General features: G+C 37.7%; 3 protein-coding genes across 3 annotated transcripts; 1 reads left to right on the top strand and 2 right to left on the bottom strand.

Annotated features, from left to right (window-relative positions):
• Nucleotides 1–24,103: 24,103 nt before the first annotated feature.
• On the bottom strand, nucleotides 24,104–84,929 carry srbd1 (S1 RNA binding domain 1; the record flags this gene model as incomplete). Its single annotated transcript, XM_079248830.1, has 20 exons — nucleotides 24,104–24,396; nucleotides 26,250–26,434; nucleotides 32,962–33,111; nucleotides 33,506–33,673; nucleotides 35,353–35,459; nucleotides 49,394–49,476; nucleotides 51,956–52,047; nucleotides 68,514–68,621; nucleotides 68,802–68,892; nucleotides 70,930–71,087; nucleotides 71,276–71,383; nucleotides 72,136–72,239; nucleotides 79,218–79,404; nucleotides 79,588–79,684; nucleotides 80,260–80,398; nucleotides 80,946–81,063; nucleotides 81,381–81,547; nucleotides 83,823–84,062; nucleotides 84,216–84,591; nucleotides 84,856–84,929. 20 exons carry the CDS (start codon nucleotides 84,927–84,929, stop codon nucleotides 24,104–24,106), a joined length of 3,045 nt encoding a protein of 1,014 aa, XP_079104956.1.
• Nucleotides 84,930–87,426: 2,497 nt separating this feature from the next.
• LOC306762735 (H-2 class II histocompatibility antigen gamma chain-like) lies at nucleotides 87,427–91,712 on the top strand. The gene is made up of 8 exons (XM_079249334.1): nucleotides 87,427–87,541; nucleotides 87,639–87,735; nucleotides 88,754–88,926; nucleotides 89,886–89,962; nucleotides 90,656–90,674; nucleotides 90,869–91,069; nucleotides 91,237–91,278; nucleotides 91,462–91,712. Exons 2-7 carry the CDS (start codon nucleotides 87,656–87,658, stop codon nucleotides 91,269–91,271), a joined length of 585 nt encoding a protein of 194 aa, XP_079105460.1. The 5' UTR covers nucleotides 87,427–87,541; nucleotides 87,639–87,655; the 3' UTR covers nucleotides 91,272–91,278; nucleotides 91,462–91,712.
• A 316-nt stretch (nucleotides 91,713–92,028) lies between these two features.
• On the bottom strand, nucleotides 92,029–96,242 carry LOC306762043 (SLC35A4 upstream microprotein-like). Its single transcript, XM_079248411.1, has 3 exons — nucleotides 96,189–96,242; nucleotides 94,223–94,321; nucleotides 92,029–94,071 (listed from the first exon to the last, which is right to left on the bottom strand). Exons 1-3 carry the CDS (start codon nucleotides 96,201–96,203, stop codon nucleotides 93,874–93,876), a joined length of 312 nt encoding a protein of 103 aa, XP_079104537.1. The 5' UTR covers nucleotides 96,204–96,242; the 3' UTR covers nucleotides 92,029–93,873.
• Nucleotides 96,243–104,365: the final 8,123 nt, after the last annotated feature.

Here is a 104,365-nt window from a genome sequence, read left to right on the forward strand (position 1 = left end):
TTTAGTTTCTTGTATATGTGACAAGTAGTGATTATTAAGTAAAATGAAACCGTGAGTGACAGTGAGCGGAGTGCAGGTGAGCGTTCTTTGGGTCAGAAATGTGCTGATGCTTAACCTCCCCCATCCCTGCTTCTTCCCTCCAGAAACAGGTGCGGTTCACTTCCTTTAGGCCAGGTTCAGAGGTCTTGAACTTAAATGCAGTGTCATGGAACATGTGAATTTCACTCTGAAACATTATATTTCCTTACTTCATGCAGCACACATTTTATACTCATCTGCATCCTTTTGACTATCACTTCCAGCTTGGCCAGACCCAAGCTGCTTTCCTGTCTTTCTTGCCTATTAGCATGCAAGTCGATCCACAAATAGGACAAATTAACATACAATACAATACAATACAATACAATACAACTTTATGTATAAGGCACTTTAAAAACAACAATGTTGACCAAAGTGCCACATTGTGGAGGGTTTAAAAAAACAGAATAAATAAAAATCAAAATTAAAACAATAAAATCAGATGTAAAAAGTCAACTTATTGTGCAGAAAGCCAGCTTAAACAATTGGGTCTTCGGTGCAGATTTAAAAGCAGATATAGTGGAGGCCTGTCTAATGTTTAAAAGGAAGCTCATTCCACAGTTTAGGTGCTGCCACGGCACCACATGCGGTCCCGTTGGATTGCAAAGATATTTCCTGCTTCAATTAATTCATCTGTTAGTTTAGATTAAAATAAATCTGAACATACATCAACAGACACCAGTACTTCTGTTGCAGCTTTCCCACAAATAAGGTTTCATACATGAGTGACACATTACAAGTAACAACACTTTTTATGATCAGTATGCGGGTCTTGTATAGACAGTTATATATATCTTATATATAAATATATATTATATTTTATATATATATATTGTATATCACATCTCCACTGTGCATTGTATATAGTATTTTGCTCGTTTTGCTTGTTCTTTCGATTTTTTTTTAACTCGTAGTGGATTTTAGTTATATTTTTATTTTTATTATTATTATTTACTACCTATTTGCACTATCTACTTTGTTTGCACCTTTCATTACTATTTGCACCCTCCTTGTTGTTTTTGAGAGCCTATGTAACAGTGAATTTCTCCACTGTGAGATAAATAAAGTCTTATCTTATCTTATCTTATCTTATCTTGCTGGACAACAAGTTGAACCAAGAGGCGATTCTGAAATGGGCTAAAATTAGTAGCTCTGTCTTACTTTCTGTTAAGCTTCCAAGCAGGAAGCTTTGCTTGATGGTTTATGTTTAAATAGTTCAAAACCAGTCAGGCCAGTGTTTTTTCTGGCCACAGCAGATTAGTTCATACATGCCTATGTTGTGTCATCCTCATGTGCAAAACTTGTGGAATGAAGATTATAAGAATTTTTTTCTTTTCTTTCAGAAGTAGCGAGGCAAAAATGACAAGAGTTTAGAGACGTATTAAAGAAACACTATTACACATCGGGTTGAAAACACTAAAAGTAAAGTTAATCACTGCTTAACATTCATACTAGATTAACTAACTTGTGGTTATAACAATTCTAAATCAATGTTATAGAAAATTCAGGTAAGCACATATTAATCTTTATATATCTCAAGAGAAAAATGCCAGTTTTCTTTTAAAGTTCTCATTTTGTGATTTACCTAACAGCTACCATGTGGCTCACTGATAATGTCAACAGCAAGCAATGCAGCAGAACATAAATATATATAACATGACAACCTGTCACTGTGTGTCTTAACCTCCAAGCTCAGAAATACACACACTAACACACACCTGAGGAAGGTCTTGACATGTTCACTCAAAGCCTCAAGAGTTGGATTAGTGAGCTTATCGACAGTTAACACCCACACACAGTGAGTGGCTGGCTGGACAGCTCCCACAGCACTGAATGGTAAACAGTAGGCTGTAGGTGACATACCTGGAATTTAGAAAATGCTCATTCATATGAAGTTGCTCTTCTGCACTGCAGGGCATTTCAGTCTTTGTTTCTGCTATGAGTGTGTGTGTGTGTGTGTGTGTGTGTGTGTGTGTGTGTGTGTGTGTGTGTGTGTGTGTGTGTGTGTGTGTGTTAATGTAGATAAACCTTTCAGGTTGAGCAAAACTGTCAGAACCAACAACATACACGCACGTGTGCTCAAGTGTTGAACATAAGTTGGAGAAATTAGACTTTTCAAATGTTGGGCACAACAAGCAACAAGCAAAAAAGGGAGAAATAATCTGCCCAACATTAAAATGCATATCAATATTGAGAAAGTGCATTAATTTTTTAGGTAAACTTGCACCATATGACACCAACATTAGAACTACATGTCCCTCTTTGTTTTTCTTTTATTGTTTTACAGACAGACTGAGGTTGGTTTACAACACAAGATCCAAAACGGAGGTGGGTCAATGCAAAGGGTGCGAGGTCCGACTTTTATACCTCCAAATATGTTAAAGATAAATCACTGTGTGATCGATTCAATGGTTAATGTTGTTTTAAAGACCAATATCTCCACATTTTTACCTTCACCTTAAGCTTCATATCAATCCATTTACTAGAATATTAAATTAAATTATCAAAACATTATAAGAAAGCAGAAACCAATTTAAACCAGCAAACAGACAAACAAACAGACAGAAAATCTAGATTATAAACTCTTTTACCAGCAGGGAAAAGATCTGGGAATTGAGTATCAGAAATATTTTCGATCACAAGTCTGTTCTTCACAACATCATGATGTAAAGAAAATATCTATAAACAAACCCAAAGTAATAATTTACTGAAAACAGTCTTTGGTTAAAATCTGTTGGAAGTGGATGTCTTGTATTTTTTTATTTAAAACTTTTTTTTTTCGGTCGAGAACCTTAGCTTTGATTACATTTCTTCACAAAGAAGACACAGATGCATAATAAATATAAACATTAACACATGATATTAAGAAATAATCCTTTTCAACCTCGCAAAAAGGATTCTTTTGCAAACTTCATGTGAACGTTTTATTATAACGACTGGTGACTGACAGACAAGGAAGTGTACTCTGTCAGTACTTGCAACAAGTTCTGTGCACTTTACAGACTCACTTTAACCCATTCACACCTGATGCAACTTATGATCAACCGCTTTCAAACATATTTTATAGAGACAGGAATAAAGATCTAAAAACATGGTGATGCTGACAGGACTATGATGAAAGTTGAACATTTAATCTTTTTGAGTTTGGTTTATCTTTCTACTTTCTTCATGTGCTGAAAAGTGAAAAGAGACCTTTTTTTAAAAAAAAAAAAAAATCTGAATGGGTTAACAAAGTCAAGCTTTCCTTTTCGGTTTAAATGAACTTCAGTTCTTGGTAATTAACTTGTGTATGGTCTGGTATGACTACAAACTGGTAAAACTACATCTGTCAGTTCTGTGGCTTACAGTTTTTGCCCCATTATCACATGGAGACTTAGACAAATACTTTAATGTGATAGAAAACGTCTATATATTCACATGCACACAATGATGCTCTGTGCTGAAGATACTTCCCACACAGAGACCCTGTCTCGTCTCCTTATTTCTGTGGTTTTCTGTCATTCCAGTGATCTACTTCCTGGCTGTTTTTAGCCAGGTGTCTCTTATGTGAGTGTCTGCTACTTGAGTAGTGACATGATCAGGAGAGTCAAACAGAGTTCACTTGGTGAGAACAGGAAAATCTGCCAGGACTGTCATGTCCCCGCACCTTTACTGGAAAGCTACCACACACACACACATACAAAAGGAAACAATACCCTTTGTATTCAATGCTATGTTTAAAATATGATAAGATTTTCCATCTCAAAGAATGGAGTTATTAGAAAATTATATTTGCCAACAGGAAATAAAAAGCACCTTTAACTTTTTTTTTTTTATACATTTCCACCCATCTCTGCCAGCATTTCCTTGATCTTTTAGGGGAGAAAAAAAAGCACAAAATACTGCTGGAGTATTAATAAAATAAAGAAAACAGAAGGGCACAATATCATGTATTTGGACAACACATGAACCCATTTCCCACATGATCCTTGTGTCCTTGGAGTTTTCTGGAAGTCCCCCTGTGAAAGCTGAGAAGTGCTGCGTCTCTTATTTGGTCAGCGCTTCATTCCCTTGGCCCGTCTCCATCAAAGACCTTCTGTTTGGTGGTAAAAGAGTCCAATTTCTCGGCCTCCCACAACCAAACCCTATAGAGGCCTAGAGAGGAGGACTGAGATCAGAAAGGCACTAAGTGAGTGGGGGCCAAGTGGAAAAGCCTGGGGAGTGAGTAGAAAGAACTACCCGAATAAGGGTTCCCTGCCTGGGGAGAAGAGAAATGTCTTGTGAGGGAGAGGAGAGGAAAAGAGAGGCTACATTAGAAGGATATTTGTGCATGAGTGTGTATTATATGCTGGGCCAGATGATTGTGTGTGTGGACTTTATTTCCCCACTGTGCCTCCATTAGCGAGACCCTGGAGAGAAATGCATTCAGCACATCATTCATTATACTCAGTCAGCTGTCGTCTGTGCATTCACACACACACGTATGTGCGCCAAGCACACACATAAAGTCACCCATGTATGATCAAAACCTTGTACATGTAACAGACACATTATTGTGGTACTTCACACATTAAAATGCAAAGCTTGTCAGTAATACAGACAGTCTGAGTAACTGGAGTCATTTTCAACTGGACCACCGAGGCATCAGCTTCCTCCGATGAGCCCTTTTAAAACTTTAACTTTAAAAACTTTAAAAAGTTAAAACCAGTCTGTAGAATAAAGATACACTTCAATCCCTAAACATGCAGTGAAATTTTAAGCAAAAAGTCATTTGATATCAGACATTTTTTAAAGGAACTGCTCCAATATGATCAACCAATATCCACTGGTTGCACATAAGATTAACCAGAATATTTAATGATTTAGGACTAAACCTGTAAGGTATTTGTTAATGAGGGCCTCAGACATATTTACATATAGCAATAACTACAGTATAAATGCCAAAAGACAGGTGGAAAGAAGTGCACTGGACAACCTCCATGACTTTAAATTTAGTCTCACTTCACCACAAAGCAGATCTTTTTTTAAAAGGCATAGCTAAAGTAGCAACATTAACGGAACTAAGAGCAGCTCACAGATCTGATTGGTGCTTATATTCATGAAACAACCCCCAAATCTCAAAACAAGCAGATGTAGCTATGTTTGCGAGGCACAAACAGAACGTCAGCTCCAAAAATACAAAGCAAACATGAATTATAATACCCTGCGACTCTTTAAATTGATTTTGTGACCTTTTGGCAGTTCTTAATCCCAAATTGTAAAACACTCCCCTGAAGCACAGAACTTCTAACAATGAAGCTCTCCATTCGGAAGAAGACAGTGAAATGCATTGTTTGGCCAACGCGGTAGGCTGCAGCTAATTGTGTGTCACGGCTAACAACAACAACCCAGAAAACTATGTAGAAAAAAAAAAAACCTTTCCCTTCTACAACACCCCTCCGATTAATCCTGTTCATTTTTACACTGAGTTGTACAATGTTTTGGGGTTTTTTTTCTTATAAGAATGTCGCGGAAATTTTTTGTTCTCACTTAGATTTTTATATATTTCATAGTCCAAGCCTTTAGTCATTTCTGATTATAGCTTTGTAGGCTTTCTGAAAAGGTCATGATGAATTTACGAACTTATGCTTAGTTACACAGACTCTGCTTATTCCCCTTTACAGACAATGTGTAGAGATCTGACATGTCTGCATTCAGACATCTGAGATCTGACTAGTTAGAACACTCTCTTCCTTGAAGAGGGTTACAGCTAACAACAGACATTTCTTGTTTAGAATAACATAGATTAAGGGCAGACAATTGACATCCTTATGCAAGGGTAAAAGGATGGTTAAGCCGGGACTCAGGTAGAGCATTCCAGACTTCTGCCCCGTCGGACCTCTGGACCGTCTCTCCAAATTGCAATTTGTATTATTCTGTACTTTATTTTCTGTTCAATAAACTTTGTAATCTTTTTCACTTCAGAACCAGACTTCTCGTCATTGACAGACTTTTTTTCCACAACAAGAGTGAAAGAATGCATATTAGAGATGGTGCAGACGTCATTCTGAATAACATTTCTTAATGTTCTGAAAATGTGCAGTCACCTGCTGATCTGATCTTCAGTTCAACTGTCTCATTTCTAACTCTGCAGCAGATAATAAAAGACGGAAAACAGTGGGAAGATGGACGGGTAGACGGGTGTCTCTTGTGAAAATGAACATGTGAAGCAAACACCTTCTACGTCCGGGTCGAGTTTCGTTGCTCTGACAACCGTAAGCAGAGAGACTGAGAAGAGAAGTACATACTTTTCCAAATGGGCGTTTTTAAAAATCATCACATGAATACACAGCAAGTTTGTACATAACTATAATAAGTCATGGATTTCAACGAAAGCAACAGATGAGAAAGTACTTAGAACTCCCTACAAAACTGATCACAGTTTAGTGTTAATAATCCATAACAGGCAGATTCTACTATGAAACTATTAATATAGGTTTTTCATTAAATCTCATAGGGGGAAATGCAATATTTCCTTATAAAATACAGTTGAAAGATGAAATAAAATAGCAATGAAAATGGAATGCGTTTGATAGAAAAACATGAAATGGAAATGAACACAGGGCTGGGTAATTTGAGCAGAACCAATCTTGGGATAATCTCCAACATGAGCCAAAATGACACAATCACCACAGTTGTGGGAATCCCCAAACGCAAACTACACACCGATACACTGACGTGTCAGTCGCGAGTACACCAGATCTTCCACATTCATGCATTCAATTCTGTAAACTTTTAAGGTCTGATCACATTATCCACTTGCATCCGTCTTGCTGTATACTCCCACCATTGGGTTAAAAAGCTATGAATTTCCTTCTGCCCAACAAATACCAGTAAAAGACTCAAGTGTACAGTATGTGAATATATAGAAAGCAACGGTGGAATGTGAAATTGTACATTTTAAAAAAAGACAGTAAATGTAATATAATATATCCCCAAATATGTGTAGAAAAACATTACTTGTTTCGCTTCTTATTTCTGTTTTGCACTTGTCAGTCTCACCTGAGCAAAAGGGCCTGGGAACATTGTGCTTCCTCCTGCTGTGAGTGACAGCTCACGGCCTCAAGGCAGCCAGCTCCACCCCCAGGTGAGGTCTGACCATCTCAGGTTTCTCATTCATTCATCTCCTGCCTTTGCTTCCTTTCCCTCATTTATTGTAATGCACTTTAGCACTTTGTCACCTGACAGCACTGCAGTGATGCATAACAAAAAACATAGTAGCAAAATAAAAAAAGTTGCACAAATGTGTAATAACATATATATACACGCACAACATTGAGCAAATCAGACATTTTTATATAATGGGATTTTTTTTGTTTTAAAAAGTGTACTGTACTGTAATATAAAATACAATATAGACCTACAACAGAAACATAAATATAAAATGACACAACTTCAACACAGCAGTATGATTCAGAGAGCCAGAATGTGACTTAATGAGTTTCTGAATGCATGTGTATGTATAGAGCCTAAGGTAGTGAGATTTCAGTTACAGAGAAGTTTTTTTTTTCCCAGGTGAAAAAACAAAGTGGCACGTAGCGCAAGCCAGAATAAAATCTCACAGCCTCGGGTGGCTGCAGCGCTGCTGTACAGCCATACCTCTTCTGACTCACTCATACCTGTCAGTTTCTTAATTTTTAATCACTTTGGAAGTTCTTTAAAAAAAAAAAAAAGGATAAAAAAAAAGTCCATTGTGATCAGGCTGGCAAGCTGGAATGACCTGATCAGACTCTGCACACTATTTTTATAACAAGTCTGCAAAATTAAACATGACCCTTCAACTCTTCACTGCTTTACAGTGTTGGAGAAGTTGTCAGTTATACTTACAATGTAGTAAGCACTTATTTTCCAACATTAAAGTTACACATGTGAACAAAAACCTCATCAAACAGTGCACAATCAAATGAACAAAAACGATAACTACATAAGAACAGGTTACATAATGTAGAAATGTTGTAAGTCAATCATTTTAAACTTAGAACTGCATTTCCGACTTGTTTGATGGCACAGTGACATCTACTATGCACGTTTCTGGATCTGTTGCTGAGAGCTGGGGGCTTTTTCTTTCAGGATGCTGCATGATGGTGCAGCTGACTTTTACTTTACGCACCACATCGCATATAAGGAGATAGAGGTGGTAGTGGCTTCGGTGGTAGAGATGCTTGTCTTGTGACCTGGTGGTCTGTAGTACTGTTCCCCCATGCTGCTGCAGCCCTAAAAGGGACACAATTGGTCTCTGATGGCCGATCGCAAGCCCGTATAAATGCAGATGGTTGTGTCAGGAAGGGCATCTAGCGTAAAATGTGCTAATTCAACTGTGTGATGAATCGCTGGCGACCCCTTCAGAGGGACAAGTCGAAAGGACAACATTGCATGGAAGCAAGTGGATATCAACATACCAGCCTTTCTGAACGCACAGCGTGGCTGATTAAGCAGAAACACAAGAGGACAAAATTGAAGAAAGTGAAGAAAAGGAAAAAGATAGAGAAGCAAGAAAGGAGGCAGGAGTCAAGATAAGACTGTAAGATAAATGTCGAAGGGGCCATGTCACTGAGAAAATCAGCAAAACTTCTGTGGTACATCATTAAAACAGATTTTTTGTTTTCTATATTTATCCAGGTTTAATACTTTATAAAGTCTCCAAAACAACTTTTCATATAAGCTTCAAATATCAAAGAGCTTATAAAAATGTTTACAGTTTAAAGAACAGTGCTCCAAAGACACTTCATAATATTTAAACAGTACCTAAACGTTCACAGAGTTAAAGTTCAAAGCAGAAACGTAAGTTTGGCAGGGTTTTCCTTGTGATGCTAAATCAACAGATGGGATCTGAGTATTTACATATATTAAGCTATTTACTTACTTATAATTACACTGTACTTGTATTTGCTCTCCTTGCAGAGTATGCATCTATGTGTGAAGAAGATGGGTTGGACTTAATATAGTACTCTTGATTTAAACAAAGAAGAAGGTAAGTAGAGTATAGGATGGATTTAGAGGGTAACTGTGTATCACTTTGCTTTAGTTAGTCAGTTAGTCTCCATTACCCTGGTAAATGCACACAGAATGAACTATGAGCAAATGAAACAAATGGAGACAAGGATAATGTTCTCAGCCATTAAAATAAAAGTGCCAAAATTAGCTCTGAAAAATATGTAAAGTGAAACGCCGACTTCAAGCCATTCATTTCCTGCGGTCTCCAGGTAAATATTATGAACCGTACTCATGAATACTGAGCACACAATCCATCACAACATAGACTGGCCAAGTTTGAGCTCACTGTTACCCCAGTACCAACGTAATTAGCTTGAAAATTATATTCTTTGCTGAACAAGTGTGTGTGTGTGTGTGTGTGTGTGTGTGTGTGTGTGTGTGTCTGTGTAACTGTGCAATCATGCTGCACCACTGCAAACTTCAATGGCAGAGCAACATATTATCTAACTCCAGGATAGTGAGTTCCTGTAACTGCAAAAAGTTGGTAGAGAGCCAAGGCTGAATGTTCACAAATATACAGACATCCCAGATATGCATGTATACACAAGACGCCTCAATTATACACAGAACGTGTAAAGTTACATTTTCAAATAAATGAGGCAATTATTTACTTATGCACTTCATGATGGTGATTAAGTCATTAAACATGCTCATAACATGTTCACACTCTTCTTATGAATACACAGCAAGTTTGTACATAGCTATAATAAGTTATCTCTTTCAACAAAAGCAACAGATGAGAAAGTACTTAGAACTCCCTACAAAACTGATCACAGTTTAGTGTTAATAATCTATAACAGGCAGATTCTACTATGAAAGTGCTCAGCCCTGAGAGAGAGAGAGAGAGAGAGAGAGGTGCTATGCTGATATAATATGCCTAATGTAAGATATTTAAGTAAAATCATGACTAATTTTGTTCATTCTTTTAATTTATAAATTAAGGGCCTGATATACTAAAGGTTTGCATTTACAAAAATGTAAACAATCTATTCAGTTATCTCGTGATCTATCAAACCTGAAAACTATTTTGCTAACAGAAACTGCGCCTATATTTAAGACACTTTTAAAGAAAGTGCAAACATTGTGTTCATAATTGCGTACACATGGCTGCAGAAACAAAGTAAGTAGATGCAAAGAACACATTTCACCCTCATGCAAATATCAATGGGATGAATGAGAAGACAGCCATCAAAACATACCGTTTAACCAGCATAGCCATTTTAGAGTTGTTGGAGAAAGTGAGGATGGATTTCAAGCCAGCCATGTGGAGGAGTCGTGGAACGACAGGTATTGCGTGTCGCAGCTTGGATCCCCTGGTCCTGTTTTTCAGATGTGCTGTCCAAGTCCTAAATGCTATGTGTCACCAAACGGCCATGGTTATTAGGTTTCCATGCTCTCTGCAGTCATTAACTGAGACCAAACAAAACTTTTTTGCAGTGGCTGGATTTCATAGCGTAACAGGAGCAAATGATTGCATCCATGCAGTTTGTGATCCCCACACCATGTAACATGTGTACAGAAATAGCAAATACACGCATTTACTGATTGTGAGGCCAAAGGCATAATTACCAACATTATGGCAAAATATCTTAAGTTAGCGCATGCTTCTTTTATTTGGAAAAATACCCTTTACTGTTCTCGAAGTTGCCAAACTGTCAAGTTTTTAGATGGCTGACTTGTAGGTGGGTCAATTTATGAAATTCTTAGCAAAAATATATTAGGGCATTAGAAACAAGGGTCAAATTCATTCATGTTATCTTTTGTTTTTTAAGGTGACAGTAAATACACCCTACGCCTGGGGTGTCAAACTCCAGTCCTCAAAGGTCAGTGTACGGCACGTTTTTATTTGTTTCCCTGCGCCAAAACACCTGATTCAAGTCAAGTGGATCCAACAGCTTCTTCTCAATCTATTCACTCATTTTGGTCAAGTGTGTTGGAGTATGGACACAACAAAAACCTGCAGGATACTGGGCCTTGAAGACTGGAGTTTGTTACCTGGGCCCTACACCCTTCCTGTTTTATTTGGAGACGTTTCTTTATGTCAGTATTTCTTTTGTTAGCCTTTATACCGTCTTTTTACTTCATCCACTGTTTGTGTAATTTTACCAACAACATTAATTTTATCCTAAATTTGCTCCCATATAGCGTTTCTTTGAGCGGTAGTCAGATTTTTTGTAGTAAATCATGCTTTTTCTCCAAACTCACCATGCTGCACATCACAAAACATGTAACACCCTAATTTAAATAAGGTGTCTGCAACACGTTTGCACGTTTCGCCAGCAGTAAATTACAACACACTAATTGGGATCTTATTAAATCTGGACCCTGGATCTCACAGTAGAGACACTTAAGTCTTAAGTATGTACAAAAATAAAAAAGAAACCTTAACTTCAGTGAAACTAGTAAAGTTTCCACTTTCTGGCCAACATTTTATTGGTTAATTAAAGCTAAGCCTCAGGTGATTAGAGAGCTTAACTTCCACTTGATTGTCAGACTCTAATCACTTATTAATCTGAAAATGAGACCACAGCTGAAGGAGGAGACACTCTTCAGGTCATCACAATGAGGTGGAGAGGACAGGTAAATAGATGGATTTCTCTTCTTGTTCCAATGCCTTCAACCCTACCTGCCAGCTGGCCAGACAAAAGCAGAGACTTCTGGTGCATATTTATATGCATTGCTGGGTCAAAACTGGCCCCACATCAGAATGGCCTCTTACTAAACTATTAATAACAATACTGTTGGAGAGTGTGTGGAGGATTCTGGCAGTGTCTGTGTGTCTGGCTTGCCCTCTCTAATCTGTTCTCCGTCAGCAGTGACACATATGCAGACACACCAGAAAACCAGAAGCATTTATAAAGAGTAACACACTTGCGTGCATGCACATGGACACTGACACACACACACACACACACACGCACACGCACACACACACACAGATGCACACCTCTTCTTCCCCACTTGGCTTATGATGAACTGACCACGACACGCAAAGAGGCTCAGGAGATTGAGCATGATGACTAAAACTGCTTCTCATTCATCACTTTTTTCGGTCCTCTTTCTTCCCTCTTCACCGGCCATCATAAATACCACGAGTGAGAAAATCTATTGCCCCACATCTTAACACATGCACATTGAAAATGTTATTTCAATACATGTATAAAGAGCCATTTCACTTTTAAATAGAGTTTGGTTGATAGCAAACTCGATACTTCTTTGATACTTTGATACTTCTGAAATGAATTCAGTGTGCCCTGTTCATGCGAGTGTTATCAAGACAGAAAATATCCACAAAAAAAGTTTTTTTTATTTTTTTATATATATTTTGGCAGGGGCGAGTGGGAGGTGTTGGAAGCGAGAGGGGCAGATGCTCAATGGCTTGAGGCACAGGAGTAAACTCTTACAAGAAATTTTTCACTGAGACTGTTAGAAAATCATTTAAAAAAAATCACAATCTCAATTATCAAAGCCTCCGATCTTTGAAACTGTGGAGGAACAACAGTCAATACTGATATATACAGTATTAAGGGACCATTTTTGCTGTTATTTCTGCTATTTGCGTGTAAAATGATAGAGCTGTTTATTTGGTGATGCAAATACCCTCTCACATCACTGTGATAGAATTACAAGCTGCAGTCATTTATCATTGGTGAGAATACATGGTGCACCATCAGTATTCAGGAATTCACTGTTACACTGTAAAATGTATCATTGGCTTTAATAGAATAAATCTAGAAAAAGTAACTGTTTATTTTAATTAAGTGAGTTATATTAATCTGATAGATATATGAACTGTGAAGGGAAAACATGTTAATAAAAATACCCTAATTAGTTGAATTAACAATAAGTACATGAGAAATGATGATAATGGTGATGGTTGGGGCACAGGATTTTCCACAATGCATTTCACTTCTACTAAAAAATTTGATATATTTCTCTTTATAAAACCCTTAGACTTTTACTTTGGCAGATTTGTAACAGTTGAAATTACACAAAACCTTTTGCATTTCTGTTATTTGGTTGATCAAAAATTCAAATGATACAAAAAGGTTCGGATTGATTTCGGAAAACATCTAAGACAAACTGCCATTTTCCATTTTCCAATCATTCAAACTAAAATATCTCCAACTAAAAGGTATTTTTTTTAAAAATCCTTGTCATCCTTGATGATCTTTAGCGTTAAAGCTTTTAGTGTGAGGAACCATGGTCTCAGTTAAACAGACAGAAAAACATGTTCTGGTCTCCAGTTACCAGGCATGCCAGTGTTTAAATCCAGTTTTCCAGGCAGCTGCTGCACCGTCACAAAGATGTCTGTTGTCTCACATTAGTTTGAGTAGAAACTCTGCTCACACCAAGTTCCTGCTGCACAGTAATAAAGATTTGGACACCATCAGTTGTTTCAGGTAATGTAGCATTCAAATCATCATGTGTTGAAACTAAAAACAACATGTAGTAAGGAATCTCTTTTCGTTTATATGAAATTGATCAAATCAAGTTTTTTTCCACAGTGTTATGATCAAACTGATCAAGTTCATAAAGATCTGGCAAACATTTTAGTCTATTGTACTTAAAATGACTAAATACTCGAATACATATTCGATTTATATGCTCAAATGAACAAGATATGTTTCTCAGTTTGCCTATTTTAAGTAAAGCCAACTAGTCAGATTTTACAGTGTACATTCATTGTTCAAACACATACACATTCATAACACACATACTGCAAATTGTCAAAAAATATCAAAGCACCCTGAAGAATTCAAGAGTGGACTGATCATTACAGACAAGCACACACTCACACACAGAAACTCTAGTGGTTTCCAGTGGAGCAGAAATACCATTATACAGTTAACTGTACATTACAAATGGGCTGCCAACTGTCTCTGGAGTATCACATGACCACCTATGCCTCCTACAATTGGCTGGCAGGAGGAACGGTATGAGTATCAGGTTAGCGATTGATTGGGTGATGTGTAGTGGAACAGATGGAACAGAGAGGAAGTGTATTCCCAGGAAACCACACCAAACCATTGGGTTTTTTCACAGGCAGCAGAAGTGGACACATACACACACACACACTAACTAGACAATTCCTAAATCTACACCTCTCTCCTTTACCGACTGGTTCAGGCTCTTCCTGTCTCTCTCTCCAGCCCTCACAGGCTATTCGCTTCTGCATAGATCTTCATTATGTTTAATTACATTCTCAGGTTTCACTGGAATGAATCCACATGTGAGTGAGTTGGAGGCATTCTTTTCCTTTCCAAATTCTCAAACCATTTACTATCTAGAAAATACAATAAATTAACAACAGACAAAAAGTGGGATTGACATAGTTTTCCACTGCAAGATTTATGCTAACAGGAAAAGCAATGCTTCACCTTGATGAGATTCATATTATTACTATCCAACTCCAAACACTGTTGACCTTTTTAGAAACTGGGTTACACTAAATAAGAACTTTGTTTACAAGAGAAAGATAACAAATAAACGGATAGCTAATTAGCATGATAAATACACAAAAGTAAACAAATAGAGGACTTTTTTTAAAAAAACTTTTTAAGTCAAGCGATTTGATTTACTGAGATCTGTAATTACAGGTTCAGGAAATACTCTCATTTAATCTTCTCTGGTGAACTATCAAGAATAGACGTAATGATTTACTTGAGAAAAATGGCTTGATGTATATTATATCTGCTGTCTTTAGTTTCATCCAACAGCACCAGTTTTCCTCTGTGAGATTTAAGCTTTATGTTTAAGCTTAACTTCATGCTTATAAATAAAGAAAACATAATATAGTCATAAGTAAGACAATAGTTAACCTGTTTGGCTTAAATTGAACCTACTAAAGTACAACAACAGACTATTGCAAACATTTTAGCCCCTAGACTGTACAAGCCTCAAAAAGTCTTTTTCTACAAAATATTGAACTCAAGATTTTAAAAAATGTGTTTTTCCCGTCTTACTAGTAGGGCCAGAAGGGAAACATCTCATAGATTGCACTGCGTCAATCTCCTCTCTGTCTCAGGTGTAGTGGGGAGCTGGGTACAATTGGAATTGTGCAAAAAGTCTGAGTATCTAGGATGAAGGACTCATTGATTGGGTGCAACTTGAAGTTTTACTTCCTGTTAATTGTATATCATAAGCTAATTCAATTTACAAAATAAGTACATGAATAAATAAGAACGATGCTAAAATAATTAGAATACTGCTGTATGTTGCATCCACACTGAAGGACTTGTATTGAGAAACATAGAGAACTGTCCTATAGAAAATATCAGTATCTCTTTATTTGATAGTATTAAAGAGTTTAAATTTCAGATTCAGTTTTTGACTTACTGAATTAAACCGGTATTTGGTGATATGTGTACCAGCTGATGATCTGATCGCTTATGGAAGTGTCATCACTGTTGTGTCCTGCCTCCCTGGTGTCCCTTGGGATGTTCCTGCTCAGGTTCTCCTCCATCTTTGCCTGCAACTGCACCCAGTGATTACACAACTGTCCCTCATCTTTTTATCAAACTCTGTTGCTGCACCTGTGGTATTAAGCACACTCCTCCCTCTCCCTTCATTTGTTCGGACTTTGTTTTTCAATCTAAATAAACCTTTTTTTTTTTTTTTTTTTTAAATCTTGGATTAGTCTTTGAGTCTTCCTGTACCAAGTCATGACAATCTCCAAAATGCATTTACAAGTTAGATGTAATGATTTATGTGTTGCTGTGTATCTGTGACCTGTTTTTGCTTTCTCGATTATGTCTGGGAGGAAAAAGCTGTGAGGAGCATTTTAATTTACTGATGATGTTGTACTACCATAATCATGCAAGTACAAAGATACAGCCCATTATTTGCTGTGATGAAATATCTGTGAAAAATGCACTTTTTGCCACAATATGTTACTCTTCGGACACTGCAAGTGTAAAGACTATAGCCCAGTTTTAAAATAGGATTTATCAACAAAAAAACTGTGGGTCTTTACGAAAAGATTCATGACTTTTGGCTGATATGTTCTGTTGTAAAATTGAGGAAAATAATTTTACAGATGTCAAACTAATAAAGTGGATCAAAACAGCCCACATATTATATATGTATGTATATATATATATATATATATATATATATATATATATATATATATATATATATATATAATATATATATATATATGTATGTGTATGCATATATTACCCTTTATTACGGTCATATAAACATAACATATTTACAATCCTGTGTTTAACCTACAAAGTTAATTATTTAATGTCAGAACAGGCATATGATCTTAAGCTTGATTTATTAGTTTATACAGATGCAATAAAGCAAATTTTACTTCCCTTGAATTGTAAAAGGTGCAACACTACCTTCAGATTTTAACACCAGGTTAATTCATGTCCAGGACGAACTACTTTGGGAGCCTGAATCAATGTGTAATCGGTGTTAAGGAAATTGCTCCCATGTGTGTTACTACTACTGAAAGCACTGTTAGGTCCTGTTATTAATAGCATGCTCAAACACACAGCTAAACAAACAGCTGCCAAATCTAGCTAACCCTGTGTTTGCCCTGGGGGATCTACACACTTGTAGGCTAAAAATGTTTGTAGATCCTTCACACAGTAGCAGCTGTAGAAGTTTGGATCGTCTGTACTGCTACCGTTTATGGATTACTGCTATTCAAATTTCTTGCATGTTTAACTGAATGAGCACAGCGTTTTAGCCTGATAGACATGTTGTAGGTGAAATTGTCTTTAAATGATTTCATATTGTTAAAAATTTAAGTGTTTGTTTTTTAAACTTGCACTTGAGCCCTTGAGCTCAGCTGAACTGAAACATATTATGTACTAATCAGCATGTCAGCCTCTAATCTTAAAAAGTGTTTCTATAAGAACCACTATCTGGCCGATTCAACAAGCACCACAACTGTCACCATCGTTGCTTGTGTCAGCAAAATCTGCATCTGGTTTGGTGGGCTGCTTTGTTTCTACCAGTCAGTTGATGTTATTCCTGATCCAGTGTGAGCTTCTGCAACACATGTTGTAGCCAAGATCCTTCCCCAAACAATCCACACCAAGAAAATTCCATGGAAAATTGCTTGTCTGGCCATGCTTCTTCTGCCTCAGTAAATATGCACATTAGGACATTTTCTGAGTTTGTTGGTTGATATTAAACTTCAGAGGTAGATTCATTGATAAATGAGCCTTTTCATGGAGTAAGTTGATATTTTTTTCTCAATAAATTCATTCTCCTGCCCTTGAATCTTCCTAACATTTCCATTAACATCCACACAGTTCCACAGTTTGTCATAGATGACTTCCTGTTGAACCCCAAGCCACAATGGATTCACAGAATGAGAAGCATTTGCCAGTCACCATTTGTCTGGTGGCGGCTGGAAGAGGAGTTTTTTTTTTTGTTTGTTTAGTTCATGATTTGGACATTTGGAAATCAGGTCAGCCTTCTGACAGATTCTGTGTTTGCTTCTGGCGTTCTACTTGGCTCTTTAGAGGCTCTTCCCCCCAATTGTTGCCCTCCTTTTCAACCTTCTGAATGCCCTAATCATCTGCCAGCCTCCTGTCTGGCCACCTGAGACGCTATGTATAAAAGCACAGCATTATTCATAACCCACAAGGTCTCACACTATTCACTAGTTCCAGCTACCTGCCATGCCAGTGGTTACTCCATCTGAACCGATTCATTTAACTTTCTAGTGTTATTCCATAACTGTCAGTTAATCCATATAAATACTTGGTCTCTCACACTCTGCTTGGTTTTGGTGAAAGTTGTAATACTGAACACCTAAAAGCAGATGTATCCCTTTTAAAGTATACTCATTTCCTTCTCTTAATGCAACAGTGCTTTGGACTGTTTCCTATTGGAAAAATGTCAAATATTTTATTGAGATAAACCCACACGTCGTTGTATATACATATATGTGTATATATATATATATATATATATATATATATACACACATATATGTATATATATATATATATATATATATATATATATACACACATATATGTATATATATATACACATATATGTGTATATATATATATATATATATATATATATATATATATGTATATATATGTATGTATATATATGTGTATATATGTATATACATATATGTATATATATGTATGTATATATGTGTGTATATATATATATGTATATATATGTGTATATATATATATACATATATGTGTATATATATATATATATATATATATATATATATATATATATATATATATATATATATATATGAAAAATAAATAAATAAAATAAAATATATGCTACATGCAGGTCAGTGGAGAGAATGGAAGGGGTATTTCTGCACATGAAGATTATGTTTGTTTATATGAATATTTTAACAGTGGAGGTCTCTGTATGTAAGCGAGCTTGCCTGTGTCCAGTATCAGACATAGATAAAGGCTTCGCCAGAGTAAATTCCCAGAGGTGACAGCTTAACCCAAACATTCAGCTGTCAATCATTATAAGCATTAAATGTGGTCGTGACCTGGGATCATGAGATCAGGAAGAGGCCTTTGTGTCCCTGAACAGATCTTAATGTGTTATGCTGGCGGAAGCCGTGCACACAGAGATGTTTCTCCGTTCCACTTACTATTATATTAAGAGTATATTTGGATTTTAAAGCTTAGTTTCTGTCAAAATCACATTAACTAGACATTGAACTCCCTGAATAATATCACATAATTTATTTATATGCCAACGTCACATCAATTATTGTGTTTTTTTGTTTGTTTTTTTTATAAGGAACATAATGCTGACTCATGTCGCTGTAATCGGGAAAAAAAATTGTCATAGCATGATCATTTAAAGTCATGTAATTCTACTTGGGTATGTTAAGATCAATTTTCCACCCATCTCAACTCTGCTTGGTTTTATTCCTCTTTCCATTGTTTCATTTTATGTTTTATTCTTGAATTCATAAAACCTAAAGCAATATTCCATGTTTAGTTTCACACCTTCTTTTCACTTCATAATGCTGGCAATGGTGATAATGTTTGTGTCAGCTCCATGTAAATGAGCTTATAATTACTGAAATGATGGAAAGATAAAAAGAAAATAAAAAAAACAATCATATTATAATTTGGTATATTCTAGTGTTTCCTTCCCTTGCTATTTCCACTCCAGGCAGACTTAATACTGAGTACACACACACACACACACACACACACACACACCGTATTTACGCGTTACTCTGTGCAGATAAGTGTTCAAGTTAGAAACTCTTAGTTACATGGCAGAAAGAAACTAGAGAATAAATTCTTAACTGGGATGATTTGGGAGAGAGAAGCCAAATTTCCCCCCAAAGGAAATTGCACTAACTGCTAGCTGCTAAGCAGATGCTTGCTCATTTGCTGTCATTTATCTTCCAGCCCACTTGGGAAGCCCTCATTACCTCTGCCACATCATCTTCCTTCAGGAATCCCTGTTCACTGGAAGCTTAGAGAACTCACACTGTAAGATATTATGAAGGGATATTATACTTACTGGTACCTTGTAAAGGCTCATTTAATCATTTCATCAACACATTTTCTGTTCTAAGACTAGTTGTGTATTCGTGGTTCTAAGCAAATGCCTGCTTCTTTGGAACTTCCTGGGGTGTGATAACACACATGAAACTGTGTGAGAAAAGGCACAGGAACAAAAACACATGTATCAAGCATTTCTCTGGATGAAATACATGGTTTGAAGTGTGTGCGTCTGTGTGTGTGTGTCCTGGCACGTGTGAGGTGGTGTGTGGGCGTCAAGAGGGAAAGCTCATAAAACCCATGATCACACTGATGAGGTCACAGGGAGTGAAACTGGAGAAAGCCTTTCATTTCCTGTCTCATTCCATCCCTTTCTCCAAACTCTATTCATCCATCTCTCCTCTACAGTCCTGGATCTTACTGCTGATGTCAAAAGCCAGAGTCTTCGTCGCCCCTCTAGCAGCATGGAATTTTAAAGGATGTATGACCTGACCATGGAAAATAAGACTTTGACAAAGATTTGTTTTTTAAATTTGACAGAGGTTTGCAGTCAGCCTTAACAAATGAGATCACAACGTGTAATCCCTGGTTGTTTAATTTAAGCTTCACTCACCACTAATGTGCTCATGTGTCATTTTGGTATTTGGATTTTAACAGGTATGGATCATATGAAGCAATTAAAGAAGCAAACAATGTGTCCAACAGAATATGTCCATAAAAACTAATTTGGTGATACATAAACATTTATAAAAATATTATTCTTTATTAACACACATATATAAAAGAGAACTCTGCTGGTAAGAGCATTTGAGAAACATTTTAAATATAAAATATGTATTTTTTTTACTATTTTGATTTTTTTTTCCTCAACAGAAGTGGCATCAATCAAACTTTACAGCACATATTTAAGTGTTAGAGTTTCTAGATGCAGTTTGTTTCATTTTATGCAGAGTAATGTTGCATTCAATGCGCCTCAGAGTTGGACTGTCTGACCTGAAAATCCCGTCATATATGACCTAGTTTTAAATAAACACTTCATCCAACTTCAGAAAGTTATCTAGAAGCAGAAGACATGTTACAGTATGTATTTTTAAAAAAAGCAATACATCAGAGAAACAAAATCTAATTTATTGTTTCCTAGTGGTTCCCTTCAGAAACTCACATTAGATAAATACTCTGCATCCCAGAAACCTTTTCCACAACAGAACAAAAGAATTATCACATTAAGTAAAAATCTTCTGCATATTTACTTTTTTTACTTTTATGCTGCATTGATGGCTCAATTATACCTGAATTTGTAATTAAAACAAAAGACTTTTTAGAAAAGAAAAGAAGCATTCTTCTGATGCATATATAAACCAAAATATGTGTAATAAAACAGACAAATTAGTTCATTGTTGCAGCTTCTTGTCACACAAGGCCAGGTCTGACAAGTGCAGCAGGGAATGTGTACAACAATAGGTTTTCACACAGGGCAAGTCAGAAAATGACCGCAGAATGCACACGGACACAGAAAAATGACATCTGCAGTCAGAATTTGTGACACTTCTAACCTCAAGTTTTTTGGGTTTTTTTTTTTTATTAGAAACAGAAACCAGCACTTACAAAAGCAAACACATGGCGGGTTGGAAAAACAGAGGAAAGTAGATGAGATATTTTACAACTCAGCAACTTAAGCTGCAGAGACTGACTGGAAATGTAATATTATCCCATTTAAAACAACAACAACAACAGGTTCTCCAGATGCAGTAAGCCTTTAATACTGACTGTACTGATTATAGTTGCTATGGTTTGGAATTTCTCCATTATAAATAATGGTTATAAACCTAGTAGCTTGGTTTTTATGGTATCTAGTACCTTTTAAAATAAGCCACATAATATCACCAGAGAAGGCCAACACCCATTGCACCTAAATGTTTTTCTTTTGTGACGTCTGATTCGGTGCTGAAATAAGTCGCATGGTAATGAGCTATTTCTGCAACTGAATATCGAACCTATATTCAGTAGCTGCACATATGCAGCTCAGCTTAAAGGCACAAAGATGCGAGTCATGTATCCTTATCTACCCAGCAATCCTTCCTTGCTTCATTTTCCAACGCTTTCATAATTTCTTCAGACTAATTTGTAATCCTAAACTTTTTACATCACTGAAATCAAATGGTTTAAATTTCAATTCCACTTTGGCTATACCAAATGCACCAAACTTTTTTCTTCTAACTTTTACACCACACAGGATTGCAGCTTTTATTGGTTAAACACATCACTCCAGACTCCAGCTCTTTTGACAGGTGGTCTGAGAAATCCACAATCAACAGAGCAATCAATACTCTCCACTCGATATTTGCTTCGCAGGACGGTTTCTCTGGCTGTGAGAACTATTCTCTCTGCACCTGTCTGAACAAAGGTAAGAGGATTTTGGTATCCATCTTTGCTTTTTGTTATTGTTCTTTGCTGGCTCTTAAACAAGAGGTAACAACAGGGAACCCTGCATGACTACTTAAAGATGTGTGTCAATTGATGAGTTTTCACAGGTTAAGTCTTACGAAAGACCAAACAGGCGAAATATATCATGTCTAAAAGTCATAGCAGCTTGCTTACAATCCATTTTTTTAATAATATATTTCACTGAAACCACAAGACACACCTGAGCTCACTCCATAATAGAACAGCTGTGAGCCAATGAAGCAGCAGATAGCCGAGAACACCACACCTTCTCCTGCGGTCACTCTGCGTCTCATCACCGGCTCATTACTGGACAGTGTTTGACAAAAACTCTGAGGGGCAGCGGTAGCCGGCAGCCAGATTGCCTGTCCTGTCTGTGGGCTCACGTTTAGTAGAGGGAGGAAAATTGAAGGCAGGACAAGCAGGAACGGTGCTGAGGGAAGCTGTGTCTGCTTGGACAAGTACACTCTTTTTCCCCAAAACAAAAAACGCTGGAAACATTAAAACAAGAGAGTCAGCCGGGCTTGTCAAAGCAAACAGAAGATAACAAACCGACAAGGTAGGTTAACGTCAAATGAAAAAAGACTTAACTTGAAAAGGAAATCTTTTTTTTTTTTCTTTTTAAAATAAGCCCATAAAAAAAGAAAAAAAAAAAAAAAAAAACGATACTGAACATCAAATCAATGAGAATTGAAACTGTATGTGAATGTTTTTTCAGATCACTATACAGACCGCTCTCCCTGATTAACCGTGATTGAACGTCTCCCCGTCTGTCTACAATATATTCCATTTGTTGGCCCAAAGAGAGAGAAAGTGAAGCAGCAGCGCTAACAGTGAGGTAATCTGCATTCAACGTTTAGCTCAGGGGACCTCAGGCTTTCTCACAACCCTATTTTACGTATCTTTTATTTATTCCAGTTTCATAAAAACAAACAAATTAGATAATGTGGATGGGGATTCTGGGATTAATTTTGAAGCAGCTGATTAGTGTGTGTTATGTGTGTGTGTGTGTGCGTGTTTGTGTCATGGGATAATTGTATCTGGGACTGTGCCTAAAAAGCCTCCAGGCTTTGCATTCTGGCAGACAAAACCCCTCTCTTATTCTTCCCCCACCCCCTTTCTCCACCCATCACCCACCACCAGCCTCCCACCCATGTTTTTTCACATTTTCCTGTTTCTGGAAGCAAAACTTGGTATTTAACTCCTGTCGTTTTTCTTCTTTCCATCACACCACACATTTGCCCCTCCGTTTCTTCAGCCTCTCTCTGTTTGCTGCCTCATGCCAGCTCCTCTCCTCACCATATTCACTCATGCACACGACACACTCTCCTGAATCTTCATCTGAGGAAATGTATAATGTACACGATGGCAAGAAATCTGGAAAATGATTCAATGGTCATTTTAAGAGCTCATCTGAACGAGTTTAACATTCACGGTGGGTCAGGGAACAACAAAGAATGTAAAAATGTGTCCTGGCAAACGTCTTAAAGCAGCACAAGATAAATGTTGAAGAGTTAGTATGTATAAATACTAAACTGTAGAAGTAATAAGGTTCCACTTTCTAAAGGTAAATTAAAGCAGATCCAAGTACGAAGACATCAACATTACAGCTAATAACATCTGTCTCTAACCAGCAAGTCAAAAGATTTCTGCTTGAATTAGGCGGTCAGGTGATCAAACCCAAATATCATACCATATGTAACAACAGAGCACTTTAGAAACAACATGGATGACCAGAGTTCTGTACATTTAAATGAAAAACAGACACAAATAATCCACCATTTCATTATATTGTTTTAATTCACTTCAAGTATTGACGTTTGATTAGCCTACCTTTAATGCAGTTTAGAAACTGCAAGACTTTTTTTTCTTTGTACAGTTTGATGATTGTGAACTACGAGCATCCCTATAAATATACCTAACGGCTTTCCTGTTAATGCAAATGTGTTCGCCGTGTTTCAGCTCGTATCCAAAAATAATTGCAAACATCAGGAACTTATTTTTCTCCTTTGTCTGTGGTTTCCTTTGACAAAACACAACCCATTTATAAAAATATTATTAAGGAGAATCATGTGAATCTACTGTAAGACCCTGATCAAGTCCAACCCAATCCGTCCCCTCTGAACGTCAACATTGAGGACTCTAACCTCCACCCTCTCCCCAGGTCCCAAAACCAGGCTGCGACGGCGCTGGCTCGCAGGCAGTTTGTCCAGTGTGATGTTGCTCTTATGGATGAGGCCCGAGCGGCCGACCCCGATATCTACAAACGCTCCAAACAGAGCGGTGTTGTCCACCCGGCCTGTCAGCACCGCACCCACCCGCAGATCGCTCATCGACACAATGCCCCGCTTAAAGTCCGCTTGCCCAAAATCTGTGGATGTCAAAGGAAAAAAAGAAAAGTTAAGAAATTGAAGTTTTAAGGATGGCTTTTGTAGGAGAGAAAATGTATCATACAGATAAGGCACAGATGGCAGCGAGTAAAACTGTTTTTGAGAGGAGAAGGTAAGAGGGAATGCAGAAAAATAAGGGGATGGAGCAGAGACGACAAAAAGATATTACATTACAAGAAGTAACTCAACACTTGTGTGTACATTCAGCATTTCCACATTTCCCAGTATTCTATTCTCCCTGGTTTCCATTCTGCCTGCTCACAACATCTTTTTCCCCCTTTCTGTACCACTAACACAAACAAGGAAGGCTTGCGCTCCAGGAAATAGTCCGGTCCAATTATCCTCCCCACAGCACTGATTTCACGCGGTAGCTTCGGCCCATCTGTTTACTCAGCTGAGCGCTGGCTAGGGGGCCAAGAGAAGTTTAGTGCAATCGAATAGGGCCAACCTGAGAATGAACTCTGAAGCTGCGTTCCTCAATTTTAGGAAGAGTTGGCCAGCACTAAGTGGCTGTACAGCTTGACCTTTTTCTGGATTTACATGAAAGACAAGAGTTTGATGATAAGGCAATGGAATGATTGTATTAACCAACTAGTGCGAAAACACAAGATGAACAGTAAAAATACTTACTCTTTGTGTTTATTTATGCACAACAAAGGAAAAATGGTATAACTAATAAACGCAAACTAAAGAAATTCTATGTAGGCTGGGAAATATGTCTTACTTTTGTTCAGTTTTTGTTTCTGTCCTTAAATCGAAGCTGCCAAACAATTTTTCCACTGGTGTAAAAATGTTCCATGTTATACACCAGTTTACCTCCAGTAATAAAAACTTCTACTTGTATTTCCTTTATCATTAAGTCAAACAAATCGTGTCTGTTTAAAGTGATTCTAACTTCTTTAGATGTAAATGTTCCCAACTTACAGATGTGACGCAATGTTTTAAAGCAGAGGTTTATTTTTATTTTTAGGAAAATGAATCTGGGTTAGAGCAAAAATGTTAAAGTTTGTTTATATGTGCCTTCAGCTCAAGTGCAGCAGAATAAGAAGGAAAAACAGTTCTTTGTGCATTTGCATTTGCTGGACACTCGGTCCAACAACACAGTCTGCTGGACCCATCACACCCTGTCAGAAACATACTGGCTGTATTGTTGGGCTACAGGGAGGAAGCCACAGCACTGTCAGATCCTATCAAGTTACACAAGCAAAACACGCTGATTACAGTCCAGGCAAGAAAAGTCAGTGTGTGTTGTAACTAGCAAACTGTTAAAAGAGTGGGACAAATACGAGTTTCATTTTCTGTACGTCAGCTGGGAGCTGTAAAGAACGTTACGAGGGAAAGATGAGAGACGAGGAGAGATTGCTGTGGCTGCTACATTGCAGATTACAGTCCTTTTTTTTCTAGCATTTCCAAATGCTTACTGGTAAATTTTGTTCTTAGTGAAGTCTTTTTTTCTGCACAAAACCATCTGAAAGCAGAAGCCGTCCAGTTTGCTCTGATTTGTTTTGGATTAAATGTTTGAAGCAAAAGGTTCAGCATTATATTTAATGTTATACTTGTATGCAAACATTAAACCTTCACATGACTGTGACTTCATCTAAATAAGTTAAATATCATAATTTTATACAAATCTGTATAAATGTTAAGCTCATGTGTTTGAATCTAGCTGACCCAGTTTCCCCTGGGACGTTTTGCCAGAACTAAGTGGATTTTTTCCCCTTGTCTTTGCACTCTATAATGACTTTAATGCTTTATTAATCAACTATTTTGGTCTTTCAGTGTCTCACTAAACAGGTTAAATGACTTGTTACACTGCGAGTGGAAAAAGTCTTACTTTGTCGGATGTCAAACCCTGGAGGCTGCGTGAGGCCATCTACAATGAGCTTCAGGGTCTCCGGCGTGGTGTCCACTGACCGAGCGAGTTCTTCGATACCACTTGCTTTCACCTTGCTCTCCACGCACTGTTGCAGGCTCACACTCCCTATTTGGTCCACACTCCCACCTACAAGGGACAGAAATCTGGACAGGAAGGAGATAATGTTAAAAACTAGCAAACTATGACAGCTATGAGGAATGAAGGAACAGAGGAGGAAAGATGTCAGAAGGGAGGTAAAGTGATGACTAAACCAGTGGGAAAGAAAAACAGACCGTTGAAAAACATGAAAAGATTAGAAAAAATAAAATTGGGAATGCAACGATGCAGGAAATTACTGTCAGCCCAACCATAGGCTCCCACTTCACATGCTTTATTTATCTATATTTTTGTAGAGTCATATGAATGTATGACATTTCAATCTAAATATCAGAACAACTGTTGAATCATTTATGAAGTGGAGACATTTTTACAGGGCTTAAATTTAAACTTTTCATTTTATTATTTTTCTACTCAAATCAGCTAATTGTATTTTTTTTAATTGCGTAACATTTAAAATTTCACACATTTGACTTGAAACATGAAAAAAAAAGTGGGTAAATCATTTTTGTGGGAGTTTTTCCGTAAAATCTGATTTAATTTTTTTTTCCCTTATTCACTTGTGCTGGTTCTTGAAACAGGTGTTTTCCCTTCCATATTTTCTAAGACAGCTTATGTAAGTACATAAAACAATAAAAAAAATTTTTTTAAAAAAACTCCAATTATAAAGTAATTTTTTAAAAGTCCCAACTTTAATGTAAAGATTATATTATGTTTAGCCATGCAAAAAGTAGTAGATTCTAGTAATTAATTTATATTATACAACTAAAGTCAGACATTTTACAAAATACTAGAAATGCACTTAATTGTTTAAGCCAAGGCAACAATCAATGTTAATAATCATAATTTTCTCTTCTGGTGATAGAGAATTCTAGTTATTTTGTCATTCTCTTTATTTTAATGTCAAGGAAGCAAATAAATATGCTCTATAGAGTATTTCTGTCCTTTGATCATATTATATTTGAAGGAGTACAAATCCATTTATTCCAGTCTATCAAAAAAATTACTTTCAACCTTCATGCAAAAATTTTTTTGTTTTTTAATTTTAAAAAAAAAAAAAAAAAAAAAAAAATCAAACATTTTTAAAGATTTTAATCTGTTAATCCACAACAAATCTGATGTCTTGGCTTAATAAAATTAATAAACTCCAATGAAGTTTAATGTAATATTTTGCCCTTTTCCGGGAAAACTTAATGCAACATAATTAGGACTTTCCAACTGGCTTCTTCTGCAGTTTAATGTTTTCCTCCTGGCCTCTCTGCAACCTGAATATTGGCCTACACCAGCATCAAGCTGTGATGTCCATACTACCTTAAAGTCTGCAGAAAGTTGTGATCATCCAGAGTAGTGCATTTGAATTTTTTGTCCAATGTTTGATTTTTTTTTTTTAAAAATGAGCTTAATTTGACACGCTCCTACTAAAGCCAGAAGCCATAAATTAAAATAAATATCAAACATATCATACATGTATTTATGGTCATTTTAGACTATCAAGGATTTAAAAAAAAAAAAAAAAATCTTGTTGATTTTCCACTAAAGGTTTACTCCTGGTATCAGCATAGGGTCTCTCTGTATTCTGCTCAATGTCTAAAGAAATATATGTTACATTAACCAGATATTCGAATCATACAATCATATGATAAACACGAGCATGTTTTGTTGTTTATGGGGTGTCCGTATCCGATCTAAAGTATTAGTTTAGGTGTAGATTTATGTATCACTACACTACAGTCATAGAATAATGAACCACCCTGGACCACCCTTGTTTTCGAAACAAATGTACCTTTTAGTTGAACCAGGCATTAAAACGTAACATGAAATATTGGAAAACAAGGTTGATCTAATATTTTTTTTCCATAACTGTTTGTCAGAAGCAGCAGACCGGAGCAGCACGGCAGTATTTTATGCACCAGGACAAGAATATGAAATGTACATTAAGTGCAGCACAGCTTGTGTACCAACATTTTACCAGTACAATGAGGACTCGCTTAATAGACGATCAGAAAAATGTAGAAACTCAGGAGCAAAAACACCAGATGGAAAGAAAGAAAACAAGACTGGTATTGTTGTCGCTCTACACTTATATAGGGATGATGTTTAGCTTTAAGTTACAGCTTCTCCAGGTCAAATCCTAACCTGTGGCCACAAAATCTTACAAAACATAATAAATATAAAAAAAGAAAAAGAAAAATGCATGCATTAATGATGACATCACAATGAAATCATGGCTAATTGACAAATCTATTTTAATTGCTCTGATTATTTTACTCAAAAATGATTTAAAATGCTCATAACTAACATGTAATGTTCAGTGTCTTCTTACACATGTCCACACAAATTAATTTCAAAGCAGCCTCTTGAACCTCTGAACCTGCACAAGAATTTAGGCCAAAAATTCAAACCTGACCCACCCTCCTGTAAAGTGGCTGTAACTTGATAAATAATTTCCTGTTGGCCAGATATTCCCCCACCTCAACAACAGCAGATGGAGAAATCATACAGAAGACTGAATTGACACTAAATAGCAACACACTGCAGGTAAAATTATGGGACGGTAGAATGGCATCGGCTACAAAGGTAGACTTTTCCATTTCTACAAACACACATCTAATTTACGCTGTAGCAAATCCGGTTCATCCACAACAGGCTGTAAACACCCTTACACCTTGTCCTATGAATGTCCCACTGTGCTAAAACTGGGCAGCGTGTCTGCCAACTACATGTGTACATCTTTTTTCTTTAGCATAATGTATCACCCCATAATATCTGGACAATCAGTCAGATTGCAACTCTGCAGCTTCACAGGGTTTGAAATATAAACACAGACTTATTAACAGGCCTGCAATCTAAACAGACACTGTAACAAAACTGATTAAGAGCCAAAGTAGCAAAAAGAGGAAATGGAAAAATATGTGTCAGTGTGTGTGTTGTGCATACTGTAAATATTATTTACAGCAGACACTGGGCACAGCTGGTGAAAGATGTTAATGCAGTTTCCTCTATGCTTATGTTCATGTGTGGACCAGTTGGGTAGCGTCCATGATGGATGTCGCTCAATGGTAGCCTGACGCCAAACAGACTCTGCAGCTGTCTACCCCATGATGGACAGAACAGGTGGAAACACACACACAAATTTGATTCATGTACAATGTTGCTCAGAAATTCTCATTTGGCAGGAGCAGGATTATGCTGATGTAACACGAAACAGCTTGTGTACAAACTTTTGTAAGAGACAGTTGTGTCTTTTAGAGGTCTCGCCATCAAAATCACTGTCCATAAGAGGAAGAGACAAGCAGAATCAATCCCTCAACACCAGTAAGCTGCAAAATAGCAGCAGAGTATGTGCCAGAAATGGTTTCATGGTGTGGAAACAACACTTTTGGAACAAAATCCTAAAATGGATGTCTGGCTAATGGTGAAGCTTTCTCTCCTGTGCCTCCCTTAGCTTCTTCTCTTTCCAACCATATGTCTCCTTACAGGAAAAGAAATAATTGTGTCTGAAGGCTTAGCTGTCTAAAATACAAACCTTCCAGCTAGAACCCAGCCAGGAATAGAGCTGACAAGATAGCAGTGCACATCTTGAACATCTCAGTTAGGTCATCTTAAGGTTTAAGATCTGTGCTACGACTACCGAAATGTTATCACAGTGGAAGTTTAAACCTCAAACTAGAGCAGCTGCAAATAGTCAAGATTTGAGAGGGAGGAAAAAAAAAAAGGTGATCTGTAGTTTCAAGTGCGTGTGTTGCCCATCTCGCTTTCCAGAGGTGTGTTAGTATTTAAAGGGTGCCAGGAGTCCAGAGGCGTCCACCACTGCTGCACTCATAATTACTGCCCCCATTGTTCAAGTATATGTAGTGTATGTGTGTGAATGTGGGGTTGGGTGGGCTGTGATATAGATTTTACCCAGGCCTGCAGCACGGAACCACTCTGTCTTGTGTTATAGAAATACTTGGCCCAGACTGTAACTTATTAGAGAAATATCTATCAGAGGGGAGCTCCTCTACCTAAAAGCAGATTACTACTAATATTACTGAAATATTGGAATGTAAGTTTTTTTTTTTTTTTACTTATATTTTGATGCAAAACAGTCACACAGTTGATCACTAACAACTGGAGATAATTGAATATAAAACTGTTTTCCCTTTTGCACAGAAACGTCTGAAACAAAGGTGGACAAACTGTCTGTACGTTTGTGTTTCTGCTTTTTACATGTGTGGGGTATATAGTTTCAAAAAGAGGGCTGATGTGTGGGCTGTGAGCAGTAATAGAGGATCCAGTTCCACTAATGTGATGAACATGATATTCTTTATACACCATAAAGACACAATACACATGCATGCACACACACACACACACACACAGCATTCCTTCACAATACTCGCATCTAAACCTTCTGCTCTCATCACTTGAAGGTGAGAATGTGAAAAAATCTGTAAGAAATCTCAAAATGCTTCTGCATCAAATAATCCACCCAAATTAAGTTTATTAACAGAAGAGGATTGCCAGGATGCAGGATTAATGAATTTAAAGGAGCGTTAAAAAAAAATCTCAAAAGATTGAAAATGAACATCAAAAAAGGTTTCCAATAGGTTTCCACATTGTGAATTCTTTCTAAATTCTGTATCCTTTTTTTTTTTTTTTTTAAATAAATAACAACATGCATGAGGGTTTTTTAGCAGATGAATCAAAGACTTCCATTCCAGTCACAACTTTATGAGAGGAGACAGCCAAATTGGCCAGATGAAATACACACTCACAAAATTCAATAATCTATTTTGCAGAGACGTGGCGCACATTTTCATTTAAAATATGGCTCAACATGATCCATCTCCCTTTGCATCAAGACTGCACTGAAGGAAAAGTTGGACGCCTTTTCTTACATTGTGCCATCAAACTTCAATGACTTTGATAATATTTTCTTTTTTTTTTCATTTTCATTTATTTTGATTTCATTCAAAACAACATTAAAATAAATACAAAATAAGACTGCCAATTAAATTTGGCTTGAATGAAAAGGAGCAGAAAGAAGAGCAATCTTACAATATCTTATTTAAACTGTAAAGCGCTTTGAGTCACATATTTTATGTTGGAAAAGCGCTTTATAAATAAAGTTTGATTGATTGATTGATATCTGCCCTTTAATTAATTTCATAATCATCTCATGTCCATTTTTATTATACATCTTATTATACAATATTTGGGATAATTTACATGATATAATACTCATGACACAAGAAATTAATCCATACTCAACTTAATAAAAAAAAAATTGTCATTACCAAAAGGTACAACTTCTGTGAACACACAATTAAGGACTTTAAAAGCAGAATTAATAGAAAGGAAAAAATGACAGGAAAATGAGAATAAAAAGAAAAACTATAGGATGAGTGGGCAAGAATCAGAAATAAAAAATTTTAAGCTACATATTGTAGTAACAATCCATCTTCGACCTACAAGTTAGCAAACTTATTTTTTTCTTCTCCTGGTTAATTTTTTTTTCTGAGCCTGTCATTTTACTGTATTTAGATTTTCTAGTAACCACGATGAGTCTTGGTAGTTTCTAGTGGTTCAAAAACATCTGGACCAAGTGAAAGGACCACAACAAACAAACAAACAAACTCCTGTATATGACTCTTTTCACTTTACCTCACCAACAATTTTTTAAGATGAAATACATTTTTATTTAACAGTAGCAGGATACAGGCACCTCACTGAGTTGTAATAATAAATACCACTAAGAATAAAAGAGTATAAACTGCTAAAGTTGAAAAAAGAGAGAGAGTTATCAGTCATGTAATAAGATTAAAACAGGAAAAATCAACTTTAAAGATATTTTTTTTTCTGAGTCTTTAGGCGAATATAAAGGATGTGTGCATGGAGGGTGTTCAAAATCTCAATAAGCAAAAAGGAAAAATAAAGACTGTGTTAGAAAAGATTGGAGGTGGTACTTTGAGTTCTATTCTTTGTAGTGTTAGAAATTCACACCATCAAACGCACAAAAGCATAAACCAACAGATACATGCAGATGCAGGACAAAATAAGAACAACAAAACTGTTAAAAGCAGCATCAGTTTATCTGCATGTTTGCTCAGAGATACATTATCCCACACATGCATTGAGGCTATTAAAAGGAGCATCAACACGAGGGGAGCAATGCTTAAAGCCACTTGTGTCAGAACTTATGTAGACTAAACACAACTGAGTGACTACAGCTGCAGGGTATAGGCTCCACACATACACATGCATGTGCACACACACTCACAATTCTGGGGCAGATGTTCAATGTGCTTTTGATATCAGCATCAACAGCGCTAACAATCATTTCTCACACAAGGACACACACACATACACAAACGCTATCATATACAAACACAGAGCCAACGCCTCCTCTCTTGTATCCCATGTCTGCGTAAATCAAATCAGAGTCCTCCACCGCTATAACCAAGCCCATATGAGATGGTGTCAAAATCAACTCCATCTTAGCCTGAACATGATTTAGCCAGTGGGGTAAGCTGCTGTGGAAGTGTGTGTGTGTGTGTGTGTGTGTGTGGTGATGTGTTTGTGTGTACCATACCTTTGGGCCACATGGTAGGACTCTGGGTGTATGCAGGTCTGGTCCAGGGGGTTTAATGAAGTTGGTATGTTGACACCAGTCTTCCCTTTGCCCCTCTTAGCGGCTGGTTTTTCTGGCACTGTTTGACCAGGCTCAGGTATGAATTTTACACTGTTTGACAAAAAGATGCATTTATAATTTACACCAAGATTAAGCCTTTTTTGTTTTCTACAGTATTTGTAAGGATATTGAGCCATATAAGCAAATTGAACTTTACTCAACCCAAACACACTGGTGATTCATCCATTTTCTTGATACCACTCATTAAATTGGCCTCTTTATCAACATGACAACCACTTTGGAACAAACATGTATTATCTTCAATTAAATGCAAAAAAATATATATCATTGTTATTGTTTTGAATACCATAAAGATAATTCCTGAGGAAATCTAGTTGGAAACAAATAATCAGATTAATAATAACACTGTGAACTGAATCCAGCTCCAATATGTGTGACTGTATGGGTCCTCGTATTTATATATACAACACACACCAGTGTGTACCTGTTTAGGGTTTGAGGGTTGATTCTGATGAAGCCAGCACACTGTTGGTAGGTCTTTGGCCCCATGCCTTTGACCAGTTTGAGTTGCTCCCTGTTGTTGAACGGACCATTCTGCTCTCTCCACTCTGCAATACTCCGAGCCCTGCCGGCATTTAAACCTGCTACATGCCTAAAACATACAACAACATGACATGAATCAATGACGGTATCCATTTCATTTTTTTCTTCATTCATTTTCTGAACCACTAAATCCAATTCAGGGTCGCGGGTAAGCTGGAGCCTATCCCAGCTGGCTTTGGGTGACAGGCAGGGTACACCCTGGACAGCTCCCCAGTCCATCGCAGGGCCACACAGAGACGAACAACCACTCACGCTCTCACTCACTCCTATGAGCAATTTAGAGTAACCAATTAACCTAACATGCATGTCTTTGGATGGTGAGAGGAAGCCGGAGAACCCGGAGAGAACCCACGCATGCACGGGGAGAACATGCAAACTCCACACAGAAAGGCCACTGACCAAACCCCTCCCCAGCCAAGGGGTTCCTTGAACCAGTGACCTTCTTGCTGTGAGGCCACAGTGCTAACCACTGTGCCACCGTGCAGGTATCCATTTATTCAAAAGATTTATATGAAAACCTATGGACAAATCCAAGATCTGTCTTCCACACTGGACATTAACAATAGAAAAAGAATAATGGCAAATCTAATGGTAACACACAAACAAGCAGCAGATTCTGTGACTGTGACCAGGAATTTCAAATAAGCACTTGAATAATGAGACACAGTCATGGGCCAATATTTAATAAGGATATTTGGCCAGTTTTGGCCGAGCAAAAGAAACGAGGTGATTTGAAACTCAATTAGGTCGACCGTGTTAATGCCCACGGTGAGTGACTCAGTCTAAAACACACTGCTATGTCAACACTTCACATAATACCTCAGTCATCAACAGGTCTGAGTGTGCTTAATGTGTGTATGTGAGGGTAGCAAAACTGGTGGCAGGGAATGGAAAACCTTCACTTGCAGACTAGACAGGTAAACAGATGACCTGATGCCTGCCTCAGAGTCCAAGCCAGCTCATTTCATAGGATTTATTTCAACAGTAAAAACACTGAAGGCATGTTAAATTTGTGTACTTAGTATGTCCTATGTACATACTTTAAAATTTAGAACAAACATGCAGTGTATTGTTGTCAAGTAAAATATGTCTAACTGCCTGCATGATGTGTGTGCAAACTTGCCTAATCCCCTCTCTTGATTCCAGTCAGCCCAGTAAGTCTGGCCAAGGTGTGAAGTATTACTCTAAACTGAAAACTGGAAACCCCAGTGTGTATGTGCACATTAATCACACGTCTGTGCATGAGTGTGGATGAAGCTTTGCCATGTTGTGATTGCAAGTATGCCAGAGGTCTGAGTCCTGCATTATTTCTTTTTCTCAATTTACATGTGCCTGAATGTCCATCCATCCATTTTCTTAAACCCATCTATAATCTTAATTGCTTAGCCCAATTAAGGGTCGCGGGGAAGCTGGAGCCTATCCCAGCAATCATTTGGCGGGAGGCAGGGTACACGTTGGAAAAGTCGCCAGTCCATCACAGGGCTGTGCCTGTATATATGTGCACATTTGCAACCATCTTGTGAGTACATATGAACTCTGATGTGCCCAGGTTTCATGCACTTCTGATGTTAAGCCTGAAAAACATGAACAGAAGCAATGGAGATGGCCCATCCCAGATGATTGCTACAGCATCCTTTTTTTTTTTTTTTTTTTTTTTTGAGGGGGGGGGTTAGCAGTTGCATGTTTTCACACAGTACAATATTGCTTTTGTATTTCTGTGTCACCTACCTCATCAGAATCTCTGAGCAAATATTGATGTCCACCCCCACAAAGCTTACACACTCCTCCACCACTCCATCCAGGGCTGCCTTCAGCGCTCCAGCTGACACGTCATGCTGTAAAAACACATTTACAAACATACATGTTGGTATTAAACATAAGGACTTTTGTAAAAGGAAAACAACGTTTGAGTGTTTTTTTTTGTCTGATAAGATCTCCCACAATTTCAAAATAGATTAATGGTCTCTGCACTGGTTCTTGTGTAAGTCTTATATGATATAAATTGTCATCTTTTGCATCAGTTTTCAATGATCCACAAGGTTCCTAAACAGCTTATGCCATGCAGCCCAAATATTTGTAACAAATATCTGTACAGAGTATTGCAACCAAGCATGCACTTAAATCAGTCTCCATTGTGATAAAATCATATCAGACAGGGAAGATGAGAAGCACAAGGCTGACATGAATAACCTTTATTGTGAGATTTTGCTGGAGAATAATCCACAATCCACAACGAGCTGCAGACAAATGAAAAGATGATGCACTGGAAGCTTTAGCAACAGCAAAACACAAAAAGGTAAGAGATATGATATTGTTTGTGTCTGCAGACTCACATACTGCACAAATCCCATACCTATCCTTAAAACACAGTCACCCACAATGCGAGCAAGTCCTCGTACATTATTTGATCAGTTTCTTATTTTTAGTTTATTTAGACAAGGTATAAATAAACTATCTCAAGAGGGTTATAAAAATGTAGGTATGAAAGAAATGAACACATAGAGAGATAATTGGGGAAAAGACGGGGATAGAAATTTGGTTTGTAATAAGTTTTTCCCACAATTAAAATATTCTATGTGGGAAAGGAAATTAAATTAAAGGAAACAAAACGAAAGGAAAGGTTTATAAAAAAAAAAACAAAAAAAAACAACCAAATAACCTTAAAAAAATTCTCTGAGGTTGAGCAGTTATGCAGAGACAAAAACAAGCCCTTGGCTGTGGGATGTTGCCAAAATTCAAGAAGTCCAGCTGGAGACTGATGCCTCAGCAACTGCTTGAGGATTAGCTGACACTCTAAACTGGACTACTGTTGATCTGTTGTATCTGTCTGTCAGTGTGTGAGTGTGTGTGTGCAAGAGTTTGTGTGTCATGTGCATGAACGTGACTGAGACTAGCATGAGTTGTCCTGTAACATGATCAAGCTCTGAGCAAACACCGATCTGTAAACAGATAACAACAACACCAGCCAGCACACACACCCCTCTCTGTCAGCAACAACAGGACAGCAACACAGACAAGGACAGAGAGGGAGGGTGAGTCAGACAGAGGTATCAATGAGTAACAAAACACGTGTGGCTCATTATTTTTTTTTTTTCCTTTTTTTTCCTCTGACAAATGAGATTTCTACTGGTTAAGTCTTGACCTATTTAAACACATACAACAACAAATATTCATTTAAATTAACAGTATGTCTATATTACAATCTCAAGTATTTATTAACAGAAATACATTCAAATTAGGGGGTAATAATATGAATACATTGCTATTTTTTATTTTTTTGTCCTTGATGTAGAGCAGAAAAGACAAAATTTCACTTGCAATTAACTTTTAATTAAAAGGAAACACCACTGTTCTTTAAGACACTAGCCACATTTACATTAAGACTTTTACCCCACCAGATTAAAATCATCCCGATTTATGATTTCAGGGCAGCCATTGGTATTAATCTATTCACATCTGGCATATCATGCGCTAACATTTAAGCAGAATGGTCCCGTCTGACATGTGCAGAAAGATGTTTACATCACAGGATTCATCAGAGATGGAGAAGCCTATAAACTGATTGTCACAATTGTCTTGGTTTTTTGCAGCACTTTCAAGCAGCAGCTTGATACTCAAGCCTTCCTACTGCAGACAACGAAGAGGAAAAGGTGTAGAGACAGTTTGAATTAAAAACAAACTCTCTGCCGCTGTCCAATGAATGTGCTTGTTCGTCGCCATTTTCCAAAGTGAGGAAACATCACTCGTTGCATGTTTTCGTCTTGTGAGAGCCTGTGCTGAAAGAACGCAACCTGACACCATTCTGATTCAGAGTTTACATGATACCACAACCACACTGCAGGATACTACAGGAATATTCTACAACTGTGTAACCGAATGAAAATCCTTTTGGTTTGACATTTCTAATTTGGAATGAGGTGTATGCATGGATCATTTTCATTACCTCTGACCTTTCTGACTGACTCTGATTGAATCAGTATATTTGGCTCCATGTTAACATAGTTTTTAGGTGCGTTTTTATTATACCCAGAATTGCGCAAAAACTAAATATTGAAATTAAAAATGCTGATGAAAACACAGACATTTAAAAAAAGTTTAAAATATCGAGAGAAAAAAAGCTTTTACGCTCTCATGTAGTTGTTTTTTTTTAGATGTTTCAATACGGAAACACAGCAAAAGTGTAAAGGAAACACTTTTTTTCCACATATGTGTCCAGTTCATTTCCGGTAATGATGGCGTGATGTAGAACAAACAGCAGCAAATTTCAGAGTTTTAGAAAAGAAAATTAGGGGGAAAAAAAGCTTTAACAAGCCGCAGCAAATTCTGAACAGCAAATATAAAAAACCCCAAAATGCTACGTGGCTACCTTGCATAAGCCGCAATTTTCGTTCCACTGACAAGATTAAACGAGACTTGAGGCTAATGCGCTAAACGCTGTTCAATGGAAACACCCGCAAATCATAACTGCAGTTTGTCAAAACTTACCAATATCGCTTTTATTTTCTCTTCTATTCTACAGTCATTTAGCAGACGCTTTTATCCACAGCGACTTACATATGAGTGAGAACAACACAAGCACGAAATCAAACAGTAGAGGACATCGTAGGAAGGTGCTAGTGGACTGTCCAGTTGGACGCAGGTCCTTACATGAAGTGTAAGGTCCTTACAGGCTTTTTTTTTGTTTGTTTGTTTTCTCCATTCCCACCCCACAATATTACCTATGTTAAAATACAAAGAATTAATACGATAATGTTTGTTACAAAGAACTGGGCTAAGTTCTCCAACTTTCCAACAAGTATAGCTACACTAAGTGCGGAAGTGCTCCTTGAAGAGCTGAGTCTTCAACTTGCCCTTAAAGGTAGGCAACGACTGTGCAGAGCTGACATAGTTTGGGAGATCATTCCACCATCGTGGCACAACAGAGGAAAAGAGTCTGGCTAGTGATTTAGTCCCACGTATTGGTGGTAATACGAGGCGTCTTTCACTGGTAGAACGTAGCAGTTGAGAGGGAGTGTAGACCTGGATTAGGGAGTGAAGGTAGACAGAAGCATCTGTGTTATTGTTTTGTAAGCCAAAAGCAAAGATTTGAATTTGATGTGTGCTGCGACCAGAAGCCAGTGAAGTGCGATTAGCAGCAGAGTGACATGAGCTCATTTGAGTTGGTTGAAAAGCAGACGCACTGCCACATTCTGGATCATCTGCAGAGTTTTGACAGAGAAGGCAGGCATACGTGCCAGTAGGGAATTGAAGTAATCGATGCGTGAGATGACCAGAGCCTGAACCAAAAGCTGAGTCGTGTGTTCTGTCAGGTACGGTCTGATTCTCTTGATGTTGTAGAGTGCAAATCGGCAAGTACGGACAACCGAGGCAACATGGACCTTAAAGGTCAACTGGTCATCCTCCATGACACCAAGATGCCGGGCAGCAGGCGTAGGAATAAGTGTGATAGAGTCAAGCTTCACACTTAACTGCGGATGTAAGGAAGGATCTGCTGGACAGACAATGGCTCTGTCTTGGACAGGCTGAGCTGAAGGTGGCAAGCCTTCATCCATGCAGAGATATCAGCAAAGCAAGCTGATATTCTCATTGAGAGGGTTGTGTCATCCGGAGGGAAGAAGAGGAAAAGCTGAGCGTCATCAGCGTAACAGTGATAGGAGAAGCTGTGAGAGCTTATGTCTGCACCAAGTGAGGAGGTGTATAGTGAGAAAAGAAGAGAGTCGAGCACAGACCCTTGAGGCACCCCTGTTTACCTAAGTGACTGAACCACTACGCTCAAAATCAGTAGTTGTTCTACCGAAGTTAGCGGGATTTTCCTCAAAATCACCACCTCTTTCTGCTTGCCCCGAGCAGTGAACAGGGAGTGTGAGTTTTGCGGAAAAATATAATGGAAACGCAGCTACTGTTATTGAAGGTACGCAAAACAAGTTTAAAAAAATATATATCTTTTTGATAGGATGAATATATCTCCCTCTTTGCTCTGTTGTGTTAAGTATATGCTGTTGTGAGTCAATTTCTATCAAATAGATCACATCAGCATTATATCATAAAGATACTTAATAGGACATTACATCACATCTCATGGGTTCGATCAAAGCATATTTTCTTATCGTAAAGCACAGGCGATGCAAAAACAGCAACAGATTATTTATACCTATAAATCATAATGACTAATAAATTCTATAAACATGTTTTTGCATGTGTTTACAGTTGATGTATTAATGCATTAAAGACAAAAAATGACATATCTAATTAATCACTGTATCTACCCCTCCCTCCCTCCACCAGCAGCAAAACATTGGAAGAAAACAGCTGAAGAAGCACTGACGTAACATCAGCACCCAATGTCACACCATCAGTGACCTATGATCCGGATCTTAGTTTGAATGTTTCCATGCTGCAGCCAGAGGCGTTTTGGAAATAATAAAAATAACTTTTCAACAAGAGCTAGTTCCCATAAAGCTAGGATTGAAAGATTTACAACTTCTCGTGAGTGGATAGAGAGTCAGATAGTAAGAGAGGATGAAAAGGAAATCACCTGTAACATCACACCGGAAAAGAATGTTTTCACATGAGAAAGGTGGAGGTGTGTGTGTGTGGCAGTGTGAGTTTTAACCTGCAGTAAAACTCCAGTGAATGACTTCTCACATTCTTATTGAAACCTTATAGAGGTGGGAGCAGTGCGAGAGCATCTGAGGTATTGTAATAGCACACATGCACAGAGCTCCTCGATTTAGGGTGAGAAAAATGCTCTGCATAGCTGCATTACTTTTATGCAAGCTCTATTCAATTCTGAGATTTTTTTTTTTTTTTTTATAAATGACAAGTTTTCTTTTTCAGACAAAAAACTTTAACAGTGCTTCAATTTTTGCAAGTCTACCTGCTGGGCACTGCTGCCTGACGCACCTCCACAGGTGCCTTCGGATAATTGCACACACCTCTGTGGCCGAAACATCTGGATCATCAACTGGGGACCACCAGTTAGAGATGTTTTGCTCCTTTAACCCAAGTACATCTCCTGGTGTCAGAGCGATGGCGAGAATTTCTCCCTGTCGCCCTCTGCTAATGCCTTAAGAGCTGTTTGGCAGCTTGAACAGTGGAGGATTACACAGCTCCTACATTCTACCTCAACAGGCCAATTTGCTCGTTAAAAGAACCTGCTGTGTCTGGATGCTGCTGATCCAACAGATTATCACACAGCAGACAGCTCTCCATCTCAGATTTATATAAATTGTTCATCTCAATGCAAACATTCACAGACCTAAGCTTTCACACAGAAAACAGTCTCTGCTGTACCTTATTGTAGACAGACTCAGAAAAGCATTTCAGGTTTACGCTTTCCGGTTCAACAACCAGGTAGCCCTTACTGTAACCTGGGCCTAAACCCCATTCACACCTTACTCCTAACCCTGATATATATTGAGTTCTAATCATTAGGGTAGTTGAGATTAACTGCAACAAAGACGAGAAAATCCTGCTCTGTATGCACTATAGTCTTGCCTGTCTAACAGCTACATAAAATAAACCTCTCTTTCATGCAGATTACAGTGGCATTGACAGCAAGAGTGGAGTATGTTGTCTCTTATCTTTAATCTGGCTGACAGGCATTGGTGAAAAAACTGCTGACAAAATTATAACTTTGCCTTTAGATTCTTGTACTCTATATTATTTAAAAGTGTTTCGATAAGAATTTAAAATGTGTGTGAAGGCTCAACTAGAGATGTTACAATAGATAAGTTGAGAAGATATACACTATGAACCATTTTTAAAATCACTTCCACTCCCTCATTCCTTGTTCCCAACTGTCAGACCCCAAACCTCAAACTCATCCAGATCCAATGGACTGGATCCCTATGTGTGAAGGTCATGTTTGGATTGGACGGAAACCCGCTAAAGTCAGCCAGCCAATACGCATGAACAAAGTGCTTCTGTCTGCACCACTAGTACTTAAATACTGGGGAGTTACCACATGTCAATCAAAAAGAGAGGTAAAGAGACAGTGGTAAAAAACACAAAAAGAGACAGAAACTAAAACAAGCTCTCCTCATTCTCAGTACTTCACTGAGGAACTGAAAAAACACGGTCTTTTCTGTAATGCACATATTAGCTGATATAAGGCATATACATAACTGAAAACCACCAATTACAGAGAAGCACAGAGCATGGGTCAAAAGGGGAGGGTTGTTGAAGTAACTGCTAAAACTGAGGTGTTGACTGACGATGAGAATGAAAAGTCTGATGACAGGCTAAAAAGCTGAGTCTTGTCAGTTAGAGCTCAGCAAGTGGACTCAGACTGGAGCCAGATTGGCAGCATGTTGGAAAGAGCCTGAGGGATGTAAAAGATGGAATGTTAATGTTACAATTATTTTAACCTGTACAATCAAATGTCCTTCATGTTCTCTCCACTGGCTTCAACATTGACGACATAAGGAATTTCATTCATTCATTTTCCGAACCGCTTATTCCAATTCAGGGTCGCGGGGAAGCTGGAGCCTATCCCAGCTGGCTTTGGGCGACAGGCAGGGTACACCCTGGACAGCTCGCCAGTCCATCGCAGCATAAGGAATTTATTTTCCTTTTTTTTACAAATTAAACCAGGTAAAGGTGAAATTACTAACCATACGTGGCCGATTCTAACAAGTGGAACAATTTCATAATAAAAAAAAATAAAAAAAAAACAGCCTTCGGGTGAAGCTTGATTCCCACATCAAGTAGATACTAAAGTTATCCCAGTTTGTCCTTTTCTCCAACAGAATGTTGCTTACTTTTTAATAATTGTAACCTTTTTTTTCACTTGAGCTGGAATTCATCTGCAGGGAATGAATTTACTTTAACATTGACATGCATGCAAATGCATAGGATGACTGAATGATTCATTCATTTTGTTTAATAGTTTTTACTGACATAAGCCTTTAGTTTATACTTTTTGACTAAATAAGCAGAAGCTTATGTCACCTCAGAAACAAAGAGGATTGACTGAAATAAAATGCCTCATTTTCTTAGCTTTGTAGGGTGTAAAATGTGATTGGAATCAGTATTCCACAGAGTAGGGCAACGTGCGTCTTACAGTCATAAAGATGGTTAACTGTTGAAGTGTTATGTTGCCAGATAAGTAGGACTGCTAGTGTTTGGAAATTTCTTTAATGTTTTCAAGCAGTCAAGTGAAGATTCATAGTTGTAATGCAAACTGTTTTAATGTTCCAACTAAATGTGTGTGAGTGTGTGTGTGTGTGTGTGAGACAACGCAGTGGAAGTGCAACCTTCTTTCATTCTGAGATAATCAGTGGACTGTGTGTACAAGTGAACCATGGCTCGAGGGTTATCTGACGCTCATGTTCTCCTTGACTGGAAACCTTTTTAAGGCCTCTAAGAACCCCCCCTAAAAAGATGTACACTGCTCTAGATATTTTGGTCTGGCAGGGCACGCTTTTATACGTGTGTGTAATGTGTGTCTGTGCATGTCTGTCTCACAGTTCAGCAGGAAATTGAAATATTGCCATTATACTTTCATAGCATATTACTTTCAGCTTTGATTTATGACAAATACTTAAGTAGTAATAAAAACAAACCTGAGAAAATGGTAGGTACAGGAAGCCAAAATTAATTTATTCAGTTTTTTTTTATATTAAATGGGCCATGTAATCTAGATAAAATTAGAGAGAGAAGTTTAAGCTTGCTATTTATATTTGAGGTGGGAAAATCTCATAATTTTCTACTGTATAAGACATTTTTAAAATGTAAAAAAAATTTAAAAAATAAAAAAAAATGCATTTTTCTTCTTAATGTCAGTTTTTCATTTCTAGTGAAAACATCCAGCATCTAGCAAGATTAATCTCAAATTATCCAAAGACAGAATATTTTGGTTTTCAACCACTGGTTTAATTTTACAGTTATATAAAAAAGTTCCAACACACAAAAGTATATTAAAATATGGATGTTTACTCTTTTTTTATTATCCTGAAACACTTGTTAATGTTATTTCACAATAAAAACAATTTTAAAAATTTGACAGATAGCTTAACAGTGAGTAAACATGTAATAAAATGATTGATTAGTGGAGATAAAGCTGGAGCAAGCAAAGACCCAGAACAACAGCAAAGACATCAATGAATTGACGATACAATCTCACTGAATATGAAACCACTTGATAAACATGCTGCGACAAATCTCTAAAAAAAAAAAAAAAGATTAAAATAATACCAACTCATGTTTGGCAGCTTCCGTAACTGTTTGAGCCTTGAAGAGTCTGGTTTTCCCACGCTTTAATAACTCAAAGCAGGAACTATTAGTCACTGTCATGCCTTCATTTTTTTCCCATCCCTCTGCTCTGTCTGCTCTTGTCTCCCCTCTAGGCACTACCACTCAAGAGTGAATGATAGCACATATACGGGATAGTATCAGTAGTTGGGGACAAAAACCACAGCTACTTTCAAGGAAGTGCTAATCTGGCTCAAGATAGTGTGTTAGTATTTACCAAGCTATGTCGTAAAATAAACAAAGTATGGGGAAAAAAATTAAAGAAAAAAAAAACCTTGTAACGTATCAGAATTTCACTAAAAACATATTTAAAGGGCCAAAGCAGGGATTTTGCTTTTTTTTCTTTAAAGAAAAAATCCTCCCGCAGGGGGAACATGACTCCAGTGTGTATAGGTGTATGTATGTGTGTATATATAGGCGGGTGTGTATGTGTTATTATGTGTATGCATATGTATGCAGGTTGTTTTCTGTCTCATTCTTTCTTTTTCTCTCTCCCTGTTTTTCTCTCTACGGGGTGTTTTTCTGTTTTCTCTTCTTCTCGATTCTCTTTCTGTCCTTCTTCTATTCTCTCCGGTCTGGTCCAGCAATACAAACTTTGTAATACAAACAACTATGCAAAATAAATAGAAAAATAAAATTAAAATCCAGAATATAGCATTATATCTATAATGCTTCCCTTGGCAAAGTAAATTTGCCCAGCAGAACACAGCATCCAGAAAATCATTCTGCTTGCTTAAATGCTGGACAAGATGAAAAAAAAAGATGCACTACTTCCTGACCTAAGGCTTTACGCTCAATTTGATGGCACTTTTATTATTTTTACCCAGCAGCAACCTGATGCTGAGAAACCACTTTCATAACGTTTTCTTCCAGGATGCCGTTTATGCTGCAGCTGAATTTTTCTTTATGCACTGTGTCACTCACTCAACACACTTCTAAATGTGCATTGTAGCTGATTCCACAAAGAAACAAGAAACTATTATTGGAGAAAGAGAGGAAAGAAAGAGAAAGGGACAGAGCAAGAGTCGGGATAAGGACATCTTTTGCAGGCTGGACAGTGTTCAGAGAGCAGTTTATTATTAGGGCTTATCTCTGCGAAAATCTGCAAAAGTTCCATGGCTCGTCTTTACTACCCAGTATAGAACAAAAATAAATTCAGCAATATTTATTTCAAAATAAAAATAGGTTCTGTACTCAAAACTTGAATTGTATAAATTATAATTTGAGGGAAAGCGCTGTTAATATTTCCATCCATCCCTTTTTATACCACTTTATGCTCTGTTACATATGTAAGAGGGGATGTCTGCTGCAAATGTTGCCATAAGTTGCCACCCTCTATTTTCACTGGTCTTTTACTTTGCTATACGTGTTAAAGTCAGTTTATCAAGTTGTCCATGCCGGTTCATACGGAATGATTTCTGTTGATGATGACTGGTAGCAGTAATGCACCACAAAAACTGTTTACAGCTGCAAGAAAACATCACACTAGATAGAAAAATAAAACCACAAAGATTTTGGCTGTTCTCAACTTCCTCTGCTTCGTCTTTTGAGGATAATATTTGGTGGGTTCTGCATCATCTCTGGTTTGTTCCTTTCACAGCTTGCCTGTCGGCTATACAACGCAATACTGCCTCCATAATTTCCGGTGGTATTACTAAGTTTTCTAAGTTAAGTGACGGATGGTTAAGGATCTTGAAAATGGACCAAACTACATACACAACCAACACAGGAGACGGGTGATACTGTCCATCTGTCTGTGTATCAGTCTTCTATGTTGAACATAAATGTAACATAAATTCAGGGTCTAAGACAAAAATTACCAGAAGAGATGAAGGGTACATCCTGGACAGGTTGCCCATCAGTAACATGAAATGATATCAGTATTAATGTAATATCATTACATATCAAATTTACCACATTTGGGGGTGCCCAGTGGTAAGACACATAACACTGATACTGAAGGACATGGGTTCAAGTCTCCAGACAGACAAATGTGCAGTCTGAGCAAGACTGTTAAACTCCCTCAGCTCTTTCAGGTGTCTAAACATTAGGGGTGGAAAATTTGAATCAAAAATTTGAAAATCGGGATTTTTTTTTGCTTTACAATTTTAAAATCCATTTTTTTGTTAATTTTTATTATTTTTATTGATCTTTTTATTTGTCTTCTTGGGCATTATAGCAACAGAATGATGATCTGGCTACTGTGTTGTTTTTTCCTAATTGAAATAAAGAAAAATTTTTATACATTTTTTTGGTTTTTAATCTACAAAAATCAGCAATATCAAAGAATGTGAGAATCACAATCTAAATTGAATCGGCACCCTGAAAATCGGAATCAAATCGAATCGGGACATATCGTCACAGGCCTACTAAACATGGTATCCTACTGCTCTCATCTACAAATGAGTAAAAATGCACAGCTTACTTTCAACACAGGGATTAATGAAATACATGTAAAAATTAGGGTCTTTCTCCAACATAAGACTATAAACTTGACTGCTGCCTTGGAACCAGATTTAAATATTTTTAATATGACATCTAATGGGTATCTTATAATAAATAGCATGCATAATTTGAGCTAAGGTGATCAAATTTCTGAGACTGCGTTCCTTTACTAGAAAAACAAAGGTGATTGTACAGTGTCAGACCATGCTGTATGCATGCTCAGTACAGAGGATAAAAGAGAAAATTTAATCAGATTTATTGGTTTCCTAGTTAGCTGGGCAACTTTTTTTTTTTTAACTTCTGGTTTTATCCAATAGATTGTTCATCATGAAATGGATGAGTTTGGATGAAAATCAGTTAGATTTAATTGGACAGGACTTCATCTTTTAAAGTGCTTTGAGGTGACATTTGTCACATACTGGCACTATACAGATAAAACTAAAAGAGTTAAATAATGGATTTTATGTTTCAGTGATGCAGTTGGACAGCAGAGGCGCCTATGAACAGCAATGTGCTCATCAGCTTTAGTTTTAGCCCTTATACCAGTACCGTTTTTTATTAGAGGAAAAGAAAAAAAATCACATGATAAAACGTGGCCTGAGCGTATGGGAGACGAAGAACAGTCACTGGGACGGGATTAGGAAAATACTAGCAAGGAGCTGGAGAGAGGGAAGGAGAGCGGCTGAAAGAAGTGAGGGGAAGAGTGACAGTTTCTTTAATATCCGGCTGGCAGGCAATATTTTCTTACACAGCAGTGTATGTCTGTGTGTGTATTTTCCAGTAGCAGTTAGTTTCACGGCCCTGGGGATTACCCAGCTGTTAACAGACCAGAGCAACATAAGGAGTTGACTGACATAGATGCATTTTAAAGGCTACTCCTACTTAGTTTCTAATTATTATTAGACACAAAACTGCTTCACATGATGAAATTGTAAAGTGGTCTTCCGCTGGAGCTACTCATTATAAAGAAAATAACACCATTGGTTCTGGATTCAAACATGCATCCTGCAAAAGCCAGCAAAGCTTGTCAGCTAGCGGTGCTGTGGTGAAAACAGTGCTCCCACACCAATACTTACGTCCAATCTGATTTTAATGGGCCTCACTTTTTCAGCCCTCAGCTCATTTCCGCCTTTCTCTCAGAGCTGTCACTCACTGGGTCAGCAGAGGGAGAGCGAAGGGGAGCACATGCTGTGCCAGCTGTCTAGAGTTTCATCTGCCTTATGCTTTTTGGGTCTAATGGCAATAAACTTTGAGAAAGCTCAAAATGCCATGAATCACACAAAAGAACATGTATGCATGAGTGCACTTTTCTCACACATACACATTCATGCAAGCACTAATACAAATGTATACACGTGCATTTGAGCACATACACAGTTAGCCATTAACTCTGAGAAGGGACAGAGAGGAAAGTGTGCATGAGCGTGTGTTTGTGTGAGCTCACATGCAGGTCAAAGTGATGTCCCATCTCATATCTGTCAGCACCCAGAGTTTATTTACTCAGTTATATTATCATTTGTTGACCTAGTCACATGATCTGAGAGCGAGAGGTGCAGAACCCTGGGCACCCCAGAGAGCCCAAGCAGAACTTGATGAGAGACAAGGGCCTGTGACCCAACACACTTAGCGACACACACATACACACAAACACTTGCACAATGTGACCTATCCAATATCCATTCATTTTCCGCAATACTTAAATTTTCTCATCATTCTTGTACCTTTATTTTTTTCACAATCTGTTGTCTTTTCTAGCACATGGGTTCTCCTCCTATTCCTCTTGCTTAAGGTGCTTATTGACTGAGGTTTTGCTCCTTAAGTCCAGCTGCTACATGTCACACAAACAGTGAAACTAATAAGAGATGCTAAATATGAGCCAGATTATTTTTCAACATAAATATATCCTTAAAGTGTTCTAGTGTAATATACCTGAGGTACCACTAATAAAGGGTCCCCCTTCATTCCCCAAGGTACAGATGGTTTCACTACAGCTGAAACTATTTGCCGATCTGTTGACTGGTTGGCGGATTGCATGTTAAAGCTCTGGTTGGCTGCCGTTCATCACTCCAACAGTACAAAATTCTGTTTCTACGTTCGACACTTCGATAATATGCTGCTTTTCAATTGTGAATAAGCCCACCTGTCACTGTCACTCAGTCTTCTTCCACATCGTTGCTCAATTATGAAATGAGCTTCACATCCTCAGGAACAGGAATTCTACCAATTTAACACACCTGAGAAATTGCGGAGGAAAATCACATGATCTGCACTTAAAATCCTCTTCTCCACCCCATTTAGTAATGATGTAGCACCATAAGCTACAGAACATGATTTCTTTCACCATTTAATCATCCAATACTGCTTATGTCAGGCATAAGTGGCTTTTTTAGGATTTAAAGTGTTTTATTTCCCATCATTAGTCCTCTTAATTTCTTCTTACCAAACTCACAGCTGATGTAAACAAGACACACAGTTGACATTATTTTCACATTATGTACATCATTCAGCCTCACACACATTGTAGAAAATCAACACAGATTTAATTGCTGCTTGACTTACACACACACATATGGAAACACGTGGATAATGAGCAGCAATGACACATGCAAAAACAAATGTCCTAACATAAGTCATGCTTGATTCTCCATAAATTGAATTAGTCATCCTGAGCCTCGTCTGTTCACACAGCCCTCATCTTTTCTGCTTGCATCTCTCTCCCTACAGTACATCTTACATTTTCTGTCCTCTGCTTCCCATATTTGCTTCCTCAGCTTTGCCAAAGACTAAAAAATGTTGAATCTTCTGTGAAAGAAGTTTAATTTAAAAAAAGGAAATTACTTAAGTTTTGATGTATAAAGGAGAATGAAGAGATTGATAATTAGATTTAGTTTTAGGCAAATAAGCTGTTCGCAATGTTTTACTTCCCTTCTCACAAAATGAAGATGATACCAAACAAAATTAACTTCCATCATTGTACACATTTCTGGTTGTATATCAAATTTAAAAAAAAACAAGAATTAACATAAAAAAAAATAAATAATTAATGACTGTATGAATAAAACACACTCACCTGATACGTTCCAATGCCAATGTGTTTTGGATCAATCTTCACGAGCTCAGCTAGTGGATCTTGGACACGGCGACCAATGGACACTGTTAGCACACACAAAGAAACAAACATGAGAAAAATCACTAAATAGAAAAAATAAATAAAAATCACCAAGAAAAAAAATCACTAAACTCTCATGTAATTCTGCAATTTGTATTTTTCATGAATTTGCAGCTCAACTTGGTTATTGAATATGCAAATCCACATATTTATAATTACTGAATATGCTAATTGCCTGCACAATACCCCCCTTGCCTGAGGGCAGGCCAAACCCAATTGTCATCCCTCTGCCCCCAATAATAATTATAATTAAAGCTGGCATTTAACTTGAACTTCTGCACCTGTCATTTAGCTCCTGATAGAAGCTAAAGCCATGAACCTTAAAACCCCCTAATCTACACACACCTGTCCCCACTCGAAATGCAGCAGACAAAGACACACAAATATTCTCCATCAATCAAAGATGCTGAAGGCATCAGTTGCAATTGCATATTCAATTTATTTTCCATAATTATGATGGAAAAGCCCAGAGACAAGAGAAAAATGATAAACACGAACATATAGAAAAGGAAAGTGTAATCCAACAACTGTTACTGTTGTAATTTTTTTCTTTAAAATAATACAAACTGTGCTGTATGTGCCAATTTTAAAAAGTGTTTAAAAACCGAGTTACCCTTCACCAAGGAGGTTATGCTTTATTCAGCGATTATTTGTTTGTTTGTTTGTTTGTTTGTGCTCAAGATGACTCAAAAAGTTCAGGATCAATCTTCATTAAATTTTAAGGAGTTGTTGGAAATGTGAAAAGGAAGAACTAATTTCATTTTGGTGGAGATCCGAATCACCGTTTGGCTCCAGGAACTTTTTTTTAAAGGCCTTGGCAGAGGTTTGTGCTCTCCAAATGCGTTTCTAGTTATTTAATCAATCAAGAGCTGCAGGATGTAACTTGACTCTCCTGTTGTACTGCTTATCATCGTTTTCAATGTCTTTGGATGACTGAACACAAAGGCTGCAGTGCATGTTGTATCATACATGAAATGTGTCAGATTTAGATGTCTGAGGTGGAAAAGACGAGTAAAAGAAGGATGGGATGTAAAAAGAAAAAAAAAAAAAAAAAGGGAGTATGTCTGGAATCAATGGCTCTTCTCTCTTGTCTGACTGCGGCAGAAGGCTGCTGCCTGAGATAATATTTAGACAAGGATGAAGTTTCAACCCCAGCCATGCTTAGTGCACCATCAGGACACTCAAATACCGTCTATCATGTGTCTCTGTATCTCCGCCTGATTCTTAATATGAAAAGTTGATTTGTAATTATAGTCCAACATCAATCTTCCAACATTCAATAAAAGTTAATGAGCGAAATACAAAAGAACACAAATCCGGCATATTTTGGAAGACAGCAAAAGAAGAAGGTTCATAACTCGGGAAAAACTGCAAAACGTGACTTTGCACAGCCTGATGTTGGTGCAATGTTCCTTTTTATAACTTATCTTTTCAGCTTGAAAACGTTTGATGAATCTTTTGAGGTAATTCTAAATGGATCAAGTACACAGTTTAACAGCGAGTGACAACACTCTCGTAACAAACAGGAAAGCTAAAGTGTACAGAAAGAAGCTCAACACAATAAGTAGCTTTGGAAACTGTTGGAATATTGCCTATCATCACTCGGTGTCTTAAAGACGCTGATAGCTCACAATTTCTGTCATGCAATATTCCATTCTGGCTCATGCCGAATGAGAAAAAACAGATACAGAATCAAAAGATAAAACAGAAAGACATGGTTCACCAGCCCCTTCGTTTTTATCCATCTACAGCGTAATGCTGCGGATTTCTTATGGCTTTTGGTAAGGGTATAAATATGGCTCTCAGTCCTGCTGACCACAGGAACCGAGCACGGAATAATCCAGGCCTGCTTGATTTATGGCTTTTATAACGGAAGTCTGTTGGAAACATTTGTTCTCCAAGAACTTTTTTTTTTCTGATTTTAGTGATGTACTTCTGTGGAGTGAATTAGAGTGGCAACGCAAAGTCAAAAAGACGTAAGAGACCTCAAATCACTGTGCCAAAAGTGTAGTAATAATGTGACTGTGGATAAGTGGCTGGAAAAAGAGGTTATTAAATATAAAATCTAATCTATGGGTATATTTTCCGGTGTTTTTTTTTTAATTTTTTTATTATTAACTCATTTGTGATTTGTTGATGAGTGTAAAACAGAAATTTAAATCTCAAAAGGTTCAAGGTTCCATATGAAAATAATTAAGGATGAAAAATCCTTTTCTGGTGTCACATGACTGTACAAAAAACTTTCTACAGTCTAAATCTTTTTAAGATATTTTAAACAGGGTGCAACTTGCACAGAAGAAATTCACAAATATGGCTAAAATAATCTGTCAATTCATCACTAACAGTACCATGCACTCCAAAGACATTACTGGGTTTTGTTTTGTTTTGTTTTTTGCATTAATGAAATCACAAAGATTCAGTCACCTTCAGCTGAAATCAATCCAGTGTGGCAGCTTAGCATACCTGCACTCCTGAGGTTCGGGTCCAAATCTGGCATCTCTTTGACTGCCTCAGGACTCACACTGTAGATGGATGCACCTGCCTCATTGGTTATACTGGGAAAAGAAGGGGACAGAAAAATGTCAAAAATAAAAATAAGACAAGAAAAAAAGAGAGGGATACAGTGGGAGACATGATGTGCGATGAAGTACAAGGAACAGGGAATGACTGCGTAGTAAGTGATGATGATAGAAACAACGCAGCAAAGAAAGAAAACTAAGTGAGGAATATAGTTTTAAATAAATGTACAACACATGTGTATAGTGGCCACAACCTGCACCATAAAGCTGACAACTTCTTAAAATGGATTCACATCTGATCTGAGCTTTTATTTGTCATGGCTGATGTCCAAAATAGCATCATGATAAAGAATCTCAAACTTAACAAGACAATTACAATGTTTCAAGTCCATTTAAAGTCTAGACAGCAGGTGCAAGGAACCACAGGCACCCAAAATTCCTAGTCCATCGGCTAATGATCTACGTTATACTTAATATGCTGAGCTGTTGGGACAGCCTATACCTGCAGTATGGCTCACACTTTTGGTACATATATACTCACTTATAACTGACACCTGAATAAATATCACTGTATTTGTGTGTGTGATTGTTAAATGACATGGAACGAGCCTGCAGATCTATTTAATGCAATCTGTGTGATACTACTGCCATCTAGAGGTCACTAATGTGAACTGCTATTTATTTTCAGTTTGAGCAGTTTATAATCTTTACCTCAGTGTTTTATCATTCCTTGTCCTCTGGACCCACTTCCCTGCATGTTTTAGATTCTTCTGCACAATAACACACTTGGCTGAAATTAAAGAGTCATTATAATGCTTGTAAAGCATTTAATCAGGAAGTTCCTTAATCTGAATCAAGTGTGTTGGAATAGAAAAACATCTAAAATTTGTAGGGTAGTGGGTCCTGAGAACCAGTTTGGAGAAAAATGGTTTAAACAGAATGTATTAAAGGTAAGTGTATCCTATCGGTATTGGCAATACAATCTGTATTAAATCTTAAAATCCTAAACTTTATTAAATTTTTCAAATATTTCCAAATTATGAATCATTAACATTTTCTTGTTATGAGTGCTAACTGTTTTTATAGTAATTTATTTTAAAATTATTTTAAAGAAGTGAGAAATTTGCAGGATTATGAAAGGTTACAGGACATGACAGGTTGATAAGTACACTCTATAATAATGCTACAAATGACATTCTTCAAAAACTTCACAAAAACATCTACAATAATATTCTGTATAACTACCTAAACCTGCACAGTGAGGCAGGGCGGATCAATCAAAATATCAATATTATCGATACCAATGCTAGTATCAGTATTGTTTTGAGATTGATATTTCTCTTGCAGAAAATTAGCCAACAATACTAGGTTTTGCTTTTGTTTAGCTAATTTGCATTGTTGACTTTTTCTTTCTTGAACAATTGTGTGGTACAGGGGCATTTATATATATATATAATGTTTACAAACAAAAAAGCTTAAATTTAAATTTCTCATTTCTGACATTCAGTTTGTCAATAAAAATGTTCAATTTGACAAAAGTCTTTGTAATTGTTTCGTTATGATCACATTAATGGTCATTATAACAGAATAAATTCATTCAGAGATCGTGAAATTTCAAGCAAAAAAAGTATCAGCATTTGCCCTGGATTTTCTTGGAATGGGATCGATAGCGCCCAGCCCTTCTCGACTCAGTTTGGTTGACATTATGCTTTGTGCCAATTTCTGTATTATTGATACATTTCTCGTGTTGTTCTCATGCATGTTCTCAGCAAAAATAAACAATAATAAAGACAGCAAATGACACCATTTTCCATGTTAATGTATTCACGATTAACTAGGCTGCTTATCTTTAGTCATCGAACAAGCAGTGGCACAACAAAGCCACTGATACCCAACTTAACCCATCATATTGTTCAGTCTCTCTGCTCTCTTGGGTGGATGGAAAAACAGAAAGACAGAGTTCCCTCGGGGCTATGCAATATAACAAGGGGGTCACCAACACCTCTGCTAGATCCAAAACAACAAGGCCCTCTGCAGTGTGCAGACACACACACACACACACATTTATTTTTTTCCCAGAGGCCTGAACCATGCCACGACAACCTTGCCAATTATGAATATCTTCATAATGAAGAGTGGCAGAGGCCTTCTGATGAGAATCACAATTAAATGAACTTGCCTCCCCTCCCTCACCTCCTTTCTCTTTCCCCATCTTCTCTATTCATCTCTTCCTCCGCCCCCACTTTGTTTTGTTTTTTTTTGGTTTTGTCAGCTCCCTATCCATCGTGCTGACATCTGACATATCACCATAGTGACACTGCTAACAAGCACTGGCACATGACCTTCAAGGAGGTCAAAGCAAAGCTGGCCATTAACCTGACACACTGCTTTTCCCAAATGTAGGAAAAAAGACACAAACATACACGTGGTAGACAATATGTCACTCTCCTTTAGTAGGTTGAATACTGTACAAAACCTACAAAACTTTAAAACTCAGGCAAGGAAAGTTCATTTTTATAACACTTTCATGTACAAGATCATTCAAAGTGCCGACATTTAAGAAAAAGATTTAAACTATAAAGATAAAATGCAAGGTGAGTGTGTAAGTACAGGTCAAATGAAATAGTGTACTGTTAGCTCTATTGAAGAAAGAGAGTCAGGACAACATAAATAAAAAGCAGAGCGAAAGCAAACTATTAATAATCATAAAGAAGCCATTACAAAGACTAACTAAGAATATTAGTGAGTGGATAGAGAAGCCTCCAGACTCTATCACGTCTAACTTAATTAAGGCTGCTGGTGGGGCATCTCGGTAACAGCACTGTCATGGATACAGCTCTGAGCCCTCATCGCCATAGCCTCCATGACCATCGACATAGAGGGGGCATCGCCCTGGCAGACAGCAGAAGGTCGTCTGTGCTCTGATGGTCAATGTGTGGACACACACAAACACACTTCCAGACACAAAGTCAGTGCTTGCCTCTTAGTGTAAAGCGATGACTTCTGGCCCTGCAGGGTTATCATTTATTTGCACTTTTGTTTGCCTCTCTTAATTGTATGCACACACAAACACAGACCTGCTCTCAGCCCATGTCCCATCCCAGGGCAAAGTCACAAAAGGGCTCCCCTAACCATCCCACTACTAGTTGTGTTTAAGACACACCCTAGGGCTTCACACATGCGTACACATAAAAAGACTGCCCCTTTTCCACCGCCCTCAACAAAACCCAACACTGAAGGAGATGGATACACAATTTGATACCTCATTACAGCCTTGAGGCCCACAGACCCTCAATCTAAATTAAAAATGACTCATCAGATAAGCCAGAAAAAAAAGAGGGCAATAATATCACAAACTAACAAAAAAAAAAAAAAAAAAAAAAAAAAGTTGCGGGGGAGGAGGAAATTGGGGCTATGCCTGCATTTGGGCACTTTGCTTTGTGGCAGTAGATGGATTACCAAAATCAGGAAATGGGTACAGTACTCCATGTGTCACTTTGCCTTGGTTTGGGCAAAGACAACAAACAGTGAAACTTGCACACTGCATATCTTAAAGATATGTATGTGGACAGATTGACAAAGTCAATAATTTTAGCAAATTATATTAAACTTTTTTCAACATTCTGACTAAAGATATTTTGAGAATGACTCACACATTGGACCTGCTGAAGATCAGACTAGAAATCAAAAACTTAGGCTGAGATAAAAACATAGCAAAACATCACCAAGCAAGATACAGAGCCATCTGTTGATGTCTAGGGTTCATTAAGTATTCAACAAGAACAAACATTATATTCTAAAATAGTTGTGTCTAGGCTAAACAAGTCATATTAAATATCTGACTTTATCCTGAGCAGGTGTAAAGAATGCACCCACTAAGGACAAGTATGTAACATTCCATCAAACCAATGCTTCTTTATGTTATATATAACTTCAATCCCTCCAATAGATCTGTTTGTGTTCAATAATTTTAAATTATCCTCATATTACTGCGTAAGACTAAGCTGCAGCCACCCTTAAATATATATTTATTTAGAAATAAAAATACATACACACATATACACTTGCCAAGTTTCTCCATCCTGGCTGCTCAAACAGCTTGAGTCCATTGTTCAGTCAGCTGCAAAGCTTGACCTCAGGGAGCAAAAACTGAGGGATGTGCCACATCTCTCATTCACACACACACACACACACGTACACACACGCATGCACGTCGGGTCTAAAGACGATGACATTTTTCACAGAGAAAAGCGTCCAAATGGCAGGTGTCAGGGGCCGTCAGTCTCTATCGGGGCGCTAGAAGGCAGGCAGGCTCACGCACACACACACAAACTCCAACTGCCAGTGTGAGGCACGTCTGAAAAGAGCAAAGCCTCACAGACACTCATGTCAATCTGGTAGAAGGAAAGACATGTACTTGCGTAACACACAACAGCATACACACACATACACACTTTCCCTAAAATGACAAATACACACACTGCATGTCACACAGACTCATCACACATGCTTGTCACATACAAGACCATCGCAGGGAACACTGTAACCCTGAGGGGAAGACTGTGGGTGAATGGAGGGGAAGAAGAAGGGACAGAGGCTGGCCACCAGTGAGGCATGGGAAGGGGAGTGAGTGAGACGTGGGTGATAGGGATAAGACTGGCAGATCTTCACTGCCCACCACCTGCAAATGCCAAACACCAAATCAAACACCCCTATCCTTACACCAGCGTCACACTGGGAGGATGGTGTATGTGGAACATGACGGTTTTCATTTCGGCTCTCGCGATAACAGACGAAAGCACCCACACCAGTATGAGATGAGTCTCAGTCGCAGCTGAGGCTGCAGACTTAAGTCTTCCACAGTTCTCATGTGTGGCCTATTTACCAGGAAGGCAAAAAATCAGGGATGTAATTCTCTGCAAAATACACACTGAAAACATTTGGTGGTCACCATATTGGCTCTATGTCAGCTACAATACCAGCATTCACTTCAGTTTCGATGTTTAAACAATATGTCAGACACTGAATAAGCAGCTTATCTGTTAAGATGACATCTGATGACAACAATTGATGACTTACAGGTAATTTCAGTGACTGAATACAACTATTCTAAAGTCTTTATCTTTCAAGTTATAACTTTTGATTGCACAAATATATGTGTATTTTTCCACATTACGAGAGGCATGCTGCATTAAAAACTGTGCATGCAGTTGTTGCACTGCAGCAATTAGGCTGGTTGTTTGCGAGAATAAAAATTTGCAGCCATAACACAGCAGGTCAGAAAAACACATGCACAAGCTACCTTTCCAGTGTGAAAACAGCCTGAACTGTGTCAAGTTACAGAAAAAATAAAGACAATGCTGTGCAATCACTTGTTTTCTAAAACTCCATAATAGGTTGCAATACTCAGCAATTTATCTTCTGAGCTTCTGAGGTACAGAAGAAAGAAAAGTTTCCTTCTTTTCATCCAAAAGACAGGACACCTGCAAAAGAAAACAATGAAGGAGGAAAAGGAGGAAGACACTAATCCAAAAAAGTTCCGTTCCCTTCAGAGTAAATTCTTATTATAGTACAAGGCAGTTACCGTCTATCACTCGCGTTTTGTTTGTTTGCTTTTTAATCAACCAAGTGTTTTTTTATTCTTATAAATTAATAAGTTGATTGATTGGTTGATTGCCAAGTCAAGTCCCAAGTCAGGACTAATGCATTCACATGCCTAAACTTGAGTGTCAAGTCCCAATTAGTTAAGGGAATTGGGTCAAACTAGAGAATGCATCTGTCTCAAGAAATTTATTCCATTTTACATAACTTTTTGTTTTATCTCAGGTATGGTGTAACGAACTAAGTATAATTGAATAACAAACCTCCAATTCTCAAACCATGGCTGTTTAGGTCCAAACCAAGTTGCATGTCTGTTTTGATTTGTCATACTGAACCAAAAATTAAACAGATTTTTGCCTCAAATCTGATTTCCGTCATGTGACTCGAGCTCACACTTACTGTCTAAATTTCCCTTTCAAAGAATCCAATCTCCCATTCATCACATTCTTTTTCTTAAATATCTGTTCTTTCAGTTTTATATCAACTTTTTAGTGTGTTTTCCAGTGTATTTTGTGCCCAGCTGTGTCTCTCACACCCAGCAATCTCTTCTCTTGTCCACGACAATCAATCCTTTAATCAGGATATTGCCTGTCCATCCTTTTATATTTAAATTAATTGCTGTCCTTATTCACAATTGCAAGGTGATGTACTGACAGCAGGTTGGGGGATTAGTCTTGTTTTAGGAACACTGACATTCAAATTGAGCAATTCTTATTACTGAAATATATACAATATTGTTATACTTTTATTTGCAAAACAATCCCATTAAAAATAAATAATTTTTTTCCAACACATTAGAACACTGACTATTCATTCTGTATAAAGTCAATGACATAACCTTTTTATTTCCCCATGGGTTCATTTTCCTTTTGAAATGAAGACGCACCCCACAGCCAGGCTGAGCCTTTCCATGCCTCTAAATGTATCTGTCCCTCCCTCTATCCAACCTTCAAACCCTCAGAGAGGCCTGAGTGCCTAGATCTCACCAAGTCATATCTTGTCCTGCCACTGTATGTTCATCACTGTCTCAGCTTGGCCCTGGGAGAATGCCTGTACAGAGGACATGACAGGGGATACACATACCCGCACCCAGATAGAGTCATAAATACAGTCTCCACCACTGTCCTCCAGGTCAATCAGCTAGCCAGTAATAATGATCTCATTCCAAAAGGAGTCAGCTAGAGGGCAAGACAGTCAAGGACTTATTGCAAAGCATGCCTGTGTGTCTTTGATGGAGAACACTGTAAGCTATGTGAGTATGTGTCCAGATGCAACTGCATGGATTGCTGTTGGAAATCTCAAAAGTATGAAGCCATCACAAAAAATGTAGTACTAAAAAGATAGAAGGAACTGTAATTATTTTGCAACAAAATAAAGCCTGGTGCAAAGGCAGCTTCATGTACAGATTCAAGCTAAACTGAAGTTAAAATTGTTAAGACTTTTTTGTTTTTTAAGCAACATTTTAGGTATTTTTTACCATTTTAGATAAGGTTTATAAGAATCCATTTTAATTAAGATAAACAATACTGGTGGTTTGAATGGCCAGCCCCCTGACGATGCAAATGCATCTTTGTGAGAAAGAGTAGGAGGGTCGGTCATCTTGTTGCCTTCAGGAGTGGAAGAACAAGTGGTCACAAAATTGGATGTTGTTTCTGTTTGCCTTCAGCCATGGTCACAGCTTGTGTGTATCATCACCATTGCCGAAATATCTCCCTAACCTTACCCCATATATTCTTGCCCTCTGAAATCTTTTTCATCAGCGCGTTACAGCCAACTACTCTCAACAAGTATCCCGAATCACAGAGTAGCATTTATACACATTACATTACATTTAATTAGTGTTTAAAAGTAAAAAAAAAAAAAGAAAAAAGGGGGTTAAAACAAGCCAATTGATTTTTTTTCTCACTGTTTATTGAACATTGACCCTCTGTGCTGTGCTACAAGGGTGCAACTTGCTTACGGTTTCAGCCTGTGTGACACATACCATCACTGAACATGCATTTCTGTAAAAAGAAAATGAGCCGTCTAGTAACTCTGAAGTTGTACTAACAAAACGGAACTTGACGTGTATTCTCAAAAGTACTCAAATACCTTATTACCTGTCATCAAATTTAGAACTTACAATGTGGTTGTATTCTCAACCAATAGTTTCCCAAAGATAAATATAAAACGTCTCACCTTATGGGGGATATCACAGTTACTATGTCACCAAGCTAACAGTCCAATGCTCTCTACCAACACACACACTCCCAGGCATCTGCGCAACCTGTGCTGAGCATTTTATGAGCTTTGACGAAGTCTACATGCTCAATCAGTGTTAAAGCACGATGACAGCCAAGGTCACATTGCACCGACCTATCAAGGGACCAAAAGGTAAGACACACAACAGGAGACGGTAGCCTAGTCATAAGGAGGTGCCATCCACCCATCTTCTACCACTTATCCGGGGTTGAGTTGCGGGGGCAGCAGCCTAAGCAGGTAAGCCCAGACTTCCTTCTCCCCAGCAAGATTTGCCAGCTCTGCAGGGGGAGAGGGTCACAAGGAATTCCCAGGCAAGCTGAGAGATATAATCTATCCAGCGTGTCCTGGGTCTCCCAAGGGGTCTCCTCCCGGAGGGACATGCCTGGAACACCTCACCAGAGAGGCATCCTGACCAGATGCCCAAGCCACCTCAACTGGCTCCTCTCGATGCGGAGGAGCAGCGGCTCTACTCAGGGCCCCTCCCGGATGACCATGCTCCTCACCCTATCTCTCTAAGGGAGAGCCCGGCCACCCTGCGGAGGAAACTCATTTCAGCTGCCTGTATACGAGATCTCGTTCTTTGGGTCACGACCCACAGCTCATGACCATGGGTAAGGGTAGGAACATAGATCAACTGGTAAATTGAGAGCTTTGCCTTCTGGCTCATCTGTTTCTTCACTTTGCAAAAAGCAAAGACCCAATCCTGAGGCCACCAAACCGGATCCCCAGAACACCTTCACTGCGCCTAGAAATTCCGTCCATATAAGTTATGAACAGAATTGGTGATAAAGGGCAGCCTTGGCGGAGTCCAACCCTCAGTGGAAATATGTAGACCAAGCTCCTACACCTGTTGTACAGGGACCAGACGGCTTGTACCCCACAGGAGTCCCCAGGGTACACGGTCAAATACAGACTGGTTGTGCAAACTCCCATGCTCCCTCCTCAGTGTCCCTCCAGGGTCCCAAAGAGGGAATATAGCTGGTCTACTGTTCCATCTGTCACAATCAGCCTTGCTTCCTCCAACATTGCTGCTTGCCACACCCCTAATCAGTTCACTGCTCTCACCTGCCTCTGCCACCTGTTCACAATCCCCATCAGTTCAGCCTGCGTATATATGCAGCCTCCACCATTCACTCACTGCCAGATTGTCATTGCTCTCATGCCTGACCTTCCAGCACTCCGACCACAATTGCCTGCCCGTTACCGACCTGATCCGCCCCCGACTTCCGCTTCCTGCCTTGCCCTTGGAGCCTGCTCCCCAGTGGTTATTGGGTTTCTGTTCTGTCCTCACAACCGTGAGTTGTGGATTTTCACTCACCTTGTTGTGCTAGGTGTCAACTCTGTCAGCCCAGAGGAAAGTTGCTCTGCTCTGCTCTGCTAATTGGGAACCAGAGTTCAACTCCAGCACCGAACCTCACCAAGTGGCTAAAATAAAGACTGTTAACCTGCCCAGATCTCTTGTGCTGCTTTTGGGTCCTTTCTCCGATCATTTCACTGTGACCAGGATGAAAACCGCACTGCTCCTCCTCAATCTGCGATTTCACTATCTGGTGGACCCTCCTCTCCAGGACCCCTGAATAGACCTTACCGGGGAGGTTGATAAGTGGGAGATTCCCTGTAATTGGAACACACCCTCTGGTCCCACTTCTTAAAAAGGGGGACTACCATCCCAGTCTGCCAGTCCACAGGCACTGTCCTCAATGTCCACACAATGCTGCGGAAGCGTGTCAACCAGGACAGCCCTACAGCATCTAGAGCCTTAAGGAACTCCGGGAGGATCTCATCCATCCATGGGGCCTTGCCAAAAATGAGCTTTTTAACCACGTCAGTGACTTCAGCCCCAGAGATAGGAGAGTCCACCCCTGAGTCCCTCAGCTCTGCTTCCTCACCAGAAGACGTGTTGGTAGGATTGAGGATGTCTTCAAAGTATTCCTTCCACCGACCCACAATGTCACGAGTTGAGGTCAGCAGCTCCCCAACTACACTGTACACATTATTGACAGAGCACTGCCTCCCCCCCCTATAACTCTTTCTTCGCTTGATGGCATTCCTCACGGCTGGTGTCCACCAATGAGTTCTGGGATTAAAGGCACGGAACACAGCCCACTCGGACTCAATGTCCCCCGCCTCATTCAGGACATGGTTGAAGCTCTGCTAAAGGTGGGAGTTGAAGCTCGCTCTGATAGGGGACTCTGCCAGAAACTCCCAGCAGACCCTGACAACACGTTTGGGCCTGCCAGATCTGACCGGCTTTCTCCCCCTCCATCTGAGCCAACTCACCATCAGGTGGTGATCAGTTGACAGCTCCACCCCCACTCTTCACCTGAGTGTCCAAGGCATGTGATCCAATGATATGATTTCAAAATTTATCATCAAACTGCGGCCCAGGGAGTCCTGATGCCAGGTGTACATAGTGACAGTCTTATGCTTGAACATGGTGTTCATTATGGACAATCCATGACAAGCACAGAAGTTCAATAGCAAAACACCATTTGGGTTCAGAGGGGGGGACCATGCCTCCCAATCACTCTCCTCCAGGTCTCACTGTCATTTCCCACGTGGGCATTGAAGTCCCCCAGCAGAACAAATGAGTTCCCAGAAGGAGCATCCTTCAACATTCCCTCCAAGGACTCCAGAAAGGGTGGGTACTCTGAACTGCTGTTGGTGCATAAGCAAAGACCACAGTCAGGACCCGTCCCCCTACCTGAAGGCGGAGGGAAACTACCCTTTCGTCCACTGGGGTAAACCCCAATGTACAGGTACCAAGCCGGGGGTGAATGAGAATGCCCACACCTGCTCGGCGCCTCTCACCGTGAGCAACTTCAGAGTGGAAGAGGGTCTAGCCCCTCGTGGTGCATCGAGGTGAGTCAAACTATATCTAGCCAGAACTGCTCAACCTTGCTTCTTTCGCCCATGGTCGTTGCCATGATAGGGGTCTTTGAGCCGCACTTAGTCTGTTCCCTCTGGTCCCTCCCCTAGACACCTGTTTGCCATGGGTGACCCTACCAGGGGCATAGAGCCCCTGACAACATAGCTGCTAGGATCTTCAGGACACACAAACCCCTCCACCACGATAAGGTGGCGGCTCAGGGAGGAGCATAAGGAGGTGTTGATGACAATATCCAATCATAACTGATTTGCATCCCCCATGTGCAACACTACTTAAAGATAGGGGAATGCTTCTTTCCTGGTAACTTATATTTCAAAGAATGTTGTAGGGAGTCTTTAAATTGCTGAGGCACAGCTGTATGGCATATCACCTAGGGTGAAGACTGTGAGGGACATCACAAGCACAGACAAACCCTGTCAGACTGAATAATACTTCATGCTGCATGATGTCCTGCAGGATGCCGACTATTGTTCAAAATTAATCATGTAAGGTCATGTTTTTCTGAACCAAACGGGAAGAACAGCAAAGTCAGGTGATTCATTCATTCAAGTTATTCTGGTAATTTTGGTAATGGGTGGTTTGCCCAGGTCATTTTGTTTGCATTTGTATATTTTATTTAACTTTTGTTTAATCAGGCTGAGTCTTGATATCAAATTATATCACTTACAAGCAACCTGGCTAACATGTTTTCCATCTTTAACTCATGTTTTTCTTTTACAACTTTTGTTTACTGCCTTCAATTTCATTCTTTATGTATAAACAAATTAAGTCTATTCTGTTTCACACAGTCACCCGGAATATTTATTAAATGTGTATATGTTGTAAGCAAAATATCACAACTGTAACAAAAAAATATTTTATGCTTAAACTTGGCCATTTAAAATATTTTTATTTTATTATATTGAACTTTATTTCAGTTTTATGCTATTTATATTTTGTAGTGCTGTCATATAATTTATCTTTGCACTTAATAATTATATGTAATGTGAGCAAATTGTTGATTTCGTGACAGAACTCATAACGCTGATGTTAAGAATAGCCGAGTCAAATAAATATCTTTACATATTGATTATAAAAGATCAACAGAATGGCAATTAAGATTAAAAAACAAGAACTTGGGTCTACAACTTTATGATCAATTCATTATAATCAAAGTAAAGTATCTAACCAATTGTGCAAAACCTTTTTGTAATTTTGTAAGAATTATAAAAGGCTCTGTAAAACAAGAATGATTTATAGCTGAATTTTTATTATGTGAAATAAAAATTAAAGTTTTTTTACTGAAACTACAATCACCTATTAAACTGCAAAAATATGCATTGCCAAATGTTAAATATTAACCTTTTCTCTTTTTAAGTATGAGTTGGGTCTTGAATGCACATAGAGTTGTGCATTATGATGATGGTTAACAATTTTTTCCAATTTTTTTTATTTGAATGTGGAAAAGTATACAAAACATTTGGTTAATTAATTATTGTAAATAGCATTTGTCAGTAACAGCCAAGCTTAATTTCTTATGTAATTTCACTGTTGTCAGTTAAGATGACATTCACTATGTGGTTTTTGTTTTTTTTTTTAATCAAACATGCAAGTAATGAGGGTAATCTGGATTTTAACACACAATTAACAGAATATGAACAATGAATGCCACAAAAGCTGCTTAGCAAAGAACAGAACTGTAGGTCATTACTGCAAAGAGCAGTAGCCATATGCAGTGGCTACTGCATATGGCTGCTTTTTCATATTCTTATTTCTATTTATTATTAGATAAAATCAACATTATAATTTTCTTATTTGGGAATAATAAAGTGTTTTTTTTCTTATTTTATAGGATACACATTAAAGGCCAAATAAGAAACCAACTGTAAAACAAACTAGCTCAAGATAATCTAACTACAAAAGAAAAACATGCCATGTAAGCTTGAAGGTTGTACGCTATATAAGAACTCACAAGCACAAAACATGCTGATTATTCTCAAATCTTTACTTATGTTTTACATACCTATGCATAACCTCTGAATTTACTGTGGAAAAATGGCTTGCTGGTGTATTAAGTGTTTTAACATTTTTCTTTCTGCAGCTCAAAATTTTAATTATTTAGATAACATTTCCACAAACACACCTGTGCGTGATAAGAGCCACGTGTCATCCAGGCTAAGAGATACAAATCACGCCCAAACAAACACACATAAATACCAACATGCAAGAGTTATATAAAAAAAAAATCACACAAGAGTATGTATGTGCCTATCACCTCCCAACCAACACACACACAAACACAGAGAATACAAGTAAGGATGCCCCGCAGGCTGCCATTTCTGGCTGTCATTCCAGCTGAGCACTGAGGCAAGAGGACAGAGAGAGAGAGACGGGCGGGTGGAGGAGAAAAGGATGGTGAGGGGTGAGGGTGGAGACACAATGAAGGCTCACAGGGAGACAGGAAGCAGACGGCGTAAATGAGGCTGAGGACTTTAATGAACTACTGCACTCAAGGCTGACAGAGAGAAGGAGGCATGAGGAGCAGGGAGGCTTAATTAACTATACAGGCACACGGTTGTACATCCACACAAGGATACAGACATAGAATCAAACTAACTCAGGCCACGTTAGAGCAGTTTTGTCCAACATTCAACAACAAAAGAGGACTTTATACTGATAATGCCACTGTTACTGGAATTATTAGTAATAATACTCCCAGGCTGGTTACATACCACAATGAAAATGAAATATCCCTTCAGGTCTCATTCTCTGTTTAACGAACACACATCATATACATTTTTGAGGAAATATGAAGCAGAAAAAAACTGTCCGTAAACATGGTAGAAGAATGTGGACTGAAACACAAAGAAAAAAAAAGTCACCCTATGAATACACTGAAACAGATGAGACTGTCTTCAGCAAAAAATGAGTTTCTGGTGTTTTCTCCGCACCACATATGTGCTGCCTGACAGCCTTTCAACACCTCTCGATCTGCAACTGTTAAGATCTACTTGAGTATAATGTTACCCTACAAATGTTCATACACTTACAGACACAGTCATACAGTGCACAAAAATCTGGGTCAATTAGTAATACTGGGAAGATTCACAGCAAGCATCAAGACCCCTGGTGTTGCTGATGTTGCATTGCTACTCTACATCACTGCCATCAACCTTGTCATGGTAATGAGGTTTCCTTAATAGAGAGTCAGGGTCAAGTGTGGGTCAGTCAGTAAGAAAATAAAACTCTCAGTTATCAACTTTCAATCTCTCCCTGTTTAAATTACCTATGTCATTTAAAATTAACACATTACCGAATATATAATCATATTTCAATTTTAAAAAAACACTCTTATTAATTATCATAATTTGACTTAATGGATTTGTGCTGCAACTTATTATCTAAATAAAAAAATGTTTTTAAAAAAGCAAATATTTATTAGAAAACACATATCTCTCCAGTTAATTTCTTTTTTCTTTGATTGTCTGAATGCTTTGTTCTGCTGAGCAAATTTACTTTTCCAAGGGGAGCTTTATTGATAGAATGATCCCTGTAATATTCTACATTCTTAATTTTTTTTTCAGTTTATTTGGCATAAATGTTTGTAAGTCAATTTCTAACTATCTCTAAAAGCTTCTCCAAGTTAAACGTTTGTTCATCAGCAAACAAAATTGTTTTTAATAAACTACACATATACAAGATTTAAACAAACAATTTTTAAGCATGTTTATCAATATGAAGATTTTTATTTAAAACTTTTCTGTCTGGCACTTAAGAAAGAAAAGAGAGTTGTTTTTTTTTGTTGTTTTTTTTTTTTTTTTTTAACTAAATACAGTTTTATCCTGGTAAAATTAACCCTGGTAAAAAAAAAAAAATTTTTAAATGCATGAATTATTTAAAAAAAAAAAACAAAAACAAAGGCACATTTTTTTCACATGCAATATTTTATTTCTACAGTATTTTTATTTCTACATGTACAGAGACATTTTTCTTTGTCATTAATATAATTTAACTTTTTAATTGGTTTATTTATTTAAATCTAGTCTGTAGAATTTTTTTTTATTAAATAACACATTGTCCTATTTATATAATTGGAAATATTCTACAAAAATTGACTAGTATAATTTTATCATTGTGTTAACTGCTAAGGTAAAGTTGATCGTTACATGTGCGTGCATATTTGAAATTTTATACTATATTTGTTTATTCTTCAGTGAGTGGCAGTGTGTTGGGTGACTTTCCTAATGTCCACTGAAGTGGCAAAATTGCAAATATACCATCCTCACTTATGTATATACTAAAAAAACAGCCTTTAAATAGGTGTCCACTGCATTTACAATGCACCAAAGGGTTAGGTATACAAACGTGAAGCATACATTTGGCCTCCTTTTGTCTCTAGTTCAGTGCATCCTGGTTACAGGAAGATGAAACTTGAAGTTAATCAAAAAGAAAAGCTGTAAAAAGCTGTTTAAATGTTCAGTGTTGTGAATAATAAGTTTAAGAGTAAGACAGAGGTTATTCTGACTGTTTCTTTGAGGAAAAAAAAGGTGTTTAGCTTGCACCACATCAAACACTAAGGTCAACATTCTTATGTCTTGTGAAAAGAGTAGATGTCAAAAGCTCCAGCAGAACAAAATAAAAACAGACATATCAAGATGTGAAATGTAGCTGCTCTGGATATACTCAAAGAAGTACAAAGAAACAAAATACATGGAGGTGGACTGTGGAAAAAATAATCAAGTGGACGTTAACCTAATAAACACCCCACTTTGAATGTAACTTTAGAGAAAAAATATGGGTCATTACAACAAATGTATGACCTCTTAAGTGTACATACAAGTACAGATAAAAGACTGACACACACATTCACATACAGCTCTGAATTATTGTAGGCCATGGTCCCTCTGCTACCCCCCCAAGTCAACAAGCACACATGGAACTCTGTAGAGAATGAAAGGTGGTGCAAAGAGAGGCCAGTGGTTATTATGCTTGGACGGAGACTCTATTCTGCTGCATTCTGAAGTTTGGACTGGGTCTGGTTACAGACACGACTTGCACCGCAAAATGTCTCTTTAATTGGACCAAAGCGAAACAAAGTCCAGATGGCTTTAATAGATATTCACTTGAGGACACATTCCAATTTGTTTCTCTCGATCAGGTCCAGCTTTCTCACAGCCACACAAATATCTCATCAGTTATCTTCTCTTGCACATTCCCAATCCCTCTTTTTTACCGTCCTTCCCTTTCTGAACTCCTTACTTGCATCGCAGTGTCTCAGTCATCATCTCCCTTTATTTTCACATATATGTCAGAAACAGAATGAGGTGGGGAATGTATCACACACAACACAACACACACAAGTGAGAGTTTTTCCCAAGTGGGCTGATATTTGTTCAAAAGTCAATGTGGGAAATGTGGATAAATAATGATAATAATATACATAATTAATACCTTATAATTTCCAATCAGGAAATTCCTCCTGCATTAGGAGCAGTGGGCTGTCACATTATGGTGCCTTGGGAGCAACAGGGCATTAAGGGCCTTGCTCAGAGGCCGAGTAAGGCCCTAAAACCCATATTGCTCCAAGGTACAATGATAAATTTATGACAGAATAAATGTTTCAACTTTTCTTTTAAAACAAAATAACCATTTTGTGTTTTAATCCTGCAATATACTGTAGAAATAAACCGCAATCAGTAAGACATCTGGACAGTGATCCATATTTACTGTCTGTATGTAATTTAACTTCATAAATAAACCTGTTCTAGCATCCTGTGGATACAGTCCTTACCAATAGGAAACATCCAAGGGGTGGAAATAACGTCTGGAGATGAGGTCAGCAAAGAAGGACTCAGTTTCACGGCAAGCAGTTCCGTTGCCTATTACAACTTTGGTACAGCTAGAAAAAAACAGGATTATAAGAATGATAAGGACAGCAATCATAAATCTTTACAAAATTTAGTTAGTTAATAATCTTTCCTCACTAGTTCATTCAGTTCAGTGGATAATCCTTTTATGACAGCGTACTGAGCTCAACTAAAACAGTACAGTTACTACAGTAATTACTTAGCAGTAATACCTGTATTTAATCATGAGGTGGCGCAGTTTATCTGCTTCTCTTTGCTGTCCTGAATTATGCAAGTATGCGACATCAGTGTGGAGAATCTGACCTGAAAACAGAGATAGGTACAGAAAAAAAATAAAAATTAAATGACGACAACGTATCAGCTCATATTTTTACATTGTTTCCAATGAAATATCTTCAAAAACATCAAAGAATTCAAGACCTGTGCATGTTCTCGTGTATGAATCCTGAGGAAGCCTGAAACCTGCCAGATTACTGCTTTCTCAGAGAAGAAAATGTAGATCAGAATAGACAACCAAACCTGTGACCACCCAGACTGGACCTGACACCTGATACATGCCTCCACCTATCTGTTATAAATGTGTCAGCATGACTCCTGGCCACACAAGCAGTCACCCAGAGGGTGGGACATCCCTTTACACAGTGTGAGACCACACCCACTGAGAGACATGCCAGGACATACAGTAAAGTGGACATATAAAACACCCACACATATGCGTGCACACACATAAAACACTCACCAGGGTCATGCCAACTGGCATCCAATCCTTGGCATGCAGATGCACCTTGGTGGTAACAACAGATCTGATGGTGCTTTGCAATGTGTTCTCTCAGAGAGAATACTACTCTTAAATGATTATTTAACTAACATAATGAGCAGAAATGCAATTTTTTGTTTGTTCATCTGTTTATTTTTAGTCTTTGTTATCAATAGGAACATAAATTTTAAAAAAAAAAAAGTTAATCTGACATACCAGGAAATAGAAACCAAGAAAAAGTCATGAGTGTCTGGACGGAAGTCAACCTAAAGACTGTGACCTATGATAATTTCCTTATAAAAAAAAAAAATAAATAAATAAATAAAAAAAAGACTTTCATAAAGAAGACAAGGAAAAGGCATTGGTTTGATAAGAAAAAGCAAAACATGAAAACCATGGGGTTTTTTTTAAATGTCACTATGATCTCCACCTTACCAACTTTATTTATAAAAGCACTTCAAAACAAGCACCCATGACACAAAACGCTTCAGGAACTATAAGAAATATAAAGCAAATGTAAAACCATGACATAATGACAGCTAAAATTCAACACAATAAGACAAAATTCCACAAATTAAATTAAATAATAAAAAATAAAAAAAATACTAAAAGTCCCACAGAGGTGGAAAGCAAAATAATAAAAAATAAATTTTAAGACTAGCTTTAAAAGTGGGCTCTCTAACGTGCAAAAGTAGTTCCTAGACCTCAGCACACAGGAGCAGCTGGTCAATTATCCTGAAGCTGAGGACCCTGACTTCAATAAACACCTATGTCCATGAAGTACTATGTTAGGCATTAATAACAGGAAGCCTTTCGATCTTTATTTGTTGTTGCAAAACGATTTTAAAAAATTGTACCTTGACTCACACTTTGACATTCTCTTAAGCTTGTCTAATTATATGCTGGAGCCAATCCCAGCAGTCATTGGTCGAGAGTCAGGGTTCACCCAGACAGGTTCTAACCTAACATGCACCGTGGGAGGAAGCCAGAGCACCCCAAGAGAACATGCAAACTCCACACAAAAGGGCCACCATTTACCCTAACTTATACTTTAATATACAGTTATTTGTATACATATAAATACATATATTTAATATAGATTGCTGCAACAGGATATTGCTGCCATCCCACCATACAATGCCAGTAAAACATGTATTCCTGAGGTGACAGATGTACCTTTATACCACTTCCCGCTGAAGGACAGAGGTGTCAACTTTATATTTATTTTAAATTACGAAAATAAATAGATATCTGAACAGTACTGAGTGATACAAACGTGTTCGTACCTAACAAATACTACTGAAAGCATGTACATCCTTGTGGGATTGCAGTCTGCTACTATACTAGCCTCTACCCAAAAACTTCTGAGCAAAGTGCAGTGATCTCCATGGAGTTTTAAACAATCACCATCTATCTTTATGTAACTAAGAGCATTAACAACCATGTATTTTCTGTTAATAAAGTTTGACTCTGCTAAACACACTGGGTTGGGCTGAGAGCTGCTTTCTGCATCCTGTAAAAACACTGCACAGAGTCGTCTACGCTCTGCTTACAGAGAATATAATATCCTGCAAGTCACTTACTTGTGGGGGAGAGGATTGCCAGTTTACAGCCATGTCTGAAGCCAGGGTCCACCCCCATGATGACGCAGCCTCTGACTGGACACACCAAAAGCCGCTGGCGGAGGTTCCGCACAAACATGGCGATCGACTCCTTCTCTGCTGCGCTTGTCAGCTTAGTCCTACCAAGAAGAGAAATGATCAGATAGGAAGAAGTCAGTAAAGATCCATAAAACCCTACGAAAGGGGAATCATAGTGGATAGATGTTAGATATGGTGAGAATAATAATAATGTAAAATACTGACATGAAAAAAGAGACGGAGGCAAATAGTGAGGATAAAAATGTGTAAATCAAATAATAGAAAATACCTGTAGCTCCTCGTCAGAAAAGGGAGAATAAGTCTCTTGTAAGAGTCATCCACTGCATTCCTGATGATTGCATGAAGTTCTTCTCTTGCAAATGTCTTTGGCCTCCACCTGCATTAAAAACATTTTTCCCCCCCGGGGGGCATTTTCACTTTAAAAGCTGCTTCTTTCACACTCAGAAGACAAGATGCTTCTCATTACACACTCAATTCCAGACGAGAAATTGTCTTCATTCAATTATAATCCATTTGCTGCTGTATTAACAAAGCCTTCCTTGTAAAACAAACAACCTTGTGATTGAATTTTAAAGTAACATTTTATTTCTTCAACAAGAAATTTGACTGGATATTTGGAAGAAAAGTATTTGACTTTTGTTAAAAATAAATTGAAAAATTCCACGTGTTTCTTGATAAAAGACAAATGAAACAGTGCATATTGTTCTTTTTTTTCCTCTAATCTAGGTTGCTTTTAACGACACTTTGTGAAGAAATATGAATAAATCAATTCTAAATCCTTCCAGTTTCTGCTTCACTTCCTGCTAAATTCAGTTATTTATCAAATCCCATCTTCATAATCCGAAAAAACCCTCGATCTCCACATCGACAACGCAAAATTCAGAAGTGTTTATAAGTGTCTTTGTAAAAAAAAAAAAAACATGTTAAATGTTTAATATTCCTGCATTAATAACTGTAAAACCATTTAACAGCTGATGTCTACATGGCAGAATATTTTGAAACCACCTCTTATGTTAAAGGAAATTAAATCTAGCAGTCAATGACAGCTTCAACATGGAATAGTATGAATACAGCGGGCACTCTTGTGAGAGTGTTTGAATATGTTTACTGCAATGCTGCATTTCTGACCTGCTGTTGATGCACCACCTGGTGAACTCACTCTTCACTCTGTCAGGAATGTTCACCTTCACTGTCAAAATCTTCAGACTCTCCCCTCGGTTAATCGCCAGCGTCTGTCCATAAAAAACATGCATGAATAAAATGCATGCGTTTCCACCAGTACGGAGTGCAGACACGAAAGCAAAACTATTTGTGGAAGCAGAGTATGCTCAGAGCAAAAAAAGATTCTTAGAACCACCGGCACAAATGTGCACAGCGTTCTACCTTGCAGTGGCTGGTAAACATCTGTAGTTTTGATACTCTTTAAATCTTGAGATTATATTTACAGCCTGATTAAGAATGGCAACATTTCAGTTCCAAAGTTTCTACTTCAAAAAGTTTAGCTGAGCATGGAAAAAAAAGCTAAATATTTCTATGAAAGCACAAAACTTCATTAGATTTGATCTATTTGATGATTTTCTGCTTTTCCATTTTGCTGTACTGCAGAAGTTTGAAGTAAATATTGTATAACAACAAAAAAAATTACTAACATCTCAACTCATAACGGTGAAAAGACAAAAAAAAATCCTGCAGCTTCGCACACGTGCAATAGTGATGAGCCTGGGAGTGTTTCCTGTGGCCAGGCCTGTTGTGCTGCGTGTTGGTTCCCCCTCAGAGGGACTGTTACATGCTGTTAAGCAAACAGTAGTAAGTGTCTGACCTTTTCAGCAGGGAACCTTTATCCTGCCACAGAACAGGGCCAAGAAGCAAGACGTCAATCTGGAGCCCAAGCGGAAGAAGCAAGCTGACAAATGCCACCACTATGCCACCATCAGCACTGACACCGCAAGGCCTACCCCCACCCACTCCCACACATGGTGCCACAACCATTACCGCTCAGCAGCACCCTCAGATGTGGCGCACCCATATGCAACACACACACAAAAATAAACATTTAAAAACACAGCTAATGGCATGGCAGAGGATTAATGCAGCAAGTTTGCTTGAATAATGATGAAAGTTAGATTTCCCCTCTGTTGGCATGTCTCTGCCCCAGGCTGCTTTGCTGACTGTGATGAGATTTCGGAAACAATCTTCATCAAAGCACTGAAGTTTAACATGTTGTCACAGAAAGCAAGCAAAAGTCTTCTTCTAGAATTATCCAAGCATCTGTAAAAGCCCGTGAGAGAAATTAAAAACAGTAGATGCAAAACCGCCTTGATAAATGTGCTAAAGTTTGTTTTTTTTTTAAATCATATTTTATAAGGAGGGATGACATCTTGCATTGAGCTGGTTGTCATTCATTATAAGCTGGGGTTGTGGATGAAAACGTGTTATAAACTCAATATCTACATCATCATCGCAATACAGTCAGTTACTTATACTGTCTTTGTTTTTTAACAAACAAAACTTCTTATGAGGAAATGTGACCTGTAATGGCCTTCACAAGCCATGCAAAATTTAGATATAAACAGAATGACGCAAGGAAAAAATAGACTTGAATTATATTTATGTTCCTTTAAAACAATGCAGCGATTGCTCCAGAGGGTTGAACATTTATTACCTGTGTTAAGAGTTACAGCTGAGAACTGCTGCAACCGTTACTCAGGTTTTCTAAACCATACACTCCACATTTACCTCTTTGCCTGTTTGTCCAAACTCCAAAAGCACCGTTTCCCACCAGCGGCCCAACCTCTATCTATGCTCTCTATCTATATGCAGCAGACAGCTGTCCCTACTGATGATAAACACGAAGTCTGCACATCTCTCAGTTTCTGTGTGGGCTGGTTCACTGGTGGGAGATGGCGTGATCTGAATGGGAGGGTGATGCAGAACAGAATGAGAAGTGCGTTTGTATGTTAAACAAGCCAGTAATGACAGGTAGCCAAGTACCAGCCAGAACCTGACACGACTCGACAGAGAATCTCTCTTTGATGACCCTTAATCATTTCACCAGCCCCGAAGGGAGGGCAGTCAGCCAACAACTATCCTCTATCTGTCTCCTCTTCTCTCTCACCGCTTCTTTAGAAGTATACTGTCATCAACACATCTATCCATCCAACAAATTATAGATAAACAAAAACATTCACACTGACCTTGCTAATGCAAAGTATTACTGTGTAATTTGTATGTACCAAAGTTGACCAATCTCTCTGTAGACAGTCTCAAGTTCATATTTTACAGTTTTTATACACAAAAAGATCAAAATACAAACAGAATATACTAAAATGACTTTAAACACACACAGTTTCATTTTGGTGTGGACCTTACTTTTGAGATGGAAAAGAGCTTACTAATAACATGACGTGTAAAATACAACTTGTTTTCATTGTAAAGTCTCCAAAAAGAGCAAATAATCAACTGCAACGGCATATCACAAACTGTAGACAGTTCTCTGATGCTTTGAAGACCTTTAATCAGTACAAAACAAACAGACACAAACAAAATACGTCATTTATAGGTTAAAGTAAAGTTAAACTTGCTTCCCTCTACCTGTCCATCAAACAGGGCTGTTTAATTGATGAAACAGTTCCATTCACTCCAGCTCTTCTGCAGGCGAGCCCCAGTCTAAAGCGCTAAGCTCCTATTTGATCACAATGCAAATCACATTAAAGATAGCCCATTGCCATGGTCAACAAATCTACTCTGGCATACTCAAGAGCGTACTGGCTGCTAATAGCTATAAGGTAAATGTGTACCCTTCAAAAGAGGACTCAAATCAAATCTGATGGGATTAAATCTGGGCTCAGCATCATGCTGTCAGACATGCAGAAGCTTTCAATACACTAACTTCAGAGGAATTCATAAAACTGTCATTTTTTTAAAGAATGTGGCTTATTACACCTTCTTTACTTTATGAACTCACAATAACCTTAAAAAGTTTTAAGAAATGAAATGATGAGACTGGACAAGGACCCACCGACAGCTGGAGAATCGTCAGCTATAGTGAAAGATATTTATGAAATGGAAAAGAAAACTTTTTCTCTAAGACAGGGGTCTCAAACTCCAGTCCTCGAGGACTCCTATCCAGGAGGCTTTCATTGTTTCCCTGCACCAACACACCTGATTCAAATCAAATGGATCCAACAGCTTCTTTCCAACCTTTCATTCATTTCAGAAAACAACCAAAATTTTGGAAACAACCAAAACTTACAGGATACAGGCTATTGAGGATTGGCGTTTGATGCCTGTGCTCTAAGACTCAGAAAAATTCCAAAGGTATTGGTCTAAATAGTCACTAAGTCCTCCAAAAGAAAAGGAATAATCTTCTCTCCTTGCACTCGGTTGGACTTGCCTCCTTTTGGTTTAAAGAAGACTCATTGCTGACTTATACAACAGTGTGTACGAGGATACATGTCGATGTATGTAAACATGCATTGGTGCATATGTGCTTGTCTATTTGTTGTGCATGTGTATAAATGTAGGTAGTAAGTAACATGTACAGTTGTGCTCATATTTATTCATAACCTTTCATTAAAGAAGGAAAAAAACAGCTGCCTGTAAAATAAGCTGAAATTGACTAAAGTCATAATAAATAAAAATTTTATGAAAATCATTACATTATTTTCTAATTCTGGTTCAATAGAATTTTTTTTTTTAAAGCAAACAAATAAGATAATTTATTACATATTACATCACTCATAAACTACTATTTTGTTGAATAATCCTTTAATGTTTCCGCTCCAGTCAGGTGTTTTCTGTTCCTCTCAGTCAGACTTCTGCGGCTGTTGACAGGTATTTTGTCCCACTGTTCAACAGAAAAGTGCTCTAACTTATCCAGGACCAATTTGTTTGATTGTTATTTTTTTTCTTTCTTCAACTCAATTAAATGAAAAAGCAGCGTCTTATATTACTAAACTATATTTTTGCACATTTTTAGTTACTGTTCCTTTTTTGTAAGTCTCCAGTTATTTGAGTGACTCTTGGAAATTCAGCCTTTTCTTTAATAAAAGGATATGAATACATATGAGCACAACTGTATGTGCAATGGGCAAGATAAGATTGTGTAAGGTCATGTAAAGGATTTGACTCCACAGAGTTGATTATGCCCTGGTGACTTTCTCTTTTTGTGGATTAGTGATGGGTTTTTTTGTTTCATATAAAATCAGTCAATTTAATTGAATGTATTAATGTACAACTTGTGTTGTGATTGGTCATGAAGGATAAATTGCAAACACTTTAAGCTTTCTAAGTTTAAATTGTAAGAATCTGCAGCTTTTCTTCACATTCTGTGTAAAATGTCTGTAAAATTGGTCAAATTCAGCAAATCTAACAATTGAAAGTTGATCATTTCTATAGATTATTTATAGATCATGTAGCTCAACAGAGAAAAAAGCCTAAAAGTTTAACAAAAAATAGAAACTAAAAAGGCATTTGTTCCTAAATATGTCACAAAATGTTCAATTTAAACTTCATACCACATCTAATTTCATAAAGTACAGTTTAAAATGATATATATGTCTAGGTACAACACACATCATTCTCTATTGGCCTGTCCTTTTCCTCTAACAAGCCAGAGCTGAGGCTTAATAAAATGTGCTAAAGCATATGGGCAAGTGTGTGCTAACACACATGCCTTCTGTCAAAACACATCTCCCACCTGCTCCCTCCCCCGCCAACTTCGTAGCTAGAAAAGGTTCGTTTTAGCCGGAATCTGACAGCTAACAGGGTCACAGCAGCCTGTGGATTAACGCTCCGTGACAAAGGCGAGTCATCGAATTAAATGCCTTGCATACACAGAAGGGTAGAAGGGGGGTGAGGAGGGGTTTGGATGGATAGAGGTTTTGTGAGAAAAAGAGGGATGAAGGCAGATCAGAACAGAGCGAGAGAGATAAGTGACGGACGAACCTCTACACCACTCCTCTGTTCATGCTTTCCTTCCTTGACTGCCCCCACTCCCACTCCCTCTCTCCATCCTTTTGTCCGCCTGTGGGCCCAGCAGCAGTAGCTGTCACTACACGAGAGCGCCTGTCAATCAAAGCCTCCTAATCCAATGGCATGTCGGCAGGGGACATGTCACATATGTTAAGAAGAGAGAATGAGGGGGACTTGCAGAGTGTGCTTGTGTGGGACCAAGTGTGTGCATGTGTGTGTGTGTATGTGATTAAATGACTGTAGGGCAGAGTGCGGTTGCCAGAGAGTGTGGTGTGGCAGAGACAGCGGGTGATGGAAGCTGTGGTGACACATGAGGCCTGGGACCAACTCTGAGTAACCCACCAGTCACTAGAGGGACAGAGGGGGAGCAGAGGAGGCAGAGCAGAGCACAGGAGGGGTAAATATGAAGGCACAGACAAGGCTAACTGCGACTGACATGGGTAGCATTCAGAGCTGGCACGCATGAAACAGACAAAAATGACACAAACGCAAACAGATGGAATGCATTTGTTTCTGCGTGTGTAAGTGTGTGTGTGTGTGTGTGTGTGTGTGTGTGTGTGTGTGTGTGTGTGTGTGTGTGTGTGTGTGTGCGTGTGTGCTTGAGCATCTCGGACAAGTTAGACAAGATGATACAGGTGTAAGTAACTTATTATGGCCCATCAGATTCAATACATCTGATTTAGAGTAAATGCATTTTATAATTATTAAAGTTTTTATGATTTGTTCCTCAACTATTACAAAGGCTGGTGTTTTGAAGGTCATAGCAGTTAAAATGGGAAGTTATGGGAGCATGAGTGTGAGCACAGTTTTAACTGTTAATTCACATGCCAAACATGAGACGTGTTGATACTACATTTATATTATTAATGACAGAGGCAAATGATTGTCACATGAAACAGGTTTCTTTTAAAATGGTGTAACAATAAAAACTTTACAGGGAGAACAAATATTAAAATAATCACTGTTAAAATGAAGCTTTAAAAGTTCTCCATTAACATTTCACAATCCATTCATTCATTATTCATAGTTTCATTCCTTTGTACATCTGGAATTTGTTTGTTTTATATACATGTTTCTCCTCATTCTCTGAAAAACAAAGGCCTGCCTGTGGTACCCGGACCGTCACAAGAGCTTACATACTGACATACTGTAAGTACATTATGAAATACTCAGTCTCATCTTTGCAGACGTTCTACATACTCTGTACTTCAGGCTCATCCCAAACAATGGCTTTCATAATTTTTTATTGTTTATAAACCTGTTATAAATTTCTTTTTCTTATCTATTTGCACGTCTTTATGTTGTGTGAACCTGAATGATCTTGTTTTTTTATTATTCCATCTGCTTTATGACTACAGATAGAAATCTCCTGGCATAATAATGAGGTTTTTTTGTTTTTTGTTTTTTTTTTTTTTTAATCAAGGATGTTTTACATAATGCTCTTTTGTAATAATCTTCATTCATTTGCATTGTCTAAATCAAATAAATTATTATTTTGTGTTGATGTCTAACCACCTTATTAACACCTCAGTTAGCTGTTTGTTATCTCACAATGAACTGTTTTCATCCATTAGATCTGTAGGCCATCCCTTGTGGAATAACAGTCGTATTACTGCTTTAATATGTAGCAGCAAAATAAGAATGTGGATCAGATGGGCAATACAGAAGAAGAACAGGAGTCAAATATTTGTGTGTAGTTTGCATGTTTTCCCAATGAGTACTTTGGCTTCCTCCCACAGTCCAAAGACATGCATGTAATAGCTGGTCACTCAAATCCACCCTAGAAGTGAGTGTGACTGGCTGGTTATCTCTGTGTTGACCCTGTGATAGGCTGTCCAGGGTGTACCCTGCACGCCGCCTGCTGGGATAGGCCCCAGCTTCCCCACAACCTTTAACTTGACTAAGAAGTATGGATAATAAACGAATGGATGAATGCATTTTAAATGAGTATTTCAGGACTATTACTGACAATCACCACTGACACATTTCAAAGGGCTGAAAACAAAATGTCAGAACTGTGGTGTACCGTTGCCACAAAGCTGTGAAGACTTGATGTAATTGTTTCAGTATTTTAGGCAACACTTTAAACACACCATTTGCACTTTGCATTAAAGCTGAGGATGCTATCACAATATAAAAGTGAACATAAATAACATCATCAGCAGCTGTTTCTGTGCTCGGCTCTACTTGTGGTAACAAACAGGACAAATAATCAGAAAAACCAGTTGTCTTTTTACCTGATGAGGCTGAATGCGCTGGATGTTGCAGGTAAAGTCAAAGTAGAGATGGAACTTGTCAAAATCCTTGCTTTTGTTTTGCTCAGCTCCTGTTTTTTTCTGGCCTTGGGCAGATTTTTCTTGTTCTTTTTCCTTTAGCGCCGACTTGGACACAGAGGACTGGAGAGTCACAAAACTGTTCTCACATCTGAGAAACACAAAGAAGAAAAGTATTGAGCAAGAGATCTTTTAAATCAAATCATAATGAAGCACAAAAGACAAACACACGGGAGAAATACACCACATTTGTTATTAGTGATCACAGATACCACAGCAGGTAATAAAAGAAAAAAAAAAAAGGCACATTACGTGCATATCAATGCATTCTCACAATGTCTTCACATAGGTGAGCGTCTCTGGGTCTTTGGCTATTAGATCAGCCAAGATATGCTCCACACCTGTGGCCACTTCTTCCACAGATGATAAACCTGTGACACACACACAGATCCAGACTGAACTAAGAAATAGTACATGTGTGGACAAAAATACAGAGAGAAAAAACAGCCAGCTCAATAATGTGCTAATAATTCTTTAATAAGCTGAATATGACTGTATGGATATGTGTATGAAACACTTTTATCACCCGTATTAATTCATTAATTCATTTATTTATCCCCAATTAATACAGCAACATCCCCTTTGCTGACTGATAATTATTATTCAATTCCATTTAATAAGCATCTAAATCGTTCAATAATTTCTCCTCTTTAAAATAATATACTAAATGGTGTGACACAAATTACTTGATATTTTCAATTCAGTTTACTTTTACAATGTCTGTTCACAACTAAATGTATACAAACCCAATCAAAGATGGTTCATTTCAACCTAATTCAATATCTGACTTCATAAATAATTTGGATCAGGATTTTCTCAGCATCGACTGGGTAAAGATTATTCTGAATCTGACTGAAATAAAGGCCAAGCGTCATGTACATTTTCAGGAAAGCATTTACTTTAGTTTAACTGTGTGTACATATAAGTGCAGCTGTTTATTGCCCACCTTCAGTACCAGGTTTGACCCAGGCCCTTAGATCCAGAATGTGTGGTGTGGTCATCAGTGCAGAGGCAGCCTCTTCAAGGCCAAGTGCTTTGGCCCTGCGAGCTTTTGTCAGCTTACTGCCTTTCTTATAGGGAGTATACTGCAGAGAAACAAAGCAAACAGGAATGTTCAGGGCTCCGGCACATTCTGGACTTACTCCGTAGACTGCTTTTCACCACACTTGGGATCTAAATATAAACAGCTTATAATCTAAAGGGTAAATTGCTTAAAAATGTAGCTGTCGTTATGTGTCATTACGATCTCAACAAGATGGCAAAATTCTGCTGCTCTATGTGCTATATCACTCAAAAAACTCTGACTACTTGGGCTATGCCTCATCCATGCTGCAAATGCAGGGAAAAAAAACGCTTCTGTGATGATTTATTTCAATATTTGGTTTTGAATCATCACCATTGTACAAGAAATCCGACCATATAGTCCGGTGAATAAAAGTTTTCCTTTAAAAAAAAAATACATTGGAGGCCACTGAGAGCCATTTTGAAGTGTACAATAAATGTCATTTTTTATATATGTATCTATATATATATATATATATATATATATATATATATATATATATATACATATATATGAACATATAAACATAAAAGGCATCTTTTGCTTTAGCATAGATATGTGATTCTGACCATGTGATCCAGCTCATCAGCTGATCGGCAGCTCCGCAGGTTTTGCTCCAACTCGGTGGTTAGAACCCCATCTTTCTTTAAGGTCTGAATCACTGACTGTGTCTTCTTAGCAAGAGAACTGAAGCAACACAGAAAACACACACAAAAAAGAAAGATTTTAAAGTCAGAAACCAACACACACACAAAATCAACTATATTTTGTTTCAAAGTTTGACTATCAGCACCATCTAGTGGACAGTAAAAAAGGTACTTTCTGGAAACCAACTCACTTTATGTGAAACACTTACATAAATCATAGTTTACATGTGTATCTTTATGAATTGATGAGAATAAGAATGGGTGACCAGATGCAATAGACTTTTTTTCATCATTGTATTTTTTTTTTAAATTTTATTTATTTAATAATACCCAAATCTGTGCGTTACATTTGCCTACCATAACTCCTCATATACCATCTGAACGTCTCGGACAGCATCCGCATCCATGTGGTTAATCATCTCTTTGCGATAGCGCACCATGAATGGCACTGTGTTCTCCTCACGAAGCAGTGCAATGATATTTTGACACACCCACCGCTCCACACATGTCAGGGTGGAAAGCAGCTGAGAGGAAGAGTGGAAACAGAAAATAGAAAAACAGAAAATTGGTTTCACACAGAATCTCTGTCCAGCATTTGGCACTAGGCGGTGCATAGCAAGACTTCTTTTTGTCAGCAGAGCAGTACTCTGCACAACTCTGACAGAAATTGATTACGGTCATCAAAGTTTACAATCTTCAAGTTTACAGCAGAATTGAAAAGTTAACAATACACAACTCATCTTCTGTACAATCTTGTACAAATACAGTGTAGTTTATTTACTTATAGTTCAGTATAATTCCTCCATTAACATTTTTCTTCCATTTGTAACAAGTTGTTTCACCTGCTACGGTTAGCAGTAATTTGCTAGTTTCCTTTTGCAAACACAGAGGGTCTTGTGATGTTTTTATACTACTATATATATTTTGTTGTATCACAACCTGTATTTCAATTTAATATGTTTGAATTTTTTGGATCATCCTATTAATTAAATCAAAGACACATGCAAAGTAAACCAGATGTCACAGAGACATGTATGTGTACAGACCATGTATAGATACCACAAAAAGGTCTGCAACACCACTAAGAAAAGGATGCCATGAAGCAAGCAGCACCATAAAACCCAAAAGCTTTAAATCGGGTCACGGAGAAACATGTTAAGAAGTACCAAGGAGGGTTGGGTTAAACAAAAAACAACCAAAAGAAATATTAATAATAAAAGGATTTTAAAAAAAAAAAAAAAGGTGAAGATTCCCCAGAGCACCATTGAATCCAGAGTCAGCCTAATACCGCCTTAAAAAAATATGAAGGGTAAAAGATCTGATGTCTCAGCAGAACCTACAAAAAATAAGTCCATGCTTTCATCTTTACATGATTTGATTATTGTAATTGTGTCGACCTAAAATAAATTAATAGGACAACTGTTGCTCATTCAGAACTCTGCTGCTCGAGTCCGCACTAAGACCAAGAAAAAAGTGGACCACATCAGTCCAGGTCTCAGGTCTTTACACCGGCAGTCTGTCTGGAAGAAAATAGATTCTGATTCTGAAGACTGACCAGCAGACCTCTCAGGTCATCTGAATCTGGTCTTTTATCAGTCCCCAAACTTAAAAACAAGAAAAGCTGCATTCAGTCTATGCTCCACATGTCTGGAACAAACTCCCAGAAATCCTCAGATCAGCTGAAACACTACAGGTTAAAGACCCACCTTTTCTATGCCTTTTCTCTCTGCAATAGTTTTTATTTAAAAGTCCAAATCTGCACTGTTTCTTCTTCTTTTAATATTGTTTTTATCTGTTATTTTCATTTTTTTTCTTCTCTTTTGGTTTTTATTTAAATTTATGCTTCTTATTTTCTAATGTTTCCATGTTTCTATACAGCACTTTAGAACTATAAAAATAAGCTTGCCTTTCCTTGTTAGAAGGTTACATTAATATTGCAACATTGTCTCATCAAGACAAAAAAACTTGCAGTTTAACTTTGCAGTTTAAGGACTGAAGACTCCCAAAAATCCGGTAAGGCTAAAACTGAGCTTTGTGGCCACTAAGGAAACGGGACATGTGACGCAAACCACCGCAATCCCAAGACCAACAACATTTCCACAGTGAAGAATGGTGGTGACACCGTAATGCTAAATGGTAAGACTATATAGTTCCTGTACATTCACATAATCCACATGCTTTCCACTGTCATCTAATGCATGCTCAGGATGGGGATTGGATCAGAGTCAAGACTCGATGCAATCTGTTGGTTTTCTTTAACAAGGCTATTAATTATGAAGCAGCTCAAATTGATCTGTCTGTCAAAAGCCCCAAGATGGCATTGTTGTGAAGTGGCAATATATAAATAAAGCTGAACAGAATTGAACAAGTAAAGTATGGGCATAAATCCCAATGATTTATTATGCCTTACTTTCTCCACAGACTTGGTGTTGGAATTGATGCAAAAGAGGCTCAACAAAATACTGACTTTGTATCAATGCAATAGGTTTTTATATATTCAGAAAATATCAAGTCACATTTAACTTAATATTGAACATTTTGCTTAGGTTCACTACATAAAATCTTTCTACATAAAATCATTCATTTAAAAATGGGTTGCAAAACAAAGAAAGTACTTTTACAGAGGGGTTAAAGACCATTTAAGTGTGTAATGAGCAAGTAGTGATAATAACAGATTATTGGATGTTCAGCTCTTCTTCCAGATACTGCAGGGCAGGAAATGTTATAAGCTATTTGCTTTTACACCTGGGGGAAAAAAAAAAAAAAAGAAGAGACCAAATCCTTTACACAAACACATACCTCAATCATGTCCCAGTTCATATTGAGGTCATTCCTCAGTGACTGGTTTTTGGATGGTGGAGGAACAGTAGATTTTCCCTGGCAGATACCCCTGGTCTTCTGTTTCTTTAGGCAAGGTTCATCAAAAGTGAAATCATCATCGGCCGATTCCTCTTTCTTTACCCTGAACCCAGTTTGTGACGATCCTTCATCTGCCCATTCATCTGTAGGGTGGGATTCTGAGACAATAAATGACACCCTCTGTAATAAAAACAAAAGAGGGATGGGAGGGGATCAAAGCAAAAATAAAGATTAATTGCAAAATTAAATAGATCAGTGAGATGAGTGACAGTACTTTGTATATCATGCTCACAACCTTGCACTTATTCTGACTAAAATATGACTTTGACTTACTTCTTCCTTCATTCTGATACTTGCACCACTATTCTGAGTGCTTTCTTCCTCTGAACAGCCAGTCTGTGTTTTTCCTTCGTCTCCTCCTTCCATATTGATTCCAGCCAAGCCTGACGCAGCAGGATCCTTTGAACTTTTGGAGCCCTGAGTTTTTCGTTGCACTGCAGGTTTTCGTGGTGCCCTTGGTTTAGGATTTCTTGGCACTTTAGGCTCTTTGGGCACTTTTGGTTGTTTTGTTTTAGCGTTTGTTTTGGTAGCCGTTTTCTTCTCTCCAGTTCCAGGAGCTCTGGGAGTCTTACTGGGAGCTTTTTGCTTTGGTTCTGGTGGTCTCCACTCCTCCCCATCTTCATCACTACTGACTATCTGAGAAAAAGACCTGTTGGTACAGTACGGATAAAGTAGGGAATTAGTTAATGGCAAAACTAGTTAAGAAGTTGACTAAATTTGCTAAGTAGCTCATACTTTTTTGTTTATATGAACATTAAGGTCATGTTTACATAATGTAACATTGTCAGAGTGAAAGTAGTTCATAACATTCGCAAAAGATGTTAGGAAAAGATTAAAACATATCCTTGTGATTGAGTAATAAAAGATTATTGATGCAGGATATGACTGCTTCTTAATTACAAGCGTCACTTACAAGTCAGAGTCCATATTTTCATTTTCTTCATATTTAACAGCTTTAGCTGTTACTGTTCTGGGTCTTCGCATCATCTGTTGGAAAAGAGGTTCGGTTAGCTGGCGTTACAACAAATCTGTGACATTAAATACATTTCCCTTCAATGCTGTTTTGATGATAATGGTCATTGGCAGCGTTAGCGTTCATTTGCAGTAGCGTAACCTTCACACAGAGTTAAACTAGTTCTAATTTATCTTTCAGGAAGTTTTATTGACAAAAACACAAAATATATAGAACAAAAATATTTAAAACACATTAACTTCAGCGTAAACATTCCCTTTTCCCCAGCATATAACAACTTACTACTGTTGGTTAGCTATCATAAAACAGGCTGCTTTAGCTAGCATTTTTTAAATTTGGCGCTCGATGATGACGTGGCCAAAGGATAGAACACGAAAGGGTGGCATTTTAATTCATAACATCACTCCCTTATGGTATAAAAGTAACTAGCTAGTTATACCTTTATAGTGTTGGTTATGATGTGGCTTTGTGTGGAAACGTGCTGAAGCTAAAAAGCTGCTTCCTGCAACAGAAAGGGTTTAGCCAATGAAAGCGCCCTGTAGTTTTAAAGGGTCAGACCCTCTTTCACGTCATCATGAGGAGCACAACGCCAACATGCAACTCGGTAAGTTAAAAAAAAAAAAAAAAAAGAACAAGAAGAGAGCAGACACATCTTTAATTTCTTTACCCCTCTTTTCGTATTTTTTATATGGTCATCAGTGTGCCACTGATTACTGTGTATCTTTGTCAATTCCGTGTATCGTACGTCAAGAAATCTGATGTTTGTGTTTAAATTCATCATTGGAGCTCTCTCAAGTTCTTCTGAGGGTTGTTCTCTATACTTATCCAGACTGAAGTATCACGAGTTGAAATGTATTTATGTTTTTAGATTATCTTGATGATCTCTTTGTGGTTTTGTGTGTGTTCTCTGTCTTCTGTGTTTTCTTTGATTGACTTGAGTCTGTTTGATAAAATTGCATTCATTCATACTGTTTATTTCTTTTTTTCTTGTCATTTTAAGTCTCATTTTGGTTCTCTTGAGTCTCAGTTTAATTAAATTTCTTTGTCTTACTTTTTATTGTATCTAACATCATATTATGTAGGTTGAAGTTACTTCTTGGTCTTTTGGTTCATTCACATCATTTTAGGTTGTATTGCAATTAATAGATAGATAGATAGATAGATACTCCTATCGAGAGTAATTCATTGTCCTGGGGAAAACAATCTGTAGTAAAAGACTAAATTATGTTGTCATTTTATGTTAAATTAACAGTCGAAAGTAAAAAAAAAAAATCTTTTGAAAAAATAAATGAATAAATAAATAAAAACTTCAAGTTGTGGATAAGTATATGAGATGAAGCCACTGAACAAGCTAAGAACCTCCTCTTCAGTTCTATGTTATGCTCCTCTGCTCCATCAGTGTGCTGTCTTTGTGTTCAATAAGCTGTTACTTTTCCTTCTCTGTGATGTACTTACTCATGTATATAATAAAGAGCTTAACATCTTAACATCAGTATTACACTACTGAGATTGTGTTAATGGATTCATAATACTGATTTTAATAAAAAAAAATTTTAAAGAATAAAACTTCCTCTTAAGAGGCATTACACTCTTTAAACTAGACTGTTGTAATGTGGTAGGAAAATAAAAAACAGTCTCATGTGTTACTATAGTAAAGATATTACTATATGTTTACTATACTAAACATATAGTAATCCTATATGTTTAGATACTTTCTTAGCAACTTGTTTGGGGAATTCAGTATGTGGTGCATATTTTATGTTTATTCAGTGTTCAAACTTATCAAAGAGAGAGGAAATGTTATTGAGCTAAAACTCATTCCACCAACGCCTGTTTTTCAGACAAACTGTTCACTTACTGTAATGAGCTGTTTTATCAAAGTTAGATGTGGTCCTGACTGTACTTTCACATCGCTTACATAATTCAATGTTTCATTTTCTTTAGCCTTTAGTTGAATCAGACATTCTCAGACCCTGAACAGTCCACCTAGTAGCAGAAACATGTATTAATCTGAATCTCAGAAGGATCAACTGGAAAAACGGATAAAAAGGGGTTTATCTAAAATATAAAAACATGATGTGTTGATATTAAGTTAAGATGTGTAAAACATGGATGTCTAGTATATAGTTATATTGTAAATTCCAAAAAAGCAAAATAATAAAATAGCAAAGTAACTTCATGAAATCTGGGGGAAATGGTTAATAGCAATTTGAGGCAAAAACAAAATACTGTACAGCCGGATATTACTGAATAATAAGAACAGAAATACTTAATATTTCTCTGAAAATTAATAATCACTAGCTTTATCAGCTTATTTATGGGCTTTAAATGTGAAGAAAACATGAAGACTTGTATCAGGATTACAACAGTTCAAACTTTTTCTGATTAGGGCTAAATGTTACGATGCTCTGCTCCTAGTAACACATGAGTCATCACAGCCAGCCAATCAGAAATTCAGATTTACAAAAAAAACCCAGCCAAACCTGAATCCGCAGATCACAGAGTGATTGTGGGTTTTTCCTGCAAGCTACTTTCAGTTCCTTCTGTCTTATTAGTGAAAAGGTAAAGTTTGTCTGAAATTATTCACTGTGACTGTGAAACACCCTGCAACCTCTTCTGTTAGAAGGTAACGACTCAGTTGTTCATCTCTCTCGTCATGATGGTAAAGCTCCCCCTCCTTCTTCAGACAGTTTTGTGAGTGTGTCTTGTGTGTATGTTTGCAGGTTTGTTTTTGTGAAAAATGGCAGAATCTGAGACCCAAACTCTGATTGGAGCTTCCAACCAGCAAACAGCCGTAGATGTTGGTGCACCAGCTGAGCGGTAAGTAGACTGTGTACTGATAAATACTCAGACAGCACAACTGTGGTGTAAATGTTGTTTTTTGTTTGTTTGTTTTTTATTTTGTTTTATTTTCATGTCTTCAAGCTAAAAAAAAAATTGTACAGTTATACTGTGTAAATTCTACACCTTACAGTACAAAGGCAAGAACATAATGTATAATCAAACATTTCCCAGCTGTGGGACAAATAAAGGAATATTGAATAAGTCAATGTGAACACATGGTGTGAAAGTCAGTGTGAGGAAATGTAACAGGAAATAAGTGGTTATAAGGACATAAATTTAAGCAAATAGACTGTAACTACAGCTAATAAAAACAGGTTGTTTTGACTTAACATACAGTAAAACTGTAAATCAGAGAAAATTTATCTTTTTATACTTTTTAAATGGGACTTATAAAGTGATATGTTTATAATATAACTGAAAGTTAATGTAAAACTTTCAGTTTTGAAAGTCTGAAAGTAAATTCAAACCTCAAAATTTGTTATTGTAATCTATGCACTAAGATAAAGTTAAAGGAGATAATCATAAAAAAAAAAATAAAAAAAACAACTTTATGCAGCGTTTCACACACAAATAGTCAAACCACAAATGTAAATAGTTGTTTATTACTTTGTTCCTGGTTTTGTTTTCCCTCTTTTAAGAAGTAGGTGAAATTTCTGATGACGAAAGGAAATGCCCCGAAGAACAAACAAAAAAACCCTGGACTTTCTGATCTCAAATTTCTGATCTCACTAGTGTCTGGTTAGCAACATCTGACGTCATTTCTCAGTTGATGGTACAGTACACAACCTTTGCAGAGTACCAGTCAAATAACAATTTATTTAAACCTGAGCCAAGCTTTCAATGTTCCTCATTCTTATTTAGATTTATCCACTATAACAATGGGAGACTTCTCATTGTTCATTGATTATAATAAAGGAACTTTTCTGATAAACGTCCCCTTTTTTTCTGATAACTCTACTGTATATCAATAAATGTCTTCTTTTCTGCGTTCCAGTCCCCGCTCCTCACGTGCCTATAAGGTGGCAGGAGTGACCCTCTTGGCCTGCGTGCTGATCGTGGGTCAGGCAGCCACCGCCTATTTCCTCCTCAGCCAGAAAGGTGACATCAAATCTCTGGAGGAACAAAACAACAAAATGAAGACGGAGCTGACGAGGGGAAGATCTGGTGGTAAGACTGTGTTTGCAATGACTTCACAAACATACCGACTGCACCAGAATGAGCGCTGGGGAGACGTGCTGCACTGTGCGTCCAGATTTTACCATGTTTGCATGAATCTTTGTGCTGGCTGCTCTTCTTGAAGCACCATTCTGTTTAATTTATAAAAACAATTCACAGGGAGAAAAGTCCATGTCAGGAAATTCTACAAAAACTAACTGAGAAGTGTGGGAAGTTCAACCGCACACAAAGGAGCCATGAACAAAAACCAGTTTATCTGAGGGGAGGATGATGAGGCTATGGAGCAGAGGATCAACCCAGGGACATGAGCAGCTGAGAGAGTCCAGGTTCTAGAGACAAGGTCAGGAGGGGGGCACAAGGTCACGATTATATTGTAGATGCAGCACTTAACCAGGACGATAGGAAAGGCTCGGGGGTCCAGAGACAAGGCAAAGGTTTGTGTCCAGAAAATCCAAGAGGCAAGAGATATCCGTCATGGACAGGACAGGGTGAGGTGAGGCGAGGCGATGCGTCCAGGGACGTGAAGAGGTGAGCCGGCAACAGGAGGCAAGCCATAGAACGCTGGACAACAACAAGACATTGGTCTGATGATAAACTGACAGAGAGGAAGAGACTGGAGAGTGTTTAAGTAGGCTGCGAGTCACGACAAAAGGGACAGAAGACCAGGTGAAGACCAGGGGTACTGACTGAGACTGATGAGCACCGGAGAGGGAATTAGGAAGTCCCAAGTGGACCGAGCTCCATGTGATGGGTGCCGGCAGGTCAGGGAAGAAAAACATAACACAAACCTGATAACTACGTCAAAGCAACCATATGAATTAATTTCTTTAGTTTTATTTGTTTGTTCACTTTTACTATTTGAATAAAGTACTTTTGGTGTACAAAAGCTGTTTAGTTATGGTTTGGGAAGACGCTGGTTGTAACTTAACATCTCCTGTTTCTCTTTTTAGGACGAATTTCTCTGCCTTCACAGATGCACATTCCCATGAAAATCTTGCCAGAGGCATTTGATGACACTGCAGAGGAGGTAAATAAATACAGTAAAAAAAAAAACCTTTTAGGGTGATAATGATACGATTATCTGGATCTTACATGTTTGTTGTTTTTTTATTCTGCTTTATTCCCTTTTGTTTTAATTTGTATAAAATACTCCAAAGAAAATTAATCACTGAAATTCACTTCCTGGTGCACATCTTATTTGCTAGTTGATATGCTGGATTATTTAAAGGTGGATTATGTAAGAGCTTCAATATTTAAAAAAAATTAATTAAAAAATAACTACAATCATAATTAGTTTTTTTTTTTTAAACATGTAGGTTCCAATCTGTCCATATTTGATGTGTTATTAAATTACAAGTTTAATTAATGACAAAGACTCTTCTTAAATGTTTGCCTACCAGTAAAAAAAAAAAAAGTGCTTTTTGTCATTTGTCATTAATTAAACTTGTAATTTAATAACGCATCAAATATGAACAGACTGGAACCTACATGTTCAAAAAACTTTCTAATTATGATTGTAGTTATTTTATTAGTTAATTTATTTTGAAAATATTGAAAATCTTTCATACTCCACCTTTAAAGTAACTCATTCATCTTTAAAAAATAAAGGCATTGACTTACAATTAAAATGTAAAATAAATATTTATTGACTGTTGTCATATTTGTGTCAAGTCAAACAATCTTTGTTATCTGACTTGTTAATTTCTTCTGATTATTGCAGGAGGCTTCAACTGGAACTGGTAAGTTCTCCACGTATCCTTGTTGTGCCTGTATTCTGTTAGCGCATTACTCTTCTTTATGTATCATTTAAAAAGAACAGTTTGCAAATACTGTCCCACGTTTTGTGTTCAGCTCTTTATTGTCCACAATCTTCCATCGTTCTTCCTGCGTTTTTTTTCCCCAGCATAATGGTTGATCTCCTCTACTCTTCCAGCTGCAACTCTCACCCTTTGCCAAATGGAGATGGCTGGTCTGAAGCCTGTGCAGGTGCCAGGTTTTCAGCCCGCCTGTGACAAGCAGGGCCTCTACAACCCCCAACAGTGCTACATGGGACACTGCTGGTGTGTGAACCCTGAGAACGGCCAACAGATCCCTGGATCTATGAGCAAAGGGTCTGTCATCTGCGTCAAACCAGGTGAGGCGACATAACTGGTTGAGAAGTTCTCTAAGTTATCTAAGAAGATTTAGAGGAAATAAAAATGTGTGTATTGTAACATGTGCGTATTGAGGCGCATAAATTTAAACCCCTGTGAGTAATGATTTAAGGTGGAGGGCTGCTGACTTTAAATCATCTCTTTGCAGCTGGGATGTTCGCTCTGACTGATGTCGAGGACTAAAGCTGTGGTGAGTAAATGTGTTTCTCTGCTTAAATATGAATCCATTACTACATTAGACCTCTTACTGCTAATTATCGCTTAGTTAAGTCCATAACTGAGAAGTGCTAAACAGTTTTTTAAAATAAATATCCTTCTATTATACATTGAAACTATATATCACTATTTTTCTTTTTTCCCTTTTTTTTATTAGGTAACTGGAGCTGAAGGGAAACAGTTCAGTTCATGACAACTTTTTACAACTCTGCCATCTTATAATCACTAATATTTGCTTAGTAAGCTTATTGGATTTCAGATATTACTTGAAGTTAAAACAATTTATTTAGCTTTTAATTGACTATTTTCTTTTTATTTCTTTGCATCTATGCAACCAATAGTAGATCGACCGCAGGACATTTTGACTGTGATTAGTCTTCAAAATGGCAATTAAAGGATAACAATTTATTATTGCTTTGCCTGGATTTTTGTGCATACCTTATGTTTCATGTTATTAGATGTATTATAAGAAAAATACTTCCACATATGTACTGATCTACATCAAGACACAATTACTAATCAGGCACAACTGACAAAAACTGTATTTTCCTTATTTAAACAATCCAAATAAACCTTTTACAGACTGTTTGGTGCTTTTCTTTTCTCATAATATCGCAGTGAAATTTTAAAAATTAGTGTATAGGAGCAAATGAAACAGACCCATTATAATCTTTATACAAGAGATGTTGAACGCTTAAAAACGAGATATTCAGAAGAAAAGAAATTGTGATTAGGCACCTGTTTTATTCCAGTTCCAGTCACACAGTACAACATATGCATGAGTTCTTCAATGAGTAAAAACTTAAAACATCTTTCTCTTTTATGGCTTATTTATCTTTTAACTATAACAGACAAAACTGTTATGTAAACACCTGATTCACTGGCAGCAACAAGGATCAGAGGAACAACTAACGTACCAACTGAGAGGGGTTTTTTTTTGGACTTTCATTTCAAGCCAAAAATCATTTTCTGGAGACGATGGGCAACAGAAACAAACACGTTACTGTGATTACTCATTTATAACATCATTGGGTTAAAATCTGAAATACCAAATGCTGCCTAGCGTGTAGATTAACCAATTTCAGATCTGCATAATTCACGTTTTCAGGTTGAAATACCACACAAAATAAATTACAGGTCAAACTTTACCCTGTGTCTAAGGTTTGCTACTGGTGCCTTCTGGTATATTAAACACAGTTTCCGCAATATCAGCATATTTTTGGGAATATTTGCATTAACCCATTTCAGTTTAAAATCTCTGAACAGAAACCCCAAGTTCAACAACAGATTGTATATAAAAGATGGATGTAGAAAAACTTTCTAATACATAGTGTATTTTCTGTGCATTATTTCAACTGGCCAGCAGGGGGAGACTTCCCCAAATGGCTACATTTAATCAGAAGGAATTCTGAGAAACATGATTTCAACATTGATGAAAGTTTCAAATAATCAAATCAAAATTATGGTAATTTTTAAACTCATGGTCCCTCTTTTTTGTTTTTTTTTTTAAAGCAGAGTGTGTAAGGAGTGTATTGTCAGTAAAAGCAAACTATTGTTAGCCAAATAAACCTGATTGGTTGTTGAAATCTAAATGACAGGCCACTGGATGATGTTACCATGGCTACATCCATCTTTTGTACAAAGTTTCAATAAATGACAAAAAGAGATACAAGCACCAAATTTTAAATAGTTAATTCTCACAAGCAGGCTTTGAAATGTCTGGTGCAAAACAAAAAAAAAAAGTGCAAAAGGTCAATTAACTTCCAGCATGTAAAAATAGGCAGCCAATTCTTACCAGGAAAAGGCTATTGCACACATGGCACGAGATGATATAACATCAAGTCACAACCCGAGTAGGCACTGTTTGTCTTTATGTAACATACAACACACAATTTCCAGTTAAAGGTACTGGGTGCAATAAAGCTGCATCTTTAAATAAACGTGTTGCTTTTTTAAAGTTTGGATGACTTAGTTCAGGAGTGTAGTGGATTAAATTGAACATCTGCAAATGCTGGAGTAGTAAAGCTTGGTTTTGAAGAGAATATAGAATTTCCCATCTGTAATGTGAGAGAATGTTGAGGCACACTTGCCTGCAGAGACAAAACTCTACATCTGCTACTTTCCTTTGTAAAAACCTAAAAGAACCGTTGCAAAGGATTACAAAGAACTATAAACTGTGGTCATTCTATACCTTATTTTGATGTCAGGAAAGATTTGTTTTTATCTCCAGTGAGCCGCATTTGAAAAGCCCATTGCATCTTAGGTCAACATGCTTGTCATGGGTTGGGTTTCTTCTGTCGTTAAAATATCAGGCAGTGTGTGTTGCAGGGTAGGTTTGGATTCAGACGTCAATTTAAGCAGCAATTATCATCTAGAATAGTGCGATTATCTCCCAGAAAAGTGTTTCTATCCACATTATTGTGTTTAATTTAAAGGAAATCATTCAGTCATATTCTTTTTTTTTTTTTAAATACTTATCTGCTTCTGTGTGTAGTTCTGCCAGTACCCTGCAGAATGCTGTCTTATTTATTTTCTTTTCCATTGTATTTTTTTTTTTCCTCTTCTCTGCTCATTTTCGCCCTTCTTTCAGGCCACGTATGTAGTCCTTGACAGTGTTTTCAATGTTGGGAACAGCGTAATTCTGTGCCGCATAGATTCCTGTGCATGTCCCAACTGCAACACCCATTAACGCTGAAGAGCGTAGCCTAGCAACGACGTACCCGGCCAGAAAACCCTTCAAGAAAGGAGAAGCCAGCAGACTGCCTCCCTACATAGGAGAGGAGAGATTAGACTTTATATATATATATAATCTAGTAAATTTGTATCAAAGTAGTACCAAAATCCATAAGTTCAAATTTTTTATGTATGAATAAAATTCAACCCGAAATCTACATATTTAATGTCTGCATGGGGCTTACCGGAGGAACTCCAGCCTGTATCTCATCTTCCACTCGTCTCTGTATGTCCTCAAGCTGGTCCTTCAGCTCCACCAAGTCCTTAAGTTGCCCCAAAGGATTCTACAGCCACATAAACACATTTAAAAGCAAAGTTGGACAAAGTGTTTCATGGTCAATAAAAATCAAAACAAATTAACAATTTGCAAAGTAAAACAATTGCAAAAAAATATATAAAAATCAACAAATACAAGTGAAGGAAATAAAAACAAAATAAATCAAGAATTCAAATTTAGATGCCATATTCAGTTAAAGCTTAAAGCAAAGGACAAGAGGTGAGACTTAAGCAGTAATTTTAGTTTATCTCCAGTCTGAGTGGTGCATCTATGAAAGAGAAGCCACAGCAAAGGCTTGAGCACCTCAGAGTTTTATCTAGATCTTGGAACATCTAAGAGAAACTGGTTGGTTGACTGTCGGGCTCTAAATTGGGTGCAGATGTTCAGAATGATGATCCAATCTGTTCAAACCTTCAAAAGTCAGCAATAAAATCTTAATATCAATTCAGAATTTAAGATAGGCAGGTGGTAGACTGGAACTATGTGTTTTATTTTCAGTTATAAGACTCGCATTAAAGCTGCAGCATTTTTAACAATCTGGAAATTATGCAGACACGACTCATCCAAATCAGTAAACAAGGCTTTGCAATCGTCCAGTCAACACATAACCAGTTAACTTTCTCCAAGTCTTTAAGAAGGTGTGGCTTCTACTGGCCTGCACCGACCTGCTTCCCAATATTAAAAGAGCTGGTACAAAATTGTGCCCAGATCTCTAACAGCAGGGTGAATGTAATGGAGCCTAAACGCCAAAAATGCTACTTATAAGTGGGTTTGGTTTCTAAACTAATTCACTTTAGTCTTACTGTTATTTAATCGGGACGTTTGACTGAAGTCAGGTCTTCAATCAAACAGACTGAACTCACATGCTCTCAATATATGGTTGCAGTGAATGTTTACTACCTGGTTTAGGTGGTCAGTAAACCTCAAGTGTAGTTGGCAAAACAATGAAATGGAATACTCCATTTCTGACTAAATAAAAATCCCACAGGTTGCAAATTACAATTAAAAAGGCATTGGCCCCAAAGCTTACCTCTGTCAGAGTAAAGAACAACTTACTATTACAAACCCTACTATTACAAGTAAAATTTGAAAGCAGAAGTACTGAAAATTATCATATTTTATTGATTCTTTAAGCCTTTAATTAGACGTTTCTAGTGGTTTCTCCGCTCAACTGTCCTTGTTTAATTACTAGTTCTTTTTTTTTTGTAATCTCTTGAATATCCTGGGGTACATAATTTCCTATTTACACAAACTTTGACTTGACAAGATTTTTTTAAAATTAATTCAATCAACTCAGGTTCATAAAAACACACATGAGAGACGAGTGAAAAAATAAACACGCATAAAACAAATAATTTAAGTACAGCACACACTTAGACCTCTGTTGACTGGGACGATAAATGAAACCTTATATTATTACAGATTTATATAGTCCATTTAAAGTAAATACCTTGTCTCTGTATAAACAAATGTGAAGGTTTTAAGCAAACATTGACAACCTGTTTAGATTAGCCAACTAGTTAGACGCTTTAGCAACACTAGCACCTATCTAGCAAGTTCAAAAGTATTCCTTCATTCAGTTTAACAATCTTTTAGTGATAAGCAGTCAACTAATCATTGGTTTTCCACTGATTTCCATAAAATCACTACAAACAAAATTGTTTCAGGCAGTTTAAGTTTGATTAAATGCTAAAAGAGCTACTAGCATAAAAATGCTATGCTAGTATAGGTGGTACATGTAGGGTAACGAGGCGAACGTTGTGTTTTTTTCTTCTTACTTTTTCATTTGATTTTTTTTTTTTTAAACAAATATTTAAACCACCCTTGTTGAAATCAACAACTATCAACACCGGAAAGCTCGCTTAAAACCCGACCTTGTCATCTGCCATAGTTATGCGCTCATCAGGAACCTGCGCTTCTTCTTCTTCTCTTTGCGTCAGCTAAAAGTGACGCTACTGCCCTCTATTGGTTACTAGCAGATACCTCCGAGTTCACAACATTACTTAAATTATGAATTCAGTTTAACAAACATCTCAGAAAATTAGAATACTATGAAAAGTTCAATATTTTTTGTCTCTCGTTTCAGAATGTGAAATCCATACATTATATTCCATGACTCATGACTCTGAGGGTCATGTTCTTTGATTTCTCAAGTGTTTTTAATACCATTCAGCCTGCTTTGTTTTGTGAGAAGCTCCATAAATTCCAGGTGGATACCTCCACAATCACCTGGATCTATGACTACCTCACAAACAGACCACAGTTTGTGAGACTGAAAGGTTGTGTATCTGACATGGAGATCAGCAGCACTGGTGCACAACATGGAACTGTACTCTCGTCATTCCTCTTCACACTGTACACCTCAGACTTCCAGTCCAACTCTGAGTCCTGTCATCTGCAGAAATACTCTGATGACTCTGCAGTTGTGGGGTGTATCAGGGATGGACAAGAAGCAGAGTACAGAGAACTGGTCAGTCGGTTTGTTAAATGGTGCGGTGACAATCATCTCATATTAAATACCAGCAAAATAAAAGAGATGTTGTTGTTGTTGACTTCAGGAGGAACAAGAATAAACAAAGCACTGCTTCCATCCTGGGAGAGGAGGTGGAGGTGGTGGAGGAATACAAGTATCTTGGAGTTCAGCTGGACAACAAACTGGACTGGAAATGCAACACTGACTACATCTACAAGAAAGGTCAGAGCAGACTGTACTTCTTAAGGAAGTTGAGATCTTTTAACATCTGCACCAAGATGTTGCATATCTTCTATAAGTCTGTTGTGGAGAGTGCAGTCAGCTTTGCAGCATCTGCTGGGGTAGTAGCATCAGAACCAGAGACTTGAAGAAAATCAACAAACTGATCAAGAAAGCTGGTTCTGTGCTTGGAGTAACTCTGGAGCCGCTGGAGCTGATTGTCCAAAGAAGAATGCTGCACAAGCTGATGAAGATGATGGAGGATTCTTCACACCCTCTCCACAACACAGTGAAGAAACAACAAAGTGTGTTCAGTGAGAGGCTTCTTCAGGTCCGATGCAAGACTGAAAGATACAGAAGATCATTCCTGCCAGCAGCCATCAGCCTCCGGAACAAGACCTCCTCAAATTAATTTTTATTATCTACTACAATATTGAATTTCCCTTTGGGGATTAATGAAGTATTTTTCATTTCATTTTTCATTCCATAGATTCATGACATATAGAGTGAAACATTTCAAACATTTATTTCTTGAAATTTTGATGATTGTGGCTTTTAATTAATGAAAACCCAAAATGCAGTGTCTCAGAAAATTAGAATATTACATAAGATAAATGAAAAAAAAAGGATATTTTAAACAGAAATGTCAGGCTTCTGAAAAGTATGTTCATTTCCATGCACTCAGTACTTAGTTGGACCTCCTTTTGCATCTCCTTACTGCATCAGTGCAGCGTGGCAATGGAAGCGATCGGCATGTGGCGCTGCTCAGGTGTAATGGAAACCCAGGTTGCTTTGATGGCAGCCTTCAGGTCATCTACATAGTTGGGTCTGGTGTCTCTCATCTTCCTGTTGACAATACCCCACAGATTCTCTATGGGATTCAGATCAGGTGAGTTTGTTGGACAATCAAGCACAGTAACACCATGGTCATTGAAGCAGCGTTTGGTACTTTTGGCAGTGTAGGCAGGTGCTAAGTCCTGCTTGAAAATGAAATTGATATCTCCATAAAGCTTATCAGCAGAAGAAAGCATAAAGTGCTCTAAAATTTCCTGGTAGATGCTGTGTTGACTGTCCAGCAGACAACATGGCTCCCCAAGTCATCACTGACTGTGGAAACTGCACACTGGACTTTCAGCAACATGGATTCTGTTGTATTCTAGAGGCATTTAGCAGATGTTTTATCCAATGCAACAAACATATATACCCAGATAGGCACATCAGGGAGCAACTTAGGGTTCAGTGTCTTGCCCAGGGACACTTCAGCACACAGTCAGGGGCAAAGCCTGGAATCAATCCCCCAACTTTTGAGTTGAAACACGACTGCTCTTCCTCCTGAGCTACAGCTACTGCATTTCCTCCAGAAAACGAGGTACCTTGATTTCCAAATGAAATGCAAATCTGCTTCCATCTGAGAAACAGTCCAGTCCTTTTCCTCCTTAGCCCAGGTGAGACGCTTCTGTCGTTGTCTCTGGTTCAGGAGTGGCTTGACATGAGGAATGGCACATTTGCAGCCCATGTCTAGGATCTGTCTGTGCGTAGCGGCTCTTGATGCACTGAATCCAGCATCAGTCCACTCCTTGTGAAGCTCCCCAAATTCTTGAATGGAGGTTGCTTGACAATCCTCTAAAGGCTGCGGTTCTGCCTTTTGCTGGTGCGCCTTTTCCTTCCACTCAACTTTCCATTAATATGCTTGGATCCAGCACTCTGTGAACAAGCAGCTTCTTTAGAAATGACTTTTTATGGCTTTCCCTCCTTGTGGAGGGTCAATGATCGTCTTCTGGACATCTGTCAAGTCAGCAGTCTTCCCCATGATTGTGTCACCATCTGACCCAGACTGAGAGACCATTTAAAGGTTTAGGATATCTTTGCAGGTATTTTGAGTTAATTAGTTGATTAGTGACACCATGACTTTCTAAGATTGAAGTTTTTCACAATATTCTAATTTTCTGAGACTTTGTCTCAGCCACAACTATAAGCCACAATTATCACAATTTCAGTGAATGAATGTTTGAAATGTTTCACTCTATGTGAAATGAACCTATATAATATTTGGGTTTCATATTCTGAAATGAGTGACAAAAAATATTGAACTTTTTCATAATATTCAAATTTTTTGTAGATGTACCTGTGTTTACACTTGACAACAAATTACTTCAGGGCACTTAACAGACACCTTCATAAGGTGGTGATTTATGATAAGGTGAAATAAAGATTTTTCTTTAAAGTTGCTCTATTTGTTCTCAAAGAACATAATATCATCTTGTAAGGGTGAATAAAGTTTCAGGAATGTGGTTTAGGACTCTTCAAAATCCATTTAAAAAGCAGCAGCACACTCACAATGGTTTAATATTTAAGTATATTTAGTTTGAAGTTTCTGATCTGAAAAACAGGCAACAATACTGTCAGCCCTGATAGTTGATATTATGGTACGGATACAGCCTGGAAGGTTTTTCACCAGCCAGCCTAATGTGTCTCGTCATGTTCATTAAAAAAAGGTTCAGTGTTATTATATTAGTCTATGGCCTTTCTTGCCAAACATTACATTAGTTTGCAAATAATATCTTATTCATTAGTAGCTGAGCAATAGATGACAGGAACTGATTGGATCCATTTGCTTGGGTTTCTTCTGCGCTGTGCTGTAGAGGATGGATAATCAATAAAAACAGAAGAGTGAGAGTTGGAGCGCAATAAAAGCCGTGAGACACAAATCAGTTTGAGCTGTTGCATTTGTATTGCATAACACTGTATAAGAATGATGAAAGAGCAGCTTTCACACAGAAATATAATACAGCTTAACTGATTAGACTGGACTGAAGCCTGCAAGTTACTGGTCATTCAAAATGCACAGAGAGTCTGGATGACTGGTCACAAGTGTGATTTGAAGCAACTGTGAACGTGGGAGTGGAGCCTGGTGTCACAGTAGGTGAGAAAGAGACTTAGAAAGATGGAGTGAGAAATTACTGCAGATTTAAGAGAGTTTATGAGTAACTTCCATCTGACAGAGAGCTAGGAAGAGACAGAAAGACCGAAACTGCAGGAGGGAACACTTTGCAAATATATCTGCACTGTAAATTAATTTAGAAAGATTTAATCAAGTCACAACGTAACTGATTTGTTTTAAGACACTATTTGGTGTTACTCAAGATTTTTAATCTTTACATTATGCAGGACAGAACCTATTAACCTTTCCTTATTCAGGGTTATCACACGAGCAGCCAGGTGTGAACTACTTAACCTAATGGCTTGATCAAGCTGCAGTGACACAGTCTGCATATCTTTGCATGAGAGGACGTTCCACTAACCACACTACCCTGGACTGCATGTGTGTAAGAGCTGGAAGGAGTCATGGAGGTAAGGCGTCTCTGATCTTCAATGCTGTTGATGATTTAGGGAGCATATTGATTCTGGCTGAGGCATATCTGGCTGACTAATGCTTGGACGCCTCTGCAAAGAAAAGGTCATGGCAACTCATAGTGCAGTCATTACAGAGATGTGCTTTGGGGAAATGTGCATTCATGTACCATAAACATCAGAGGCAGAAAGATTAATGTCTGGATGATCAGAGTTTAGAAGTAGAAAAATGATACGCTGGAGGTCATGGAAGCAGAATGCTTGAAATAAGTTGTAAAAAATAATAATGAACTTGTTTATTTACAGCTAAACAACAAGAGAACACCTCTGATTTTTACGGCTGTTTGTCAGAAACTCCATCTATTATTCAAGAATCCTGCTTGCATTTTACTCTTACATTATTAAAGGGGTTTGTATTAATATAACAAACAGTTATTGCAAGAACTGTTTGTTCAGATGAAACTATTGCAGCAAAAAAATGAGGAAACAAGAGTCTTTGCAGACTAGTTTGAGGTTCTAGTCTGTTTTGCAGACCCTTTAAAGATTTACTTTGTTGTATGAAGAACTATGCGTTTTCTTGTTAAAAAGAAATAATAGCTGCTTTTCTTTGTATTCACTGTAAAATGGCTAAATGGGAATTATTTTAAAAAGGTACAGATTTCATTGATTTACATATGTCCTAATACTGTGGTTAGATACACTTTGATTTCCTCCAACTCAGACAAGTTATCAGACAAGTTATACATTTTCATCAGATTGTTAAAATGCAGCTATGTGAAGCTGCATTAACTATCTTTCTTGTCCTAAAATTCAGTTTTTGATACAGAATGTCATTTATACTGTGAATAGAAGAGTTCTGCACCAAAACCAGTGTCCTATTCCAGCCTGGTCCCATCACAAACAATAAAATAAACACAAAAGTACATTTTGTATTTTAGCAGATGTGCAAATATTCAGCATTTTGGATTTTTTTCCCTGATTTTTATGTGAAAATATCTTTTCTGCTCACATTCCATTTTTGTCCCCTCTAAATAGGAAAGGACTTGTCATGCTTGCAAAACAGACCACATTGATTTGCAAGATCATTTTGACTATTTTTAAAGGCAAGAGTTGAAACAAATGAAGTGTAAAAACTACAATGTCAGGGGTGACACCAACCCAGGTCACCTGTATGGCATTTTCACACTGTCACAGCCTTCAGCTCTGTAAAATGGTATTGTTTTCTTTCCTGTAACAAAATGAAATGCAGTGAACGGCGTTTATTTGTTTATTCTACATAAATAGACAAATTTGTTTTCAAGAGAAATATTCAGAGGATTGTGCATAATGAAAGTTTCACAAATGACATTAAGGCCTAGGATCTTATTAAATGAAAGTGATAAAAGCTAATGTTCCACAACTCAGTCATTTGGTGAAGTTCGGTTTTGTAGTTTTTCCCAGACAGACAAATAAATTACAATCTTACACTGACAGGGTGATATAACATCTGCATTAATGAGTGCATAAATATATCACTGCCTTTTTCCCTTTGACTCTGAGTTGCCGTTGCATAACCTCAGCCTGTCCTCAGGAGTACTGTGGTTGGAACTGATGAGCTTTGCTGTGTGTAGCAGCAATGCACCACACTGGATGTTTTTATTCTTGTGTTATTGATAAGATGATCTCTGATAATAAATTGTGGTCCTTTGCATTATGCTGCACTGCACTTTGCTGGAAGCAATGATGATAAATCTTTCAGTGACTTTTATGTGCTTCATTGTTTTATCTTCTTTTAGTCTGACTCCGCATGGGGATCATTTCTGATCTCATGTAATGAAATGAAAGAGGTTTGTAGCGTGCCAGACACTGTGAAGCAGTTCTCCATGGCTTAAATTTCCAAGCTGTTCAGCAAGGTGCAGTGTTTTTGTGTGCAGAGTTGGCTCTTCTGTAAGGTTCTCTCTTTAACCTCTGTTAAGTATTCAGCTGGTGTTCCTATTGATGGCCACTGGACACAGCTGCTCGCAGAGAGCAATGTGACTGGAAAGCAGCTGAAGAGGATGAGAGGGAGTGAGCTTGTGAGACTCTTTTAGACGCAGACTTTCTCATAAATATGCATGACTCAGCATTGTTGAGATGAAATAAGCTGACTGCCACTCCAGAAAATGAAAAATTAGAAAGGTTACTACAGAAACTAATCGAGATATGGATTATTTTTCAAGTAGAAGCAGGTAATTTAATGCATAATGTTTGTTTTTTGGGGGTTTTTTCAGATTGAATGTTTTGATGGATTGACTGTATTGATGGTTCAGGCTGTTGAATCCCCCAAGAGCTGTACAGTTATACTTTGTATCAAAGGCTTTTAACATGAATCCATAATCTGAAATGACGACGGCAAATTAGTCTTTTCCATTTGAAAAGACATTTTAAAATAAAAATCTGTGAAAAGACCTTTAATTTAGTGGAAAAGTCTTGAGAAGGGGGCTGAGAAGGTTAGTGGTTTGAGCTTCAGCAGGGGTGGAGGCTTGAATGGTGGCCTTTCTGTGTGGAGTTTGCATGTTCTCCCTGTGTATGCGTGGGTTCTCTCTGGGTACTCCAGCTTCCTCCCAACGTGCAAAGAAATGCATGTTAGGTTAACTGGTTTCTCTAAATAGTAGAGTGAGCGTGAATGGTTGTTTGTCTTTCTGTGTTGGCCTGTCCAGGGTGTACCCTGCCTTTTGTCCAATGATTGCTGGGACAGGCTCGACCTTCCTGTGATCATTATTGGGATGAAGTGGTTCAGAAAATTAATGAACGGAAAGTCTCTTTTTAATATAAATTAAATTAGATATATGATGAAGTGTGCAGATTTCAGAGTTATTGCTACAGAGCTGGTCAAAAGGTAGAAATTTGCAAAGCTTTGACTTGAACCCAGGAGTTTTCCTCTCACCAACACCTCTTTAAATGGAAAATAAAAAGAGTTTAAACAACTTTGCAAAATATTCCATATACTCTTTTGGAGAAGTCAAAACATTTTGTTCACTGAAGTGCAAATTCTTATTTCTTATTCATTCATTTGTCCTTGAAGTCCTAGAAGCACATAGCCATTTCAATATTTATGGCATTTTAGATGTGTTTGTGTCACAGATCATAGCAGGAAGAAACAAGGAAGTAAGATCTGCACACAGGAATGTGGTCATGCAAATGAACCTCAGTGAAGGTTTGCTGCAGAAAAACAAAGATGCTGCTCAAAGAGGGAATCCAACTCAACAGAAGATCCAACTCAGACAGACAAAAAAAAAAAACCAACTTACTGATCAACTGAAACAAGAAAAACAACTGGGGATGACCTACAGGGACTGACATGATCCGATAAGACAACACAATGAACTGGCGAAGGACAAAGGAAAACCAGGAGGGTCAAACTTACAACCAATACGCAGGTGTTACAATAACAACCGGATGCTGCGGCGCGAACAGGAAGTAAAGTAAACAGAATACATGAGGGAACAAACTCTAACAAAATAGGAAACAAAACAAGAAAAGGACTGAAAAAAGACCAGACACTAAAAGAAAACTGAATCAAAACAAGAACCGAAGCAAAAATCCAGAAACCATGCCAGTTCTAATGAAATATGACTTTCCATCAGCACAACACACCTTCTGAGAAATACGTCTAAACTTTACAGTTTCAGTTCCGTTGGTTCTGATATTTTCTCTTACATCAACTGGTCCTAATTATCACATAAAGAGTGAGAATGTAAGGAAAATCAGCACAGTGTCGTCATTTCTTGGTAGCAAACAGTTTTGTTTTAACCAGTATTTTTTCTAAACACTTTTTTGTCAGCTTTATATTGCAATGCAAACAAACTTACAAATATCCGCAGTATAATCTGAATATAGCACTGTAATGTTACAAATACCCCCCCTACACACACACACACACACACACACACACACACACACATGCTACTTCTCTCTTTAAAGACCCACATTTCAATGCAAATCATGTCTTTCATGTTGTTCGCATGTTCATGTGACATTTTTCTGATG

This window comes from Telmatherina bonti, assembly GCF_933228915.1.
Source record: "Telmatherina bonti genome assembly, chromosome: 11".
NCBI classification, from domain to species: domain Eukaryota; kingdom Metazoa; phylum Chordata; class Actinopteri; order Atheriniformes; family Telmatherinidae; genus Telmatherina; species Telmatherina bonti.

Coding starts and splice junctions, on each gene's coding strand:
- LOC306762735 (XM_079249334.1), top strand. CDS start 87,656: ATGGCAGAATCTGAGACCCAAACTCTGATTGGAGCTTCCAACCAGCAA. Junction 87,736..88,753: donor GTTGGTGCACCAGCTGAGCG/GTAAGTAGACTG, acceptor TCTGCGTTCCAG/TCCCCGCTCCTCACGTGCCT. Junction 88,927..89,885: donor GACGAGGGGAAGATCTGGTG/GTAAGACTGTGT, acceptor TTCTCTTTTTAG/GACGAATTTCTCTGCCTTCA.
- LOC306762043 (XM_079248411.1), bottom strand. Junction 94,072..94,222: donor TACAGGCTGGAGTTCCTCCG/GTAAGCCCCATG, acceptor TCTCCTATGTAG/GGAGGCAGTCTGCTGGCTTC.